This window comes from Hemicordylus capensis, chromosome 2, assembly GCF_027244095.1.
Source record: "Hemicordylus capensis ecotype Gifberg chromosome 2, rHemCap1.1.pri, whole genome shotgun sequence".
NCBI classification, from domain to species: domain Eukaryota; kingdom Metazoa; phylum Chordata; class Lepidosauria; order Squamata; family Cordylidae; genus Hemicordylus; species Hemicordylus capensis.
Window position 1 is genome coordinate 414,448,440 of NC_069658.1, and position 140,337 is coordinate 414,588,776.

General features: G+C 44.3%; 3 protein-coding genes across 19 annotated transcripts; 1 reads left to right on the top strand and 2 right to left on the bottom strand.

Annotated features, from left to right (window-relative positions):
* Nucleotides 1–267: 267 nt before the first annotated feature.
* On the top strand, nucleotides 268–14,827 carry LOC128341932 (zinc finger protein 829-like). Its single transcript, XM_053288607.1, has 4 exons — nucleotides 268–414; nucleotides 3,728–4,740; nucleotides 7,581–7,713; nucleotides 10,361–14,827. Exons 2-4 carry the CDS (start codon nucleotides 4,039–4,041, stop codon nucleotides 11,350–11,352), a joined length of 1,827 nt encoding a protein of 608 aa, XP_053144582.1. The 5' UTR covers nucleotides 268–414; nucleotides 3,728–4,038; the 3' UTR covers nucleotides 11,353–14,827.
* Nucleotides 14,828–16,020: 1,193 nt separating this feature from the next.
* Nucleotides 16,021–119,003, bottom strand: IKZF4 (IKAROS family zinc finger 4). Of its 13 annotated transcripts, XM_053300061.1 has the most exons (10): nucleotides 118,557–119,003; nucleotides 75,863–75,914; nucleotides 68,152–68,217; nucleotides 61,242–61,387; nucleotides 55,988–56,092; nucleotides 48,446–48,706; nucleotides 47,193–47,360; nucleotides 24,442–24,591; nucleotides 23,270–23,401; nucleotides 20,666–22,588 (listed from the first exon to the last, which is right to left on the bottom strand). In XM_053300061.1, the coding sequence occupies exons 6-10, from the start codon at nucleotides 48,684–48,686 to the stop codon at nucleotides 21,840–21,842; spliced, it is 1,440 nt and encodes a 479-aa protein (XP_053156036.1). In that variant the 5' UTR covers nucleotides 48,687–48,706; nucleotides 55,988–56,092; nucleotides 61,242–61,387; nucleotides 68,152–68,217; nucleotides 75,863–75,914; nucleotides 118,557–119,003; the 3' UTR covers nucleotides 20,666–21,839. The 13 variants fall into 13 exon arrangements, with proteins under 13 accessions (XP_053156031.1, XP_053156036.1, XP_053156038.1 ...); XM_053300063.1 differs by lacking the exon at nucleotides 68,152–68,217; XM_053300058.1 differs by lacking the exon at nucleotides 61,242–61,387 and having other exon boundaries at nucleotides 55,988–56,088.
* Nucleotides 119,004–124,510: 5,507 nt separating this feature from the next.
* On the bottom strand, nucleotides 124,511–131,858 carry SUOX (sulfite oxidase). 5 transcript variants are annotated; one of them, XM_053291262.1, is made up of 5 exons: nucleotides 131,093–131,258; nucleotides 130,349–130,379; nucleotides 129,116–129,182; nucleotides 127,401–127,572; nucleotides 124,511–127,096 (listed from the first exon to the last, which is right to left on the bottom strand). In XM_053291262.1, the coding sequence occupies exons 1-5, from the start codon at nucleotides 131,201–131,203 to the stop codon at nucleotides 125,666–125,668; spliced, it is 1,812 nt and encodes a 603-aa protein (XP_053147237.1). In that variant the 5' UTR covers nucleotides 131,204–131,258; the 3' UTR covers nucleotides 124,511–125,665. The 5 variants fall into 5 exon arrangements, with proteins under 5 accessions (XP_053147237.1, XP_053147239.1, XP_053147240.1 ...); XM_053291264.1 differs by lacking the exons at nucleotides 130,349–130,379; nucleotides 131,093–131,258 and adding an exon at nucleotides 131,269–131,858; XM_053291265.1 differs by lacking the exon at nucleotides 130,349–130,379.
* Between the last annotated feature and the right edge of the window lie 8,479 nt (nucleotides 131,859–140,337).

Sequence of the window (140,337 nt, forward strand, 5' to 3'; positions counted from 1 at the left end):
GAAAATCATTTTGTGCAATGGGAATCAAAGGAGTTTTGTTTTGCAAGAGCCCCAGCCTCACGCTTGGGCAGGGCGGCCAGGATACCTCGCTCTGCCCAGAGATAAAGTCATCCTCAACTATTTTCTCTCCCCCTCTAAAGCCGAGTCGCGTCAAGAGTTAAATTGACTGGCAGCCCGATCCTCAAACCAGTTAAACAGGAGCACTTGGATTTAAGCCGGCTTAGTCCTATTGAGTGAGAGCTAAGCCCTGGAGAGGCCCAGGAAGCCGAGAGGGGGGATGCAATAGCCAAGGCTCCATCCTGCTCCGCCCTGGATTAAAAACCTCGGGATTTGAATTTTATCAAGGGGTGGGGGATTGTCTGCTGGGCTCGAGATCCTCAGGGGTCTGCGCGGAGGCAGGAACGGTGGGGAGCGGTGAGTTTAAGGGGCATCTGGGCAAAGAGACGCTGATGCAGCTGCAGGGGAGGGCGACGGAGAAATCAGGCGGAGTCGGAGACCAAAATCCGGGTGGGGGAGAGGGAGGGCCGGCAGAGGAAAGACGTGGTGCACGGAGCGCGCGGAGCGGGGGGGGGGGGAGTTCTCTCCTCTCGTCTACCGATGTCTGTAGAGTTATTATTTGCGCGAGGGGTGGGTGAGGGGACCGCCGCTTCCTTGCGGAGTTGGGACATGACGGGTCTGATCTGTAGGGTGCCGCTTCTCTGGGGCCTGCTCTGTGGAACCGCTTCTTCTTTTCCTTTGTCCAGCGTCGCTACTTCTTCGCACGCCCTCCGCCCCCACCCGTTGCAGCAAAGCCAAGTCCGAGGCGCCAAGAGCCTCACGGATGCATTCAATAAGACAGAGCGCGAGGCAGGGGGAGGGGAGGGAGTTATCGTGGGCTTTACAATAGGAAAGGGAGAAAAAAACCAGAGTTCTCTTTAAAAAGCCAGAGTTCTTGTTTGGCTGAAGGGAGGGGCGCTCCTCTCGACCCGCTTATTATCCCTGAATGATGCCATTCTCTCCTTCCAGCGGGATTCCTGAACTGGGGTTTCTGCCCTGCTATCCCCTTCGCTCGCAGAGAGTTTCCCAATTCCCCTTTCCCTGTGATCCCCACTTCCAGCCACTCGCTGCATACTGGGGGAGGAAAGGGAGAGACCATCAGACCTTGTTCGTTGGGGGGGGGGAGCGGAGGTCGGGGACAATCTCAGGGCTCTAGAGTAGCAGCAGCCACCTCAAACGCCCCCTCCCCCGCCGCCTCTTCCCTAGCCTGGCGCGCTGTTTGCGCCCTATCCGTGGTCCGGAGGTGGGGTGTGTGGCGGGCGCTGCTGAGAGCGCCCCGAAGGGTCTCGGCGCCTGACGTGGCGGAGGCGGGCAAGCAGGCTCTGAGCGACTGCTCTCTGCAGAAACGTCTTTAACTCCTGAGCCGATTAAGGAAGCCTTGTGCTTAGCCTGCTCTTGGGTCCCCCAGACAATAACAGCTCTGTTCTCCTCCTGCTTCAGCGAGTCCCACTCTTTAGGCTACCGTTTCTTTCCATGATAAGGCTTTGAAAAACAACACAAAACCCAGGCGAATCAAAAGTATCAGGCTTGCTACAAAAAATTGCAGAAGCCACCCTCACCTTGCCTACTTGATGTCTGGGAGTGATAACCTGCCCCCAACATAGCAGTCAGGGAATTTGGTATCCAGTGCCACTAGCACAGGCTTAGTAGTAGCAACATGAAGATTCCCGCCCGGCCCGCCCCCCCTTCAACATGTGTGCCGTTGCAATAAACCGTGTAAGGGAAATGCCCATCTGTGCATTCATTTGGCAGACCCTTGCTGCCATGTGTTGCTCCTAGAGAATAAATAAAAAATGTGTATCAAGCATATTGTCCGTATCATAACACTAGTTCACACAATAACGCCTCTCAGGAACTTAGCTGCCGGTGTTGAGGGATCGCATTATAAATGGCCAAGAAATGCAAATGCGGAGTGTGAAGTGGTTTGCCCTTGCTTTACTCTTTAGCTGGTTATTGCAACCTGTGGCAGTCCTTTTATTCATGAGGGGAGATGAGGTGGTTGCTTCTGGCAGCAAGTGACTGGGCAACCTTCCCTCCTCCCTTCCCCCCTGCAAGGCCTGCTCCATTTCCAAAGCTTGCAAAGGTCAGTGTTGAAGGAGGGCTGGCCCCCATCAGGGGAGTGGACTCTAGGCAAGGCCGCATTTGGCACTTTGCCTCAGGCACCGCACAGGATCATCTTGGGTTGCTGCTGGTGGCATATTTGCCAAGGTTTCCCAGTTAGGCTTGACTGAATCACCAGGGCTTAAGCCTTGAAAGGAATGCCTTAGAACCGGTGGAGTTGTCACATGCAGAGTGCATTCTCTCTCACCACTCACTGCAACCAGCTCTCATGGGTCTGGGATGGAGAGTTCAGGAAAGTAGTAGCCAGCCACCCTCCCCTTTCTTTAGTGCCTCTCTTTTTGGAAACACAAATCAGCACCCCTCCCCTGGAGATGGAACAGAAACGGACTGTGCCCATTCACCAAACTAACCCAACAGCAAGGCTGGCCTTATGGATAGGTGAGCTGGGCAATCACTCAGCCCAGGGCAACAAGCTGGTAAACTAATCATGATATCACTAATAAATTAACCATGCTGGGGAGGGGGGTGCTCCAAAGGCCCTCCTCACCCAGGGCACTATTTATCCCCCGGGGTAGTCTTGGCCAAGAGGTTCAGTTTTCACCAATCTGTGCACCGATGTTTCTTAGGCCTGCCCCCCAGCTCCACCCCTCCCTATTTTCTTCATCATCTCCCTCACTCCAGGGCACCACTGGAGAGAGGGGCGAATACAGGCCCCCTTTCCCCTAACGATGCCCCTGGCCCTCCTCCAGGGATTAGGTTTTTCCTTTATGAAACCTATTTATCTGTTTATATGCAAGAGTGCTTGGGAACAATCCACCACATAATGTTGCATAACTCTGAGCAGAGGCCCCGAGAGACCAGGTAATGGGTTGGGAGATGTGTGCCCCATGTTGTTCCATTGCTTAAGCTAAATTGGTCTGGATCTCACCAGAATCCTAGATGGAATTCCACATGCTCTGAGCACCTTGGAGGAAGAGTGGGATAATCACAATAGAAACCATATCAACCACCAATGAAATCCAAAAGTATCACTTTTAACACAAAAGCCAGAGTCCTAAGCAGAGTTGGTCAGTCGAAATGAGTAAAACATGTTTAGACAGATACCATCGTTCTTCATTGCCTAAGGTTTAGGGACTACAGTAAACAGAACAAGTACTGACTCAGAAAAAAAAAGGATTATGAAGTTTGAAGTGCAAAATCCCCATATAAAGATGACAGTGTGTGTCTGTTGCCTTTATAACTCAATGGCTTTACTTATTTTCCTGTTGCTATAGCAAAACTCTCTACACCTTGAACTGCGCTTTGAAATACATTCTGTATTTTAACTCATCTTCAAGCAATAGATTGTGCGTATAAATATACAGTGCTATGCTGCCACCACCACATGTATATCTAGCACAGGATGGCCTAGATTCTGCTATGTTAAGAATATTGTACCTATCTGTCAGTCTGGCCAGAGAAGCCACATAGCTCACTGTGTGATCTTGGGCCAGTCATTATTTTTCAGGCTAACCAATCAGCAATGTGAGGAAAAAACATGATAATGCCCTGAGCTCCTCGGAGGGAGGAGGGAGGGATATGAATATAATAATGAATATAATAAATGACATGTTATCTCTCTTTCTTCTAGGAACAAGCTTCAGGTAACTGAGCAGGAACTCTGGCCCTGTTACTGACTGGCCCCATTCTGGCCCCATTGCTCAGACCCACATGCACTGTGAGCCGTCAGAGGGATAACACATCCTAAGGACAGTAGACTCCAGGTACATAGACCAGAAAAGTAGGAGAGGCTTCCAGTAGACAGGAGCGGGAACCAGATTTGAATGGGTATAAGTCTGCCTCCCCAGAGATAAAATGGCTGAATAGTAGTAGTGGAAGGTGGCAGCCCTGGCTCTCCAAATTCAGGGAAAGCTTGACAGAAGGTCGTGTCCAGTAGTGAAAATGGAGCAGCAGGCACCAGCAGGCCTCAGGCCAGGAGAGGGACTGGGGGGAACGGGCAGAGACAGTTTTGCTATCCAGTCTAGGAACATCCGGGAGTTACCACGCTGGGCAGTGCCAAGACAGGAGGGCATCCCTCACCGCCTGGAATCCCAGTGGCAGGATTTGCTGAAGACCATGCAGTCCTCTCCTGCAGGATGGGGAAACCCACAGATGCCTGAACTGTCCTCCTGGGATGACCTGGTCACTTTTGAGAGAGTGTTTGGCTCTTGCCAGTGGCCTAGAGGTGATGGGGTGGCCCGACTCATGCCGGCTTTTGGTGCAGAAGCTCAGCAAACCTTTAGCAGCCTGAATGCCAGAGACAAAGTGGACTATGGGAAGGTCAAGGCTGTCTTCTTACAAGGGAACTCCACCAGCACAGAGATCCATCGCCAGCGCTTCAGGCAGTTCTGCTACCAGGAGGCTGAGGGGCCTCGTGAGGTTTGCAGCCGACTGCGGGAACTCTGCCATTGTTGGCTAGAGCCAGAGAGCCGGCCAAAGGAGCAGATCATAGAGCTACTGATCCTAGAACAGTTCCTGACCATCCTACCACAGGAAATCCAAAGTCAGGTCAGGGACCGTAGTCCAGAGACCTGTGCCCAAGCCGTAGCCCTGGCTGAAGGCTTCATCTTGAGACAGCAGGAAGGCGAGCAGCAGGAAGAACAGGTGAGAGTGGCTCTTTCCGGTGTGGAGTCAGCAACATGGCACAAAGGTCTGCCTCCCTTTGTCTCCCTCTCTCTCTCTGTGTATGAAATTGCATGCCCCTGTCAGGAATGGATATTATCTTATAACTGCTTCCCTCACAAACACAAAGTAATCTTATACAGATTCAACTAAGCGTTTATTCAGAAACAACTCCATTTTCTCCTTCTCCTTTCCCTCCTTTTTCCTTTCTGACTCCACTCTCCACACTCTCTGCAGGATCCCCACTGAGACAAAACTTCTCAACCACACAACATACTGGATAGAATGCAACAGATATCTATCATGTACCCTTTCCACATCTGAGAAAGGGAAATCAGGACACCTGCTATGCATTACATTAGGGGTAGGCAACCTTGGCTCTCCAGGGATGATGGGAGTTGTAGTTCAACAACAGCGGGAGAACCAAGGTTGCCTACCCATGCATTACATGAAGCAATAATGTGTCATATGGTAGAGGGCAGATATGTTCATGTTTCCAGTTTCTTGCAGGGGATGTAGGGAAAGTATTCCATAAGTCCAGAGTGCTTCTTTCCCCCCTCTTACTCCACCTAGGCTGTTTTTCCTACCCTATCGCCTCAGCTCTCCAAGGCAGTGGTGTGGAGGAGGTGACTCAGGGAAAAGCTACCATGGAGCCTCATGTGAGTGGGGAGAAAAGTGCAACTGTTCTTATTTCCTTTTGCATTATCATGTTTGCCATTCAGAACCTCCAACGGGCTACTTTTGGCAGTCACAAAAAGAGAAGTTTCCCCATTCATTTCTTGGAGACTGGTTAGTGCCACCAGGCACACTGGCTCTCACCCCGCAAAGAGGCTCCCTTGCTTCTGATCTACCTACTGCCTTGTGTATAAAAATCACTTTTCATAAGATTGATGGCAAAGTCCAAAAGAGATGCTTATAAATGCTTGACTTCAAAGTTAAACTTAGAAAAAACATTTCAGTATTTAAATGTGTGGCAACTCTAATACCAAATGCGTATCACTCCCAAAATACTAGAATTGGCACAAGTTCACACTTCCGAAGGTGGGAGATCCAGTTTTCAAGACAGATAGGCAGTGCTGTGGCAGAAAATGGATACAATTCAGCATTAGATATGAACTCAGTATACAGTGTAAAAATAGCCCACCTATGAATGACGATAGTGAAAAATGTGGTAAATGTAGATTTCACATCCCCTGATGTTGTTTTGTTCCTGAAGCCCTATTCACACATTGGTCAACAGAAGTACAATCTGTGTACAATTTATGCATGTACAGATTTGTACATACATGTTATATTCACATATATAACATATTATATTCACATATATAAAATATACACACATGTTATATTCACATATAGAACATATTCACATGCTATGTTCAACGCATATGCAATAGTGCACTTCCTATCTGTTGCTTTTATTTGAGGATGTCTGTACCTGAATTCACTTTTAAAACAAAACACATGCTGTATAGTCATTCACACAAAAACATATACATGTGTACAGATACCTGTACACACATACAACATAATATCTGAATAAGGCTTGTGTGTGGTGGTGGCTGGGGAGAGGAAGTGCAACCCATGACTCACTTGGACCTCTTCCCACATTTGCTTGGAACATCTAAAGCTGAACCTGTGTGCTTCACCCCCACAAAGAGGTGCAGAAAGAATCTGCCTCTGTCCTTGGGGCAGAGCAGGAAGGGGCTGCACAACTGCAATGTGTTGCCTTAGCAAAAGTACTAGTCTGGGTGAATTTCTTCACACATTGACCATGTGCTATGTCCTTATGCTAGCCCAACAGCAAAATTACACTAGCGCAATACGAGTTTGGCCTGGTGTGTTTGCTTTTTCTTCCAATTAAATAACAGTTGGGGGGGCACATACACCCATGATTAGGACTGTAGGGTGGGGCAGCTTAACCCATTCAGGCCATGCTGCTACAGCCCCAATGAAAACTGCATCCTTGAAGCTACAATTAAGGCCTCCAATCTCTATTGGAGGCAATTAAAGCTTCTATTCTGGGACTATGTGCAGCTTTGGGGTAGCAATTTTCACTGGGACCACAGCACAGCATCGAAGAGTTAAACACCTCCTCCCCACACACTGTGGTCTCAATTCTGATCCCTCATAGGAACATATGAAGTTGCCATATACTGAGTCAGTCCATTGGTCCATCTAGTTCAGTATTGTCTACACAGACTGGCAGCGGCTTCTCCAAGGTTGCAGGCAGGAATCTCTCTCAGCCCTATCTTGGAGATGCCAGGGAAGGAACCTGAAACCTTATGCTCTTCCCAGAATGGCTCCATTCCCTAAGGGGAATATCTTATGGTGCTTACACTTTTAGTTTCCCTTTCATATGCAAGCAGGGCAGACCCTGCTTAGCTAAGGGGACAAGTCATTATTGCTACATAACTGAAAACAAAAATACGGGGCCAAACCAGGGGCATAGCTAGGGGAGCGGGGCCCATGTTTGTCCCTCACCTGGGTGGCCCCTCAGAGTGAGGGAGATAATTAATAGGGAGAGGTGTGGAGCTTGGGGGCCTTAAGGAGTTGCGGGCCCTGGGGTGTTTGAACCCATCCACTCAATTATAGCTACATCCCTGGGCCAAACTAAAGGTTTAACATGTAGTCTGGCCCCAACCACAGTCCATTGCACCCAGTACTGCCAGTTTTGACTGAGAGGAGGTCTCCAACCCAGCTCTTCATGATCTCACACAAGTTGTTTATAGCCATCCTACCACAAAGCTGATAAGTTAGAGATGTAACCATTCATCTGTGCAAAGTACACCCCGTATAATCAACTGTTGATGTCATTTCAGGGACCTGAGGCATTCCAGGAGGCACCTGTGGATTTTTCTGAGGCACAGAGGGTCCTGCTGGATGCCAGACAGAGGCAGATTGGTCGAGAAGCCAGGAAGCAGGATAACGGCAGCACCGGTTCATTGGGCAAGGGTAGATAGAGGCTGAGCCACACTCTGTTATTCCTGGGGAAGGTGCAGATTGGTCCCTTCACTGACCATGGCATCCTTCTGAGCTCTCTGCAGGGGTTGGGAACAGGCAGCATTGCTTTGCAGTGACACCATTCTTCTCTCACAGGATGGTTCCAGAAGCTAGTGCAGGGAGACTACTGCTCTTCCTTGTGGGAACTATTCCTTCAAGTTGTGCATAGTTCCTTTTTGTCTATCTTTGCCTTTCAACATTGAAACTGCTGGATGAAGTAGTGTGACTTGACTACTATAATGCTCTGCATGCAAGGCTGCCTTGTGAAAATGGTTCAGAAAGTTTCCACTAATTCCAAGTGTGGCAGCTAGGTTTGTATCTGGAATTAACCACAGGGCTCAATTCCAACAATAATGCTGATTGTTGCTGAGCTCCACTGCTTATGAGTCTGTTTCTGGGCTATACTTGACAGCTGGTACAAACTCAGCTGTTCTGACAAAGCGTTTTGAGACCATAAGAACATAAGAACAGCCCTGCTGGATCAGGCTCAAGGCCCATCTAGTCCAGCATCCTGTTTCACACAGTGGCCCACCAGATGCCGCTGGAAGCCACAGGCAGGAGTTGAGGGCATGCCCTCTCTCCTGCCATTACTCCCCTGCAACTGGTACTCAGAGGCACCCTGCCCTTGAGGCTGGAGGTGGCCCACAGCCCTCTGACTAGTAGCCATTGATAGACCTCTCCTCCATGAAGTCATCCAAACCCCTCTTAAAGCCATCCAGGTTGTTGGCCGTCACCACATCCTGTGGCAGAGAGTTCCACAAGTGGATCACACATTGTGTGAAAAAGTACTTCCGTTTGTTGGTCCTAGACCTCCTGGCAATCAGTTTCATGGAGTGACCCCTTGTTCTAGTGTTGTGTGAGAGGGAAAAGAATCTCTCTCTCTCCACTTTCTCCATGCCATGCATGATTTTATAGACCTCTATCATGTCTCCCCGCAGTCATCTTTTTTCTAAACTAAAAAGCCCCAGGTGTTGTAGTCTTGCCTCATAAGAAAGGTGCTCTAGGCCCCTGATCATCTTGGTTGCCTTCTTCTGTACCTTCTCCAGTTCAACCATGTCCTTTTTAAGATGTGGTGACCAGAATTGTACGCAGTACTCCGTGTGGTCGCACCATAGTTTTGTATAAGGGCATTATAATGTTAGCTGTTTTATTTTCAATCCCCTTCCTAATGATCCCTAGCATGGAATTTGCCTTTTTCACAGCTGCCGCACATTGAATCAACACTTTCAACGAACTGTCAACCACAACCCCAAGATCCCTCTCCTGGTCCGTCACCGACAGCTCAGATCCCATCAGCATATACTTGAAGTTTGGGTTTTTCGTCCCAATGTGCATCACTTTACACTTGCTAACATTGAACCGCATTTGCCATTTTGTTGCCCACTCCCCCAGTTTGGAGAGATCCTTTTGGAGCTGCTCACAATCTGTTTTGGATTTCACTACCCGGAAGAGTTTGGTATCATCTGCAAATTTGGCCACATCGCTGCTTACCCCTGCTTCTAGATCATTTATGAATAAATTAAAAAGCACCGGTCCCAGTACAGATCCCTGGGGGACCCCACTTCTTACTGCCCTCCATTGTGAAAACTCTCCATTTATACCTACCCTCTGTTTTCTGTCTTTCAACCAGTTAGCAATCCACACATGTACTTGTCCCTTTATTCCATGACAGCTAAGTTTGCTCAGGAGTCTTTGATGAGGAACTTTGTCAAAAGCTTTTTGGAAGTCCAAGTAGACTATGTCAACTGGATCACCTTGATCCACACACTCGTTGACACTCTCAAAGAAGTCCACAAGGTTGGTGAGGCAAGATTTACCTTTTCGGAAGCCATGCTGGCTCACTCCCAGCAGGGCCTGTTCTTCTAGGTGCTTTACAATTTTATCCTTGAGGATGCTTTCCATCAATTTGCCTGGAACGGACGTTAGGCTAACTGGCCTGTAATTTCCCGGATCGCCCCTGGATCCCTTTTTGAAAATCGGAAATAAACCAGATTGGATTTTATTCTTCCTATCCCTGTTTTCACATTTTTGTACTGGTATTTAAAATATATATATATATATATATATAAAAATGGATTATATCTTTATATGATACATGGTTTTTAATTGTTGTAAGCCACCATGAGAGCCCGTGGCCAGAAGGCAGACTATAAATCTAATTATAAATAAAATAAAAACAATTTACATAGGAGATACAAAGTAATTTTTGTGAATTTATGTAATTCTTTATACTGCAGAATTTGGTTTGCAGATATTTGGTAGTTTTAGTACAGAATTCTAGATTTTTAAGCATGGGCAGCCCCACAGAGGACAGCACTTCTTAGTGTGGAAACCCAAATGAGTTCTTGTATGTCTCTGGACAATATACAAGGAGTCCAATCTTTGGTCCACCTGATTTAGTCCCTACTGACTGTCAGCAACAGGGGTTTCCTTCACTGGAGATGCTAGGGATTGAACCCTGGGGCCTTCAGGATACAAAGCAGGTGCTCTGTGACTGAGCTACAGTCTCTAGAGAAGTAAAGAGCACCTATTCCCAACCCATCTCCACCTTGGCAAATGGCTGATGGATTGACACTGATTTTATTTCCTTATCCCTCAGGTTCCAAGATAGTGAGCAGAGCAGAAGAGCAGTTTGAACATCAAGAGACCAGGGAGGAAGCAGCACCTGCGCTACCAGAGGGAACCCAAAGAAAAGAGAAGTCCCATCTCTGCATTGAATGTGGCAAAAGCTTTACTCGGCCATCAGATCTGGCTAAACACCTGAACGTCCACACAGGAGAAAAACCCTACCTGTGTGTCGAGTGTGGAAAAAGTTTTAGTCAGCTCTCCCATCTTACAAGACACCAGAAAATCCACTCAGGAGAAAAACCCCACATTTGCTCAGAGTGTGGAGACACATTCAGCCAGCGGGCGTATCTCGTCAGTCATCAAAGAAGCCATTCAGGAGAGCAGCCCTACCGCTGTTCTTACTGCCAGAAATGCTTCAGCCATCAGTCAGCCCTTAAGATACATGAGCGGAACCATATGGGTCAGAAACCCTATGCTTGTACTGACTGTGGAAAACGGTTTGTTTCTTCCTCTTCTCTGACTACCCACAGGAGGATCCACACAGGAGAGAAGCCTCATGCCTGCGGGGTGTGTGGGAAAAGGTTCATCCAGCATTCTAACCTTGTATCACACCAACGGACCCACTCAGGGGAGAAGCCTTTCTCCTGCAAGGTGTGTGGGAGGAGATTTGCCTACCCTTCTGATCTGACTAGACACCAAAAAATCCACACAGGAGAGAAGCCCTACCCCTGCGATGAGTGCGAGAGAAGATTCACCAGGCTCTCTGACCTTATTACACATCAGCGAATTCACACAGGAGAAAAACCATATCGCTGTCTTGAGTGTGGGCGAAGGTTCAGGCAGAGGGGAGTGCTGGTAAAACACCAGAAGTGCCATTCAAAAGAGAATCCAAAGGGAAGCGAGTCTATGCAGCCCACAGAACCACCAGCAAACAGCGAGTTCAAAGTCCGCGAGATAAAGCAGGAGAAAGAAGAACTGGAGAATCTGGCCGAGCCCAGTTCTGTTCCCTTACCCAGCTCCTGAGGATACTTGGGCCTGTGACTTTTATGGAGTGATATTTCCCTTTCCTCTGTTGCCAACTACCTGCTGAGTAACTGGTCACAAAAGCAGTTGTCCATTGGCATCTCCTTCTTGAGCTGTTAAGAACACAACACATGGGAGTACTTTGTGGACTGAGCTGTAGGTTCAGGAGAAAAAGGTAGGGAGGAATAAAAGCTTGTCCTCTCCTCAGCCACCTCCTTGCTGACTGTCCTGCTATCACTGTGTCCCTTGGAGGAAGCCAAGATGATCGCATTTGCTCGACAGGCACTGAAATAAATCTCTCCCAAGTAGTTGGCTTGTCTTTGTGGACTGCATAAGAAGAGAATCCTCTTCAGAAATAGTAGCTCTTTGTTACCTTGAGAGAAAGCACTAAATATAGCCACCTGCTCTGCATGTATCTAAGGCATGACTGGGACAATGGAGTGCACTTCTTTAACTTAACTCCATACAACGTTGCTGGAGAAAGTGAATATAGCTCCTTTCTGTCAGGGAAAACTCAGCCAGGGACTGGGGTTGTAGCCAAACGCACCATAAAACCCAAATGGGCCAGGTGTGCACAAGGGTAGAATGCCATGGTAAAGGCATAGGCTAGTAGCCTTCTTTGCATCACCCCACAAGGGCGGCAGTGGTAGGACCATTCCCTTCACTTCTCTACATAGGCGAGTTGAATGCAGCCATTATGTCAATCAAGACAGGACTATGGACATTCAGACCTTATTTACGCCACATTCTTATCCCACCTCCCCCCCCCCACCGCCACAGCCAGGACAACCTGAACTAAAGCTGCTTATTAACATGCATTTTACTAAGATGGGTGATTGGTAATGTCTATCCTGAATGGCAGTGTCTTTCCAAGATCTCAGGCAAAGGTCAGCCTTGATACCAGAGATGGTAGGGATTGGACCTAGGACTCTACACATGCAAAGTATGTGCTCTGCTAGTGAGTTTATGACCTCCAAGCGTTGCCAGCTAGAATTCAGACCCAGAACTTTTTCTCCCTTTCCAAGTGGACCCTGGCAAGCAGACAATTCCAACTCAAACTAAGCATGGTCTTCTGCCACCCAGCTCACTAATATGCCAGTCTGTCACAGGCCACAGAGAAAAGCAGACCTCCCAATTCCAGTGTTAGTTAAGGAGATGAATGGAACTATGCACTGGATGCAGATGCAGCAACAAGTAAACTTGGGTGGACAATCACCTTAGCTGTTGCTTCTATTCATCAACAAGATTCCCAATAGCCATTTCAGGAAGGGCCCCTATGCCTTTGAACACAGAGATGCAGCAACAGGATAAGTCTGATCTGCTGCTAGAGGCTCTTAGAGCCTCGCCAGAAAAAAAGTTGACAACCCAAGTTTTATTAAGTAGTGGCGTCTCAACACTTTTCTTGTCAGTATCACTATGAACTATTCGGATGCAACGTGTGGAAAATAGGTAACATTCGGTCATGGAGATATGGCTGCTTTTTGAGGGTGGGGTGGGGATTAGGTTAGATAGTAATGTTTGTTGCAAGATATTTTAGAATTAACCCAAACCTTTATATGGAACTGGCAAAAAAAGAGGAATATTTAGACAAGGCTGCATATAATTGCGATTCTGCAGAAGCATAGCCATTAACATCTTGGAAGACCTCTGCTTTCTTTCTTTAAAAAGCAAGTTTTAGCCTTCATAGTTGTAAAGATTACCTCATACTTTCAAGTTTATTACCTGGCTAGTGTCCCAGAAGTAAAGTGTGTGTTTTGGAGGCAGGGGCTCAGCCAAATGACACTTTTGCCTCTTTGGGTGAGCACAAGTAGCATGACTCAGATGTTCGCCACTTTGATTGATCTGAATAATTTATCCACGTCTCTGAATTTACCATTCTTGGCACAGAATGTTGACATTTCAGGGTAGAGTTCTCACACAGCTCTGCTTTTAGGGAGCCTTTGATACAGTGATTGAAATACTATCAACTTCAGATCATTTTAACAAAACAGCCATGCTGCTAAGAATTAATAGCTTGATCTTAAATAAAAATAAAAATCTGAGCTTGAAAGAATATGCAGCAGTTGTACAGCCAACCCGTATTACACATTTAATGGTGTTATATGCTAGGAATCCCTGCTTCTTGATTCAGAGTCCTAGAGTGTAGACATAGGCTATCCTACTGAGGTGGTTTCAAAGGAACTACATGAAAACCGTTTTTAAACTAGCAGTGCCAGTTCTTTTAAATATTGATTTGGTCTCACCCAATATACTTTTACAGCTTCTTTATTGAGTGTTGGCTAGTTTTATGCCAACTTTAAAAGTTTTTCCTTTGTAAATAAGAATTCAGTGTTGGTGGTCTAACTGGAGTTCCTGTTTCCAGGGGATTTCTACCTCAAAACTACGGCATAGTGACTTCTAACTGACGACCACAAGAGCTGTTTGGCAGGGATATAGGGGTTACTGTTCTCGGGAAGAGGGGGATAGAAAGCGTGTGTGGGGCGTCTCAGGTCAAACTAGGGTTGACCAATGCAGAATATCCCAGATAGGGACACCTTGACCACAGGGTGCATGGGTGGGAAACCTGAGTGACGATGCAACCAAGGACTGCAAACAGGGTATATGTACATATTTAGTATATAGGCTAGAACTGAGCATCATGTGGATTTTAACTTTCATTTTCTGTGAAGTTTCTAGCCCTTATGGCTATGGAAAGAAACTTGTAAACAAGTAGCTTGTCTGCCAGTCTCAGAAGCCACAGTATTCTGTCCTATCTTCCATGGCTAAGGAGAAGAAACAGAAAAAATAGTTGTTCTATACACATTTGATTGTTTGCTAATTTTATTTTGGATCTCACGGTATGCACAGCCCTGAATGGTGCCTGACCTTGCAGTACCATAAATATAGCTGAATGTACATGAATGGGATGAGCACTAAGAGAATACAGATGCAAGACAGGGAACAAAATAGAGACACAAGACAGGGTTGGACTCCCATCTTTATAGCTGGAAGGAGCCTGAAGAAGGTGGGAGCTGAACCAAAGGAATGTGGAAATCCCACATGAATGGATCTTTGAAACCTCCAGCATTCTGTGAGTAGGCCACTTGTGTTACAAAAGAGTTTGGAAGCCACTGCCTTAGTTGACTTGAGCCTGGAATATCTTGAATTGCTATCATTCAGCAATGTGTCTTTTAGGCTTAGTGTAGCCAAGGGAAAGCTGAAAATAGAGTGCAGAACACATTTTTTTCAAAATTCAAAGTCGATTTGAAAGCAGCAGCTCTGGGCAGGTTCTTGATCATGTGGGTGAAGGGCAGGGGACAATGTAGTCTTAGGACACAGGGGAGAGTATAACTATTTGGAGCTCCTGTGGAAGCAGCCACATTTTACTGGGTTTTTCTTGTCGGGGTTATTGCTGGAAACGTCATTGTTAGCACTGCAGAGTGAATAGTTTGTTCTGATTGGTTTCCACCATTAAATATAGTTTGCTTGACTCTGATCACTTTGGGTGTGTGTCTTGTTTTGGACATGTCAAGTACAGGTTCACAAGAGGGCTAGCAGCCATAGGAGTGTGATCTAATATGGTGAATGGCACAGGAAGAGGGTTATTTGCACAGTTTAACAAAATACTCAAAACAAAAATGATATTATCCATTTTACATGTGGGATTGGAATGGAGTCTATATCCAACTCCTTTGGGATTTAGAAACAGTGGAAAGTAGACATTAGTTCAGGATAAGAGCATCCCAGAATAAGAGGAACATCCAAAGGTGCTCTAGAAGACTTTAAGCTACCATCTTGGAATTTGCACCTTTAGCCTCCCCTAACCACATGAAAAGATTGGGACAGGAAAAGGATGTGTTAGGGATGAAAATGAACACTACAATCTACTTGCTCCTAGTCAAATCAAGACCTGAAGATATGGGAATTAGAAGGAATGTTCAAGTAGTAATCTTCTGTTAGCTACAAGGAGACACCAATTTTTACCTGGCAAGGCATGACAGGACAGTATACCACATCTTATTACATGTGGGGACCTAGGGGAGCATATGCTGGCACTAAATACCTGTGATTCATTGTAAGAGGTTATCCTCATACAGCAGGATATAAATTTATTAAACAAATGCCATACATACCTTTCTGCCTACACAGAGGAGCATCAGAGATCTAGATAGCCATCTAGCCCTTGCCCACCCCTGAACCATTCCACTTCTTCATAAGTGGAAACATGAACACTTAACTGTGAGATTAATTAAGGCATATAAAAATTAGCAGCTCAGTTACGGTTGCTTGCTTTCATCCCAGCAAGGGAATAGGTAGAAGGATCCTACAGAATGCCTCCAAGATCAAATTTTATTTCACTTGGTACTCTACCCTTACTTCAAAGAAAAACCTTGGCTTAAACATATAGAGATTCAACACTGGCTGCTCTTCTGTGGATCACAGAAGCAGAGAGAGAGAGGCTAGCCTACCAAGGTTTGTGCTGCTGTTTCTTCAGAGGCAGCAGAATGACCAGAATATTCCTCTATGCTTGTGTGCCTATCAGTTCCCTCTGCTGAAATGAATGGAGGGAGCCTATGTGCACCCAAGTGCAGACTCAAGTGCATCAGAGTGGCTCTAGATCAGGATGCTGCTGATCTAAGGGTGGGCAACTAAAAGAGGCAATAAAATTGTTAGGGCAGCAAGAGACCAGACTGTTAAATTACTCATGTTTATTTATAACAGACCTTCAGCCAGTACAGTACAAAACTTAACAGTAGTATAATCTCCATTACACAAATATGTACTTACAATATATTACAGATACAAAAAAGCTTTTGCAGTAAGAGGTTTCTTTTATTTCAAAGCGAGTTTAACCCCACCAAAAAAAGAAAAAAGAAAAAAGGACACCAGCAAATCCAATAACAACCTACAAATGAAAGCTCATTAGAAAGAAGAGAAGAATATTGTAGCGGGTTGGGGATATTGCACATCTTTTTGTTCTTCATACATCTGGTTTAAAAATATATATATTTACACAAGTTAAAGAGACCTGGAGTTTTACAAAATTCCTACATTTGTTTTTTAGGCTCCTCATATAGGTGAAAGCAAAAATAAAAAGGAACACTGGTTTCTTAGAAAGTTCAGAGCTTTGTTTTTCTAAAAACAAATCTGTTTCCATTTTCACAAAAAGGAGAGAGCAGAGGTATGGTGTGAAGTCCAAAACCGGATTCTTGCTCCCCAGTTCAAAATAGAAGCAGGGTTAAGATTCATACTATTCCACAGTGCAGTAAATACGGTTCAATGGTGATGTTCTGGACACCTTCATTTAAATCCAGAACTGCCCAATATTTCCGATTTAAAAAGAACCAGAAAAAAGTTCATACAGAGTGGTTCTTCTCCCACTAAAAAAAAAAAGGAGGCAGCAAAATTCTGAATGTGGGTTTTGTATGGAGGCACAAAGGGGTAGCTTTTTTATTTTATAAACCAACGGTAAAAATGACACTTTAGGTGCATCAGTTTCTAAGTGTGACTGCCAACTGAAGCCAAGCACCCAAGGGCCACCTTTGGCTTTCAAGAAGTCAGCAACCAACTTTAAAAGCTGACTCTCATATTCATTTTTCTGTCAGAAATTCATACTTTTATCAGGAAAAATTGTGTAAAAATGTAACAGGGATAACTGCACAACTGTATTTTCTTATTAAGGTTGCATGTCAGGAAGCTGATACATACTTCACTTGACAAGTGTATTAAGATGACAAGCACATAAACGCAACCATTCTACTTAGGTTTAATACAATTTTTGATACCAATGTTTTGTCTCTGCATTGGAAGAAATTATGTAGCTTCCCAGAATTTTGTCTACTGGAGACAAAAAACTCATCTATGGATGAAAGATCATCCATAGATCTTTCTCTGATCTATGGAAAAGATCAGGGAATTGAGGATCATTTCTCGGGTTCAAAATGATAGATGGAAATTCAACTCCAAAAGTTTAACTTTTCAGACCAAGTTTCTTTCCCACCCCCCACCCCACCCCCACTTTTAATACAAGTCTTCACTTTGCTTTAGTGAAACTTCTATGCTGCTGATTTACTGAGTGGAAAAAAAAACAGATACAAATGTTGTTCTCGGCTTTATTTCCTGTTCTACTTAGAAGATTGGATGTGGCATCACCCAATGATGCAGAGATTTAACACAGAGATTTATTTATTTATTTTTACTTAGGTCTGGGGAAAGGGTTGCACTCCTTCCATGCAAGACTGAGTAATTGGGGGCCTTGGTTGAATGATTTCATAAATATCAATATTTGTTTTGCTTTGGTATTATGGAAAATGTTTCCTTGCCTATTTAAAACACCTAGTTTTACCCAAAGCACACTGGAAAAAAGGGCCTTTAAAAGGCACAAAACAATGCTGCATGTGTGCCATGATCAGGAGTCCAGACAGCCTCATGTACTTGGAGGAAAAAGCCATTTGTCAGGTACTATAGGAAGAAATTCTACCCATATATTGAGAAGTGCCTTCTGCATACTCTATCTAGGCCTAGGTCCACACTGAAAAAGCATGCACACAGTTGATTCTGAGGGCTGCTTTTCTCTATACTTTTATAAACACAGGTCTACCTGGATCTGAAGATGTACAAATATCTTCTCTCAGGAGATTCAATTCCATTATAACATTTGGGGCTCATGTGACAAATGTTTTAAGTCTCTCCGATCACATTTGTGAAATTCATGTATCATTTTTCTAAGGAAAATCTTATAAGCAGGATCCAACAAAAATCTAAAATCCTGCACACTTACATGGGCCAAAAAGGTTGTTGGGATGAGCAGCAAATATTATGCTGGAAATCAGCTTTGAGGTTTTTTATTACGTGTAATGAATGTACATCAGGTTTCCAACATGCTGCTCTTCCGAGGCTCTTCACAAGTTTTTCCCGAGAGCCCACCCATGTCTTAAAAAAGTAACATAAGAAGTAGTTTTAAAATATGCTTTCTCTGACAGAGAGCACAAATGGAATACTGTACCTCCAGTTCATTCATTCAATACAGCTGTCTTCCTACCAAACAACATGTGTTAATCCTACCTAGGTCTTCAACTTTTGCAAGATCTGCAGAGGAGAAATCCTAACCTTTAGACCAGTATGAAGTTAAAACATTCAAAAAAATGACATCTAAGAGCTTGACTGCATGACCTTGGCCAGTCACAGGAGAGCCCTCATGACAATTTAAAGGACAGAACTGCCATCCTTGGAGCCCAGTGGACATTTCATTTGAACATATTTTTATGAAGTATCCAAGTCTTGGAGAAAACTGTGTCATGTGAATGGACTCAGGTGTAACAGTAAGACAGAAAGTGCTGAATTTTTAAATATGTACAGCAATAGGAGATATGAGTGACCAAAAACGAAAACAAAACAAAAACCCAAAATCCTTTATCTTCAGGTCTAAGGAATTTCAGGGAGTTAGAAGTGCAATGCTCATGGAAAGACAAGAATTGGATTCTTAAGCCTCCTTAGCCATTTGGTAAGTCTCCCCAGTGCACTTCATTTCTATTGCACAATGGTAATCAGAATGACAAGAATTTTAATATTTTATTCTTTCATCATCTGCTGAAGCTACAATATAGGTTTTTGGGACCAGTTTCAAATGCCTTCCAAGCCTAACACACCATTCTTAAGCTGGTCCCAAGTGAGAGAACAGAAGGAAAAAGTGACTTTGTACCAGAATGATTAAGAGCTTTGAAAAAGCATGGAAGGGTGGAGTACAACTAGATAAAAGTTCCACCTCTCCCACCAAGCTCCTTGAATAATTCCCAGAATGTCCGGTCTAATAAGGCCTTCCCACCAAAGAGAGCCTCTCTGGCCTTCAACAGCTCAGAAAGTTCAGTATTTCACATCTCAAAAAGCAATACAGAAAGAAGGGGAAAGTAAAACAAGTGTTGCAACTTGAGGTGTTTGTTTTAAGTAGAAAAAGAACAGCCTTTGGTTTATCCCAGAAGGAAGCAGTTTGCTGGGCTGCTGTTGAGCAAGTTATTTTTATGCATTACGGGCATTTATGTAAAACCAAGAGCCTTCTCTTGCTTCTCATGGCCCTTGCCCAACTAAGGTTAAAGACTGTTTTAACCTTCTGTCCACGTTTCTTTCTGTCAGGCAAGGTGTTTCCAGCATCCCAAGGAATCTAGCCTTAGATAAAGGCAAGCTCCCAAGTTATACTGCCTTCTAAGCTGGCGATTACACTCTTTAAGAACAAGTATCTACAAGAATTGCACTCTCTTTTGGAAAAAGCCAGTAAGTTCATCTTTGACTAATAGGAATGACGGTGTAAATCTGACGAGTGTAGCTATCAACCTTGCCTATAGTCTGTTGTCAACTGCAATCTTCAACCAGACTATGGGATGGAGGTTTCAGCCCTTCACGGTGATCAAGGCATTAAGACACTAAGTACATATGGGGAGGTTTTCCTGCAGGACCTGCATCACAGAAAGCCAACTGCTCCCTCTGGTACCACTGTCCATGTACCTGCGAAGAAGCTGGGACTCATCGCTGTGTACAACTTGGGCAAATGGTTTTGCGGGCAGTTACTCTGCATTTCCCTTCCTATGCAACTGCAGCCAGTTGGCCTAGAAGCAATTCACCTCCCTGAATGGGGGAAGAGATTCCTCTTAAGGAACAAGACACTGCAAAATACACCTATCCTCTTAGTTTGGGGTGTTCAGTATGCTTTCCCATAAATGTTTAAGACAGCAGCTGGGATCCAGGGAATCCTGCTCACTGAATGGGGCTTTCCTGCTCACTCCATCCTGCAGCTCCCAGCACCCCTGAAAATCAGGGGACCCCCAGGAATAGTGTGGGGTATGGCACAGGTGTCTGCTGGTGGAGAGGAGAGTTGGTGGAAACCCCCCCCCACGCCACCCCCCCACCAATTGTGCAAGTAGAAGTGCTGTTCTACTTGCACAAATGCTAATCAGGACCCAACACAGACTTTCTGTCACTTTGTGGCTGCTGCTGTCAGTTCCGGCTAATGAGTTCAAAAAGTGTTTGCTTGATGGTCACAGATCAATACGGCTTACGACTGATCTGTGCAAATAAAAAGGCAGTCATGCCCAGTGGAGAAGCTAAGCAGTTAACCCCCAAGCTGCTCAGTGGTGAATCATTTCCAGAAGACTGACTGGAGAGGCACACATCAAGCACAGGAACAACTAGGGGAAGTGAAAGGGCTTGAACTCCCAGCTCTGGAGGAATATCCTGGCTCTAGTGGTGACAAGAAAGGTTACTAGGCTGATTCCACAGATGCTCTTCCTAACATCTTTCTTGTCCCTTGCTGAAAATTCCTTGATATCTCTTCGGGATCACATCCTGGTTAACAGGGTCAATTTTATTTTTTCACCATAAAGGACATTGCCTGCTTTTGGAGAAAGAAGTTGGTGACAAATGCTCGTGTCTAAAACCTCCAGCAGAGAATGGGTCTCTAAGACCTAACGGAAGGAAGCACAAGAGAAAGTTAGCTCATATAACCTTTCTGGAGAGAAGGTGTGGCTGACTGTCAAATATGCCAAGCATACCCCAGATTCCCATCAGCTGGGAGGCAGAATGTAGTGTTAACTGCTAAGGTGCCTTCATAGCATCTTGGGAACAGCATCTGCTTTCCTAGTGCTGATCCTTAGTTGACTATGCAAGGCAAACTTCATACAAAAAGTGCTCACCACCTTCCTTCAAATTAGGTGGCACTGCAGTGCCTTCATTTCCAAATGTTTGCCACCCCCCAGGGCCCTCAATAGAGGAGATAGCACATATCAGTTAAAAGCTGTCGTAAGCAGAAGAATAGAGGTACTGAGTTCTTGGGACCAGAGTTCCTAGTAAGACACCACTCTACATCCATTTCACAGATACTCATAAAAGAGGGTATATGCAGTTCATCCTGACATTCACCAACTCAGTGTAGCTCAAGTTGCGACTCTCCTAGCCCCTAGAACGGGGGAAGTTCTATAATATTTTAGCACCTGATCTGAGGTTCTTAATATCTAAAATGGTGGCTTGACAGAGACACCCAAACTGAAACCAAAACAAGCCCAAAGAAATTCTGGAGGAGGGAAGAAGGGACTTAGACCTTAATGACACGTATACGTTGCCGATGTGCACCAGAGGCTTACATGTCCCTCAGTGGAGAAAGTCCCCAGCAAAATGACATAAGGGAGAGGGTTACCAAGAAAATAAGAGAAAAGGGAGATAAAAGAGTAATAAATAACTACAAATGGGAGAGAATTAAAAGCACAAAAGTATGTTAAAAATCAATGAACACTAATTAAATAAACACAGCATAGAAAAAGGCAAATGTTATGAGCTCCTCCCCGTCTCAAGTTTGTTGGATTTTTTTTAAGTTAGTTTTTTTTAAATATTTCTCTTTTTTAGCCAAAGTCAGTGCAAAGGAGTACAAAAGAAACAAACAGTTCCATGCCAAGTAGGATGGAGCACTAGAGACGAGGAGGGAGATAACTCGGGAAGAAGGGTGAAAGGGAGCGTGTTTGGGGCTAGCCTACTTTATGTTCCCCTCGCACTATGTGGGAGGAGAACTCGTACCGGTCTTGGCTGTGATAGCCACAGATGTTGCACTCAAAAGGGTCTCTAAAGCCATGGCAGCCCATGTGGATGGTAAACATGACGTGGTCCAGGAATAAGATCCGGCAGTGCTCGCATTTGAAGGCTTTTACCTGTTCCCCTTCATCATTCACCACACGCAGGGCTTCTTTGGCTGAGCTGGGAGTTGATCGAGTAGTGGTGGGGATGATGCCCTCTTGCAGTTTTGGGTCCTCTTTGGCGTAGGCCGGACTCTGCCGGCTGCTGGTGCAGTTCCCAATGCCGGGCAGCAGCGGCTGCTGGGAGCTCCTCTCTTCGTGAATGCTCTCAGTGTCTGTGGAATCCTGGCAACCATTGCTAGGTGATACCATGCTTGGTTCCCGTGATGCCCGGTACACAATCTGTGTCCCATCAGGAAGGTCCTCATGGCCTTCAGCAGCTTCTCGGCTTCCTGCTATTTCTAACCGACCTGGCAGGGGCTGGATTTGAGTGTAGACAGAACTGATGACAGGCGTGATCTCAGAAATGCAGTTTGTAGGTGGGAGTCTGAGAGGGCGCAAGTGCTCTGCCCCCACGAAAGACAGTGAACCGCCAAAGCTGGGGTCCATGGGATGGTGGGCACCCACCATTTCCACGTCCTTCTCAAAGCCAGAGTTGACATCAAATGCCAAGTCGGAGAGGCCAAACCGCATCTGCTTCTCTCCTAAGGCAAAAGATCAAAGAGGGTCACAATATATATTCCCACTCAAAGTCAGATTACAAGCTTATTAAGAGTGCAAGACAAATTAAGGCTGGTAGGGATACAGCACTTAAACAAGCCTACAAATAAAGTTCTGGATGTTGTGCGAATGGCTTGGTAACACGCAGTTCTTTTGATTCTACCAGACTGGATGTAAAGAGTTCTTACTGATGTAAGTTTTTAAAAATGGCAACTTTCTATGAAGTCTTTTAAAAATAAAACACATTGTAGTAAAATAAAGTTATGAATACTGGGAATGGTTTCAAAGTCATAACTTTGTGTGAGTTTTTGCTATTCCATGTTGCTCCTAGTAACAATTCCTTTTTGATGTCTATTCTCTCTGCCGTATTCTAGCACTGCTCTGGCCCAAAGGTGAAGGCAAATCCCTCCAACAGCAGCTAATCCATAGAGATAAAGTGCTATTCTAGAGTTAGTTGCCACCCTGCTGCTGGATGAGTGATCACCATCCAATCACTTTTTGGGGTAAGGAGAGATGTGCTAAAAGCTGGTAAGGCTGAGAACACAGAACTGGAGAAACATCCAAGGCTGCCTATAGCATAACTACCAATAGTGGTGGGCAACAACCTCATCATCCTGTTATTGTTTGCTGCCCCCTTTCAGGAACTCAGGGGGGGAATTCCTTACCCACAAACTTCTGAGGTGTGGAGCGTTTTCGTTTGGTGATGCTGTTTGCCAGTCGGTCAATGAAAGTTGGCCGGTCGGCTGAGGAGTGAAGCATGGAGTCCGGCACCATCTCCAAATCTCGTATGTCGTCACCTGGCAAGGAAACAAAATTGGAGCTTTTTTTTTTGGTTGATCAGAATAGTTCTGTCTCATCCCTCGTAGGGGGCCTGGACCACGCTGTGAAAGTGACAAGGGAGGCTGATAGGAAGCAACTTACTGGGAGAGGAAATGGCACACAATAAAATGGGTGAGGACAGAACTGGTTCTGAATGCAGACTTCCATCCAAACCCTTTAGATCCTGTTCCCCTGGCCCATGGTCGTCCCACCCATTTAGACTTCTTGGTTCATTATTTGTCTACTAGTCGTCCCCCCCCCCGCTTTATCTGCTAAACCTCCATTTTAATCTGGCCTAGAAATGGGACTCCAGTTCCTGTTACCTAACCAATGACTGCTCATGAAGCTGACAATGACTAATGCTGCACTTAGAAAGCAAATCTCTACGGTGACTGGCGGGAATGGCACCTCAAAAAAGTAGAACAGGTGACCCTCATTATTCATGGGGTTTCTGTTCTTGCCTCTAGGTGCGAATATGGAAACTGCAAAACACAAAACCTTACACCATGGGAATCTAGGGGTTAGGTTCCTACACACAAACAAGGCTAATAGTGAGGGGGTGGGGAGAGAGAAGAGAAGGTCATAAATAAGAGAAAGAAAGTACTTGCTCTCCAGCAATGCCAATTTTCACAAAAAATTGCAAGATTATTATTATTTTTTAATTAAGAGCCACAAAATGCCTCTGCACTACAAAGTGGCAGTAGGAAATGACATTGGACATCATTTCAGAGTCATTTCCGGCCACTCAGGTCTGCGAATAGAAGAATTTTAGCCCATTTTAATAGAAACCGGGTCTCTAAGACCCATCTATGGATAGGTGAAACCATGGTTGTTGAACCTGCAAATAACGAGGGCCACCTGTACTGGTAGCACCAAAATCTTGCAGTACCTTAGTCAACTTGGACTGTGCCACCCACACAGATCCTGCTAGCCCATTTGAATATTTGCAAAACCTATCTTTAAGCTTCCTAAAACATATTCCTTGGGCCTGCCTGTTCTAGCCTGGCAACAGACTTACCTTGCTGGCCAGCCAGCGACTGTGGTTCAGTGTTAAGACTCTGCAGGTAGTTGTGACAGCGTTCCTTGTGCTCTTCCAACGTGCTTTGCTGCTTGTAGCTGCGGCCACAATAATTACATTTGTACGGCTTGCCAACTGTAGGGGAGGAGACTAAACAACAGAAACAAAAGCAAAACCTAAGTAGGGTCCAGTAATAAAACTCACACATTCTTTGAACCATCACAGCAACCTATGGGTCAGCAAGAATGGGGAAGTGTTGACAGACTGCCTGCAGCCAGAGAGATGAAAAGAGACAGGCACAAACTGGTAGGCTGCTCTTAGGCAACAAATCTTAAAATAAAGTTTGCAAGCCACTTAGGAAGAAGGTGGACATTGTTTTTAATTGTATTTTTAAACATTTCTATAATGTGGTTCTCTAATAAGAACCAATGCAGTTAACAAAAAAACAAACAAAATAAGAACAACTTAGGACAATTTAAAAGAAAAGGAAAAAATCAGTAATAGTCCAGCAGCACAGCAAAACAGCAGAACAGCATTAGAGGATCAGCTAGCATCAAGGGCTCTCTCAAAGAGCCAAATTTTAACCAATGGAAAATCCCTATCCGTCTTAGACGCCCAGCAACATAAGAGCTCAGCTCCCCTTCCCCAGGAAGAGACAGGATGAACAGAGGGAAATCAGGATGGTGGCATTTAACATTTATATTTAACACATTTATAATATTTGTGATTTATTCCATCACATCAAGCTAAACTACAGCAGCTGTCATAAGGACATAAGGAAAGCAGTGCTGGATCAGGCCCAAGGCCCATCTAATCAGTGGTGGATTAATGGAGAGGCAGGGTAGGCATTTGCCTACGGGGGCAAATTTTTGCTGCTCCTCAATTTTTTTTGCGCCTGGGGGGGCTGCAGCGAGGGGGGCAGGCAAAGAGAAAGTCCCCCTTTTGCACTTAAAAAAAACCACACATGCTGCTGCGCAGTGGCAGCAGTAGCTGCAGGGAGGGTGGGTGAGGAGAGGAGAGTTCTTCCCCTTTACCCCAATATTTATGTTTATCCAGGGAGGGAACATAGGAAACTGCCATATACTGAGTCAAACCATTGGTCTATCTAGCTCAGTATTGTCTTCACAGACTGGCAGCAGCTTCTCTAAGGTTACAGGCAGGAATCTCTCTCAGCCCTATCTTTGGGAAGCCAGGGAGGGAACTTGGAACCTTCTGCTCTTCCCAGAGCGGCTTCATCCCCTGAAGGGAATATCTCGCAGTGCGCAAACATCAAGTCTCCCATTCAGATGCAACCAGGGCAGACCCTGTTTATCTATGGGGACAAGTCATGCTTGCTACCACAAGACCAGATGGGGCATGGAGGCAGCAGGGAGTGGGGTGAGGAGGGGAGAGTCCCCTCTTTTACAGAGATGGCCAGGCGGTGAGCTCCTCCCAGCTCCCCTCCCTCCTCCTAAGTGACTGCCCGGGCCTCTCGCCTCTCTGCTGAGCAGCCATGTGGAGGAAGGCCGGAAATGGGCTGCTCAGCCGAGAAGCGAGAGGCCCGGGCAGTCACTTAGGAGGAGGGAGGGGAGCTGGGAGGAGCTTGCCACACTGCCATCCCTGTAAAAAGGGGGAACTCTCCCCTCCTTGCCCCCCTACCTTCCTGCAGCTAGTGCTGCCGCCGTGCAGGGGCATTTTTTTTTTAAAAGCACCCCTGCATCTAACTCCAGCATCCTGCTTCACACAGTGGCCCGTCAAACACCTCTGGGAAGCCCACAGGCAAGAGCTGAGAGAATGCCCTGCTGCTTCCAAAGACAGAATCGGACTGCCTTTTATGCCCCTATTCAACCCCAGCACAGCATCCCTCCAGTGGTTGCTACTGGTATCTACCTTATCTTTCCTTTAGACTGTGAGCCTTTTAAAACCATCTTAATTTGTCTGTATAACTCTTTGAGCACATTTGTTGAAAAGCGCTATATAAATAGTAGTCATTGCTGGGAACTAGGAAGTCAGAAATCTCCAGTTCAACCCTTGCCTCAGCCTTACACTTGCTAGGTAGCAGAGACAAAGCGCTGTATCAATTCCACCATTTATCTAAAACCGATCTACCTTACATGATGGTTGCAAGGATTACCAAGATATTGTATGTCAAATGCTCTAAGCATTCTAAAAGCACTCTGTAAAGAGGCCAGTACTTTTTATTACTCATAATGCTAGACTAGAGGGTTCCTTCAGTGTTACAACTTCACTCAGCCATCTAGGATTAAGCTGGTATGATCCAGTGCTGGAGAGATGGACCTGAATCTTAAGAGTTCTGGGTTCTGATCGCCTCTCACAGAAGCCAAGTAATTTGTGTGGCTTTGAGTGTTCCTTTGCCTCTCATCCTTGATTTCCCATTTGTAACATGGGAGTAATAGTGACCTCTCTTGCACAGTTCTTTTATCATCATCATAATCAACTGTGTACAGGTGAAACTCGGAAAATTAGAATATCGTGCAAAAGTCCATTAATTTCAGTAATGCAAATTAAAAGGTGAAACTGATATATGAGACAGACGCATTACATGCAAAGCGAGATAAGTCAAGCCTTAATTTGTTATAATTGTGATGACCATGGCGTACAGCTCATGAAAACCCCAAATCCACAATCCCAGAACATTAGAATATTACATGGAACCAAGAAGACAAGGATTGAAGAATAGAACAATATCGGACCTCTGAAAAGTATACAGTGTACTGTGCTTGATTGGCCAGCAAACTCGCCTGACCTGACCCCATAGAGAATCTATGGGGCATTGCCGAGAGAAGGATGAGAGACATGAGACCAAACAATGCAGAATTGCTGAAGGCCACTAATGAAGCATCCTGGTCTTCCATAACACCTCATCAGTGCCACAGGCTGATAGCATCCATGCCACGCCGCATTGAGGCAGTAATTGCTGCAAAAGGGCCCCAAACCAAGTACTGAATACATATGCATGCTTATACTTTTCAGAGGTCCGATATTGTTCTATTCTTCAATCCTTGTCTTATTGGTTCCATGAAATATTCTAATTTTCTGAGATTGTGGATTTGGGATTTTCATGAGCTGTACGCCATGATCATCACAATTATAACAAATTAAGGCTTGACTTATCTCGCTTTGCATGTAATGCGCCTGTCTCATATCAGTTTCACCTTTTAATTTGCATTACTGAAATTAATGGACTTTTGCACGATATTCTAATTTTCCGAGTTTCACCTGTATTCATGCTCTTGTTTAGGAAAAGAAAGAAAAAAGGAAACAAGCTTCCTTCTGTGATGTTCAGGCTCCCAGATAGGTCAGAGGTTCCCAACCTGGGGTACTCCAGATATTGCTGAACTACCACTCATTATCCCCAGCTACAATTTACTGGGGCTGGGGATGATGGGAGCTGTAGTTCAGCAACATCTGGAGTACCACAGGTTGGGAATCTTCGAGATAGGTCAACATATAATGTCAAATCAAATGAGAGAAATTACAAAATAGAGCAGGGATGGGGAGGGAGGTAAAAGTTGAATTGGGAGAACAGACAGAATACAACTCAGGGTGAGTGGATAGGTAAGTCACTCTACACTAGAGAGTCATCCAAACTCCAGGTTTTGGTCAAAGTTTTCATGAGAAATTTCATGGTGTGCCGACTGCATTTTTACAGGTTTCCCCAATGCTCTTTGCCGATGGAACATGGCATGTTTTCTCACTGCAAGTTCTATCATATTTTATGCATTTCATCCAGTGTAGCTGAAGACATGGCTTTCCGGGCCCACCTCACAGGATTCTTGTGAGGGTAAACACGAAGAGATGGAGAGCGGGGATTCTCAAGCACAAGCCCTTTCCTAGTTTAAAATCTTGCAGTGGGCCTGAAGGCGCAGCAGGCAAGTCCAGCTAAGCTGACAGCTTTGGATACCTGCTCCAGAGAAATGTGGCTAGCTATTACCATTGCTGAATTAAGTGGGTCTAGGGAAAAATGAGAGGTGGGGGCAAAGAAGAAGAAAAGTGTGAGAAGCGGCTGGGAGATGCTGCCACTACTGGGAAGAAGATACCAAACAAGACGCATCGAAGAGGAGACAGGGTTTGGCAGTTCCTATGAAGATGGACATGTTTAGTTCTTGACATCCTTAGAGAACCATCCATAAAAGGTGGCACAGGTAATTCAACATGGCATGTAGGATGTGGATAGTGCTAACGCTGGGGAAAAATTCATGCAGCTGACTCTGAGACACTTTGGTGCTCAATCAGCCCACATGTCCTGTTTTGGGATTAACAAGCAAGTCTGTTATATATTTAGCATGAGAGCACCATGTTGCTTCCTCCCCAGCTCTCTAAGAAGAACTCTGCCTTTTAGAAGCTGGTGGCAGATGAAAAGACCTCCTGTAAATAGCACGATGTTGATGCTACAACAACTGAAGGGGGGGGGGCTGTTTACTCCAACCCTGGGGGAGGCTAGAATACTGCAGCTTGCAAACCAAGATCTGTGTTAGAAATCAGAATTTATTTTCCCCAAATCAGCAATTCTGACACTAGCAACTTGACTAAAGGATTCTACTATGCCTCATTAGTCTCAACTGGGTATTCGATTCACCTGTAAACTGTTTATTGAACCACTTCTTGGCTGCTTTTTGAAAACTAGTATTTCTTCATCTTCGTAGGAATTTTTTGATGAAAGGAAGAAAAAAGAGACAGACAGGTTAGAGCTCTAATTTTCCATCTCTCTTTGGCTAGAAAATGCCTAATTTGAGTCTTCCCCCCCCCCCACTCGAAAGAAAATGTAATCTTTAAAAAGGGCATAAGATTTCACTGTTTCTGCCTCTCTTGGCCTTTTAGGCTTCAGAGATTTTGGTACAGACAACTCCTCAAAACAGACAGGAGGGGGGGCTCTTTTCATCTTTATTTCACCTAAGTCAAAGGACAGAAAAAGTGCTCAGGCCTCCCCCCCATTTTTATTTTTGGTAAAGGAAAAAAACAAAACACCAAAACAGACTAGCTGATGAGGTACTCTGTACAGGGTAAGCAAATAAAAGGGGTCAGGACCAAACAAGTCAGCAGCATGCTTTAAGGCACTTCCAGCAGACAGCCAGGGAAGGTTAATTAAAACACAAGTTGTTCTGATACGAATTAATCTGCCTACTTCCTTTCATGATAATCTTAATTGATAATTCCCATTCTCACAAGTTAGCCCATTCAGCCTTAAATGTTCACACGTCCACCATCTTGAATTGGGATGGATGACATCACAAACTACACCATCGAGGTGTCCCTATGTGTCACTCAATACAACTGTACCAGATCTAGTTCAAATCTGTCAGGCAGTCCACAAGTTAGTCCAATTGTGCCTCACCCATTCATGCATTTGCCATCTTGAATCTGGGCAGATGAGATCTTTACAAACTATGCCCTTGTGCCATCCATATGTGTCCCTACACCTATAGCAAATTTGGTTCAAATCAGTTAGGTGGTTCACAAGTTAGCTCACTTGCGCCTCAAATGTTTATGCATCCACCATCTTGTATCAGAGTGGATGACATCATTACAAACTACACCACTGAGGTATCTCTACAACTGCACCCAATTTGGTTCATATTGGTCCAGGCACTGTTAAACTGAAAAGGACCACACACACCCACACACACTCCAACCATCTGCACTGTGCCAACCAAAAAGGTAAAAGTCAACACTCTGCCTCTTCACCCAACCAAGGCACAACTGGGCTGGGGAGGGCTTTAAGAGGTTGTGCCTCCTCTAACAGCCAATCCTGTCCCTGCCAGGGAGGTTTACTGAAAACTGAGAACCACTTTGCCCCAGCAGAAAGGAAGTTGCAAACTGTGTACTTATTGAAAAAGTATTTTCTAGGAGAGCCTGTGTTATTTTCAAATCTAATTACTTCAAGGCTGAAGTCTTACAAACACATGAAGTTGCCTTGTATCACCAAGCCAGATGATTGACTAGTCCTGCACTGCACTAGTCCTCTTTCTGGCAGAGGCTCCCCCAGCCCTGCAACCCAAGACACCATACCTGGAAGTTGCAGGAATAGACTCTGTCCACCTACCCCCTACACACAGAACACGTACACCACCATGGAGCCACAGCCCCTCCAACATGATGAGCCTCTTATGCAGTTTGGTTCATGTCGCTTTCCAGCTATTCTGTGCCTTCATTTTGAACATGAGGATTATTTATTAATCATGTTTTTATACTGCCTGATATGTAAATCTCTAGGCAGTGTACAAAATTTAAAATAATATTTAAAAATCAACACATTAAAATACACGGAAAAATAAAAACAGTAGCACAACACAAGTTATTAAAATTAATTCTGATTAAAAGCCTATGAAAACAGGGGAGTCTAGAGCATCTTCCTGAAAACAGAGAAGGAGATGCTCTTATTTCAGCAGGGAGCCTATGCCAAAGCCCTGGGGCAGCTACAGAGAAAGCCTGGTCCTGGGTCACCACCAAATGAGCCGGTGGCAACCGTAACCAGACCTCTCCAGAAGATCTAACAGGCGGCAGGGTTAATGACCAAAGAGATGCTCTCTTAAATACCCTGGACCCAAGCCATTATGTTACACCTCTTTGATCCTGGACTCAACATAGCCCTAGAGAGATTGCCACATGGATATGAATGGGGGAAAAGACAAATCTCCTATGCCACAAACAGGGGCATAGCTAGCCCGCCGGCGGCCCATGTGCGGCTGTGGCGGGTGCCCCGATAGACCTGCCCCCTGTGTCTGACATCAGACAAAGGGGATAGCCACGCCCCCCGTGTCTGACATCAGACGCAGGGGCGTGGTCTGGCTCCCGAATGGAGCCTTGAGGCTCCGTTCGAGAGAAGCAGCTGAACTGCTGAAGGGGCCACGTGGCCCCTTCGGCAGTTAGACAAAGGCTGGTGCTGCATTCGCAGCGCAGCCCAGGAGCGGCTCTTCCCTGCAGGGAAGAGCCACTTCTGGGCTGCATTGCGAACACAGCACCAGTCTTAGTTCCTGAAGGGGCCGTGCGGCCCCCGCTCGGGAGCTAAACTACCGCCCCCGCGTCTGATGTTCTTTGAACCCGTTCGCCCAATTATAGCTATGCCCCAGGCCACGAATCTCAAGATACTATACAGCATGTGTTATAAATTTGCTTCTAATGTTGTGGGGAAGTGGAGCATACAGATTATTTACATTTTCCCGGAATTAGGAATCTGCTCAATCCCTATCAGATCAGGTAGCAGATAATGTGCCAAGCCAAAGGGAGTCTTAAAAAGGGCCCAGCAAAGAGCAGGATAGGACACCTTTCCTCACAGCAGGGGCCCAGTTTGCTAGTGCTCTCCTGGCCAGAATTTTTGACAGAGTTGTACCACATTTCCTCCTTGCCATCTCCTTTCTTGCTACTCTCTGAAGTTTATCTTCACTTTTTTCACTGCTTATTGATTCCCATTTCTTGTTGTGCCTCTTTCAAATCTTTAATCTCTCAATTTGAGCTACACACAGCCTCATAGGAACATAGGAAACTGCCATATACTGAGTCAGACCATTGGCCTATCTAGCTCAGTATTGTCTTCACAGACTGGCAGCGGCTTCTCCAAGGTTGCAGGCAGGAATCTCTCTCAGCCCTATCTTGGAGAAGCTAGGGAGGGAACTTGGAACCTTCTGCTCTTCCCAGAGTGGTTCCATCCCCTGAGGGGAATATCTTCCAGTGCTCACACATCAAGTCTCCCATTCATATGCAACCAGGGCAGACCCTGCTTAGCTATGGGGACAATTCATGCTTGCTACCACAAGACCAGCTCTCCTCTCCTGAGAGGAGCCTCCATTATTATTTCGGTAACAAGCTTTGTTATGCATGATTTAAAAAACAAACACACACCTAATAATGTCATTAAATTGTACTGCTGAGTACACAGTCCCAGCTTACAACTTTACTCACGCTTTGGATAAGAGACCCTTCAAAATGCAATTAAATTTATATTTAAATAGGGACGGTGGTTTGACAGCCTGCTCACAAGAAATCAAGGGGGATGGAACTGGGAGATGAACTTTATTTAGAAGTGGGTCCATGATAAAATCTGCTGAATGCAAATCCCTAATTCACTTATTTACTGGGCTATAGAGAAATAAATGTAATGAAGAGAGGCAGTCCCATGGGAAGAGAGTCATCCGAGCGATCCCACGTGTAAATGCAGCTTCTGATCTATTTCTGACTGATGTGATGCGTTTGATCTGGGTGATAAATCCTCACTTTTTTTGGAAGCAGATCTTCAGAGATGAAAGCAACTGCATCACCCCTGGGGACAGCATGAAACACACATGTCAGGTTAAGGGTGGCAGGGAGGGGGGAGAGAAGAAACATTCCTCACTCACCCTCCCCAGGTGGGATAAACTATTTTTTACAGCTGTAAAATCCAAACATTGATGAAGATACTGTCATTTACACCCCGTCTTCCCACCTATTTTAATAACCTGTTTTTATGCAGATTGACATTTTCTTTGATATTATAAACAAATGTTTTGGACAGCACACTTTATATAGCTGTCATCAGCTGCTTCTCACTCTGTGCTCTGACACACTGTGAGTTGGTGGCACAGAAAAGATACCAATGAAACAGAGAGTAAGTTGGAAGAGGCAAGAATGCTTCTCTAGGCAACTAGGTTCAAGTCCTGACTTCAGTGTCTTCTAAACCAGGGGTTCCCAACCTTAAAAAAAAGGTACCCCTTCTGTCTCAAACCTTCAGTTTAGGTACCCCATAGAGAGGTTTTTTTTGGGGGGGGGGCAGGCTGCAGCATGGGTGTCAGCAGGGCTCTCAGTACTCCTGGGGAGCCCTTCAAGTGCCTCTAAGGGTACTAGTACCCCCTGTTGGGAACCCCTGCTCTAAACTATCCATTTGCACAGGAAGTGTGCTTGACTTTGGCATGTATTACAGGCTAGGTGTTTTATTCTTCCTCTGGAATCTAGAAGAGACCCTTCCTCGGCCCATAGCAGGGCTGTTGAGCAGAGGTGGCAATGCATGCCTAGATGTGTCAGTTTTCTTTTGCCTCCCCACACAAAAGTCTGGTGTGCAGTGCTACAAATGCCCTAAGTGGATGCTCTTCTATTAGACATGGGTTCCAAAAGAGTGGAGCAACTGGTTGAGCACCAAAACATGGTATTCCAGGACCACATATCAAGCTACTTCTCAAACCCAGAAGGTTGCCAGGAGAGTGCTAAGAATAACTATTGCCTATCCAAGCAGGATGTGGAGATGACCATTAGGTTAAATGGTTTTAAAAGGAGATTATACAAAATCCATGGAGGAGGAGGAGGGGTCTATTGACATCAGTCATGATGAATGCTACATGGGACTCATGTTCTCAGTACTAGGCATGTGCACGAAATGGATTTTGCGTTCTGTTCAGAGTTTGAAATGAAATGCTGAACAGCAGGAACATTTTACCGAAACAGCAGTTGAGCTGGCTGTTTCGACAAAACAACTTGAACTATTTTGAGTGCTTTGGCCATAGGGAACCAATCTAGGTTTAATGTAGGTTTCTGAGATTAGCTTGATTGTGTGCATCCACACCAGGGTGGTTTATGGCCCGAGATGAATCTGAGATTCCTGCTATGATGTGGATTCACACAATTATGCTAATCTCAGTTCAAACACAGTCCAAATGGCCAAAAAATAATCATTGACCCACAATCCACTGCCAGCCACAGTGCCCGCGCTGCAGTAACATCACTGGCACGAGTTGCTCCCTTGTGCACAATTATTACTCCTTACATTCCTAGCATTGCAGCAGCTGCCACAGCAGCACCCTTAGCAGCAAGCATAGCCATAAACTCAACTAGAGCAACTTCAGCCACATTTTGACTGAGTACACTTTCAATGAAGATCGCAGAGCAGCCCAGAGCAGTGAGTGAAGCACACATTAGTCTCAAGGCCAGACATGGAGCTCAACACAGCAATCACCAAGAAATATCATACACACAGAGAGCTGCAACTGTCCATTTCTTGCCACAACACTATCTCACAAACAAAACAAACCACAACTCAAAGAAGGAAAGCACCCAAGTTCTGCCTTTGTCAATCTGAGATCCAGCAAAACCAGATAATTATAGCAGCAATAGCACAGCATGTTATACTCACTGCTGAGAAAAGAAAACCACAAAACCAAACCTACTTTCTTCGTCTCCTGATGTATCCTCTTCAAGAGAGGCACACTATAAGGGCTATAATAAGTTCCTTTGAATCCATTTTGAAATTCCCTCCATTTGTGTTCACCCTTCCCTCCCAGCCAACGTTATCAATGACAGCACTTGATCTGTATAATAACAAGCCAACCAAGGCATAAGGGGATCACAAGCCAATGGGCAGCCAGTCCCAGAAAACCAACTAGCAAATGAAAAACAGGCCTCCAAAATGGTGCTCGAAATGTCAAAACATTTCAATTGAAAAGGGGATGATCTGATCCAAGCTTGAAACAAGCCCCCTTTTAAAAAGAGGGTGTTCTGTTTTGAGCTCGAAACGGCCCATTTAGAGTCAAAATGTGTTGCAGTCTAAACATTCTGCACATCCCTACTCAGTACCAGTTGCTGGGGACCGGGGGAGGGCCAGTTGCCTCCAAAGTATACTCATGGACTTCCCAGAGGAAAGCAGGACAGTGGACTAGATAGACATTTGGTCTGATCCAGTAGGGCCCTTCTGTTGTTCACAAACATTCACAGCCATAGAAGCGCAAAACTAATCTTTAAAATAACCCCGCCACCCACTCAAGGGCTTCTCTACTTTTTGCAGTATTAAAGGGAAGTTCTGTCCCTCATCGATGTGTTGCTGGAGTTGTAGCAGAGTCAGATATATCAGATCTTCACACTGCATTCTGAGTCCTAAGGCTCTCAGGACAGAAGTAGTGCTTAAAACTATCTGCGCAAAATCATTTAAAAAAAAAAGTTACAAAGCTCTCTAAAAGCAATGGGTCAATTCTTCCCAATTGAAAATGTACTTAGACCTGAATTATTTTCTGAGAGTAGGTTCTGCTGCATTTTTGTATTTATTTATTGATGTATACCAAGCCCTCTTATAGAAAATTGAATTTAACACTGGAAATCCTAGGGGATAGCTAAAAGCATGGTGGAGAGAATAAGGTCCCTTTCAACTGTGACATTCTAAGATGGGGAGTAGAAGAAGAGGGGCATGGATGACTTCATGGAGGAGAGGTCTATCAATGGCTACTAGTCAGAGGGCTGTGGGCCACCTCCAGCCTCAAGGGCAGGGTGCCTCTGAGTACCAGTTGCAGGGGAGTAATGGCAGGAGAGAGGGCACGCCCTCAACTCCTGTCTGTGGCTTCCAGCGGCATCTGGTGGGCCACTGTGTGAAACAGGATGCTGGACTAGATGGGCCGTGGGCCTGATCCAGCAGGGCTGTTCTTATGTTCTTATGGAGACACCGTGACTATTGGGAAGGGCCGTAAGCTCAATGGAAAAGCATCTGCTCTGCATACCGAAGGTCACAGGTTCAATCCCTGGCATAATCTTCAGGTAGGGCTGAAACCCTGGGGAGCTGCCGCCAGTCAGTATAGATAGTACTGCACTGGATGGACCACTGGTTTGACTCTGTATAGGGCATGCAATGTATGGAATGTATCCAGCCTGGAATATGGAGCCCTTTCTAGGTTCTAGTATAAAAGCTGCACAAGTAATTACAGAGCTGTTACCTTTGTTGGCTTAATGGTTTCAGCACAAAGTACCAAAGAGACAGCATCCTTCCCTATGTCCCAGTACAAGCGTTTAAGACCAACAGAGCATACTTTTAAAGTGCATCAAGTTCATTCTAGAAGGTCACAGCATTCTTGATATAGGCAAGCCCACCCCCCACCCCCACTCCCGACCATAATACTCCTTTCCCCTGGAGACTCACATAAGCTTAAGTACCTTTTGAACACTACAAAATCTTTTTATATGAGCAGGCTTCTAGTGGACACAGTTAAATCAGAAAGTCAGGTTTTTTTATACATTTCATTTTGATTGTAATCTTTTGTGTTTGTTTCTTAGATTTTAATTTTAACTAACTGCCCTAAGCCTTCAGAGTGTGAGGGACTAGAAATTCAAATCAGCCAATATACACACACTGGTGTCTGTAACACGCATCTATACCTCTTCTCTGTTGCATAATGCTAGGTTGTTCTTGCAGAATTCATTGCCTCAGGATAGCAAAATTTTAACAGGAGTCGGAAGCAGTGTTCCCTCTAATTTTTTTCAACAGTGAGTGGAATGAGCTTTGTTCAGGGTGGCAGTATGCGGACGTGTGATTATTATGTGCCACAACAGATGCAACACATACACACACCATAAATACGGAATAAGAAAAAAGTGTATTTTACAATTCTATTCTATTTATCTGTCTTCTGTTTTAATAGCAATTGCATTTGCCATTGGTGGCTAAAAGTGGCCTATAAAACAAACAAAACTTAAATAGGAGTTATTTTCTAATTTGAATTTGAATTCATCCTTGCTTTCTTGCTCTTATCCTATACAATGTCAATTGCCTGGGTGTTGATTGCCTCTATAATTTGATAGTCATGGTAGACTTCCCATTTCCTTCCAAATATTCTGGAGCTAATTATTGGAGCTAACACATGGCTTAGATCAGTGATTCTCAAACTTGGGTCCTCAGGTGTTATTGGACTTCAACTCCCATAATCCCCAACCAAAGGCCACTGAGGCTGGGGATTATGGGAGTTGAAGTCCAATAACACCTGAGGACCCAAGTTTGAGAATCCCTGCCTTAGATTAACCAAACTAGCTGCTTGCCAAAGTCAAATAAGGGCCTTAACTATAGATTAACTGGTACATTTTTGTTCCATCTTTTGGAGTAGATTCTCTTGCTTTTTAAAATTTTCATTGGTTTTTACAATATCTTAACAATCCCGTTACATCTAATGAAGTAAATATAGACTTCCCGCTCATCAATCTGTGCGATTCATTAACTATACAAGTCAACCATTGCTATAGTAATTCAAAACATATATCCTAAACATTGCAAACTCAATTTTACTCTACCCAACCTACTATTATTACTAAATTTCAAACCCTGCTGAAAGGTCCATATTAGAAAAATAGTTCTTTAAGTATAGTAAGAATGGTTTCCAATCTTCTTTAAAAGATTCCAAGTTTTCATCCCTTATCAGTACTATAAGTTTTGCCATCTCAGCATATTCCAAAATTTTTATCAACCAATCTTCTTTTGAGGGCATTTCATTGTCCTTCCATTTCTGCACATATACTATTCTGGCCGCCATGGTTGCATACATAAAAAATGTTAAGTTTCTTCTGGAAAACTCTCCTTGCGTTATTCCCAGCAGGAAGGATTCTGGCCTCTTAGGAAATGTCATTTTAAAATTTTTCTTCAACTCATTATATATCATATCCCAAAAGGCCTTTGCCTTCCCGCAAGACCATCACATATGAAAAAAAGTTCCTTCACAATGTCCACATTTCCAACATTTGTTTGGAACATTTTTATACATTAATGCTAATTTTTTGGGTGTCAAGTACCACCTGTACATCATCTTATAATAATTTTCTTTTAAAGTATAACATGCAGTGAACTTTAAATCCATTTTCCATAATTTTTCCCAAGCTGCCATATCTATATTATGACCCACATCTTGAGCCCATTTTATCATAGTAGTTTTAACCACTTCATCTCATCTCCTCCAAAAGCAACAACTTATACATCTTAGAAACTAATTTTTCATCGTTTTCACACAGCTCCTTCTCAAATCTCGACATTTGATCCTCAAATCCAACTTTAAGATCCTTCTTATAGATTTCATTTAACTGATGGTACTGAAACCAGTTACTAACCACATTTTGTACTTCGATTAGGTTTTTTAATTTACAGCCCTTTTCTTGGAAACATAACAGATCCCATATTTGTCTCTTTACGTGCTAAAGCTTCAATCAGGGATAACCATAATGGAGTTTTAGATTCCAACCATTTTTTATATTTTACCCACACTCTCAGACTCCTTCTTACATAATGATTAAGAAAATCTTTACGCACTTTACTTTTATTGTACCACAGATATGAATGCCAGCCAAAACCTTCTATCGAATCCTTCCAGATCAAGTATTCTGGGATTTATTAATGTTATCCATTCTTTAAACCACGTCAAACAAACAGCATCAAAATACAACCTTAAATCAGGCAGGGTAAGACCAACTTTTGGAGTAGATTCAAACCTTCAAGGCAGGTAATAACATCAGAAATAACATCAGGAACGTGGAACCTTCTGCATGCAAGCAGGCAGGTGCTCTTCCCAGAGCAGCGCCATCCCCTCAGGGCAATATCTTACAGTGCTCACACATGTAGTCTCCAATACAAATGCAAACCAGGGTGGATCCTGCTTAGCAAAGCGGACAATTCATGCTTGCTGCCATAAGACCAATTCTCCTCCCCAACTCAGGACTACAGTAGGAAGAATGTAAGATGGGGTAAACCACAGGGTTATGAAATGGGGGAAATCCTCTTATTAGAATAACAGAAACTAGCTTAAGCCATGCAGAGTATCTGCACACTAGTGCTGGATTGCTCCCCTCACCCCCCCCCGCCACAGCCCCCCTCACCTCAGAGATCTCTCCACCCTCACCTGAGCTGTGCTCCTCCTCCTCCATCCAGTTGCTTCCATCCTGGCAAGGGTGCGCATGTACAGATGGGCGGGTGGTCTGGCAGGGGGCAGCAAGTTTTGCAGCAGCTTGTTTGCAGCCCCCAAGACAAGGAAAGTCTCTGGGGTACCTGTCCCCACAGCTCCTATGCACACAGCAACCTGGCTCTATTTTGAGCCCTCATGGCCTGACAGTCTCGTGAGGGAGGTGTATGTGGGAAAAGGGGTTCTTTTCCATCTGGCATAATTTCAGATTTGTCTGGGCAATTCTCTCCCCTCCCCTCTAATGGTCCTTCTCATCAGCTGTGTGGGGGTGTCCCCATGGCCTTTCCCAGTCATGCCTGGCAAGTGTGTCCCAGGTCGGGTGGCTATATCTTTGAAGAAGCATTTCAGCTTACCCACAGCGATGCTGGTGACCAGCCTCGATCACGAGTAAGCCTGAGGGGAACAAACCCCGAAGGGGAAGGGGCTTCCCCCGCTTCTCCCAACCTTTATGTGAAAAGAACAGAACTCAGCTCCTCACAAATCCCAGCCAGGGGAGTGCCTTTCAACCCCTGCCAATAGCACGCCCCAAATCATTTGCATGAACAGTGTGGACACCAGGCTCCGGAACAGACCCTTAAGCCCATTCAAAATTCCTGTGTCTGGCCAGGTGTGCCGCCATATGCAGATCTCCTGGCGTGCAGATCGGCAGGAGAGGGGGCCCCCAGTTTCCAGCAGCCCTGGGACGGCACTGGCACCCCTGGGGGGTATGGGGAAAGGTGCACATCTCCACATGGGCAGGCTGGCAAGTGGCATGTTTTTGCATCAGCTTGACCGCATTACCCAAGAAGTGGAAAGCTGTCTCCAGGGTACCCCTCCCCACGGCTGCCATCTACAAAGCAACCTTGTTCTATTTAGAGCCCCACTGGCCTGACACTCTCGTGAGGGCACTGTCCACAGAAGAAGGGGGTGTTTTGCTGTCGGGCATCAGTTGTGATTTAGGCCAGCAATTCTTTCTCCTCCCCATGATGGTTCTTCTCATGAGTTGTGTGAGGGTGTCTTCCTGGTATTTCACTCTCATGATTGAGCACTTTGCCGCGGGTCAGGTGGCTCGATCCTCATAGTAGTAGTGCTCTCCCTGGTAATGGAGAACACTACTGACCCTGGCAGTCGGCCTTGATCATGAGTTAGCCCGAGGAACAAGCACCTCCAAAAGGGGAAGGGCCTGGGTCCCTTCCCAAACCTTTCTGTGAAAAATACAGAACTTGGCTGCTCCAGAATCCCTGCTTGTTGCAACCCAGACAGTAGGGTGCCCCCAAACTATTTACTCCCCGGCTGGAGAGGAGATCCCCTGCTTATGCTGGCTATCCCCGACATGAGGAGTCCCTTTGCCAGGGCCTGCCTCTTTGCATGGACAGTGTAGACACAGGGGTCGGACATGGACCTTTAAACCCATGCAAAGTTCCTGGGCTGGGTTTGGTGTGGTGTCGTATGCAGATCTCCCGGTGCAGGGGTTCCCGGAAGAGGAGCGCATTGGTTTCCAAATGGCCTGGGACATTGGCCTCACCCTTTAGGGCTGTGGGCAGGAGCACACGCATCCTCACAGGGGCGTGCGGGCTGGCAGGGTGCAGGGTTTGACAGCTTGGCAGCAGTTGCCAACTCAGCACTTACCCAAGTACCCATCCCTTCGGCTTTCCTGCATAGAGGATCTTCCCTCGCTCCCCTTAGTCTGCCACCCTCATGAGAGAGCGGTCCATGGGAGGATTGGCTGGGTCTCCAGCATGGCGATGGCCATTTCCCATAAAACGGGGATGCCATCCCGTGCATTTGCGCTTAGTCCTCACATACAATTCTTCTCATGAGCAAGACTAGGGTGCAAATATCCCCCTGCCGGGCCCCCCACTTCCCCATTCTGTAAAAATAAAAATAAAAATTAGAACTTTGCTGCTCCAGGTTCCCTGCTTGGGCCTGCCTTTTAGACCCAACCCCAGCTCCATCACAGTGCTGTGATGGGGTGCCCTGCTTATGTGGCCACTTGGAATGCTTGTGCACATACATGACTGTTGCTGTCTTCTTGGGGAGCAAAGCACTGAGTGCCCATCCTGTGACCTTCACCCCTACCATTTGCCAAATGTGGGGGAGCAAGTGGCAGAGTGAGAATCGGGGGTGCTCCCAAGTGATTGTGCAGTTTGACAGGCTAAGTCTGCATTGAGGTGCATCCCTGTAGCCTGGAAACTCCATAGCTGCATGGCTGACAGGAGGGGTGGGGCTGGTTTTCGCCTCTATGGTTGCAGTTTGAAAATCGGTGTGAAACCATGGTTATAGAAGCGCCATGAGTTGGACGTAATGTTTTGGCAGCAAAACCTCAGGTCTTGGCCATGAACTTTAGAGATAACCGAAGGTTCAGACTGGAGTTTGACAAGGCAAACCAGAAGTCATTTTTGGCCCATAACCACGGTTTTGTGTATTCAAGCGTAATGGAGTTACAACTTTGGTTATGTTTAACTCCAGTTCGCCGTTACGTCTGAATGTGGCCTCAAAGTGGCTTACATAAATAAATACATTTAAAGAACTCTAATAAAATCAGCATCCACAAAACTTTTAGAAGTTACCTGGCAGTTACCTAGCCAATTCTCAGGTGGTCGGGGGGGTGTGTGGGACAATGACAGAAACTCCTTGTCATCACACCTTTATCTTTGGCCTCCTGTGGGGTGGGTGGGTTGTTCACCACAAGTGAGAGAACCACAAGCAAGAGAAGTGAAAGAACAACTGATCCCTCCCGCCACCCGTGCAGTCTCGCCCTGTGTTGCAGTTGTTGCTTCAAGCGCTGCCTTTTAACTTTCCTTCCCCAGTGCTGCATGCCTCTCCACTGCCACTGCCGCATTGGCTCTTGCTGCGGCCAGAGCAGGAAAATGGGCTCTCTTCTGCAAGTGAGAGAACCGATTCACCTGCTCTGGCCGAGCCAAGAGCCTATTGGAAATGCTCGCCCGTTGCGATGATCATGGCACACACACGCCTTTCGCCATTTTCGGTAGGGTCTTACCACAGCCAGAGAGGTAGAATCAGTTCTCTCATTTGCATGAGCGCACACAGATTTCCTGCTCTGGCCATGGTAAGAGCCAACACCGTGGTGGTGGAGTGGGGGAGGCAGCACTGGTGAAGGAAAAGGGAAAAGGCAGCACTTGAAGCAGCCATGGGAGCACAGGGCGAGACTGTGTGGCTGCTAGAATAAACTGAGCAGGGGCTAGACATTTGTGCACAGGTTGGAATGATGAACCAGTGATAAGTATCAAAGTATTCTGGAGAAAGCTATGCATTTTTCTGAAAAGCCCTCCCTATACTTTAATTCAGCAATAATTGAGACGAGGGATAGATCTCATGAGTGGTCAAGTATAGGGTACTGTTGTACAACCCTCCATTTATGTAGGGTAAACAAAGTGCTCAATAGTTTCATGATAAGGATCACTGCTGGATTAAGAGCAACAAGTAGAGTCCTAAACTGAAAAATATTCTGGGGCTCATATACCACATGGACACAAAAGGAGTCAGCAGATTCAACTTGTTCTATTCATTTCAATGCATTCTAAGGGCAATTGCTCCCATCAACCAGTCCCTGGGAACAATAGTTTTGTGGGTACAACAGTTCCCCCCTCCCAAGTCTTTAGCTGCTACTGCTGCACCCTTAGGACCAGCCATTAATGAATTTTTGCAAATTTAAAGTTTGTTCCTTGACCAGCGTGAAGTCTGAGCTAAAAATAGTTTGAGACTGTGAGCCTTTGGGGCAGGAATACAATTCTTGCCTTAGCCTGCAATATAGTTTTCCATCCTGAGTTTTTGGAATAGATGCAAATCTAAATATACGAACAGAAGAAACATGCCTAGTATGCCAGAAGTAAAACGCCTATCCTATCTGCTTCTATGCTCTGGAGGCAATTCATTCTGGTGCCCCCCAAATGCTGCAGTTTGGGCAGGAAAGCAGCAAGTAGCAGCAACTTCCCCTAATAAGTGGTGTGACAGGTCCAGCTTCCACTTCAGAGATAAAGCTGTGTTTGGTCTTTACCACTTCAGACTGCAGGTGGCGGGGGGGGGAGGAGGGAGGTGGATGCTCCTTCTGCAGAGAAAATAAGCATGCCAGGGAGAAGGCTAGTCTTTTGTATGAAGGAACATTTGATCATGTAAGCCCTCACCTGTGGTCTGAAAAGGTACAGCCCAGACTGTTTTAGCAGCCCAGAAGTGAACCAGACAGAAGGATGAGGCAGGCAGGTGAGATGGGCCATAACTTCTACTTAACAGGGTTATTTTATGACAGTTCCTCAGCATTTGGTCTATTTGTCATCACATCTCCATTTTAGCAAGAATGAACAGGGATATGTTCCCAAGCGCATTGGAATGTAAGATGATAAAACGTTTTTACAATAAGTAACTTTTCAGCAGGATTGAGACAGCAAAAGATTAGAACCTGGGTCTCTCCAGCCCCGGCTAATACTTCAATCAGCAAGTCAGTCTTCTTTTAAGACAGAGCAGTGACTTAACTGAAGCTACATGTCAGTTCCCATACAGCAACAGATTGGGCCTTGAAGTCCATTTCCAGTGCTCCAGGGTATATTTACCCCGAGAGTGCTCTTTGCAGAGGCAGTATCTCACTTGGTGGCAAATGCCAACACTTTTTGTTTTGCTACAGAACAAATCCTGAAACTGCAAGTTCTTTTTCAGTCTCAAAGTGTTACATGCAAAATAGCACTGAGCCCATCCTAAGCACTGCAGGTACCGATTGGCTTGTTCCCTGAAGGGTCAGAATCTGATGAGCTGTCGCCACGAACAACCCAAGTGGAAGCTGGTGGGGGGAACTGACAACTGATTTTGATTGCTCTAGACTGAAGGACTCTTCAGGAAGACCGAAGGCCTCCAGGCACATGGCAGCAGCATCCTGGCAATGCACAGTGATCTGTGAAGAGAGCTGTCATGCTTCCATGGCTTTCCTCAGCCTCCACTCAAGCTTGTGAAAAGAAAACACGCTGATCCCTTTTCTTCACACGGTAGTAAATTAGGCTTCCTGTCTCAGACAATGGGGCTCTCTTTTTGGTGGATGTGCAGCTGGGCAAATGAATGTGAGAGATCTCCCCTGCCCCACCCAACCCGAACATACCTACCTGTCTCACAAATCACATTTTTACCTGCAAATGATAATATTTAGGGGCAGCACTAAAATGCTAATAAAAACAGGAAGGGCAAAGAAAAGCATTCCCGACTAGAGCCCATCACAGCCGTGGTTCCCACGAGACAGGCAGGTCTTCCTGAAGAGGAACAGGCAACTGCAAGGGAGGTGCGTGTTTTCCCTTCACTTCCCATCCACCTTTTCACCTCTCTTGATAGAGTGCTGAAGAGTACCAACCTCACGCTTTCCCTGTCAATGCAACTTAAGCAAGTCACGACTAACTGTCTTATTGATGCTTCAGTGGCATTTAATCATGACTGACTAATCCAGATGTTGCCAGTGGTTCTGTGTATAGCCCAAAATTTAGGAGGGTAAGTTTTGCAATGAAGACATTGAAGTGGTGGATAGCTTCTGCCTTTTAGAATCGACCATCAACAGTAAAGGATCCCCGAGTCAAGAAATACGCTGCAGACTAGCACTCGGTTGGGTTGCAATGAAGGCCTTGGAAAGGATATTTAGATGCTGTGACGTGTCTACACCTACAAAGATGAGAATCGTTCAGACAATGGTTTTTCCTGGGACACTCTATAGATGTGAAAGCTGGACTTTGAAGAAGCAAGATAGAAAAAGCATTGACACTTTTGAATTCTGGTACTGGAGAAGACTTTTGAGGATACCATGGACAGCCAGGAAAACAAAAACAAATCAATCCAGAATTTTCAATCGAGGCGTAATGACCAGGCTCAAAGTATCATATTTCAACACATTATGTGAAGATCTAGCTCCCTTGAGAAGTCTACAATGCTGGGAAAAGTTAAAAGGAAAGTAAAGAAGAGGACAACCAGCAACAAGGTGGATGGACTTGATTATGACAGCAGTGAATGCACTACTGAGAGACCTTAAAGTCCAAGTTGAAGACAGATCATCCTGGAGAGAATTTATCTATGTGGTCTCTAAGAGTCGACACTGACTTGATGACACTTAATCAAGTGTGTTTAATTTGGATACATATTTTTGAAGTTAAGAAATAGTAGATCTTGATAGTGTGCTATATTAAGCAAACAGGTTAGCAACTACCAGAAGATCCTTTAAGGATTGTATTGAATAATTTAAAAGATGCTGTCAACAAAGTTGATACTGAACCAATTATTAAACTGCTGCAAAAATCTCAATAGCATCATATTGGAAAAAGGATATTAATCCTTCATTATTAGCTTAGTTCCCTAGGATATGGTAGTAATAATGAAGCTTACTTACCATAGGAGAGCTAGAGATAATCAGATATACAATTCTCATTTTACAAGGAAATGGTCACTGTGTGTATCTTTCCAGAATGATACATTTAGAGAAGATGTACAACCATATTCACCGTTCTCTTTTATTTGAATTTTGAAAGCTTTAATAGGACTTTATGTGAATTATTTGTCTATGTTGCTATTGATGACATTTAATCTATTGTAATTTTCTATTTTAATAATTAACTTTCTTTTATAATGTGTTTGGCAAGCATAGCCCAGTGTTATCTATAAATGCTTCACATTCTTTCAAGTCTCACTAAATTCAAGAGTCCATTTCACAAGTGAGGGTGACATATAGGGAGCCTTCAGGTTCCAGAGATTGGGCAAAGGGCAAGTAATTAGTTTTGCTAAAAATGAAGGCAGGGGACAGCTGCATGGTACCTCTTCCATTATAAGCAGTAAAATCAGACACAAAAGCAGGACTGATCAAGTCTCCTCTTCAGGTCAGGAAGGCAGAAAACCTACCAGTATCCAACTCTAATTAGACAGAAAAATGCCTGCAAATGTAGAAAGGAGGACAGAATTCAAAATAGCTCAGATCTCCATTTCTGATGCAACTGGATTGGTAGCATTGCACAGAGTTCTCTTTCAGACAAGAGAAATTCATTGTTATTGCATGAGGAACTGTTCTGTATAACTCAAAAGCTTACTATTCTATCAACATTAATTTCTCTAATGAAGAAAGCATTGGACCGTATGGGACCACATATCTTTGTCAGAAGGGGGCATCATAGAAAACTGTTGTCACAATGAAAGTAATCATTGTTAGAACAATCTCCACCTATTTAGTGCTCAAGACATTAAGAGGAAGAAGAGACACAGATGGTCATGAACATCTGTGTCAACTCAAAAAGCCTCAAAGCAATGCAGAGACAGAAGCCAAGGGTAAATAATAGTAGCTCGACAGGTGAGCAGATTTCACTCTCCCCACCCAAGGCACGCCAGCTGTTACAGTACAGAACACAAGACTAAATCAAAAATCACAACTCAAATGTCATTGATAAGAAACGGTTGTCAAACACACCCCAAGCTAGTTCCATGTCTACAACCAAAACAAATGCCTGTCTGCACAGGATAAGACACCCAAATCACACCTTAGTTGCTCACAAAAATCCTGCAGGGAAAGGGGAATTCATTCTTACTTTTTGCATAGGTTATACTTTTAAAGATGTGCAAGTCTCCAAATAAGCTTTTACTGGTACAAATAGAGTTTCTTTGGAAGCAGCAAGAGTATATAAAGTTAATTCATAGGGACACAAAAAAGCAAGGCAGGTCTGCCTTAAGAGATTACATGGACCACCGGGTCTCATTTGATAAACTGCCCTTTAGCCAATGTGGTATCACTGCCATTGAGCTTTCCAGGATCAAAGTCAGAGAGGTGCCTCAATCATAGGAATGGGCTTGAAAGGGCAAATAATATGTGAAGCACCTGACATGGTTGATCTTAACTAAGCAGGTCTGCATGCTGCCAATGCCTGGGAAACCTTCCAGAGTGCTCCACTACACTAGGTTACCATGAGCTCTTTCAGTGAAGGGTGGGATACACATGTAACAAGCAGCTACCAGAAAAGGAGAAGGAGTCATGTGTGAATGAAACTCAAATAGAAGGGAAGGGCTGAAGGTGACAGAACCAATATTGGTTTCACCAAGTCCCATCCTCTCTATTATCCGGGCCTTGAGAGAGGAGAAAGCCCTGCTACCCACCTGAGTGTGTGCGGAGATGGCCAGTGAGTGCATCTCTCCTCCGACAGGCATAGTTGCAGAAGGGACATTTGAAGGGCTTCTCACCCGAGTGCAGCTTGATGTGGCGCAGGAGGTTACCCTTTTGAGTGAAGGAGGCACCACACTGATTGCAATGGAAAGGCCTCTCACCTAGAAAACAGCAGCAGCATTACTGAGGGGCTAACTCAGAGGGGTTAACTTTGATACTTAATTTTAAATGAGCAGTGCCACAGCCTCTATCGCCCTTTGGGCTATACTGCTTAATGGATAAGCAATTTAATTTGGTTCATTTTCTATCTGCAGCAGAGGGTCATTTTACCAAATCCAGCATTCCTTACAAATGCCTTACAGCATTCCTACAAATATTTACACAGGTTCGTAGATACAATCAACTTTCATACACACACAAAAGAGAGAAAAGAAAAAACACCACCACTTAACAGCCTAATTCCATTTAAATGTGTTCCATCCACCATGGGGAAGAACAGCATCATCATCTCACTGCTCTGCAGACAGGGAACTAGAGACAGAAGTCAGTGGCAGATCTAGCACTCCCAAGATACAGGACATGCTGTCATACACAACAGTCTGGTCCTTGATCTTCCTTGAACCACAGCCTCTGCCACTTACTGCCTCTGAGCTCTAACTTGAGCTGTGTTTTGGATGTTAGGACCCTTCCCCAATCAGGGAAGGACCAACACTGAAGAAGTGGGTAACAGAAGGGTATGTGTCACACAGTTCTTCAGGGTGGATCCTTCCCTGACTGCTGGCCAGGAGACAGAGTTGGGACACTTTAGGCCACTTATACTGAGAGTTAGTAGACAATGCAGATGGCTATGAGGATGAGCCAGGAAGTTCCCCAATTCAGAGCCCATCTTGGATATTAACTCACTATGTGGCCCTGGACAAATCACTCACTCTCAGTCACCAAAACCCACCTGCAATCTGCAACAGACTTACAGGGTTATTGTAAGAGTTAACAAGCACTTTGTAAAGTACTTTGAAAGCTCGGCAGAAAGTAAGTATTATGAAAACATTCACTGATCTTGAGTCTGGTCCTGTGAACACGACTGTCTAAAAAACAGTTCAGAGCCATACTCCACCAAGACAGATTAGAGGGCCGGAGTTTGATGAGGGGACTCTTGGACCATGGATAAACTTAAAGCACTATCCATATTCTGAGCATACCCATTTGTCTTGACTGCTATTGTTTACCAGCAGCCAGGCCTGCTCACCAGTGTGGCTGCGTTTGTGTACCATCAGTACGTTTGGGCCGATGCACACCATCCCACAGATGTCACATTTCAGCTTGCCATTGGGGAGCCGGATGCCGCCAGGGGAGTGTGGTTCCTGCCCCGACCCGTCACAGTAGCCGAGGGGCTCAGAGAGAGAATCCTCCACAATCACACTGTCTTCTTTTTCAAGGAGCCGGTCGTCATGCGACAGCAGTCTGCTCGATTCTTCATCACTGTACATTTCCACCTTGATAGAATTTGCTACAGAAGAAAAAGGTGAACACAGAATATTTTAAAAATTTATATTAAGGATTTTTTGCTTAACTCTTTGCATAACTCTTCAGGTCATGTCCAAACCCTTTGACCTTGAGAACTGGCAGAAAGGAGTCAAGATTATAGATGGACAGTATCAGCCAGAGTTATGGTCCAATAAGGACCTTTCCTCATTAGTATCTAAGCAGGAACATGATAGGGGTTTATAAAATTACCCATAGTATGGAAGGGGAGGAAAGAGAGGTTTTCTCTCTCCCTCTTTCTAGAAGTTAGGGTCACCAAATAAATTGGTTGGCAGGAAATTCAGAACAGATGTATTCACACAACACATAATTAATTTATGGAATTCACTGCCACAAGATGTGGTGCTGGTCAGTGGCTTAAATGGCTCTAAAAAGGGAATTAGGTAAGTTAAAGGAAAGCAGTCATGATAGCCAAGGAGGACCTCCATGTGAAGGGGTAGCGTACCTTAGAATACTGATTGCTGGTGGCAAAAGTTGGGAAGGACCTATTGCTCTCATCCCTTCTTGCATTTAGAAGCATTTAGCTGGCCATTGTTGGGAACAGGATGCAGGATCAGATGGACCTTTGGTCTGGTCCCAGCAAGGCTTGCATGTTCTTAGTATCAAGGATGTAAAAAGCCAGTGCTACCCCTGGATCCTCAGTTGTTTTAAGGTCTAGCAGATGGGAGGAGCAGGTGTATTTCCTCTACTGCAGTCCAAGTTAGAACTCGAAACGGGCTGTTTTGAATGTTCTGAGTTCAGAACAGAACGCCCTTCAAAGGAAGGGCCTGTTCCGAGCTTGGAACAGAATGACCCCATTCCAAGTTGGAATGTTTTGAGTGTTCTAGGCACCATTTTGGACTCCAAAATGGTGCTTGTCTAGCCTCTGAGCACGTGTGGCAGCCATTCGTGTGGTCAGTACAGCACATGTAAAATGGCTGCCGTGCGTGCCGAGGCCAGAAGAGCACCATTTTGGAGTCCAAAATGGTGCTTGGAACATTCCGAGCTCATTCTGTTGGAATAACCAGCTTGTCCAGTTGTTCTGACAGAACATTCTGTTTTGAGTGTTCTAGGCACCATTTTGGACTCCAAAATGGTGCTTGTCTAGCCTCTGAGCACGTGTGGCAGCCATTCATGTGGTCAGTACAGCACATGTAAAATGGCTGCCGTGCGTGCCGAGGCCAGAAGAGCACCATTTTGGAGTCCAAAATGGTGCTTGGAACATTCCGAGCTCATTCTGTTGGAATAACCAGCTTGTCCAGTTGTTCTGACAGAACATTCTGGGTATTTGCACTCCATTCCAAGCTTGGAACGGAACACAAATATAGTTCCATGCACATTGCTATAGAACTGGCAGCAGTTTCACTCTGAAAACAAACAGATGCCATCTCAGGAGAAGTCAAAGATGGCATAGGAGTGAAGGGTGCAGGAGCAGGGCAGTGTCCCCCCAACAACAAATGGCTTGCCATTCCCCATTGATGGACTCCTGTGGATACTTGAATCCCTCACCCCTGTTTGTTGTTGTTGTTTTAACATACTATGCGGGGTTTTTAAAATCATCATCATTACATATACGATGCATCAATATAGATAAGGATCAGTTCCCCATGAGCTTGCTTAAGTTTATGTTTAGGATGATTATTGTATGCATACTGTATTAACATGAAAAACAGACATTAAGATTTCAGAAAGAAAAGCATGGGCAACAAAATTTGCCCCCTCAAAATTTGCTTTGCTCCTGTGGTGCCAAAATACCACCAACCCCCAAAATCTGTTTTTTTCTGATGGCATCACTGAGAACTCCTAATATAACTCATTAATTTTTCCACCATTCCTTTGTAGGACTGTTTTAGAGAAGATGTGAGACACTTTTCACAAAGTTGTTTTATACATACGGGCATAAGATCTCCCATAGCAGTTCAAAAGCCCTAAGCCCAGGATCAGGTCTCCAAAAGAAGCCCATAACAACTGATTTGGAAAGAGTTTGGGGCTATTATAGTATAATGAGAGTTCCTGCTGGGAGAACATATAGCAGACTAGTAAATCCAATCTCATCAGATACCAGGGAGGAGATGGGAGGGACGGTGTGTGCCACTAAAATGTACAATGCATGATCAAATATTTAAAGGCAGGGGAACTGACTAAAGTAGCAGTGCATCTCTGGAAAAGAGGTCCAGTTTCACACCTGACTGCCAAGCAGCTGCATGCAAGTGGGGCACTTCACCGGCTATCTGCAACGCGTTCCTCCCCAACTCATCACCACAGAAAATGCACAATCAAATAGCTACTATGACGGATGTAAACAATGCCCTTGGACCTCCGTGTTTAGGCACACAATTGCTGCTAGGTAAAGGTAAAGTAGTGCCGTTGAGTCGGTGTCGATTCCTGCTGACCACAGAGCCCTGTGGTTGTCTTTGGTAGAATACTGGAGGGGACTGCCATTGCCATCTCCCGCACAGTATTAGACGATGCCTTTCAGCACCTTCCTATATTGCTGCTGTGTAGCTGAGAACAAACAACTACACATTTTGGAATGGCAAAGCCTCTTCACATGTCTGGCAGAGCTAAACATTTCCCAAGCCAGACAGAGGAAGCTGGCAGCTTGGAAAACACAGAAAATCTAGCTCAGGGCTGTCCCCTGAAGCAACTAATGGAATGCATGGAATGCACATTTGAAAAATGAGGGCTTTCTGCCTCCATCTTCTGATACATGGAGTAGTCCTCACCACAGAAGGAATGCAGTTAAAAGGTCATACAGAACAAACACTCCTGAACCTTTGGTTCATGACCAGGTTTAGCCATTCTCCCTTAGGTTAGGAGGCTGTTTGAATATCAGAGACCTACGTTCTCAACACATTCCTACTGTCTGCCCTGCTGCATTCTCGTCTAACTAGGATTGTGCTCCAATGGGAGAACAGCAGGAGAAAGGGCCAACCTCTATGAGATGAAGAGCAATGCTATTTGTTCTTCATGTGTCTGGCCCACTTATGTATATAACAGGGGGTAAAGAGTCTGAAAGTGAAAAGGGACATGTGGGTGAGATCTGGATCTTTCCCCTCCTTGCCTCCTGGTGCTCTGTCACCTCAGTCATTTTTCCTTCCAGCCCAGCTGGAATATAATTTTAAACACAGACAGACACAGACACAGACACAAAGCTTTATACGTGAATGAGGCAGACACATGAAGAACAAACACGGCTGCTCCCATCATGTTTAGTTTGGGCCCAAACTTTTAGTTTTGTCCGTAAGTGATAGGAGAGGGACAACATAACCCATAGATTCAAGGAGAGGCTACAGCACCTAGAATTAAGGGTGTACCTACCACCTAATTGACGTGTACATTTCTAAGGACCGTCTGATTTATGGCATTCCACAGAGCATTAGAATAGTTAAGAATATAGGTCATTGCTGGCATGTCTTTCCCCCCTTCCTAGTTGCAGCCTATCATGCCACAGAACTGAAGAAAAAGGTAGCAGTGGGGAGGTGTCTGATGGGAAAACACCCTCACTGACTGCAGCCATGGGAGAAGGCTTGAGATAAGGCAGGCTAGGTAGTGCAAGAATTTACTTTCACTCCCAGAATATTTTGGCATTAAGTAATACATTAATGAAAAGAAGATCCAGGCTGCTTTGGCTAGAGACATGCTCTGCACAGCATAGGTCTTCATCATTTTTAATTCTGAAATTTGAAAGTAATTCTGAAATTTGAAACTACACATCCAAAAACCAAACAAGCACACAAAAACCTGGACATCCCAATGCAAATTCCTTCTGTGGCAGGATGGATGGAAGAAAACAATAACTAAGGCCACAGCCAGTTACCTGGAGTAAGCACATGCAGGCAGAGCGGACTGAGCACCCACAAGGTGCTGTTGAGGCTTACTCCTCGAGTCAGCTGTAGACTTGGAGTTTAACATCCCCCCCCCCGACTTCCCATCTGGCCCCTAATCCCAAAACAACCCTTTGTCTCACAGAGCAAGCTCACGTGAGGGGAAGAATGCTGAATCATCCTTGCTGAACTGCTTGGCTAGGCTTCTCCTAAAACTATCCTGTATTATCGGTAGGTTCAAAATGCTGCCACCAAGCACCCTAAAACTTGCAGAGAACTGGACCAGTAGATTGGGTGCTGTAATCCAAGGTCCCTCTATAACTGGCAAATACAAAAAAAACCCTTCCATGTGTAACCTTACACGGGATGAGGAAACGGATAGCTGCGGAACATCTGAAGATGTGTTTTCACCAGAGAAAGTCCCCCTTTACTCCCCTCTTTCTGAGTTAAAAACCAACTCAGAGAGACTTGTAAAAAGAAAAGACTAAAAAAAACCAGTTTTATTCAATTACTGCAGAATGCTTCTGTCTGAGGCTTTCTTAGATACAGTTAAGAACACTTAGTAGATTACAAAAATCGCTTGTTTTAGGCACATTTAAATGTTTACGGAGTCTTACAGTTGCAACACCCTAGGTAGGATGGGTGTAGGCTAGCATTTCTTATTTCAATTATGTTGCAGGTAAACTATAATAAAATACAAAATTTGAATATGCAAAACACACACACCAAAGAAATATAAGCTTCTAACGCAAAATCCGACTCAACAAATTTTTCCCTAAATTAATCTTCCTGAAACCCAGGCTTCCTTTCCTTGAACTTGCCAACCTCCAGATGGGAATTTAAGGTTCCTGTCCTCCTATCTTTCAAGGATCTGCAGTCATTCTCCTGCAGCCAGCCTCCATAGCCACATGTCTTCCTGTGCACCTACAGCCAAGCTTCTTCCTCTAACAAAGATCTCCCCTCTTCCTGGCAACAACTCTCTAGGTCCCACACACTTGGTGTGCTGATTGGCTGAACCTTGGAGTTCACCAGCCTGTCAGTCAAGACAGGGTTAACTTCCGGTTAACTCTTTAGAGAGGGAGGGGAGCCTGGTCACAACAATCATAAAGGTAAATTTGTGCCGCTGAGTCGGTGTCAACTCCTGGCAACCACAGAGCCATGTGGTTTTCTTTGGTAGAATACAGGAGAGGTTTACCATTGCCACCTCCTGCGCAATATGAGATGATACCTTTCAGCACCTTCCTATATAGCTGCTGCCCAATATAGGTGTTTCCCGTAGTCTGGGAAACATACCAGTGGGGATTACTACATCTCAGTTTTTTCTCCCAAGCTGCCCAGAGAGAATCAAAGGGCTCTTCAACCACCTCAGCCCTTCGGTCAATAGCAATGGAAGCTTTGGCAGGCTTGGTCCACCCCACCTGTATATTCTCTTGTACACTGGAGGCAGCACAAGATGCACATTTTTTAAAAAAACCCTCCAAATTCAGAGTACTTCCACTAGTCCAGAGTACCAGCCAACACGCACAAATGCTGATGCCACACTGAGTGGCAGTAGGGTAGGTCAGGTCAGCAGTATATCCTCTTGGGCTACAAAGACACAGATAAAAACCAGGAGGGTTAGGGAAGCATTCACTCCTTCTCAAGCAACTACTCAACTCAGACAGTTTGTTAGAACAGCTGCCACTAAATTAAAGAAAGGGCACCAAATGATACTTGGAAGTGTATGAAGGCTCAAAGCCAACTCTCCATAAGCCAGGATTTTGCCTCTATTTTGAGCTCTGGATGGAAGAGGGCACAACAGCATCCAGGAGCCCTAGAGCTCAGCACAATGTCCCAATCCATGGCACTATTCTGGTGGGAGGCCTTTGGAAAACCATGTAAGCAAGTCTGCCATGCCACAAGCCAAAGCATAGCCTGGGAACAGGACTTGTGGCCAGGACACTTTTGGTGGAGAGACTGGGAGTTCAGAGGATTTAAAAAGAACTATTCCCTAAGAGCATCTTGGAGATGCAGCACAAGCTGACACCTCTGTGCACAAATACGAAGTGAAAGCCTGCTCATTGGGGCAGGAACTGCCCAGATACATTGATGCTGGCTGAACTTTGATGTTTTCCTATCCCCTGGGGATGTGTGTTCCTCCCCCACCCAAAAACGCTGGGCAGAGAAGGGAAGGCTGGCTATTGTTCTGAGTTTTCCTTACAGAACCAAAGTAGTGTCTGGTCAGGCTGGCAAAACAGGTTATATAATTTTCCTGCTCCACTGGGGCATGAGCTTGATGGCTGGACCAGCTGCGAAATCAAGTTCGATCAGAAGCAGCAGCATCAACCAGTGTTTCCTTGTTAAAGGAGAAGATACTCATTTCTTGCTTGTTCTGTTCATATCCTGAATTCCTTTCCTATGTTAAGCTGAACAAGCAAGATGATGTCTTCTATTGGACCAACCACACTTTAAAATGCTGGATGCATTACAGGGGCTTCTGAACGTTCCTTTCTAAATGACATCAGAAACTCGTTTATGGTATTTCTAACCCAGTTCTGGACTGGCATCTGGATGCCTTTATCAGATCATAGCTGCCTAACATAAGTATGCAACACCTTTTTTGGAATCATCAAATGGCAGATGTTATCAAAAACAAGTTTGAAAAACCCTTATTTCTATGTATTCATTCTGTAACTTGGTGACTTCATACATTTTTGCAGAATTGGGTGGCTTTCATAGAAACAGGCTATTGACATTTGCAGCCACAGACATTTCTGCTGAAATGAACCAACTAAATTCATTCCTGCAAGCAAACCCTTTTCCAACACTCTAAGTCTAGAGGTCTCCCCTCACTGCCCACATCCCGATATATATGTCCTAGCAAAACTTATTCTTTACCAAAGGATCCCTGCCTTTTGTTATGAAATTAATTGCTCTAGAGCTGCTTTCTCCTATACCAATAGAACAAAACTTGCACAGTGATTCAGTTACTGAGGCGAAACATCTCACCTGTAGATATCTGGAGCAGGAGGCTACCTTGGTTCTTGGTTCATAGTTCAGAAAACTATGGAGCAGGAGAAGATACAGAGCAGAGAAACCTAAATCAACTGACTATACGGATAGTCTAGATAATTCAAATCTATTGGCATACCAAAGATTGCCTCCTTCTTAGGTCTCATCCAGAATGAATTCTGGTCAGATTCTCAGACTTTATTTGCATTACCCCAGACCAGGAGTAGGCAGCCTTGGCACACCATCATCCCCGGATGATGGGAGTTGTAGTTTAACAACAGCTGGAGTGCCAAGGTTGTCTACCCCTGCCCTAGACGTACTCAGATACAAAGAGTTAAACAAAAGAGACAACGATTGTTTTAGATGTGAGAGAAGTGGCCTCTGCCCTTATCACAACATGGTGCAACACATTTTGATGCAAACAACTGGATTGGAGATCATGTACTCACCGCTAAGGGAGCGGCTCGGGGAGGAGTGCTGGCTGTTTGGTGTGCTCACTGTGGGCCCCACGATCGTGGAGGTGAACTCCTTTTCCAAAGAGGAATCCCCACTACCTTTGGGGGGAGGGGAGAAAAAGAAAAAGCAAGGAGCACAGGTAAATTTGGGCTGCCGTTGTATATCTCAAGAAATGACTTTAGTTCCTCTATGATCAGAGTGGAAGGCTGGAAAAGCAGAGTGGAGGCTTTCTTGAAGTACCCAGGTAGAATCCAGACCTTGTAGCCTGCCATTTTTGAAGGGAAAGTTACTACTAGTGCTCCAGACGAATGACAATACAGGAAGTAGAATCCAAACACCTGGATAGTGCATAATAAGTGTCCTTCAGCAATGTTCCTACACCACATAATTTGTGGAAAACAGTTTAGCAGGCAGATGCATCTGCCTTTCCCTGTACAAAGCACAAGTATGATACGGTAGCTCTGAGTATAGTTGGCACAGCAATTACTCAACTGGATCAGAAGATCATCATCATCTAAAATATTTATATACTGCCCCTCCAGTACAATACTGCTCAGAGCGGCTCACAGCAGTAAAACCACAGAAGTAATTAAAAAACAAAACAAGTAAAAATACAGTGTAGAATAATAAAAACTATTAAAACAAACCCAATTAAAATTTTAAAACCCATCAGGCTGTGGTAAAACACATTCAAAAGCCTCTTTAAACAAGTACTTTTTAGGATCTTTTTTATCATTTGGGTCCAGAACCAGCATTCAGAAAAGAAAAAGAAGATAGATGACAGATACATTTTCAGGAGGGTACTAGTACAAACCAGACCTGCTATAGAAAGTAGCCTTCTCACATTTATGAGGTTGAGCTCAGAATCATGGGATGGCACAGATTCAGCATGATTTGCCTACATATCCTCTAGACCTGGAGTGGGCAACCTTTGGCTCTGCAGCTATTGATGCCTACCACTCCCATCAACCCAAATCACAATTTATTTTGGCTGGGAATGATGGGAGTTGTAGTTCAACAACTGGAGAGCCAAGGTTACTTACCCCTCCTATAGAACCTCTAGACCAGAGGCTCCCCACTTGTGGTCCTCCAGATATTGCTGAACTACAACTCCCATAATCCCAGTCATAATGCATTGTAGCTGGGGATGATGGGAGCTGTAGTTCAGCAACATCTGAAGGACCACACGTAGGGAACTCCTGCTCTAGACTACCTGCACGATTGCACACAATGTATGCAACAGCATTTGGGGTTCATCAAAGCAGAAGCATTACATGGCAGTGACAGGATCAAGGGATTTCCATATTTAAATTTAAGCCACCATAAATAAAGCCAAGCATAAACACAGCTCTGCCATTGGTTGCTATGTATGGGCAATATGAATGAAGCACCGTGCAGAAACTTGCCATACGGAAGAGCGTTTGTCAGCATGAGCTCTAATAGAAAAGCCGACACAATCACTTTTCACAAGAATGATGCGTGCCAAATCGAGGCTCCAGATGACAACATTATTTGCAGCATGTTCATTCCGAATACATTCTTTGTAGGGTTCCTTCAGTTGCACTGCAGTTGCTTCTAAGGGGGGAAAAAACCATGCACACCAAGAGTACTTGCTTAGCGGCTCCCCTGTGACTATTTCCCCATCTAGGCACTCCACAGCCATACTCATGCCTTTCTTAGCATGTTTATCACGAAAATGTGTTTGTATACATAGAGTGAGACAGACAGATCGGTGCGCATCCCTTGTAAAATACTCACATTGGTATGCCAGCCTGCAACTCCATCAATGCTCATACAATGCCAACGTTCCACATCTTGCGATGCTGTGTTGAGGCAAATGTGTCTGTTTGTAAGTCTTATTTAATGTAGCAGACCTTGCCTGGGTTGCTAGCTCTCGAATAAAAACAGAGATCAATTTCCGCTTCCTAAGGTTCATAGGCACTAGCCGCAGGTGCCCAGAGCCCCTTGGCTTCCAGTTGCCTTCCACATCCAGGGCATGTGCACTTCGTTCAGGGCTGCACAACTTGGGTCCTGCTGCTGTTGGACCACAGCTCCCCCCGTCCCTAACTATTGGCCACTGTGACGGGGGATGATGGGAGTGGACGACAAATCCCATCACCTGCGATTATGGACCCGTGTGGACGGGGATGGTGGGAGTTGTCGCCCACTCCCATCATCCCCAGCCACCATGGCCAATAGTGAGGGATGGGGGGAGCTGTGGTCCAACAACAGCTGGAGGGCTGACGCTGTGCAGATCTAATCTAGTTCTTCTAAAACTTCTAAACTCCGTGTGGTTTATCAGGCTCAGTTATATCCTGATGAATGCTTACGCAATCTCTGTCCTTTGTCCACGATTCTCCCACATGTGCACCTCCACCATTCCACAGGACTCCCCTAACCGGCCAGATACCTTTGTTGTAGCTGTCAGGCTAGGCAGTGGAACTGCTCTTTAGAAATACCCACACCTGTACATTCCTGATGTCATTACAGGGATGCTTTTCAGGCATACCATCAATCCTTCAAGAGCAATAGACAAGCAAAGACATCAGTGGTCTCAGGCCAAAGGGGATCAATGCACAATGCTCTCGGTCTCCACCCTACTCCATACCCACCCATCCCAAAGCCATGCCAAGCTATGCTTTCAGTATTAGAGCTCCACTATCTTTAAGAGTTATGCAGAACATGAAGTGTTTCCAATCTTTGTAGTACTGTCCCATGAAAAGCGGCACCTGCCAAAATTCCCTAATCTAAAAAGTTAACTATCATCGCACTATCCAATTTCCTGCATGAGGGCTTTTTGGACAAACAGTCTAATACCTTGCTAAGCATTTAGCACCAAAACGGCAAGGTGGACTTAGTTTGCTTTCAAGCAGGCAATCTGAAGCTTCCCATGCACTTTGTAGGGGAAAGGTGCTCCACTGGTCTTAAGCAAATTTTTATTTAAACTAATGCTGTCTGCTCACAAGATTGCAGCTCGGCCTCTCTCCATTACTAGGTTGGCAGATAAGAGGGGAAGCAAGCCACCGAGCTGTACAAGCATGGAAAACTAGGATTCAATAGCAGATTTAAAGTAACCTATATGGAGCAAAGTTAGAGGAAGTCAATGTGAGTAGCCTACAAGCCATTTTTCGAACATGTGTCTTTAAAGGCTGTTGTAAAGATGCTCAAGACCACAGGGTGATCAAGACCACAGCTCTCTACCATTAAAGAAAACAGGATAAGGGACAAAGTGTGTAAGCTGCAGGAAAGCAGTGTAGTTACTTTGAATGAATAACTGGAGGCAGTTTAGAAAATTCCCTAAATATGTTCCATTTGCCAATCTTCTTCACTGAAGGTTTTCAGAGGAGTGGAAGGAATGTCTAAGGCTTAGTTTTTCTCACTGAAGAACTGGTGTTGCAGATGGATTAGGATGAGGGGAGACCTGAGTACAAATCCCCACTCAGCCATGAAACACACTGGGCGATGCTGGGTTAATCACTTATCTCTCCGCCTAAATGACAAAGGGTTGTTGTGAGAATAAACATAGCCATGTACACCACTCTGGGCTCCTTGGAAGAAGAGTGGGATATAAACAAACTTGTGTCCAGGCTGTACCACTCCACTTCAACCAGCAGGTGGAGGCTCATGTGGCTGAATGCTCCTCCCTACAAAGGTTGTGCCTACACTTTGGAAATGGGTATGCCAGGACAAAGTCTAGGATAGATCTCTTCACTCTGACATCTAGTTTTCTATGCACGGGGTGGGTGGGTGGAGGAATGCTTTTGTATGGAAGAGCATTCAGTCATGTGAGCTCCTACTGCAGTCGGATACTGTTTGAGCCCAATCACAAATTTACACCTCAGTGAGAGCTAGGCCATTTTTAAAAAAACAAATCTAGCCTCAAGCACAGGGACAAGATGGACTTTAGTATTCAAACAGTAAGGAGAGTGTATGGTGTATCAGCCAAGCACGGTACTCGTCTGGACTGGAGACACAGAGGACCCTACTTCTAAAACATAGAATTAAATATTCATAGTAGTAGCAGTAGTAATAATTCTATTTCTGTCTCTGTTATCTGTAAGTGACTTCTTTTCTCTAAGGTTCCACTGCCTAACCCCCGACTTGGGATACTTCCAGACAGATGCTTCTGTAAGGAGTTTTGGAACACTTATCCACATGGGTACTGGGGTAAAACCCCCTTGCTGATCACTGGTGATGCATCTGGATATGCAGGATCAGCAAAGAAAGCATAGCCAATGCGCTGCAAATACCGCAGCAATAGTGCCGCCACAAGAACGAACACACACCCACACTTTTAGGTATATACTCTCTCCTCATCTTCCAGTTCCTGTATAGTGCTACCATCATCTGGAAGCACTCTTATCAACAGTAGAATGTGAACTCTAAAAGGCAGAAAGCATATATGCAGAAAGTTTCATCAGCAGTGGGAGAGAGACAGGTAGTTTCCTTCTGAATTGGGGTGAGCTGTCAGTCTCCTGCTCACTTAGCTTAACACATTCTAGCATCTACCAAGATAAAGGAAGCACTCTGTTCCAACCAGGTGACCTCAAGCTTAACATAAGCATGGCATGTAATGTTGTGCCTTTCCATCTCCTTCCCCCCCACCTCCAAAAGAAACAGGCTCTCTCCCTCCCCCACTCCTTCCCTGGGTGCCAGAGGTTAAGACGTTTGGGGATGTTAAGATTTTCTCTCACCTCCCTCCATTGCTCAGAAGGCTCAACTGGGAAGCCTGAGGCATGTTGCTAAGCCTACCAGAACCCAATCACACACCCCTTAATGTGGATGTTACATTTGAAGTTAGCGAGAACATGGTTAAGCAAAACAGGTCAGTGGCAAGCAGTTCTCACCAGAGTAAATTAAGCTTCACTGACATGGACCAAGGATTGTGTCCTGCTCCTTGCCAGCATGCACCATGAAATATGGCCCCTGCTTCTCCCCAGGCTTTGACTGAATAGTCAGTTGGGAGTGAGGGAGAAGAAAAGAGGAGCCTTTAACTGAGACCTGGCAGCTTCTTTTAAGAACGCCTGCTGCTCTGATCTCTTTTTGCTGTTCATCCAACTCCAATAGCCTGCAGCAACATTTCAAACGGCCACTCTCCCCCTTGCACAGAGAAGGGAGTCTGGAGACCAATTCATCTGCATCTGAAGTGAGCGACTTCCTCCACCCTCCCAAATGGCGCCAAGTGTAAATAAAAGCAGAAACAGCATGGAGTTATTTCAGACCGCCACCCCTTCCCCTTTAACTTACATTATTCTACCTTGCTGAAGATACCCTGGAGTGTTATCACAGCCAGCTCCTTGGAAACAGCACTGGAATACAGACTGTGAGTGTGTGTGGCTGCATCTCGGCAGTAGGGTGAACTCAGCCACTCACCTTCCAGGAAGAAGAGATTCCTGGAAGTGAGAGAAACGGCCATCATTTTACAGTCAAGCAGCACTGTTAGAGCAGGAATCCATATGGCTGCCGTGTCCCCTTTCGCTGAGATTCAGGCTTGCTCCCCTATGGCTTTGTGCCTTGTATCCTACAAGAGAGCCATCAGCTACCCGGTGACATCTCTTTAGGGAGGTTCAAAAATCAGTGACCTGGTTAGACAAGGCAAGAAGGTCCATGTAAAAAACACCACAGCTGTTGTCTAACCTGCATCACTTTGGCAACTGAAATGGATGCTGCTCAGTGACGGAAAGGTTGCTCGGGAAAGATAAAGAGCCCCATCAAAGAGCTTTTAACACTTCAGAAACTGACAGCAGAAACTACACAAGTACAATGAAAGACTCCATAGGCATTTAATAGGAAAAATTGCTTCACACTTGACGTAACTGATTCATCCCATAATAAAGTATTGATGCATCTTTGTCCAACTGATTTTTTCCCCTGGCCAAGCATTAGCCAGGTCACAGTATGTGTGTGTGATCAGCACAAAAAAAGCTTTAATTTCAACACCCTCTACTTTCTGTGTAAACTTAGGAATATCTATATCTGCCTATTCTTGAATATGTGGTGTGTGGAATGAAGTAAAAGGCATAATTCTTTAAGTCCTCCAGAGATACAATTAACTAGAGCTTTAAAAAAAATATTGCAAGTTGCCCTGATTTTATCATCATTACTACATTGAAATCTTCACCTAAAATAACTTTCTGTTCTGCCTCTGTTTCTAAGAGTTTAAGAACTTCCTTGAAGAATTATTATTATTTTTTGGCTGAGAGCATACATGTAAGCTACTGTTATCTGTTGATTGAAAGCAGGATATTTACCATCTTACCATGCTCATTTCAGGGGGAAAGAATCATTGGGGAAGTGCACGTTGGATGAGTTTCAGTCAATTTGTGTAAGAAAAATAATCATTCTGATGAAAAAAGCATATTTGCTTCGTTTTCAGATGCTGCACATATGAGTCACAGCAAGCACCACCTTAGGAGACAGAAGAGGGCTCCTCTTTTAAGAAGAATGCCTCTTTTAAGATGGCACCTATCACCTGTGGTTTCTCTCAGTACTTCTGTTAAGGTGCTTACACACATACAGCGATGCCAACATAAGAGTTAGTGCAAGCAGTTCTTGGTGCCACTGCAGCCCCTTGAGTCTGCCAAAAAAAAAAAAAAAGCGTTGAGACCTTTGGCAGCGATGTGGACTGCATAGCAAGAGGAGGAAGGAGAGCCAGAAACCAGGTGGAGGACACCTTCTGCTAGTGAAACTCGCCTAGGTTCCAGGCTCTTCCCCTCCCCCCTGCAGGCCCATGTGATGCAGCACATTGTTAGAGAGGGGATTTTTCAACAGGCTCAGGCATGGGTAGTGGTGGTGGGCACCAGAGGTGCTGAGAGTTGCTCATACCACATCTGATCTTCCACTGGCATCGCTGTACGTGCAAGCCAGAATTTTGTAAATGTTAAAAGACCTGCTGCCCTGTTAACTAGTGGTAGCCTCAAAAAACCAAGCAAAAGCTTTTAACTAAATTAACTGATCAACTTCAGTGTTTCTCAACCACCGGTCCCTGGACCACTGCCGGTCCCCGAAGGGTTGAGTGCCGGTCCCTGACTGGGAGTCAAAACCCCCCCAACTGAAATCAAGGCACTCACTTCCTCAATTTTGCACATGGCACGGAAGAGGAAGAGTATCACGGAGGCATGGGACCCTTCTTGTGCCTTGCCTCCACGTGCTGCTGAGATCTTCCTACAGCTATCTTATTCCCTATCTTTACAGCTTCAAACTGTATGCGGTGCGGGGGCATGGAGGAAAAAGTATGGCAGTGGGCACCACTTGAAGGGCTGCTGGTTCTTGCATGCTCATTGTTTGCAGCCAAAGGTTGGTTGATTGAAACCCAGCTGCCTGTTGTGGTCGAGACGCCTTGAGAGGGAACGCTGTTTCCCTCTTGCATCAGTGGGGCTTGCTTGTATGTTGTTTTCATTGGCCCCATGTAGCTTTTGAATTTTTCTAATGGCCCAACATCCCCTCTCCATTGAGTAATCACAAGCACCTCCACTCCAGACATACTGGAGACAAATTTGTTCACCCAGGCTTTTAGATTCAGGGGTTCTCAACCTTGGGTACCCAGACGTTGGTGGACTTCTACTCCCATAATCCCCAGCCATAATGGCCAAATGCCATTGTTGTTGGGGGTTATGGGAGTTTAACTGAGGGACCCAAGGTTAAGAACCCCTAATATTCCATGTTTGCAAAAGATTCCAAATTTAATTATTTTAATGCTTATATTATTTTCATTCTAAACTGCCCAGAGATGCAAGTTCTGGGCAGTATAGAAGTCTGATAGATAGACAGATAGATAGATAGACAGACTTGAAACCCCTTTACTAACTGCTGGTCCGGGAAACTGCGCATGAAGAATGTAGCGGTCCTTGAAACTCTGCACGAAGAATTTAGCGGTCCTTGACTCCAAAAAGTTTGAGAAACACTGAACTAGATGAAAGCTTCAGCTCTAGTTATTTCACAGCAAGACCAGGCACTTTAAAAAGCGTCGATTATCTTATATTTAGCAAAGGGAGAGCAACAGGCCTTGTTCAACCCCAGCACAGCACCCCTTCAGTGGCCGATATGGGCGTCTACCTTATGTTTTTAAGATTATGAGCCCTCTGGGGACAGGGAACCATCTTATTTTATTTATTTTGCTATGTAAACCACTTTAATATATAACTCCAGGTGATGCTAGTGTTCGGTTTTTCAAACCTGGATGACCAGGCCCCTGGGATTGTTTCAGCACTCTCTGTACTATTTACCATGCCAGTGCCAGTTTCATATTTTGATTATATTCTTCTGACCTGCCAAGTCTATACTGCAACAGGCATTCTCTCTACTTCTAGTTGGCATTAAAAAGTTGGTTAGTCCAAGCACTGCCATACAGTGTCACCATAGTGTGAGGACATCTTTACCATCAATTTCATCATAGACTCTATTGCTCTGTTTTGATATATAGCAATAGCAATAGCACTTACATTTATATACCGCTTTATAGCCGGAGCTCTCTAAGCGGTTTACAATGATTTAGCATATTGCCCCCCACATTCTGGGTACTCATTTTACCGACCTCGGAAGGATGGAAGGCTGAGTAAACATTGAGCCCCTGGTCAGGATCGAACTTGTAACCTTCTGGTTACAGGGCGGCAGTTTTACCACTGCGCCACCATAGTCTGTGGACTCTATCGTTCATATGGTCATTTCTACTGTGGATTCTGTTTGTTGTTGCATATATCATTGTTCTATTTACATCCAATTGATACATATTGAATATACTTTCCAATATAGTAATTTTCCATCATATTGTGGTTACTTTTTTCTTTTTATTGACTAGTTTCATGGGGGATCCTTTTGGTTCTTTCTGTGGTACCTGCTATACATTACCCCAGGCCAAAGAGAAACAGATTGTTTTCCTTCCACATCCCCTGATGTAAAAGTACACTAGAATGGAAATCCTATGCTACTGCCCTTGCTCAATTTCTACTAATTAAAGAAGAACCTATGCCAGAATTCAGGTGTAACTGTGACTACTCTGACAGTTATTTAAATATAAGACATGGAGCAGGCATAATGGCAATTCTTGCCATGACATTCTTATTTATTTTCCTTGATTGCCTGACAACTGCACTATGCACAATATGTTCCATGATGAGAGTAATCCAAGAACAGGAGGAATGCACAACTGTGCAATTTTTGCAAAAGTCACACACACACACACACACACACACACACACACACACACACACACACACAAACCCTGAATGTTTGGAAATGAAGACAACAGAAACAAGAAGAAATGTCCAGGATCAACTCAGCTGTCCCAGAAAAACATAGATTTGAAATTGTATCCTAAGAAATTATTAGATGATTCCATGACTGAATTATCCCAAGAACACTCTGGCTTTATTATCCAGTTCGAAAACACGTAGGAACAGGAATAAGCAACTTTTAGCTGGCCTTGGAAGCCAGAAAAATTTGTGGTTGCTATAAAAGCGTCTCATCTCCTATGCTATGCTGAACTTTGGAGGCCCTGCTTTGGATAGGCATCTGCCCATCTCGCACCAGATTAAAGGATTGCTTAAAAACCAGGCAAACAGATATCTGAACCCCTGGTGGAGAGAGTATTTCTCATGCTCATGCAAAAATCAGCCTTGAGGGATTTTGTGAAGTAGAAGCCATAAAACTGCCCAAACAAGTTTAGTGCTCCTAAGTTAGGATCCTATTTGCACCTCTTCTGGTTCTAAAAAAAAATGGCGAAGCGTTGCAAGGAAATAGAACACTTAAGACCTCTAATATTTTCCTAACAGGCAAACCAGGTAACATCTCTACCATCTCTCTCGCATAGCTCTGAGTCAGCTCATCGGAGGGCTCTTCCGTGAGTCACAACACATAAAATGTCAAAAACGTAGCGGGTGGAGCCATTGGAAAAGGGAGGTACAGGCAGAGCTGCAGAATATATAATTGCTGGACTGCACATTACAGAAAACATAAATCTTACTAGGGGGGCCATGTTCCACACACAGAACTGCATTTGCCCACTATTAGGCATCAGACAGGCAACTGGTGCTTCTTTAGTGACCCTTTGTCATTGGGCATTTCCAGACGGAAGGCTTTTTCATGTGAACTTCCATGGGCTTGTGCAATGAACTGGTAGTCATAGCTGAGTGTCTAACCTAGCAGTTCTTGCATTTACTCATCCCACACTTTTTTGTCTACATCAAGAGCAGAATGCTGCTTAGCAAAGTGCTTAAGCCCTCCCAAATATCACCACTTATGCAGGTAACCACTCCTCTACAGGTTGTGTTATGGCCTGTCTACACCAGGACTGCATAACTTCGGTCCTCTGGCTGTTTGACTACAGCTCCCATCATCCCCAGGCACAGTGACCAATAGTCATGGATAATGGAGGCTGTAGTCCAACAAGAACTGGAGGACTGAAGTTGTGCAGTCCTGGTCTACGCCGTTTCCTCTTACACAAGGTTTTCCCCTTCTGTGATCGAGTAGTAAAGAAAAGATACTGTTTCACACATCAATAGGCATACTACAATGGAACATGCAAAATATCAGCTGGACCACCCACAAAATTGCCCATAGGAATCAGTAGTCATGTTAGGATGAACCACTGTCTGGAAAGAGCCAATATCTGTAGGACTACAGCATTTCAGCCATGACTGGAAGGGCAATTTTTAGGTACCAATATCTTAGTGTCCCTCATTATAAAGTCTAGAACAAACAAGTACCTCTTCCTACATTTAAGCCAATAGAGTTCCCCATACTTTTCAGTTTTATTAACATAACATGATGTTCCCACAGCCCCCTAGGTTCAAAGCAATCAATGGCTAAACCTTGATTTGTCCAAAACAATTAGTACTTAACATCTTGTTCCCAGAATCTGATCCCCAGCAGGCCTCTTTATCAAAATCTGTCCTCCTGAGGAGTATTATAAGTTTGACCTTCACTGGTCTGGAGAATTTTGCAGCATTAAAGAATGAAAGGCTAATCAGCATTTTGCAAGACAGCCACATACAATTATGCATTTGATGCAGCAAGTTGCTAGCCATATCCTACTGATTACTGTTACCTGTGGCCTACAGAGAGCAGATTGCCTACACCTCCAGCTTGGCAACCTTTAGATACTTGAACAAAAGTATGTTGTTAAACCATAGTCTCATTACATGTACTTTCTCTTGAGAAAGTGTGCCGTCGAGTCAGTTTCGACTCCTGGTGACCACAGAGCCGTGTGGCTGTCTTTGGCAGAATACAGGAGGAGTTTACCACTGCCATCTCCCACACAATATGAGACGATGCCTTTCAGCATCTTCCTATATCACCACTGCCCAATATAGCTGTTTCCCCACAGTCTGGGAAACATACCAGTGGGGATTCGAACTGGCAACCTCTGGCTTGCTAATCAAGTTATTTCTTCACTGCGCCACTAAGTGGCAACTTCTCTTGATAGTGACTAGTTTTAAAGATGTATTATTAATTATTGTTATTATTATTAATTTGATTTCTATACCGCCCTTCCAAAAATGGCTCAGGGCGGTTTACACAGAGAAATAACAAACAAATAAGATAGCTCCCTGTCCCCAAAGGGCTCACATTCTAAAAATAAAAAACAAGATAGACACCAGCAACAGTCACTGGAGGTACTGTGCTGGGTGTGGATAGGGCCAGTTACGCTCCCCCTGCTAAACAAAGAGAATCACCACGGTAAAAGGTGGCTCTCTGCCCAGTTAGCAGGGGTATGCTAAATATATATTCCCCAAACTCCAAGACATTATTGCATGGTCTCCAGCTCTGCTGTATATTTTGAATAGCTGCAAAATAAGATTGTGTTTACTGTTCCTTCATAGGCTGTCTATTCTGGTCAAAAAAGTGTTCAATCCTGATCCCATCAGACCCAGCCTCCATTTTTCACATCTGTTGGGCTTCCCTGCAACTTTACCAGTCCACTTTATCTGGGACAACATATGTCCTGAAGTCTTTTTTTCTTCATTAGAGTCCACAGACCTGACTATAAGCTAGAAGGCCACTTTTATTAGGTAGGTGCACATTCTTACTAATAAAAAAATTTTCTACCAACTTAGTGGAACTCTGAATACAGCTTATTAATTTCAGCAGCCCCTTTCAAGTTCAACTCAATCAATATATTTACATCAATGCATTTTTATGTGCAAGTAGGTTTTATTACCTCATTTTCTTTGATTCATAATTACTCCACTGTTGTGCTTTTTCTCTGTCCAGCAAGGTCTCTATGCTGTTCTACCAAAGAGAAACAGCCAACAAAATAAGATTATACACTAACTTCTACTTATGCAGGTTCTCATTCTCTCTTTTTTCCTCGGAATCAGAGAGTTTTTGCACCAGTGCCTAACGCAATCCATTCTTTTTGGAAGGGTTTGTTGGAAGACCTGTTCAATCATTGGTCCAACACATCTCTGTTCTACTTTCTTTACATTCATGTCCTGGGCTGCACTCTTGGTTGGACACACATCCCATTGAAATTGGTGGGATTGACTTTAAAGCAGATCTACATGGATCAAGCTGCAGGAGAAGTGATCTAATCCACTCATACGATAATGCTTCATATTTGAACAACGTCTTTAAGTTTCTACAGTTTGTAGTTAATATGGCTAATAAAATCTGCAGCACATCATCAATTAATGCACTCCAGATACTGCACTGTTGGGTAGTAGTAGCTCTCATCATTTCAAACTTAACCATAGTCCCACATTGCATCTTGAAGACTGATCAACAACAAGATAAAATCCAGCCAGGTACATGTTCTAAATAAGGCAGAAGCACCCAACTGCCTTATGTATTTCTCAACTGAAGAAGCCATTCCAGTTACACCTGTTATTTACAGAGTATCCATCACATTGAAGAAGCCAAATATTTTGACTGTAGAAACAGCCAAATTCTTCCTTGGCTTCTGTTTAACAGATTAGCCCATAACAGAAAAAAACAGTCAGTCAATGAGCAGGAGATCGTATCCGCTCACGCTATACTAGAGGGATGTGGACAACAATGCTCAGCAAAAACTACTCGTATCACTCAGGTAGTAGAAGGGTAGTCTGTTTCACAAAGATTTGTTCTAAATACTTGGAGAATTGTATATCCTCAAACTTCTAAGAATACATTCATACTTTATCGGACAATATTGCTGTCTAGAAAGGAGCACTGGTTACTCACCATGAAGGCTTCTTCTTGCTGCTGGATTTCAGGACATCTCCATGAGTTAACCTTCCCATGTGCTCCAGAAGGCATGACTTAATTTAATTAGCTAGCGGCTTTATAAGCCCAGGGAAGGGTAACCCCTCCCAGTTCTGAACAGCCAAGACATTGGGAGGAGAGCTGGTCTTGTGGTAGCAAGCATGACTTGCCCCCTTAGCTAAGCAGGATCCGCCCTGGTAGCATATGAAAGGAAGACTAGAAGTGTGAGCACTGTAAGATATTCCCCTTAGGGGATGTAGCCACTCTGGGAAGAGCATCGAGGTTCCAGGTTCCCTCCTTGGCAGCATCTCCAAGATAGCACTGAGAGAGATTCCTGCTTATAACCTTGGAGAAGATGCTGCCAGTCTGTGTAGACAATACTGAGCTAGATGGACCAGTCGTCTGAGACTCAGTATATGGCAGCTTCCTATATTTCTAGAAGGAATGAGGAAAAAAATGCAGACCAGCAGAAGCAGATGCCCAGACAGGCGGGTTGAGATGCCCTCAAATTCAGCAGCCAGAAGAAGCCTCCATGGTGAATAACCAATGCTCTTTTCTCTGCTGCTGGATGAGGACATCTCTGTGGGACATGCCACAGCTTAGATGCCTCAGGTGGGAGCGTCAGCATTTACTGGGGTGGAAGAACATGTTGCAGGACCGTTTACCAAATGCTGCTTGAGAGAAGCGATGCAGATTGAGCTTATAGTGCCTAGTGAAGATAGATGGAGAGGACCATGTTGTTGCTCTGCATATTTCCTCCAGCAGTGCATTAGTAGAAAAAGCAGCAGAGGTAGTTGCCAATCTAGTAGAATGCACCAAGATCTTGAGAGGAGGGAGAAGACTCTGCACCTCATATGCTAATGCAATGCATGCCTCTATCCAGTGAACAATAGTAGGCACCGACACTCTCTTTCCCATGAAGGCTGGAAGGAAAGAGATTAAGAGGGCATCTGTGGTTCTGAATGACGCAGTGCAATCGAGAGATATCTTCAGGCAGTGCTGTACATCCAGTTTATTCAATTGTTTTTCCAAGCCATGCACAGGTTTGAGACAGAAAGACGGTAGAAGGATATCTTGCGAGCAGTGAAAATATCGATGGAACTTTGGGTAGGAATGATCGGTCGGGAATAAGCCAGACCAACTCTAGAGAAAAAAAATGCAAAGGTTTGAGTTTGCTGATCCAGCTCTTAACTCAGACACTTTTCTGGCCAAGGTGATGGCCACTAAGAAGGCTAGTTTCAACTAAAGGAGGTGGAAGGATATGGAAAGCATGGGTCCGAAAGGCAGAGCATGAAGTACACGTAACACTTTATGCAAGTCCCAGGAGGGGAACTTATGGACAACTGGTGGTGATTTTAGTGCAGCCCCTTTAAGGAATTGCTTGAGGTGCAGGTGAGATGAAAGGCTCTTCTTAGAGGTAGACAGAGGTGCCAACACCGCCGCTTGCCATTTCAAGGTGTTGGGTCTCAGGCCCCTATCCAACCCATCCTGTAGGAATAGCAATAACTCCGGCAGCCCGTAGCACTCAGCTGACAGTCTACAATGTCTACACCAGCACTGAGTCATGCTGTAAAATTGGACACTTCTGAAGTAGGTCCGGGGTTATCAGAAAGAACCATGGTCTTTGACTGCCAGGTATAGAATGTCTGCAAACCATGGGTGACGTGGCCTATAGGGGGCCACTAGAATCACCTGGGCCCTGAGGAGCCATATCTGGGATGCCAGGTGTCACTTTGCCCATTGTAGAAGCAGGACCGCCTCTAGGTTTAGATAGCCTGACCTCATGCCCCCTTGACAGTTCACATGAGCTATGGCTGGGACATTGTGCAAACCAAGACATGGCCGATTTGGATAAATGGTTGGAAGGTGATTAGAGCCAGTTGGATAGCTCTGAGCTCCAGCCAATTGATGCTGTGACTCTTCTCATCGGGCCATCGTCCTTGGGCAGAGCGGTATAGGCAGTGTGCCCCCAATCCTGACAAACTGGAATAGGTAGGGATTATGATCTTTGGCGAGGCCAGGCAGGTCTTGTCTAGTGAAAGAGTCACGATTGTTGATTCTACCACCAGAATGAATGTAAGACTTGTGGGCTGAGTCTGACCTTGATTGTCTGGTGCTGCGCTATTTGGTTCTGGTAGGGTAGAAGAAACCATTCAAGAGGACAGAAGTGGAAACATGCCCAATGTACTGCTTCCATGGATGCCACACCATGAGGCCCCAAAGTTTTGCCAATATCAAAAGAGGCACCGTTTGGGAGAGTGAGATGTGTTGTAGGAGTGCTGTGAGTGTCTTGATGCATTCTGGAGATAGGATCAGGCAGTCTCTTGAGTTGTCTATTATAACCCCTAGGTGATGTTGGCTTGTGGATGGCATGAGGTGACTATTCTTTTTGTGTGAGGACCTTGTAAATATCCTCGGAGCCAAAAAGAACCCGAACAGCAGTGCCCTTTACTGAAAATGTTGACCTGTGTATCTGAAGCGCAGAAGTGGGCAACTCACTGGATGTATGGATATACGCAGGTTCACCTCCTTGAGATCCACCAATGCCATGAAGTCTGAGTGTTGCAGAACTTCTGCTATGGAGCAAAGGGTCCCTATCCAGAACTTCTGGAACCTGACAAACCTGTTCAGCAATTGTAGGTCTAATACTGCTCATCGTGAACTGTCTTTTTTGGGCACAGTAAATAAAATAAACTAGCAGACCCAGTGCATAGCATCTGCGCCGCTAGTTTGTCGCCACGCTTTCCTTCCCCTGACGCCACCTGCCTTCTCTCACCTTTCCCTCCCCATCCACCGGGAGCACTTTCCTTCCCCACCTGGCATGGTGCAGCTCCGCCACCCGCCCAGCCAGGCTCCTCTCAGCGGCGTGGCTTTGTGGCTTGCCAGCCCAACAGCACTTTCCTTCCCCGCTGGGCACAGGCCCGCCGCCCCCACACCGCCCGCCCAGCAACCTTCTCGGCCAGTTTGCTCTCCCTTGGGTCTCCCTCCTGCCTCCGTCTCACTCGCCGCCCCCTCGCCACCCACGCGGCAACCTCTGGGCCAACTTGCTCTCCCTCAAGGTCTCCCTCCACCTCTCGCTTGCTTCTCCCTCTGTCGCACTCATCGCCGCCCCCTTGCCACCCGCCCCACAACCTTCTGGGCCAGTTTGCTGCTCCCCCTGCCTCTCCGTGAGAGTTCCTTGCAAGAGTTCAAAGGTTCTCACAAGTTTTCCCCTGATGCATTCCCCTTCATCCATGCATGGACCATCTTAGTTAAACAAACAAACAAACAAACAAACAAACAGAGAGAATATAGATAGATAGATAGATAGATAGATAGATGCCCTTTCCCCTTTGGTGAGTGGTTCGATGGCTTCTATTGAAATCAGATGATGAATTGCACATAATCTGTGTGTTTGGTAGATGAATTTGACTGTGGCGTTGGGAGAAAGTCATGGTGGGGGGCAGATAACTATTTTGTAGCCATATTGTATGGTGTTTAAGATCCAGTTGTCTGAAGAGTTGGACTCCCAGGCGTGGAAAGTGAGCTAAGCGGCCTCCCACACCCAGTTGTGTCGAGTCAAGAAGATGATCTTGGCTTGTGACCTGAAGGCTTGTCTGGGTTGGTTGTGTGTTCTAGTGGCAGTTCGCTGTTTGTTCCAAAAGGAACTTTGTGGCCTGTTATCCTTGCCTCTTGGTCTGAAGGAGGAACAAGAAGGATGAAAGAACTGAAAAAGCTTGCACGGGGGCCTCCAGTCATCCCTGCGAGGAGCAAAAGGAAGGCCTTCTTTTTGTGCTTAGCTTCTATAAGAGCCTCCTGAAGAGCCTTGTTACTGAAAAGCTTAGTAGTGGTGTGTGTAACTGCTGCCAGATTAGTGTGTGAGGCAGGGTCTACTTGCCAGTATTGAGCCACAGCGAGCATCTGGCAACCACCATGGAGACAGTAGAACGTGCTGCAAAGCAAATGGAATCCAGCATGGCATCAGCTATAAAGGTCTGTGCCTTCTGAATTTTTAGTAAAGTCTGTCTCTGGCGAGTAATGTCTACAGGGGGAGACTGGAATAACTCATCCAACTCAGAGCAGTGATGCCCTAGCCATGATAGAAGCTGCTGAGAATGAACCAATAGCCAGTGAAGCTGCCTCATGCCCTTTCTTAATATTAGCCTCAATTTTCTTTTCATTGAAGGTCCCTGAGTGCACTGTCTCCATCTTGAGGGAATATTGCACCTGAAAGTAAAGCTGCTACTGGCGCATCAGTGGGGGGCACCTGGAGCATTTCAGATGCCGGCTGCGTGAGACCACTTGTTCACCAGCTGTACCGGCTTCCTATGCGCTGCTGGTGTTTGCCTCTCTTGTTTCACCATCTCCATAAAAGAATCTGGGAACGGAAAAAGTAGTTCTTGTGGCTTTGGGGTAGGAAAAAGCAAGCTTTCCCTGGAAGGAACCGGTTGTTCTGTCTGGGAAGAATGTTTTAGGCTCAGTGTAGTTATAGCCTTGTGAAAAAGGTGTGAAAAACCCTCAGGGATAAACAAACATCTAGGATTAGAGAATAATTCAGTATTGTGGTCATCTGACTATTCACCGTCTTTGGAATTCTGGGTCCAAGTCAGGGTTATCTGGTACCTCTACGGGACTTTCAGTATTGTCAATAGGTCCCAGGTTAGAAGGGTTAATTTCATGGCCAGGCAAATCATATACTGAAATGGCTGAAGAATGGGATGGCAAGGCCTTAACCTTGTCATGCTTCTTTGACTTTTTGGATCTGTAAGGCCTCTGGGCCTTTTAATAACTATTTTTTTCCTTGGACTTAGATTTTTTGGGAGTCTCTTCTGATGAGGAAGACAAAGATGAAGGAGAGGAAACAGTCACTATAGTCCTTCTCAGATATATGATGGTGGCGCTGTTGCATTGACTTAGCAATTGCATTCTGAAACCAATTTTGCTAACTTTCTGGGTTTTCAGGAGGTAGCACAGGGGCAGAGGCTGGAGGAGTGTGATCTGGCTTTGTGGGTGTGGGGAGCACAATGGTCCTGGTCTCACCAGTTCCTGTGGTTGCTCTGGTGCGTTCGGAGGCAAGGTTGGCCCAGTCCAGGCAGGCTGTGCAGGGAGAGATGGACCTACGATCATTCTCCTCATCCATGGGGTGCTTTTGGACTTGCTGGTGGCTTGTTCTCTCTTGGGGATGGGATGGGCCCACTCGGAGCACTCCCTCCTGCCCCTCCAAAAACTGCGATGGTTGTATGGGGGGATTCTCAATCAGCCCCACAGGCTTGGTAAGAGGACTGCTAGGCCCAGCTGTTGCAAACATCTGATCGTGGTGTGGCCGCTTGGAAGGCTACACAGGAGGCCCTAGCAGTTCGGTCAGGCCTTGAGGGTGTGCAGGGCCTGCAAGCTCCTCCGGCTGAGTGGCAGCGGGATCCTTTGGTAGACCGCCCCCGCCTTATGCCAGCAGATAGCTATGTTTATGCTTTCTGAACCCTGGTGACCCTTCTAGAAGGTCACGGCCTTCTTTGCCACCTCCTCCCAGCAATGGCACTGGTAAGGACTTGAAGATCATTGGCGTGTCTCCCTCATGTGAGTGGTTGAGCCCATCTTACCTAAATGGGGGAACAGAGGATTCTACTTTTTGCCTTTTGGCACAAGAATGTGCCTCAGTTTCCCCCTCATGAAAGGACAGTAGGGAAAAGGGAAGAAAAGTAATGGGGATTTTAAAAAGAAAGAAAGGTCAGAGAAATGGTGGCTAGGAAACCAAAATGAACAGTAAGTAACTAACTGGAAAGAGTGAGGAGGAAAAACGCTGAAGAGAAAAGATTTGGCTGCTAGCTGGAGACTGTCTCTGGAGTGAAGGCAGAACTGGAAGGGGTTACCCTTCCCTGGGCTTATAAAAGTTAATTAAATTAAGTCCTGCCCTCTGAAGCATGTGGGAAGGTTAACCCATGGAGATGTCCTCATCCAGCAGCAGAGAAACAAGAACTTCATTGCTACGAATTTCAGTTCTAACCATTATGCAAGATTCAATTATACTAGTGAAACATTCACTAAATCTGGCAAATAGGCAGGCAAAGCTCCAGCCTTTTCCCTACCATCTTCTCTTGACACAGCATCCCACCAGGTCACTGAACAGCAGCAGAGCAGACATGGTCCTCCCTCTCCAGCTGCGCTGACCTTGGAGAGCTGTTTCAGTTCAACTGCAGTCAGGGAGAGAAGACTGTGCCCCACAAGATCAATAGTGCAGTAACCTGGCAGGGCATGGCCTCTTCCCCCGCTTCCCACATTCAGCTCAAAACCTTAGGCGAATGTGGGTACAGTTGTGAATCATCAGGTCACTGCACAGCTGACCAGAACAAAACTTGGCTGCTGAACTCCCTAGGGTGATGGCACTCCAGCCAGCCCCTGGAGCAGTTACTGCTTGCTAAGGATGGGCAAAGAGAGAACGATTTATTTTCTCCACTCTTTAGATCTTGAAGCAGGCAGCAGGTGCAGAAGCCAGTTCCCTGAGGGTACCTCTCTCTCAGAAGACAGGGCAACGTCAGGGAGCTGTTGGAGGAAGCCGAGTGGTGCCTCAGTCCCTTAACCATGTTGAATGATGTTCCAGCCTACAAGAAGTTCAGTGTGCCCCATGCTGCCTATATAGATCATGGTGGGAACGCAGACAAAACAACATATTAAAATATAAATCAAGACTCGAAAAAGGCAAAATAAGAACATACCTGATATGTAAGAGCGTCCATTGCAGTCCTCTATGTCCATCTTTAAGAAACTCTGAAAGAGAGACAGAGGTCTGTCAGAACAGCAGACAAAAGACAAAGCAGAAGCCTTTCCCAGTGCTTTCTCAACTCCTTCTGTTGCACAATGAACATGCTCATCCTAAAATATCAGAATTAACCAAACCTTTTCAGCTATACTAACTCAAAACAAGCAGGACTGAAACCACAATAGCAATGCAATTGTTAACATTACAACAAAACTAATCTTTTTATTGTTATTAGCAACCCCCCACACACACACCCAATAATCGCCCTCATGTTTTACAAGAAAAGTAGAAGAAAAAATTCTAGCTTGACTATAGAAGCATGTAGTGCAGGTAATCTGGAAGTATAAATCTTCCAGACTACAGTTTGCTACTTTTGATGCATGCACACATATACATCCCGGCTGGAAAGAAAAGCTTGGACAGAAATATTGACTAATAATGCTCATATAGCAGGGTCAATACAGTAAAGTTCCAGCAGGTTTTTCTGCCATTGTCTCTGCATTTGTGTTCAGCTGCCCTTTATACAAGGAGGAAGGCTGTCAAACGGTGTTAGTTCACAAGACAGAAGCTCACACAGCTTCAAAGTGTCGCAAGGAAGGAGCAGCTGTCGGTCTTGCATCGGACGAGGCAAGACCCGATTCAGACTTCATTGGTCTAGAACACAAGTGGCCACAGGCCACTGCTAATTTTGAATCCTTCAGTGGCAAGGTAGAGTAGCAACTGTCCATGCAATTCATTTTCAACCAAACTGATTCTCTGCTGTCATCTGCTCCTTGAGTCGAGTTAGAGCTGAAAGCCGATGCTGGTGTACAGAAGGCACAGCAAGCAGGTATGGTATACAGAGTTCCAAATGCAGAAGTGCAGCTTCATTTTATCAATGAAAGGGAATAATTCTTTGGGCAATGAGACCAAAAACATCACAGAGCAGCCTTGAAAACAGGCATTTCCAAACATCCTCTCTACAACAACAGCAGAACCTATTGTATATATCTTGCTACTCAGCACCCCATTGAGTTAATGAACATTTTATACCTTTCGACTCCTTCTCCCTCCCAATTATATGATGTTTAAAAAACACAAATAAGCACAAATCGCTATAAGTTTTACAATCTTGAATTCTCCTTCTAAGTGCCTGCTGGTAAGTTAAAAAACAAAAACTCACTGAGAAAAAATAATTAAGAGCAATAATTTGCCGAGATGAATGAGATCTGCAAGCGAAACTATGGGTGCAGCTTGCTTGTAGAACACAAAGGGGGGGACCATTTAACCCTATGCTTAAGTGTTCAAAATATGGCACACAGAGATTAATAAAAACAGTTTGCATAGTAATTATGAAGGGGAGGGGAGAATGCAAGATCTCTGGAGAAAAGTCAAGGGATGCACTTATTTCTAAATGCAGCGGGGGACACGGATGGTGGAATAGCTTCCAAACCTGGAAGAAAAATCCATTTTCTACTGCAATTGTGAATAGGACAAAAGAAAAGTGGCCTTGAACAGTAGATAGGGGTTTTTTGTTAGATAAAGAGATGCAATTTTTAACTATAGGAGTAGAAGGGTAAGTAAAACAGGTAACTAAAGGAGATCATAGCTTCCGCCTATGCACACATATATAGAAACCTTCCATCTCTAACTGTAAGGAAAGCCAGTTGTCCTCTGGTCAAAAGGTGAGCCAAGCACTACCATTCCCCACACTGCAGGATTATATTATTATTATTATTATTTATATAGTGTTATCCATGTTCAAAGCACATTACAAGAAATGAGGGCATCCCTCCCTCTCGAGAGGTTTTCATTTAATTTTTAATTTTTACAATTATTATCCCGCTCTTCCTCCAAGGATCCCAGAGTATATGGTTATGTTTGTCCTCACAGTAACCCTGTAAGGTAGGTTAGGCTGACAGATATGTGACTGGCCCAGAGTCACCCAGTGAGTTTCATGGCTGAATGGGGATTTGAACTCAGGTCTCCTTGGTCCTAGTCCAACACTAACCACTACACCACACTGGCTCTGTTAAGTTTACAGTTCAGATATGCTCACAAGGGATACATTAGAGGGAAGTCGTGGGAAACTAGTTTGGTTAAGCTGGGAAAGAATATGCAATTGTTCTAGTTACACATACTTAAGCTTAGTTACAGTGGGGAATGGGTACCAAGGCATTATCTAACAAAGAACATAAATTAAAACCTTTTTAGGGTTCAAAAGACAGTAAGTGGAGCACATACCCCACAATAATTGACACTGTTGGGCAGCAGACTGAACATGTGGAATAAGAGAGAGTCAAAAATAAAACCAAGGCCGCAGAAATGGAAAGATAATAAAATGCCCTCAAAAGAAGATTGGTTGATAAAAATTTTGGAATACGCTGAGATGGCAAAACTTACAGCACTCATAAGGGATGAAAACTTGGAATGTTTTAAAGAAGATTGGGAGCCATTCTTACTTTATTTAAAGAACTATTTTTCAAATATGGACCTTTCAGCAGGGTTTGAAATTTAGTAATAACAGCTGGTTGGGTAGGGTAAAATCGAGTTTGCAATGTGGACTATATGTGTTTTGAATCATTATAGCAATGGTAGATTTGTAGAGCTAATATGAACCATGCAGATTGCTGAGCAGGAAGTCAATATTTACTTAATTAAATGTAATTTGATTGTTAAGATATTGTAAAAACAAAAATTAAAATTAAAATGCAAAAAAATAAAAATAAAACCAAGGCTTTGCACTTGTTCAACAGGGCAGATGGTCACATTGTCAATGGAGAAGGAGACGCAAAGTGTAAAAGGAGGGAGAGAGAGAGGGAGGGAGGGGGAGAGAGAGGGAGAGGGAGAGAGAGAGAGAGAGAGAGAGAGAAAGGACTCTTCCTCAGGAAGTCAAGAGCAGAACTGGAGGGAAAGGTGAGACAATAGGAATACAGGGTAGATAAAGATTGACATTTTGCTTTAAAAATTAAAGATTGTTTTTTATTTAAATCAGGGAGATTTAAATTTAAATCTTGTTGGAAATTTAGTGTATTATTTATACTTTTTAAAATTAGCAGATAAAGACCAAACATGGTTAAAATTAAATCTCAACAAAAACATGCTACACCAACACAATTTCAAAGGGGAATTAATGACTATAACATACATTGAGTTACCTGCCAATCAAACATGGGCATTCATTTCAGTTTCATCTCATAAAAATTGCTTCAGTTTTCCCAGCAGTGCCCAGCAATATCAGCTCTTGCTTTGGAAATTTCTGGGCTTTTCATTTCTGTTTCTAAGCCTGTTTTTCATGAGCAAAGATACAGGCAGGATAGTAAGGTGGGTTTTGTATTGGGGTTGGGCCAAGGCAGAGGAGTTAAGACGGACACAAAATATAGGAAAGGGGATGAAGTAGAAACACAGTGGGGAAGAAAAGGAAGCCATTATTCAGCACACAGCTTCCTCATTACCCCACATTTTGCCACTGAAAAACTGTCATAGCTTCTGGGCATACAAGAATATTTTGAAGATCTGCCTTCCCTGGGTAAAAAAAGAAAGCATGTCTATAAACAGTGCAACAAAGAGCTGCAGGGCAACTTGACACAGGTAACGAGTAAGAGTATCCATTACATTAAAAAAACACCAAGTATTGTATACTATTTTCTAAATCAGTAAAAAATCAAATTATCTTAAAAAATTACAGAAAGTGCAGCCTCCTAGATGTTCTAATGCTCTACTCAGTTGTAAATTAAAGTATTTTAGTGATCAGATTTGTACTGTTTAAGAAATATGTGAAGTATTAGCGGGAAACTTTATTTAAATCAGTGATGTAAAGTGACTTTTTTTCTTTGTGATTTAGTGATTTAAATCAATCCACCCTGTGGGAGTAAGAGACATAGTCCAGGAGTTTGGAGGCAGAGGGCAGAAGTGAGACTGGGCAGTAATTGGAGAGGGAGGCTGAGGGATGCATTTTGAGAAAGAGAGACAGTGGCATGTTTGAAAGTGATAAGGAAGGAGGCAGAGGAGAGAGACAGATGTGGTGGAGAGAAGAGATAGTGACAGAGAAAATGACAACCATGAGTCAGAAAAGAATGAAGATTCAATGAAGACAACAGGGTAGACAATTCATCAAGAAGGTTGAGGTTGCTGAAGGAGCAGAGAAACCTGAAAGAGAAGGTTGAGAGACTGGAGTGTATGGTTTCAGTCAGGGCTGGCCTTAGGGGTGGATAAGTTGGTTGGTCGCCTATGGTGCTTATCTGAACGGAGTGCCAAGCTGAGCTTGGTGGCTCACTGTTTTTTGACCATACTGTTGAGCGGGGGTGGGGGGGGGGACACACAACACTGATAAACAAACCATGAGGGGCACCAAAGGCACTCCTCACTCAAGCTGCTATTAATCCTAGGGCTGGTGTGAGTACAATTGGCTCTCCACATGGCAAAGCTGCTGTGAGGGAGGCTTTACAGTAGCCTCCATATGCAATAATAACTCCATAAAGCAGCTGAGGAGAGGGGCCAAGGAAGAACACACTCCATGCACTACTTAGTACACCTTCTATTTTCTGAACCACAGGTTTAAATGGAACTGGCCCTGCTACAATAGAAGGAAAGAAGAAACCCTCTTTCAGCTTATGCAACCCCTCTGCTTAGTTACTGGGAAGCACGTTTGGGCTGTTGCAGGCAGCCAGGTAAATGGCTGTTTAGAAGCCTAGAATAGCAAAGTCAAGCAGTCTTTGAGACCTGTCCACCGTGTAGACAGAATTCCTGCAAATGGATCAGAACTATAAAATTAAGCTATCATTGTTTGAACAAGACTAGCCCCGAACCTGAAGATCACTATTTACATGGCAATTCCAACCTCGTGCTGCACATCATATCACTATTTTTTTCAGAAAACCAACTACAGGATGCTGCATTTGTTTTTTAAACTTACAAGTACTTTCTAAATAGAAGGAATCTAGTCTCTCTCTCTCTCTCTCTCTCTCTCTCTCTCTCTCTCTCTCTCTCTCTCTCTCTCTCACACACACACACACACACACACACACACTTACTTCAGTGAAATTAGGTGGCAATTAATTCCTTGGCTTAATTATGCATTATGTGAAGTATGTACTTTAGGAAGCTCCTTATAGCAGACAACATTGTAAAAAGCTTCCATGGAATGCAAGTTGCCCTGAATAAAGCACACCGGCTTGGAGTCAAAATGCTGTGTAAATATTCCAGATCAGAGTGGATGAAAGCAGTGCCAGGTTCATGAGGGCTTCAGTGTGGTTGCCATTTTTTAAAAAAACCTGTAATGAAATGTTCATGCCTTTGCATCCCTGGACTATAGGTAAAGAAAAATGCAGGTCTCCAATGCAGATGGCCAAAGAGTGTTCCAGGCCACTTATACCAAGGTAAACCTCCTTCCCCCAAATCCTTGCGGGGCCTTACCTTAGTGGCAGAAGTGGCTTGAGGTGCTCTTAAATAACTTGCTGGCAACCACCATCTTTCTTGCTGTTGTTATCACTAGATAAAACTAGGGCTGCACAAGGGCATTGCATCATAGCGGGGGAAAGGGATGACAGCGACCAGTGTAGCTACCAAAGAGTTCTCCACACCCTTGTGACGATATGGATGACTGGAATACAGGAGGGCAACAGAGATGGGGAGGAGCCGGGCAACCAAGTCCTATGAGGAACGATGGAAAGAGCTGGCTATGTTTAGCCTGGAGAAGAGAAGACTAAGGGGAGACTATCTTTCAATCATGGAAGGGCTGCCACATAGAAGGAGGAGCAGACATTCTCTGTTGCTCCTGAGGGCAGGACTAGAACTAATGGGTTGAAGACACAAGGAAGCAGATCCAGGCTAGACATCAGAAAGAATTTCCTAACTGTGAAAGCTGTCAACAGTAGAACAGTTTGCCTTGTGACATGGTGGGCTCTCTCTTGCTGGAGGGTTTCAAGCAGTGGCTGGAGAACCATCTGTCTGAGATGCTATAGCAGTTTCCTGTATTGGGCAGGGAGCTAGACTATAAGATCTCTGAGCTCCCTCCAACTCCAAAATTCGATCATTTTATGTCAGCAGTATCAACAGCTGCACTATTGCTTTCAAAGCTACCGTATTTCATGGAGCCTCTTCTCTATGCTCTCTTCACAGGTCCCCTCCCTCCAGGGTCTAGGTTTAATCAAGATCCCAATTGATAAAGAAAGAGATTATTTTGCCTGTCACAGCTGGAGAAATCCTCTGAGCTTCCAGAGGGATAACTGTGTGTTGCAATGTTTTTTTCTCATATGCATGTGTATATATTCTCTCTCTCCCTCACCCGCGCCCCCAACACACCCCAATTGAGGATAACATTTCATACATCTGATGAAAGCTTATGCTGCAATAAGTGTTAGCCTTTACAGTACCACAGAAACTGTTCCCTGTAACAGGGATTCCCAGAAATTGTGGACTACAACTCCCAGGATCCTACGCTGCAGTGGCCTTTGGCTGGGGATTGTAGAAGTTGTAGTCCACAACATCTGGGAATCCCTGTTACAGGGAGCACTGCACAGACTCAGTCATCAATCCTATTAGGAAAGTCAGCACATTTTTTGTTGATCATATACTTTTTGGTCTTCAGTAATAACAAGAGATATACAATAAACAAACACCACTTCAGTTTGCTCTGCAAATCTAATCCAATACTAATCTATAATAGTATACAAATCTAAATCAATATTTAGTGCAACGACAGCCAAAAACAACAAAAAAGTGTACATATAAACTATACCTGGAGCAGCACAATTGGGGAAGAAACTTTGTTGCTTGCAACTTTCACAAAGCAGCAAATTTTTTTAGGTTAATAAAAGTATACAGTGTTATGCTACTTTGGTCAAGAGATGAGAGGAATCCTTGTCCACAGGGAAGGCAAATGGAAGGCAGGTCACATTTCTTTTTTTGAGTTGTGTGTGTTCACATGGTTTCTGACAGAACTTTGTAGTAAAATATTACAGCAACATTATGAGAAACTCATGTTCCTATGGGATTTAAGCACAGAATCTAGGGAAGTTTCTAGATTTCACATACTGCAAGAGAGAAACAGGGCCAGTGTCTAGAATCCCCTCAAGGCTCTGAGAATTAGGAACATTAGCACACTAAAAGTAGAGCACAGTGGCTTCAGAAGCCCTTGAAGTTCAGTTCACTTTTGAAATAAGGGCTTTTTTTCCCCAAGTGACAAAATTTAGGGAGTAAGAAAAATCTTCAGAAGTAGTCCAATTATTTTAAACACACACACACCACCTCTGCATTATGCTATTAGAGAGACTCCTTAGCGAAAGAAAGAAATAGCAGTAATTTTTGAGGGGGGAAATGTCTGACAAGTTTTAATGAAGAGGAATTTAGCTGGGCCATTGCATAGCTCCATTTGGGATTGTGTGTTGTGTCCAAATCCCTGAAGTGGGAGATCCACTTAAGTGCAGGACTCTTCTGTAGTCAGAAAGGAACATTGGACTTACCGTGAAGGCATCTTTCCCCCTGTAACTGGAGCTCATCAGAATGGGTTGTGGACTGAGCATGCTCGAGACAGGGCCAGATTATGTGATATTAGTTTCCTGTTGCCAGGAGGCGCCATAGCCCCAGTTCTGGGTCTGTAGCATATTGCATGGCATATGTAGAAAGCGAGAGAAAGTCTAAGAAGGCAACATGTTAACAACCAGAACAATACGAACAAGAGAACATAGAGGTATATACTAACACTATAGTACCCTCTTTCCACCCAAAAACTGGTAGACTTCCCAAACCAGAAAAACCATATATACATCCATGGATGGGCCTGATGAGCTCCAGTCACAGGGGAAAAAACCCCTTCATGGTAAGTCCAATGTTCCTTTCCCCCCTGTGCTGGAGCTCATCAGAATGGGACATGGCCAAGCAGTCTGAGGAAAGGGGTGGGAAGGATGTATAGTCTAGACTACCTGTTGTAAGACCCGACGGCCATAGGCCACTTGGGGTGAGACAAAGAGACTATTTGTAATTCAAAATGAAGGGAGTAACAGGGAGTAACAAAATGAAGGGAGTAACAGTAATGTAGCTGCTTTACAGATATCCACTATAAAGGTGTGTGCCAGAAAGGCCGCCGAGGTAGCTGCACTGTGAGTGGAATGTGCCGTAATTCCAGTAGAGGCTGGTAAATTAAGGGTTTCATAAGTCAGGAGGATGCAAGGCCTGATTCATCTGGAGTACCCTTGGAGCCTAGTGAAGAGGATTGGAATGAAATGAAGAGAGAGTCAGATTTGTGGAATTCTCTGGTGCGACAGATAGATGTGCAAAGCCCTGTGGAGGTCAAGGATGTGCTACACCATTTCCCTAGAATGGGATGGTGACGGACAGAACGAGGGTAGTACTACATCCTGAGAGCAGTGAAAGGAAGAGTTAATCTTAGGAATGAAGGTGGGGTCAAGCTTCAGGACTACAGAGTCTGGTTGGAAGATACAGGACTCTTTCCTAACCAAGAGGGCACCCCAGTTTGGACACTCTACAAGCTGCCGTGATGGCTATTGATGAAGGAAAAACAGGTTTGGCTGGTTCTGCTATCCCAGAGAGCAGCTACAGATGATGAACATCACTGATGGCTTGCTTTGGGCTGTATTCAGCACTCTGAGGGCATGTGGCATTCAACAGACGGTAGGCCTGCTGCACCCCGAACATTATTGTGAGTACTTTGGACAGATTCTGGCTGCTACAGAGGCCAAGAAGGTCTGCCAATCATGTGCAACTTGCCAGCAACACAGTGCAGTTCGTCCTGAAAAGACCAAGCAATCATCTCGCCCATGTGCAAATGGGGGCCTTTCCTGAATTTGCAAATTGGTTATGTTGACCTGCCTCCCGCAAAAGGGTTCAAACATCTGCTGGTTTGGGACTGTGTTTACTTTGGATAGACTGAAGCCTATGCCTGCTAGAAGCAGGGTGGATTTGATTTAAATCAAACTGATTTAAAATCACGATTTAAATCACAATTTAAATCACTAGCAGGGTGGATAAAAACCAAAAAAATCCAATTTAAATCAAAAAAATTGGATTTTTTTAAATTTAAATCGGATTTTTTTGATTTAAATCGGATTTTTTTTATTTTTATCCACTCTGCTAGTGATTTAAATCAGTTTGATTTAAATCAAATCCACCCTGGCTAGAAATTATCCCAAGATATAAACTGCCCATGCCACTGGATTGCGACAGAGGGTCTCACTTTACTAGCCAGGTCACGCGGGCCTGCAAGGCTCTATACATCAAGATCTCCTTCCACGCCCCTTATCATCCACCATCTTTATCATACATTCAGTGAAGGACCTTTGATCTGAAAACCAAGCTGGCTAAGGTGGTCCACCAGGGTGGATTTGATTTAAATCAAACTGATTTAAATCACGATTTAAATCACTAGCAGGGTGGATAAAAATAAAAAAAAAACCGATTTAAATAAAAAAAATCCATTTTTTTTATTTAAATCAGATTTTTGATTTAAATCTGATTTTTTTGATTTAAATCTGATTTTTTTTGATTTTTATCCACCCTGCTAGTGATTTAAATCTTGATTTAAATCGTAATTTAAATCAGTTTGATTTAAATCAAATCCACCCTGTGGTCCACAATACAGGATTGTCATGGCCAGATGATCTGACATACATCCTCACTTCCATACGGAATACTCCAAACCGTAAACATGGTCTCTCCCTTCAGGAGACTGTCCTGGGTTGGCCTATGCAGGTGGGGGCCGAGCCCAGAGTTAAACCCTTACTGAACAGTCTGACGCAACTGGATCACGAGATTGTTACTTAGTGTATTGCTTTAACTAATGTTTTAAAGTCTATTCACTCCCAGGTCAAGGAAGCATATACTCCACCACTCCAGGAGGCGTGCCATTTCCTGAAGCTGGGAGATTGGGCACTGATCCAAGAATACAAGAAGAAAAACTGCTTGGCCCCAAAGAGGAGTGGACCCCGGCAAGTGCTCTTGGTGACCCACATGGCTATCAAGTGTGAGGGAAAGATGGTGTGGATACACGCTTTCTTTCACTCAAAGGACTGATGCTCTGGCAAAGATTGATTTCATGGTTGCTGCCTTGATGACCATGGCAGATGTCTCATGAGCTATTCTAAGGAGTAGATCGCATATCCTCAGGTATTTTGAGTTGTTCCTGCCCCTAAGGCTTCAGAACAGAGCCAGTTATGAGTTGTGCCACAAGGGCGTCAACGTAAGGAACTACTGGAAGCAATGTAACATCTTGTGGAAGAGAGTAATGTTCCTTGGGGCAGACACCCACTGGTTTAGAAGAGACAGGTCTTTCCCTCTCTGCTAGCATAACCTAATGAAACATGGGGGAGGGGCATGGCAGAAGGAGTAGGAGGAGGAAAGGAAGACACTTTGGTCCAATTCTGTTGAGGGCTGCGATTCCTCAATAGGAGCAACATCATGAATAGTCCTCTTACTCTTAGCAAGAAGGACTTCAAAATCCATGGACGAGAATAGACAGGAGGAGATGGGTACTTGTGTGACCTCTTCCTCAGATAACTCTCTTTCCTCCCTATCAGACACCAGCAGGTTAAGAGGGTGAGAGTGAGAAAGTATTCAGAATCTGACCTTGACAAGATTGGGTTCCTAGATGGATGTGGTAGTATCAGCAGTGGTGGAGACAATACAGGTACAAGTGGGGGCAACACCAGGGGTATCGCAGGAGGGATAGGGACTATTGGTTGTGTCTGTAGGCGCTTAAGTGGAAGTGGTTGATCTTCAGAGCAGGATGTGTGGTACACCCTCCTTTTGCGTCTAGTGTCCCTTCTCCAGAATGGTATAAAAAGGCCCCATTCTTAAAGTGGAATGGCCTCTCTCCTGGGGCTGGAGTCAGGAGAGGAGGAAGACATTTGCCCAGCGGTACATCTGGGTCTGATAGGAGGCCCTGTTGGAAGAGCAGGGGCAACCAACTGTGGTACCACAGGGGCAGGGGTTGCATAATACCTTGCACTCCCTCACATGAAATCCCTCAACCAGTCAACAACGTCTGTGGTAAAGGAAATAGTCGGTGCCCAAGGAGGGACATTGTTACTTACAACAGCTGCCACTGTGGAGGCAGATCTTGGGGCATTTCTGGTTTCTCCACTGCTTCCTCATGAGATGGGGCCCCACCAGCAGAATCCATGGGAAGAGTGGTGGAAATTGTCCTAGTTGGGATAGGGCGCCATTGGCACAGGGGAAATGCACAGGCCAGCCGGTTACCCTCTGCCACAATAATCACTGGTCTATCCGGGTCTGAGCCTCGAAATGCCCCCAGTGGGTGGTAGTTGTGATCCTGCATTGTTTTGTAGCTGGCAGGAACAGCAGGGAGGCAGTGTGGTATTTTTCGGCTGACAAACAGCCTGAATTAAAATGCGCTCACTGAACTGAATGTCTGAGTCTGGCTTCTTGTGTTTTTTCTTTTTTGGAGGCTTTGCCTGGCTCAGAATAATATTTTGTTTTCTTCTCCGCCTTTTGGGAGCTGCGGAGGAGACTTCTGCCACTGTGGAAGGGGTCAAGGGGGGGGCGACCTAGCCCATGGGGGGGGGGTCCCACACCAGGCTTCTGTCCCTAGAGTTTGTCTGCATTCCCTCTGAGAAGGAGCCAAACAGAAAATTGCCAGCCTGAGATTGCTCCATGCGGAGCAAAGTGAAGTGAATCAAAAGTGAAATGAAACACCAGTTAGCCAAATTAGAAATAAAAAAGGCTATTTGGGAATGTAAGAGATAAGTATAAACAGTTCCCTCCCCACCCTTGTACAATCGAGGTGGGGGGGGGGGAAGACAGAAGGAAAATGCCAAGTCAAGAAACAGAAACTAATCTGCAAAAATCTCTAATGCTGAAGAGCTCTTTCTGAGACCTGTGAACTAGAGCAAGACAGGACCGGAACTGGGGCTATGGCACCGCCTGGCAACAGGAAACTAGTATCACACGATCCGGCCCTGTCTCACGCAAGCTCAGTACATTCTGATGAACTCCAGAACAAGGGAAAACAGAGTTGTCTCCACAAAATATTCCCGACCTGTTCCTGAGAGTTCAGGTTTATGACCTTCTGAATATAGAAGGAACACAATGTCACAGATCAAGGTACTGCACCTGTCCAAAGCATCTAGAATCTTGAATTATACTTTCAAAAACTGTGAGAAGTGTAAGTTATTGAAAATGTGGTGTAGCCAGTGTGGTGTAGTGGTTAGAGTGCTGGACTAGGACTGGGGAGACCCAAGTTCAAATCCCCATTCAGCCATGATACTTGCTGGGTGACTCTGGGCCAGTCACTTCTCTCTCAGCCTAACCTACTTCACAGGGTTGTTGTGAGGAGAAACTTATTTAGTACACTGCTCTGGGCTCCTTGGAGGAAGAGTGGGATATAAAATGCTGATGATAATAATAATAATAAATACAAATGAATGATACAAGACAACATGCTATATGGGTAGAAGGTTGTGGGACAACACTAAAGACTACCATATGCATGTCAACAGAGCCAAGCATCCTACTACTACGATGATGAATATTTATATACTGCTTTTCAGCAAAAGTTCCCAAAGTAGTTTACGTAGCATCTCACAGCATTGCAACCAAAATCTATTTACATAGAACCCACAGCGCAACAAAAAGCTCAGTATATAGCTCAAAAACTGCCAAGACCTGCAGCTCACACATCACAGGATACTGAGCAAGAAGATGATACTGTCCACCTTGCATTGCTGCAAGTGCTGGCACAGTGGCAGCTTCTGCAAGCATTCGTAGGGTTGGCTGCCAGGGTCAACCCATGAGACCAACATCTGACAACTTAAGTGGAATTCTATAAGCCTGTCAAGCCTTCCTATCACAATTTGGCCAACCTAAGCTCTTCGCTTTTATTAACCGGCACTACAAGATGGTGTTCTGCAGCTAAAATAAGACAAGGTCAGTGGAGAAACTTTCAGGCTTCTTGATACCATCATCACTGAAGCACACAACCATCTGACATTAAATTACTCAGCATTGCCTGGAAGACCAATAGGATGGCAGCACACATTACTAACTTCTAATGAGTCTGTTGAGCAACTGATGTTGGACAGCAGATGACGGTATGCTTCTGGTATAACTATTTTCATTTGTGGGACTGAGGCCAAGAGCCTATATGATGAAAATTGTAACTCTAGTTGGTCTTATTCCCTCCCATAACAAACTCAAGTGGCTGGGTGTTTATCAGTTTGGAAGCAAAAGGGGGCCACCCAAAACTAAGGCAGTGGATTCTACACATTCAGGAGAGATTGTGTCCCCAGGTAATTATATACATCTGTAAATTAAAATAAAAATAAAATTTAAAATATTAACCAACCTCAAGGAGGCCCATGAGCATATAGGACTTGATTGTTGAGGGCAGAGATAAACTTACACATATCAGGTGGTATCTATCTATATATTTAATTCTTTTGGGACCATGCTTGCCCAGAATTTGGTGGCGGAACTCTTGCGACAAGCTGCGAGAGTTCAAGACTGAGGGAAACGTTGTATGGGGGTTGGAGGAGCCTGGAGGAGGTGGCCAAGGGGGTGCCGCTCCGGCAGCTGGGGGCGGGGAGAGGATTATTATTATTATTATTATTAATTCGATTTCTATACTGCCCTTCCAAAAATGGCTCAGGGTGGTTTAAACAGAGAAATAATAAATAAATAAGATGGCTCCCTTTCTCCTAAGGGCTCACATTCTAAAAAGAAACACAAGATAGACACCAGCAACAGTCACTGGAGGTCCTGTGCTGGGGGTTGATAGGGCCAGTTACTCTCCCCCTACTAAATAAAGAGAATCACCATGGTCAAGGGTAAAGGTAAAGGATAGGAGGCGGTGGGAGCTGCGCCGCCAAGAGGAGCCCCACTGGGTGGGTGGCAGCGGCAGGCTCCCAAAAACGGCTAGGCAGAGGTTTGTGCAGCAACTGGGGCTGTTGTGGCGGGCATGGGGGCTGGGAGGGGGGAGAGCAGTTGAGGAGGAGGCGGGCCCTGGCAAAGGAGGCGGCCAGCGGGCGAAAATGATGGGGAATAGATTGGGGTGGAAGGGGGGGGGAGCGGCGAGGAGAGAGACTAGCGGCACAGATGCTGTGCGCCAGTTCAGCTAGTATACATATCATAGTCACCTTAAGTGGCGCAGCGGGGAAATGCTTGACTAACAAGCAAAGGGTTGCCAGTTCAAATCTCCGCTAATGCTATATTGGGCAGCAGGGATACAGGAAGATGCAGAAAGGCGTCATCTCATACTGCGTGTGAGGAGGCAATGGTACACCTCTCCTGTATGCTACCAAAGAAAACCACAGGGCTCTGGTGGGTTCCAGGAGTCGAAATCAACTTAACGGCACACTTTACCTTTTATACATCTAATCTAATAAATAAATAAAGTACTAGACTAACTTCATCTTTGTCTGAAGAGGAACTTCTGTCTTTGCTGCTACTTTTTATTGTGACAAGGACACACACCCTACTGTCAACACACAGCTATGTTAAAATCTTTGCGCAGCTCCAAGATGGGAGAAAAAAGGTCTATAGAAAACAGAAGCTGAGCAGTCTGTAAGGGTCTATGCCATAGAGCCATTGAGACACACACTATGTTAAATGTGTCAGAAAGAAAGACAAACACACATAGTAAGTGTCCTGGAGTGGGGTGTGTGATATATGAGCTCCCCTCTCTATATGACACAGTAATGTTTCAGAAGAAGGAAGGGTGGGGGGGATGACCCCTTTTCTCACTCTCCAGAAGCACCACCCCTCCTGTTACAGAGTAACAGAACATTCAGGTTCAGGGATGGCAGCAAGCCTCAAACCTGACTCTCTATATGGTACAGCAGAGAACAGCCTCAAAGGTGTATACATGAAAGGCGAGAATGTCCTGAAACACCCCTGCACTGAGCCACTGTAATTCCCTTGGAGGCTTCGGATGCACTGCCACGATATAAAGCTCGTTAGAAGTGATCCCCTTTACAGCATACCTCACCTATTTCTCAGCTGAAGGACTCCAAGTCCAGTTCTGCAAAGCAAACCAAAAACCAGGAAAATGGCTTTTTGAAATGAGGTTTACGTACAAGCATGTACACAATCTCTCTTCCTCATACTCCTCCCAAGGGTTAACTGGTCTATGACATGATGGCTTGGGAAGATGTGGGAAGGTATGTAAGTAAATGTCCTCAGAGAGGCCACGCTAACACACACAAATCAGTACAGTCCTCAGTATCCCAAAATATTAAATTAAGAATTGTTCTCACAGCCAGGAGTATTTCCTCCATCCATTAGGCAATTTAACTTAGGAAGTACATTACCCCTTAGTCAGAGTTCCTGTTACAGGAAACCCAAATACTGTATAGATACAAAGAATCTACCTCAATACCTACCTAATCAAGCTTCTGGAAATCCGAATAAGGATTCATGTCACCTACTTTGTGACTAGACCAGTCAGAGGTCCCCTGAACCTTTCCCAGGAGAACAGGAATCAAACTAGTTGACTTGTTTTCTCAGAAAATAAGATGCCACCTCCCCACACTCATAGCTGAATTCCAAAACAAAACAAGCCTCATTGGTAAAAGGATTGATCATAAGAACATAGTTAGCCAAATAATTGGTGGGGGGAGAGACTTTATCTTGGACCTCCCTCAGCCAGCCCCTATGAAAGGATCTGTCTTTGCAGAACAATAATTCCTTTCGAATTCCAATAATTTCAGGTATAACTAGTGGGTCCTCAGACCTGCACTTTGAGACAGACAGTTCCTACAATCTCAGACATCTCAGAGAAAATGAGCCACTGTCTCCCAGAGCCTATTTATTTATGTAATACTAGCTGACCTGGCGCAGAGCATCTGCATCCCTAGTTTTCCCTGTCTTTCTCCCCATCCCTTCAATCATTCCCTCCCCTCCCCACCTTCAGCCCCAGTTTGTTTTCCTCAACCCCTTCAGCCCCGGCCACTACTTCCTCTCGGCAGCCAGCCCACCTGGCTGCCACTTCCTCTCGCCGGGTGGTGCTTTCTCTTGCTGCCTGGCGCCCAACCTGGCTGCCGCTTCGCTTCCTCTCAGCGGGCGGTGCTTTCTCTCGCCCGCTTCCTTTCGCTGACCATTTGCCTTCCTCTCCCCCTCCCCTCTCTCGCAAGAGCTGCCACACATGGGATTCGCCACAGGTATGTCTTAGTGAATTCTATATAGAGAGATATTTATATACCGCCCAAAACGCAAGTCTCTGGGCAGTTCATAACAAAACAGTGCAAACAATTAAAAAGGTTAACACATTAATTTAAGATTTAAAGTGTTAAAAGCTATTAAAACCATCAAACAATTAAAACAGTATCTAATTAAAAGCCTGGGTGAACAAATGTGTCTTGACTCCCTTTTAAAAAGTTGTAAGAGATGGGGAGGCTCTTATTTAAGCAGGGAGCATGTTCCAAAGCCTCGGGGCAGCAATGGAGAAGGCCTGTCCCCAAGAAGCCACTGGAAGAGCCAATGGCAACTGCAGACAAACCTGTCCTGATGATCATTATTAGTGGTGGGGCTCACAGAGAAGACGACGTTCTCTTAAATACCCAGGGTCCAAGCTGATTAGGGCTTTAACCAAGATCTTGTATTTTGCCAAGAAGCTCATTGGCAGCCAGTATAGATCTTTTAAGATGGAGTGATATAGTCTCACCAAGATGACCCACAGACCAACCTGGCTGCCATATTCTGGACCAACTGCAGTTTCCAGACTATGTACAAAGGCAGCCCCACATAAAGCACATTGCAGTAGTCAAGTCTGGAGATGACCAGCAGATATTCTACTGTTTTGAGGTCATTTATCTCAAGAAATGGATGCAGCTGGCGTATCAACCGAAGCTGATATAAGGTGCCTCTAGCCACTGCCTCAACCTGGGACACCAGGGAAAGATGTTTCCAGAAGTACCCCCAGACTGCATACCTGTTCCTTTTTGGCAAGTGTGGCACCATCCAGAACAGGCAGATCAAAATAATCTCCCAAGTTCCAACCCCACACAATAAGAACCTCCATCTTATCTGGATTCAGTCGCAGTTTGTTATCCCTCATCCAGCTCATCACCACCTCTAGGCAGGCATTTCGGGAGGTTATGCCTTCTTCTGATGATGTTGACATAAAGAAAAACATTTGGGTGTCATCAGCATACTGATAACACCCTGCACCAAATCTCCTGATGATCTCTCCCAGATGTTAAACAACACTGGAAACAATATGGAGCCCTTGCAGATGTGTCCATCACTTTGCTTCCACTTCAAGCCCAAGATTGCTTTGCACATCAGAAAAAGTATTAATCTTATTGGGGCCACTCAGTATGGACTCAGCCTTAACCCTCACTCTCAAGTTTACTCTCCAAGCCATTAAACTGTTTTTTTAAAAGTTTTAAAAATTGTAAACCAATATTAAAACAATATATTTCTCAAAACACATACAACAAAATGTTTCATAATAAGAAACACCAAACAACAATAGCATGAACTTCAGACAGAAGGATTCATATATTCAGGATTATTTGTAAATCTACAAATACCCCCCAACCACCCCAATGATGATGACCAATCTTGGTGTCCCAGTTCAAAAACAATTCCTGTCAAATAGACAAACCAGTATTTTCCCCAAACATAGATATATTGATTTGATGGCAAATGTTTAAAACAATTTCTATTAACATAATCACAAATAAAAAAGCCAAAAAAAAAAAAAAAAAGCATTAGGTTTAGTATGACCACGTCTGAGCTTTACCCATTAAACTGCTTTCTCTGCTGTTTCCTTCTCACCTTCCCACAAGAATTGAAACCCAGGCGCAGTTTGTTGTCAAGGCTCAATAAAGACGTTATAAGTTGCCTTGGAGAAACTCCTTCACTTATCTCCACTCCAGAAATCCCTCTTTGCTTCTCTGTTCGCTCTATCCTTTACTAACAAATGTTGGAGTCTTAGGGTGTGTGTGTGGCAGGGGTGCTGGTTTTGCTCAGTAGCTTTATCTGTCTCTACTGCCTTCCACTTGCTTGGCATGCTCACAGCCTATAAGGGCAGGACTTCCACAGGGACTTTCGAGTCTCTGCCAGATAGGAGGAAAGATCACCAATCAATCCCAGGTGTAACAGTAATCTGGAACTGGCCCACACGGATGCAAGAAACAGTGAAGAAGCCATACTCATGAACAGGTGCCCTCCACTTGTGCTAGGCTACCATTACATCGAAGCTCTAAAAACCTGCTCTCCAGTTTTCCTACTAACTCCATCTCCTCAAGCACCCTACCACAATCCTTTTTACCTCTGCCACCAGCAGCCCTCCATGTCAAAAGGAAGTTTCCCCAAATTGTTATAATAATACTAATATTATTAATAGTAATAGTATTAATAAACATTGTTAGCTGCCCCATACAAGTTGTTTTCCGGGCAGCTTTCAACACAACATTGAAACATGAGATAAAAACAAACAACACATTGAAATAACAGACCAAAGAGAGGGAGAAAGAAAATACAAAATAAAATGCAAAACAATTTAAGACATTTAAAAAAATCAGTTTAAATTAGATCAAAATTTAAAATTTAAAAGGCCTGAGTGAACAAAAAGGTCTTCACCTGGTGTCTAAAGGAACAAAGTGAAGAAGCCAGGCAAACCTCACTGGAGAGGCTATTCCATAAGTGGGATGCAACCACCAAAAAGACCCTCTCCCTTGTTGCCACCTGCCTCACCTCCTTTGGCAGGGGCACGCTGAGAGGGCCTCCAAAGATCTTAAGGTCCAGGTTGAGACATATGGGACAAGGCACTCTCTCAAGTAACCTGGTTCCAAGTCATTTAGGGCTTTAGAGGTTAAAATCAGCACTCTGAACTGGACCCGAAAACAGACTGGGAGCCAGTGCAGCTGATGAAGCACTGGCATAATATACTCAAAACATCAAGTCCTAGTTAATAATCTTGCAACCCTATTTTGTATCAGCTGCAGTTTCGGGACTGTTTTCAAAGGCAGTCCCATGTACAATATATTGCAGTAATCTAAGCGAGGGATTACCAGAGCATGAGTAACTGTGGCCAAGCTATCTCTGCCCAGGTAAGGTCACAATTGGTGTATCCCAGTGTTACACGTTTTCCCCTGAACAATTCTCTTTCCCAGCTGGAAATTCTGTGAATATTCTGAAGTGGTGTTTGGAGGCAGTGAGAACTTGGGTGGCTAACAAAACTGAAATTAAATCTGGACAGGATGGAGGCTCTCCTAGTCAGGAGAACTGTTGATTCAGTGATGGCATGTCAGCTTGTTCTAGATGGGGTTGCACTTGCTTTTTTACAGCTTAGGACTCCTTTTGGAATCAGTCTTGAGCCTGGATGGTCAGGTGATGGCCCGGGTGAGCCTTTGCCCAACTTTGGCTGGTGTGCCAGCTGTACCCATTTCTATCTCAGTTGGGCCTGCCCACTGTTATCCATGTCTTGGGGGCTGCCCTTCAAGACTCTTTAAAAGCTACAACTGGTACAATATTTGACTGCAAGAGTCCTGATGGGGGGGGGCTATACTCTCAAACCATATAACACCTGTTCTGGCACAGCTGCACTGGTTGCCAGTTTGCTTCTGGGTGTGATTCAAGGTGCTGGTCATGGTCTTTAAGCGGTAAGCGATTTGGTCCTAACGTACTTCAAGGCCACCCTAATGCACATGAATCTGTCCACCCTGTATGTCCCAACACCATCTGAGTGGTCACATGGAAAAGGACCTTCTTCAAAGGGGCTCTTACACTTAGGAACTCACTCCCATGTCCATTCAGCTCCCCCTCAGCTCCCAGTGGATCTTTCAGTGTTGGCTGAAGATGTTCTTTCTTCAGCCTTGAATGATATGAGAGAGGTGGGGTAGAGATTCTTTAAACAAAATCATTTTATTGCAGGTCCCATTTCTACACATCAATACACAAATCAGGAATGGGTATGTCAAAAATCCCAGCAGCTGCCTGCCACATCACTGGCTGACTCTCAAGCACATGCCACTAAATCTTTCAAAAATTACAACTTTTGTCACCAGCATGACTTGCAGGTGCTTTCACAAATAAAAACTGTAACATCAGAAGTAGACCTGGATTGCCTTCAGACATTTCATATCATCTGGTCAAAATTGCCTCCCATATCATTATGGATTTGCATATTTTTCTCTATTGGTAAAGCAGTGCTTTGATGTTTGTGATAGATACACTTTTCTTGTACATCACATCATGAACCGTGGTTACAATAGAGTTCCCAAGCAATTGCAAAAATGAAACATTCTTTAAAGTTACAACATTAATGTAATTAATATGAAGCATATCCCAACATAATGCAAAACTGAGAGATTTCCAAACCAGGGTGGATTTGATTTAAATAATCATTTATATCTTAATTTAAACCCTTCATTAGTCCTAACCAGGGTGGATTTGATTTAAATCAAACTGATTTAAATCACGATTTAAATCACTAGCAGGGTGGATAAAAATAAAAAAAATCTGATTTAAATCAAAAATCCGATTTAAATCAAAAATTGGATTTTTTTATTTAAATCAGATTTTTTTGATTTAAATCGGATTTTTTTATTTTTATCCACCCTGCTAGTGATTTAAATCGTGATTTAAATCAGTTTGATTTAAATCAAATCCACCCTGGTCCTAACAAAGACTAATTATTTAAATCACTATCAGAAAGATTCTATTTAATCATCATTTTCTAGTAAAATGTATTTATTGTCCAATACAACCTTAATACATATTCATCACTACTCAGACAGATATAGGTCCAGTCTCTTTATTTCGGTCAGTGACCAGCATGAGGTTAAAACAAATGTAAAAGAGAAGACAATCAAACTTCTATTGCAAACAATAACAGCAAATAAATTTTAAAAGTCCTCCTCAGCATAGATCAAGGTACTGAAAATACTGCTAAAATAATTAGAGATAAAGGAGGCAGCAGTATTTCATAGTTATGAGGCTATTACACACAAATCAAAACTCAACCAGTTGCCTTCTCGACTCCTAAATCTGATAGGGGTTAAACAATTCAGGAGCTTGGGGACAGATATAGGTTTCATTTTTAGAAGGGAGGTACACAGTATACATTATAAAGCCATTATTTCTCAATTTTTTGACATTCATATTCATCAGTTTCCTCCTTCACTTTTGTCTTCCTGTTTGTTCATAATCTGGGAAAGACATATAGGCATTCTGCTTTTTAACTTTCCAAACTATTTCTCAATTTAGAATGAATTAGTCCAAAGTAAAAATTCTCTCTACACCTACAGAAGAGGCTACTGCTGTTAAAAGTGGGATTACCACTTCAGTGATCTCCAAAACCAAATGTCTAAGTGACTTCCACTGGCTCATTGGGGAAGAGCAGAAGGTTTCAAGTTCCCTCCCTGGCTTCTCCAAGATAGGACAAGATTATTATTTTTTTTTAACAGGACTAGATTTTTTAATTGAACCAACAAACTACCAAAGCATACAGTACGTTGCCAAAGCACAATTATATACAAAGTGGTTGTTTGTACATGATATATCTACAAAGATTTACACACAATGATTTGGAAACCCACAAGGTTATAAAGCATATGCAGGCAGTACTGTAACTCGGGGGTGGGGGATTTCAAGGCACATCAGGTAATCGGGGGGGGGGGTTACGTCCGACGTCCATTTCCACAATTTGTCCCATTGCTGTTTAGAAGACATACACTTGTCTCTTTGCACATAACCATACAAACTTTTCCAGAAGAGATTTACTGTCTCATCTGTGTGAACCTCTTGGTTGCGTCTTCCCTCCCTATTCCTATGCAGGAGCATTGCATAAATGACATACAGGTGAAACTCAAAAAATTAGAATATTGTGCAAAAGTTCATTAATTTCAGTAATGCAAATTAAAAGGTGAAACTGATATATGAGATAGATGCATTACATGCAAAGCGAGATAAGTCAAGCCTTAACTTGTTATAATTGTGATGATCATGGCGTACAGCTCATGAGAACCCCAAATCCACAATCCCACAAAATTAGAATATTACATGAAACCAATAAAACAAGGATTGTAAATAGAACAATATCGGACCTCTGAAAAGTATAAGCATGCATATGTATTCAGTACTTGGTTTGGACCCCTTTTGCAGCAATTACTGCCTCAATGCGGCGTGGCATGGATGCTATCAGCCTGTGGCACTGCTGAGGTGTTATGGAAGACCAGGATGCTTCAATAGCGGCCTTCAGCTCTTCTGCATTGTTTGGTCTCATGTCTCTCATCATTCTCTTGGCAATGCCCCATAGATTCTCTATGGGGTTCAGGTCAGGCGAGTTTGCTGGCCAATCAAGCACAGTAATCCCATGGTCATTGAACCAGGTTTTGGTACTTTTGGCAGTGTGGGCAGGTGCCAAGTCCTGCTGGAAAATGAAGTCAGCATCCCCATACAGCTCGTCTGCGGAAGGAAGCATGAAGTGCTCCAAAATCTCCTGATAGACGGCTGCGTTGACCCTGGACTTAATGAAGCACAGTGGACCAACACCAGCAGATGACATGGCTCCCCAAATCAACATAGACTGTGGAAACTTCACACTGGACTTCAAGCATCTTGCATTGTGTGCCTCTCCATTCTTCCTCAAGACTCTGGGTCCTTGGTTTCCAAATGAGATGCAAAAGTTGCTCTCATCAGAAAAGAGGACTTTGGACCACTGAGCAACAGACCAGTTCTTTTTTTCTTGAGCCCAGGTAAGACGCTTCTGACGTTGTTTGTTGTTCAGGAGCGGCTTGACAAGAGGAATACGACATTTGAAGCCCATGTCCAGGATCCGTCTGTGTGTGGTGGCTCTCGATGCACTAACTCCAGCCTCAGTCCACTCCTTGTAAAAGTCCCCAACACTTTTGAATGGCCTTTTCCTGACAGTCCTCTCCAGGCTGCGGTCATCCCTGCTGCTTGTGCACCTTTTTCTTCCACACTTTTCCCTTCCACATAACTTTCTATTAATGTGCTTTGATACAGCACTTTGGGAACATCCAACTTCTTTCGTAATTACCTTTTGAGGCTTTCCCTCCTTATGGAGGTGTCAATGATGGTTTTCTGCACAACTGTCAAGTCAGCAGTCTTTCCCATGATTGTGATTCCTAATGAACCAGACTAAGAGACCATTTAAAGGCTCAGGAACACTTTGCAGGTGTTATGGATTGATTAGCTGATTGGAGTGGGACACCTGGAGCCTAGACTGTTGAACCTTTTCACAATATTCTAATTTTCTGGGATTGTGGATTTGGGGTTCTCATGAGCTGTACGCCATGATCATCACAATTATAACAAATTAAGGCTTGACTTATCTCGCTTTGCATGTAATGCGTCTATCTCATATATCAGTTTCACCTTTTAATTTGCATTACTGAAATTAATGAACTTTTGCACGATATTCTAATTTTTCGAGTTTCACCTGTACAGGTTTACTAACCTGATTACGAGAAGGGGAACGTTCCAATTCCCTAGTATGAGGGCACCCGTTCCACCCCGTTTCCTGGAAGGTTTCTTTCTGGGACCTCGAAAGGAGGTTCTGTTGCTCAAACCCGAGGTTAGTTCTTCCCAAGTCTGTTTTTCCAAATCAGGCCCCACTCAAACAGCTTGCTTACTCCCTGCCACACTCTTTTGGCTACCACACACTCTTTTAAGAAATGTGAGTGGGTTTCCCTGAATGTTTTGCCTAGCTCACTAGCTTTCTGTTTGCAGGTGATTTTAGGGCACTCTTGCTGGTCCTCTGGGATCCATGGCTTAGCCACATTAAGTGGTAGTACTTGATGGTATAAGCGCCACCTTGTTTCCCATAAATGGAAAGGGACTTTTTTCTCCTTAAAGAGAGCGATAGGGTGATCGGGTTGCAACAAGTACTGTGAAGTGCGGTGTTTGTAGCGTTTACGTTCTAAATCAGGTTTTTTAAGAAACCCACTTCTAGAATCTCTCCATAAATTGTTTTCCTTAGCTGCTTAACTGAGGAGGACCCTTTAAATAGATCCGGTTCAACCTTCCATTTTTTAAGTGTGAATAACAAATCTCTCAAGTAGTCCAGGTGTTCTCTTTTTAATACTTGTGTGATATTACCATTGAAAGATCCTTTCCCGCACCATGCTATGCCCCATGCTGACTTGCGCCAATACAGAGCAAAAAGCGAGACCCAGGGGTTTTTTTGTTTTTCCAAGATAGGGCTGAGAGAGATTCCTGCCTGCAACCTTGGAGAAGCCTCTGCCAGTCTCTGAAGACAATACTGAGCTAGATAGACCAACGGTCTGACTCAGTAGATAGCAGCTTCCTATGTTGTTGTAACTTTCTTTTTAAAAAAGCCTTCCTCAGCAAACATTTCTTGAACTGGGCCCCTTTAGCCCTGAAATTTACACGCAGAATACGTTTCCTCAGAACTGCATAAATATGTTCTGCTCCCTTTTTCTTTCACTTCCTATTCCTTTCCCTTTGCATTTATAATCCTCTATTCCTTGACCTTCTTTGTCTTGCACTTTTAGGAAGAGAGGTAAGGGCTTGACTGTGTGTGCACATGTACACCACCTGCAGAATAGGACCGATGAAATCCACTGTCTCTCATCTCCATATACTGCTGTTAACAAGTATGTTTACAGAATACCTAATTGTAAGTTATGATTGCTATTCATGATGATATATCTTTGATCCAGGTTCTTTTTTTAACAAATAGCTTTAAGAAAATTTTAAAATCTAATTTAGATTTAAAAATTCATTTTTTTGTAAATATTGATTTTTATCCACTCAGTTCCAGACAAATCTAAGGTTCATAATATGTTGGAAACTGCTTTGCTCCAAGAGTCAAGAATCAAAAGTTAGCATTATGAGCCCGGTCCACTGGATTGGATGGAAAGAGGACAACATAGCCTCCTAGCCCTGATGCCTCCAGCCAAACAAGTAAAACTAAACAACCCCAAGTATTCCGGCAATGAGTTACCAGAATACCATAAGAATTTTTACTATTTTAACATCAGCTTCCTGTCACTAGAAACTGTGATGCTTTTAAAATCTAAATTAAGATGTCATCAGAAATATCTACTCTGTGGCTGCAGTCTTCCACCCAGTACAATGAATATGACTTCCTTGAAGTCAATGGGACCAGTGCGTTCACATCATAGGCTTACTGCCATTTAGGCATTTTGTGACTATGATGGATATGCTAGATGTCATAACAATGCACATCTTCATCTCTCTCCTTATGAATCTACCCAAGAACTTCATCTCAGTTTGGAGGCCCTCTTTCGAGCACCCCACATCTGAGATTTGGCAGATGGATACCTGGGAGAGGGCCCTTACAACTGTTATGACTGGAATCTGGAATAGCTTTCCAAGCGAAGTACACTTGGCCCCATCACTGCCTGCTTTAGGTGGGCAATGAAATGGATTTTTTGAGGTGGGCCTTCCCAGAACTCCAGTCTTAATGACTGTGTTGCTATTGTTTATAATCTGTTTTTGTTTTAAGTCTGGTTCGTATATTTTGTTGTTTTAACTTTTCTGTAAAGCTGTCTTGATTACCCTGGTATAGAGGGGATGGGATAGAGATAAATAATGACATTAGTAGAGAAACAAAATAACTCACACTGCCCTTTTGAAAATTCTTTTCACCTTTCCCCAATACATCTCACCAAGAAACATTTAACAGTGAGTAGTTTTGTTTGTCTTTCACAAGGACGGAGGGAAATGTCAGGTACCCCCAGAACCACTGATATTAAAATGAACCCTCTTCATCTCTGTTCCAAGGTATCAATCTGGATTTAAACTGAAAAGGCTCTTGTTGGTCTTTAGGTTAGCATGTGTCATCTTACTTTGCAGTTCCCAGTATACCAGCAGTGCCATTCTACACTGCAGTCAGACCGCACACAAAATAATTGCACCAGAAAAATATGGAATTTGAATCTGGACTCCAAAGTTATCCAGATAGTTTTTGAAATTCTACATAAAATTAGTCCTACTCACATGTTCTGTTCAACACACATACCATCTCTGTACACATGTATGTATAGTTAATCACGTGTTATGTTCAAAGCATGTACAATAGTGGACATTCTATCTGTACTCTGCACTTGAGGGGGTGTTACTGTTTGGGGGCTCCCCCAAACACACCCCTCTATACTTGGAACTACAAGCTTCTAATTACCACTGTTTTGCATTCTGGATCTTATGGGATTGTGACATCTCTATTTCAGGGCTTCTTAACCTTGGGCCCCCATATGTTGTTGGACTACAACTCCCATCATCCTCAGCCACAAAGGCCATGTCTGCGGATGGTGGGAGTTGTAGTCCAACAACATCTGGAGGCCCAAAGGTTAAGAAACCCTGCTCTATTTTGTTTCACCTGTAACTAAGTCAAAGAGCATGTCACTTTGGCACGTAGCTTGGGAGAAGGAACTCTTAGGTCAAGTTCAAAGCACAGGACTGCAAGACGACCTCCCCAACATACCCCGCGCAATTACTCACAAGTGGGAAGCCGGAACATGATTTAATCAATAGCTATTCTTTAAAGACTAAGCCGAGTATTCTCCCTATGTTGGCACAGCAAATCAAGTCAAGATAGCACCTCCTCAGGAAGCTGCAAGGAAGCTGACTGCGCTGCAAGGGTTCACAGCATGCCTCTGGGAAGGAGTAAGATAGTATATAGCCCCTACTCTCAACATTCTACTTTCCCTTCTCTTCATTTCTCCTGAAGTCCAAAACGGTCCTCTTTTCTTGTCAGTCTCGAGTGAACTTAATCTGGAAACTCAAGCCAAATTGCATCCCTGTGAGCTGTAACACAGCCTGTTGTAACTTGTTGGTTTTGTAGTCTTGCTAGTATATTGTTGTCCTTAACCATTATTTTCTCTTCCTGTACCTCAAAACCAGGGTGGATTTTATTTAAATCAAACTGATTTAAATCACGATTTAAATCACTAGCAGGGTGGATAATAATCAATGATTTTTTTAAAAAAATCAAAAAAATCCGATTTAAATTTTAAAAATCCAATTTTTTAAAAAAATCATTGATTTTTATCCACCCTGCTAGTGATTTAAATCGTGATTTAAATCGTGATTTAAATCAGTTTGATTTAAATCAAATCCACCCTGCTCAAAACCCTTCAATAAATCTCATTTTATTTTGAACTCTAACCTTTCCATTCAGTTCTTTCTGTGACTGAAGCTTTGAACAAATTTATTCTGAAGGTGGGACTGCTCCATTCCAAGCTAGCTAATTTCCCACCACAAGCCTAAAGTGTAGCTGAGGGTTCCCGTCAATTCCCCAGGAGCAGGTCTGTTAACAGGGGCCTCTAACCAAGTTCACTTTAAAAATGAATGCATGTACAGTTATTTAAATAAAGACATGCACATATATACAGATTACTGCACACATGTACAATGTAATGTGAATAATCTCTAGAGTTCATGGAATGCCTTATTAATACTGAACACAAAACATATTACAGGGATAGCACTGAGTAAAACATTATTTACAAAGGCTGACATTCAGATTAATGTGCATGGGGAATGCTTCCACTTGTGCATGGAGGGGCAATTTTCAGTGATTCCTCCTTGCGTTTGTGATCACCTACGCCTTCTGAAAGTATGTTCAACTCTCAGGGGCATCTTTTTGGGAGGCACAAATGAAAGTGTTTACTCTGAGACTCCATCTTGGAGCATAATATCAAATAAAAACCTGCAATACATAATAAATCCCCCTCCTAAATCAGAAGACTTGCTGCCTGTGCAATATGTGGCATGTAAATACTTAAGCAGCTCTAATGAGTTTTAACTGAGAAGACGGACTAGCAAACACATCCAAACAAGAATCACAGCCCAAAAATGGCATTTCTTTTCACTCTGTGGAACAGAGAAAACTTAAAAGAAAGGAGTAATGTTAGCAGTTAAGCCACATTATACTTTAACAGCTTTCTTTTACATACTTTGTAGAAAAATGAGATGCGATTGCTCTTAGAATTTGGTTTCATAAGCACAGTGAAAATGTAGCAGCATGCCTGGTAATGTCTTTCAATAATATCAGAACTCAGACAGAGGAGGCAGTTTAACACAGCAAATGTTTGCTAAACTGCTTATGCCCCAAGTGAGGTCCTCAGGCAGAAGCAAGCTGCACATGCTGAGCCACAAGTGGAAATCAGACATACATGCTGTCTAGTGTCTACCTGCACTGCATGGCTTCCTATGGGAAGAGCATTCAGATGTTTTTTTGAATGCACATCCACATCCCAAGTCTGCATTTCAATGCACATCTAGTGAAAGAAATATAGTGCAAAAAGCATGTACATTGGAATTCACATGCAATTTCTGTCTACAGTTCCTGATCCAGCAAGTAAGGCATATTACTAACTTTTAGAAAAAGGCTGAGCTAGTGGACGGAGTGGAATATACATCAAATAAATGCAGAAGCTGGCTTTTGGCCACAGATCTCCTTTGCTGGATCAGTGTGCTAAACCAGATCTCCTCCTCTTTGCATTTGGTACATAAGACCCCCTGCCTGCCCCCATAAGAGGTTCTAGATATACATAGGACTATGACCTATGGGAACTAGTGGCCTTTTCAGAATTCTAGGAACCTCCATTTTGTTCTCTTATTTATTTAATTAGATTTATACACCACCCCAAACTTCCATCTCTGGGTGGTTTACAGAAACATCAACAAATTTTTAAGACAGAAAACAAAACCTTAAAACATTTTAAGACCACAGGGCTAGTGAAAAAGCTTGGGTGAATAAATGTATCTTTAGTGACTTTTTAAAAACTTGTCAGGCTCTTATTTCAGCAGGGAGTGCATTCCAGGGTCTCAGGGCAGCAGCAGAGAAGGCTCATCCATTCCTGTGTAGCCACCTGACTAGCTGGTGGCAACTGCAGATGAACTTCTCCAGGTGATCTCAATGGGTGATGGTGGGGCTCATAGTGAAGGAAACGTTCTCTTTTTAACAAACAAGTTCTCAGCCTTTATAGGTGTGAGGAAACCGGAGAGTTTACACTAGAAGCTTAGAACACAGAAGTTATCTGGAGGGTGTCTCTAGTGGCCTGGCAAAGAACTTCTTTCAGAGATCTGGGTTTTCTGGAAAAATTTGAATTGAAGAGTTTTCTGAAAAAATCCCATACAAGTTTCCCCTTCATTATTACAAACACAGAGAAGACACACATAGAAACAAAGTATATGCAAGTTACTTCCCATGCCAGGAAAGTGTGTCAGTCCAAGTCTTTTATGGCCATACAAGCCTCAGATAGGCAGTCTGCCCCCACCCATCCTCCGCTTTTAAATTAAGGTAGCATACAATTATTAATATGCATCATAACTTCAGCAAGAAAATAGTTCCTCTTTACACAGGGCACATTTAACAAGTGGATACCCCCCACCCCGAAGTAGATACTTCCAGTTTCCATAAGCAACTCCTCCAACATTATATTGTTCACATGAGCAGTTATTTATTGTCCAGGCTAGCTCAGAAGAATAAAGTCTGATTGACCTCTCAAGCACACATAGTAAAAACACACACAACACACTAAAGGTAGGATTGATACAAGTTTGTTAATTTCAAATGCACGGTTCTGCCTTCAAACATCCCAGGTTCTGGCCATAAGTAGTTCTGAAAGTACAAACACTCCATAAAGATAATAAATGGATCCCATTCCTAACCCTATTGGCACCCTGGGGGACCTCCTCAACACCAACAAGAACTCTTATTTAAACCATGGCATTCCTGCACCTTCTCAAAACAAGAAGGGTGAGTTTTGAGCCCAGCAAGAAGGGACATAAAGGAATGGAAGGATCTGTTGCAAGAGATGAGCAGAAAGGGCTTAGAATTCTATGTGCGGTGCATAAAGAGAGAGAGAGAGCGCAAACAAGCAGCTCTTTTGCAACTTCTACCATATGCTGCCAACCAGTGAGATACAAAAACGAGGCACCACACAAGAGAGGCAGAAGGTGGCACTTAAGTGCCCAATTCCCATTAAAAGCCAGTAGGCATTCAGATGCTTCCAACAAGGAATTTTGCTGAGGGGGATATGGAATGGATTTTTGGCCAGCCTGTTGCTCGCACCTGAGAGTTGCTGGCAGCCAACAATTAACATCTTAAAGCTTACCAAGTGAAGGGAACACTAAGCTCTATAAAGGCGCTGCTATTTCCCTCCAACCCATTGTTTCCGTGAGCAAGCAGTTCATTTTCCTCTGTGAGGACTTTTCCACTCCTGCTGTAAAGAGAAGTTAGATGAACCAACCATTAAGAGCAAGCAGGGTGGGGGTGGGAGAAGCCTGGATTGTTAGAAACATTTCAAAAACAAGCCTTGAAGAAAGGGCAAACAAAAAGCTAATGTAGCCATCAAGCTGGCAGTACATTAAACACCAAAGTGTTCTCCCAATGCCCATGTGTACTGACACTAAATAGCTTCTGGCTGCAGCACAGAGAAACTTCACGAAAAATCAGGAAGCCAGAGCAAGTGAGCAAATCAGAAAGAAAGTGATCAGAAGGGGAAAGCCTGAGCCCATCCTATCACCCCTCCGGTTGCTGGTCAATTTGTATTACTGTTAATGTTCTGCAACACATTAGCAGAAATTACACAGCATCTGCTATCGCATCAGTGCTGAAAGATCTGGTGATTTTGTGAAGATCTTAGATTAACAAATGCTAACAAACTGCAAGTTTCCATGTATCAACATCCCCAGATTTTTCCAGGACAGGCTGCATCAGAGGATAACATTAGTGCAGGAGTAAGCATCATATGCTGTTCCCCCCAGACTTTTTCCCTTGGCACTGGTAATGGTCAGAATTCTGAGAATCTCAAATTCCATTCTTCATTACCAAAGTATTTCTGGGCCTCATGCTCAAGAACACAGGGGGTTGGATCCAAAGGGGCATTGGGCAAGAGGAAAGGTACTTCCACTTGTGAAAGGTGCATTCCCCAAATTGCTCCAGTACCCCCCATCCTACTGCAGCCCCCAGTGCTGCTCCAGAGCAAATTCGGTGGGGGGGGGGGCACACAGAGGAAGGAAGCCCTATTGCATGGATGCTCTGCTCAGGCCGCTCTTAATTCCATTCCAGGAGCAGGGGTTTGAAAAAGTCTTCTTAGCCAGGGCTTGACAAACCTTAGGTGCCAGCAAGCAATGATTCCTACGCTAGGATATTCAGAGGTAGAGCTACTAAAATCTTTATTTCTCCCAGGCAACCCTCTTTCTGTTCGAAGTATGTCATTTGCAGAGGGGATAAAGAGAAGCCCATTTACCCTCTCTCCACCAGTGTCTGTCATCACATCCGATAATTTTACCAAGTGTCTGGTTTGTAAGTTTTGGGGCTGGCCCCTAGATCCAAAGCAAAATTGGATCTAGGGCCAGGCTGCTTCAATAGCTGTCCCGAGGCTCTGGAACAAACTCCCTGTTCTAAGAGCTTCCCCATCTCCAGCAGGTTTTAAAAGAGTGCTCAAGACATTTGTTTCATCAAGCCTTGGATCACCTGTGAGTTGTTCCTGTGGACAATACCATGCACGTTTGTTGAACAAAAGGTATTTAATGGAACTGCATGCAAATAGTCTGGTTAAAGCAACATTAATGCAAAATGATGAACTCATCCTTCCTAACCAAAGTTAAGCAATGTTAAATCCCACTGATGTTAAGAACACACTTAACTCTCATGTTAATTCTTGCAAACACAATGCGCACATTAGCTGAAGCCCTCCAGTTTACTACGTGTTTCTTCTATAGTCCATTCTACTGAACAGATATCTGCCCCTTTCATCAGCACAACAGTCTGTTTTACAACTGCAAGTCTTCCCTACTCAAGTATTTAATATTTAAAAGTATTTAACATTTCCATTTAGCACTTCTTATATTCCATGCTCATTCCAACAGAATTCTGGATGTCTCCCTCAGGCCTATCTTTGCAGGCTAATGCACTTTAATTTTGTTCTTTGGAAGACATTTACATACAAATTCTCTCAAACAGCTTTCACTGGGGATCTTCTTTTTCAAAGAACTAAGCACATATGACAACAGATTCCGGTCCTTTGGAAAGAAGTTAAAAGACTAGGGATGAGGATAATGCCAATAATTATTGTTTTAAATTGCCTTGTGGACCTCTGTTAAAGGTGCAAGTGCCAGCATCGCTTGTGCCTTCATGCAGGGTGGTACTCTGTACCCAGACACATCCTCTCTCACTTCTTTCTTTTTACTCCAACTCTCACAGCTTGGTTGGGAACTGAAGGGCAAATTATCGATCCCCAGAAAGATGCTACTGGGAATAGAAAGGGGGAAGGGATAGCCCACCTTCCCTGTTTCCCATGCTATTTTCACCTCTCCCAAGAAATCTTCAGTCAGCAGCCAAAGCCTGTGTCTCAGAGAACAAACCAAAAGCAAATTTACCAGGGGCCATGAGAGAGTTGTAAGCGGGCAGAAGGGAAGTACGAGAGGCCCCACATGGCCCACGATTATACATAATTGTAGGAATTTGGCAGGAAAGCCATAAACATCTTCAGACACTGGAAGCAAGAGGCCTATATGATAAGACACTGTACCCACGAATGGATTGTTCCGATGAAGATTCTCATGCAAGTGGGTTGAGGAAATGCACATGGGGATTCCCATTTTCCTTCCCAGAAGGCCCAAGAAGGAAACTCTAGTTTCAGAGAAGTTCCATTCCCAGGAATGTTGGCATGCAGTTCCATTAAATACCATTTGTTCAACAAACGTGCATGGTATTGTCCACAGGAACAACCCTTCAGCAGGCAGAGTATTTTACAAACGAGCAATATCTTAGATGTACAACCTAATTAACTTGCCCCTGCTAACTTGGCAAAGAGGCACCTTTTAATGTGATGGTTCTCTTTATTTAGCAGTGGGAAAGTAACTGGCCCTATCCACCCTCAGCACAGTACCTCCAGTGACTGTTGCTGGTGTCTATCTTACGTTTCTTTTTAGATTGTGAGCCCTTTGGGGACAGGGTTCCATCTTATTTGTTTGTTATTTCTCTGTGTAAACTGCCCTGAGCCATTTTTGGAAGGGCGGTATAGAAATCGAATAAATAAATAGTCAAATAGGCAATTAATGGGTTTTAATCAAGACAGACACCAGCCATTGAGAAACACTGAATGAGGAGATAGTATAACAGGAACAACTGTATAGGTTGGGTTCTATTATCAGAATCACATTCCATGGTTAAGACCAACATTCCATACCTTTAGGGCCTGCTTTATTTTGATAGTAAATAAAATAGAAGAATGGAGATGACTTTTCTGAGGCCACACAACAGTTTGGTGGCAGAGATAGAAGCCCAGGTACTCTAATCTCTCATTCTAGTGATCTAAGCACTAGACATCACATTCTTACACCTTTTAAGTTCCATGTATGCTTTTTACAGCCTACAGAAAGAGAGAAAACCTCTATAAGCAAATAAAAACTGAACAGTATCCTGTATCCAGTGACTCAATTTCTATGACAAAAATTCCAAATTCTATAACAGCACTAGATTATGCTAACTAGGCATATCAGCTTCAATTTGACTTCAATTCAACTGGCATTATTATAAGTCTGCCTTAGAGCCCTGTGCTGGTTTTGCTCTCTTGCTCTCTTTGTTGCACCCAGATTTGATCACAATTATAAGTTGTGATCAAACTCGTGTGTGACAGAGGAGCTAAGAGAGCATGAAAGCAAGGAAAGAGCTCTTTAAGGCAGACTTGTTAATAGCCACTCACCTGTAGTGAGTGAAGAATCATCTCTGCATGGCCACACAAGAAAGTTTTTGTACACTGGAGGTGAGTAGAACCTGTCTTTCTTCTAAGCGGTCAGTATACCATATATGACTAATAATGGCGAATGTGGGCTTGCAACTTTTGTGGGCTTCTTTGTGAGGCTGGCTTAATGGCAAGGAAACAGGACTGGTGTTAAATTAAAAAGTCTACATATAGCTGACCAGTGGGATTCAGACTTCTCTTAGGTTCTAAGCAAGAATTGACATCATGTTTTCAGGTTTCTCTCTAGAAATAGGAGTATATGAAGCTTGTTTTAGGAGGAGTGAAACATCAACTGGAATCCCCAAGATTCTGCAAGAGTTCCTAGATCCAGCATTAGATTATCTGTATGAGCTTTTCTGCTATCTGACCCTCTCGTTCTGAGCTTCTTGCATGCCTTCCTTCCCCCCACCCCACCCCATCCCGTTCCATCCTTCAGCAACTACCAAAGAGTGGACAAAACCCCATCGATCTATCTCATAATAGGAAGCTAGGATGAACTTCAGTATTAAGTTTTGAATAGTGTGGTTCCTGAAGTTTGTCTCCCCTTGCCTTCAGAACTGCAAACTATTTGGAGGGATGTGTGTTATCCTCAAGGCTGGTACAGCAATTAATACATAGGACTTCTCAGGCCAGCACCACTGCAGTCAGCAGGTTTAATATCCAAAGCCCCTTCCAAGTAGCTCAGTGAAAGTTTTAATTTGGAGGGGAAAGGCTGCTTCTGAGTGTATTACTACAGCTTCAAGATGCATGCAGGACTATAAAGGTTCTCCTTCCAAATCGTCAAACAGCTAGCAGCTTTGCCGAGATAAGATTAGGACCCCATACTAGCCATTGTTCTTCCATGCATGATAATGAAAATCACAAGTTTACCTTCTCAACATATACCTAAACAGATTCACAAGAGACAGTCCCGATTCCACCCAACTCGCTAATGTTAGAACTAGCCTAGGAAGCCAGCGAGAAGGAGAATGAATTTCATCCTTTTGAGAGTTTGCCAAGACTCTCCAGTGCTCCAAATTAGGCTGACCATATGGCTATTTCCTAGCAATTTTGAGACATTCTCAGCTTCTGTCTCCGTATGTCCAGACTTCGTTTACCATACTCGGCACATACCAGCATATATACTAAATGGCCCGATTCCTTTCAGATCCACATAAAAGCCACAGGGGTCCCCAAATCTCCAGAAATCCCCCCCCCAGGGGATTCCTGGCTTGTCCATCAAATCCTCATCTTTCATGTGGCTCCTGTCAAGCACCAATCTGTTTTTCCAACAGTAGAGTTGGAGAAGGGAACCATCCCTTCTCCTGGGGAGGGCAGTCAACTCCTCTCTAGAATAAAGAGAGGATACCTGTAGGGACCCTCAACCTGTACATCTGCCCAAAATACTGTGCTCATGAAAATCTGGACCATTTTCTAGAGTGTAACCCAGTTATGATGGGAACCCCATGATGATAGATGCCAAAGAAGTATTGGGCATCTACTGATGGTCCATGCTCTCATGAGAGTGTAGTCAGTCAGGTAAGATTTGGGTTGTGCAGGGCACAAGACCGTGAGCATCAGCCAATTTTCACCAATTTCCCCCTTGCCTGGGGTAGCTGGATGATATTATTTCAAATCCCAGCAACTCTCAGTTGCCTGCCTTTAAATCACTTCCACCAACTGTTAAGTTTCAGGATTCTTGAATGGTCCCCAATCCACTGGCAGCACCCACCTGGCAAGCCAGGAAGCATCTTTTGTCCAAGTTGTTAGCCCCAGAACCCATCACTTCCCTTCATTTACATAGCTCTGTCCTGAAGATCTCTCCTTAGCGAGGAAGCTGGCAGGCAGCCTTCTCGTTTTAGAAGAAAACCGTTTCTCCCTGACCTTTCCCAGTGCTCAAACTGGTTTGGGCTTCTCTCTTAACTTGACTCTGCCACCTCTGGAAGTCCTGATGGGCTCAATGCACTCTGCTTGCCCCAAATCATCTGGGCTTGCTTTCATCCATTCCCCATTCCTTTCTTGAGTCCCTTGCATCAACATTTGCTTCTTCCTCTCCCCTAATCTCACACAGATTCCTCAGTCCCTGTCCTCTTCTGTGGGGGTGTTGACTTGCCTCACCTTCCACAGATTGTTTCACTGATACTGCTTTCTCACTGTGCCTTGGTTATCTCTCTTTCCTCTTAACCCTTTTCTCCCCGCTCCCCCTCCCATTCCTAATAGGACTAGTATCTAGTCAATCACACAGACAGTCAGTAACACATACACACGGGTTAAAATAGTCATTGAACACAGCCACAAAGATTTAAATAGCCCATATGTTAGTATAGCAGAGGTTAAGTATTAGCACCTAGACACATTTAACTACTGCATTCTGTATAATGTGGGAATACTTGCGTATTGAATTAATTGCCATGCCTCTTATTGTAATCAATAAAATATATTTTTATTTAGATTTTAAATCTATGGTTGTCTTTTCTTGTGGGAACCTCCTGCTTTACCACCATAGCCTTGGATCCTTTTTAAAAGGGGCACAATAGCACCCCTGCATTATATAAACTTCGTCTTACAGGGTAGGTGGTCAAATATTTGTGGTCCTATATTTCCAGTAAGGGCTTTTCTCAGCTAAACCAATCTCAAATACATTTGCAGCTGTACTGGAGAAGAGAGTTAACTGCTAGGCACTGCTGCCTCCAGCGATAAATGGTGACAGATACCACTAGGGTTGAAGGCACAGATTCTCTAATGGTAGCTGCAGATATCATAATAGGAAACTTTAGAGCAGGGTCACAAAACTTTAACCCTCCACCTGTTGGACGACAACTCCTTTCATCCCTAGCCAGTGGCCAGACTAAGGGATGATGGGAGTTGTGGTCAACTTGGGGAGCCTAAGTTGTTCAGCCCTGCTTTAGAGTGAATTACTGGACAATTCCCAGGCACCAGCTTGCCATGGCACCTCAAAATTTAAGGGTGGTGCCTATGCCAGGCAGTGAGAGATGTGACCAGGAGGAGGAGAGGGCAAGCAAAGTGAGGGCTGTTGCTGTCTCCTCCTTCTGGCCACATCAATCCATCGCATGCCCAAGACCAACATGACTAGGAGGAAGAGAGAGAAAGTTAGGTAGGGAGTCTACCCCGCCCCATGAAATGAAGGCATTACTGGTGGCAAGTGGTGAGCCCCTCCCCATGGAACAGAGGGCAATCCGACTCCTAAACTTTTGGGCTGGCTCCTAGAATCAAAGAAAATTTGTTGAGGTCTAAATCAATATCTTCCTTGTTTCTTGTTTGATTAACAAAATAACAGATGCTACCTTCTTCCGATCACCCAAGAATGACCAAAAACATCCTGCCATCAATACGTTCTATGGAAAGGCTTGAATATCAAGGATATGCAGAGAGAGACACACTCTCAGCTGTTGCTCTGCATTTACAAAACTCCCTACCCATGGAGGTTGCTGGAGTCCTATCTTGAACAAGCAGTGAAAGACCTTTCAATTTGTCATTAATCTGGCAATAAAGAATTGCTAGGTGTGGATGTTCAGAAGTTTACAGGGATTTGTTTTTTGCTGTTTTTAGATGTTACACCCTTGAATCCCCAGGAGAGGAGTGTTACCAAGAGCGTCTGTTTGGGGTCTCCCCCGAGGAGCACCCCTCTATATTTGGAACTACAAGCCTGTAGCCACTACTGTTTGCACTCTGGATCTCATGGGACCTTAGGATCTCCACTTTTTTTCACCTGTAGCTAACTCAAAGGGCATGTCATTTCAGTGCGTAGCCTTGGAGAAGGAACTCTTAGGTGAAGTTCAGCGCACAGGAGGATCTCCCTGCACTGTCCACCCACTGATTACTCACAGGTGGGAAGCTGGAATAGATGTGATTTAATCAAGGGCTATTCTTTAAAGAATAAGGCCAGTATTCTTCCTAGGTTGGCACAGCAAATCAAGTCAAGATAGCACCTCCCCAGGAAGGAGCGATAAGAAAGCAACAGATCATCTCCTTTGCTAACAAGCATGTTAATGGCTGACTCAGGGCTGCAGGAAGCTAGCTTGTTTACATTTAACTACCCCCAGATATTCTGAAAAGCCAGGAGAAACTCTAATGTGTTCATCTTGCCTCTCCCTTCATAGGTCCTTTCAGACATTCCCTAGTTTTCCCTAGCTTTTGTCCAAGAACAAGGCCACTCCTCCATTTTGAATAGCACAATGTGCTATTGTCCTGTGCTTTGTCCCTTTTGCTCACCTTTGCAAGGTGCATTTAGCATAATGCCCTCAGGCAAGAATTCCCTATAATTGGTCAGGACACCATCGATCCATGTGTTTTCTGTGTCTCCTGGGATCTGTGTGTCACTTGTGTCCCTACCACAGATTCACCAGCTGGTTCTTCATCAGATCCACCGTCTTTTTCCTCCATCTTGGCACAGGCACCTCTATTTTGCCCTGCCTTGACTCTCACTCCTGCTTGACTCTTGACCCTTGAACCTCCAGACTGGCCTCTTTCCTAGCACGGTCTGCACAGTACTCCTGGCTGTGAGATTCTGGTTCATTTTTGGATTTTGCCTGGCCCCCAGGTTCAGATAAGCCTCTTGGCCACAACCAAGCTGCAAAGGTTCACAGCATCCCTCTGGAAAGGAGGGATAGTATATCAACCCTACTCTCAAAACTCTATCTTCCCTTCACTTCTCCTAAAATCCAAAACTGTTTTTTTCTCTCTCTCTCTCGTCAGCCTTGAGTAAATTCAGTTCAAAAACTCAAGCCAAATTGCCTCATGAACTAAGCACTAGCATTAGTCTGCTGTAACTTGTTAGTTTTACTAGTCATGCTAATTTAATATTATTGCTCTTTAACCATTATTTTATCTTCCTGTACCCCAAAACCCTTCAATAAATCTCATGTTATTTTGAACTCTAACCTCTCCATTCAGTTCTTTCCACAACTGAAGCTTTGCACAAATTTATTCTGAAAGTGGGACTGCTCCATTCCAAGCTAGCTAATTCCTCCCCCACAAGCCTAAAACATAGCTTGGGGTTCCCACTAATTCCCCAGGAGTAGGTCCATTAACAGGAGTGGCATGTTTATGGATCCAAACAGGGGAGCTAATGGGAATGACTTCCAGGACAGGAGATGTCAGCCAAGGAGTTTGAAATAAACATGGGTGGTGATCACTTTGCTATTCCTCCTCTTTGTAAAAACTACAAGGGGCGATAGCCAACTTTAGACTCAAGTCCAAGTTCTTCTTTCGATCCTTGATAGGTGGTTATTTCAAATTTTTAAACCCATGCTATCCCCAGATCTAAAATTATGCTGTGATTCTGTTATTTTCACAGTGTGAAAATAATATCTTACTCAAGGATTTAATATCATGGACTAAGACTGCCCAACACAGACTTAACCCAGGCAACTGAAAGCCAAATAAAATCAGAAGACTGCTGGCCAATGCTCATGGCTTTGTCGAGTCTTAAGGAGACACCAACTTTTTTAACCGTAGCACAGCCACCAGGAATAGCTCTCTACAGGTTCTTGTCATATGGATTTGGTATACAGCCTGAACTATGTTCTCAGAAATGTTTCTTGGCTGACCTTGAGACACCACAAATGGACATAAGGGAGGTGATGGTGGCTGAAACATGTAGAGCCTGAGCCATCTCAAACAGCAAAGCTGGAACACATGAGAGCCAGCCTGTTCCTCCTGAGGCTGCCACCACACCTTTAAGTCAGACTGTTAAATGAGTGCCTTTGCCACTTATCTTAATCACAGACTTTTAACCTGTCAAAGCATAATCAGTACCATTCATAAGAAACAAAGCTTTCATCTTAGATAAGCCTGGAATACAATAGCAGGTGTTATGTTATGGTTTCATGTGGCCGAGGGCAACAAAATACTCCTTGGAGAGCTGGTGTAACATGGTGGCTGGAAGACTGAGCTGTGAATCATGATGTCCCTGATTCAAATCTCTCCTCTGCCATAGGAAGGTAGCTTTAAGCAAATCACTCAACCGCACAATTTGCAACAACTATAATAGTACTATTCTTACTTACAGGACTGTCGTAAGGGAAACAGCAGAATGTATTAATTTTATCCTTTGCTAAACAGGGTCTACCCTGGTTTGCATTTGAATGGGAGGCTACATATGAGCACTGTAAGATATTCCCGTTAGGGGATGGGTCCGCTCTGGGAAGAGCATCTGCATGCTCCCATGCAGAAGATTCCAAGTTCCCTCCCTGGCATCTCCAAGACAGGGCTGAGAGAGACTCCTGCTTGCAACCTTGGAGAAGCTACTACCAGTCTGTGTAGACAATACTGAGCTAGATGGATCTATGTTCTGAATCAGTATAAGGCAGCTTCCTATGTGAATCACTTAGAACAAGGGTTCCCAGCTTGTGGCACTCCAGATGCTGCTGAACTACATCTCCCATCATCCCCAGCTACAATTTATTGTAGCTGGGGATGATGGGAGTTGTAGTTCAGGAACCACTGGCTGGGAACCCCTGACCTAGAACATTCTAAAATGCTATAGCAGTGCTACACATTATCAGCCTCAGACTACAATCACCGGTATGCTTACCTTGAGAGAAAGCCCCATTGAACATAGAGGGAAGTTACTGCCAAGTAAAAATACATAAAGTCAAACAGTACCTCAGGACAATCCCAAAGCACTTAAAAGTTACGACACAGTCTAGCAGCTTTTGTGCAAGAAACACATTTCACAGTCAAAGAAACTCAGCAAGGTAAGTTTATCCAGTACACTGTGGTGATGATTAAGCACTAGCATTTTTGAAGCTGGCCACAGGAACATGATTCACCTTTAGAAAAAACAACTAACAAGGATTAGAAAGCAGCATGGCTTCTACTGCACAGATCCCCGACTATCCCTTCCCTGAACTTTATACCATTGGATAAGGCAGCAGAGAAGTTCATCTTGAAACTTAACAACTAGTTTTGGGATAAAAAGCCTATCTACAAAGCCAGTGCCAGCTGATGTGACTTACCTGCACCAAGCTAAGAAACTTGAAACCTTTCTAAGATTCACTCATCTGATACATGTTTAGAAGCATTAAGCATATGCTAGAGAATGAATGAAGTCATGCCTTTGTCTGATGAGCTTCAACTGACTTGGAGAGAGTATTTTGCCCCCATGAATGCTACTTTTTGTGGGCAGATATTGTTGCATTCATGGCAGTGAGAGACACCTTGGGTTCAAGACTACACCAACCAGGATCTAACAGCTAAACATCTATGAGGCTTTCAACCAATACCAGTCACTTGGTGGGAAGCTGTCATATACATAACAACTATAAGCTGCCTTATACAACTAGTCGTGCAAAGTTAAAAGCTGCCAAGAAAATCATGCCAGCCATCTTTCCAACATAATTTTGCTGAGATCTCACAGGAAATGCTATCATAAAACCCGCACAACTGTCAACTTAAGTACAATGCATCTATATTTTTAGGAAGAAAGGGAGCTTCAGTTAATAAAGAAAAGCTGATGTGGAACAAATGCCCAGTCCTAGCAGACACAGGTTTTGAGGATATCTTTCTAGTGTTTCATACCAAAAGCATCATCAGAGATGTCCAAGCAACCTAACTTGGTGGATGAGCAAGCTGCAGTTTGGTCCTGAATACAGCATTATGAACTTGATTTCTACTCAGATATTTGGGCTCTAAAGCTAGGTGCCCACTGTAGCTTATTAATTTAAGCATGACACTAAGGGGGCTTGGATAAGAAACAAAATCCTTCAAAATGCAAATCCAAATGGTTTAGCATCCAATACATACACAGGAGAACAAAATGATGAAAGTGAACAGTTTCTCCTACAGTCTCCTCATTTCTCAACTTACCAAACTTCTTTTTTTAGACTTCAGGCTGCATTTTTAGAGATACTGATACCCATTTTACTTTTCTCCCTCGTTCACATCCACCCAGGAAGGAACATACTAACTAGTCTCACTATACAAGTATTTTATTTTTCAATAAGTACAATAAAGATCCAACTGGAAATGGATGGAGTTTAGAGTAATTAAGCTGCTAGCAAAGTTTCCTATGAAATGGGGCGCTTCTCTCCTTTCAAAAATAGCCACAGATAATGACTGCATGAGTAAGCCTTAGCTGGAATCCTTTAGTTCCATCCCTCCACACTATGTAAAGAGGAGGAGCCCAACCCCAGCATGTTCCAAAATCTATCAATCCCTCCTTCATCCTTGATTACTAAAGCCTAAGAGGCTCTTTGGGGAAGAAGGCTGCACTTAGCACAATGCAACAGAGAAACCTTTCCCAAATCCCTTCCTTTGGAAGGAAAGATGTTCTTGAAGATTAACGGGATGCCATGACAGCTTATCAAAACACAAGAAAAATTTATAGCTGGAAAAATAAATCTCCAAAGGCAATGTATTGCCATACTGTAGAGCAATCTTCCACCAAATCTCCAAAACCTGAACAATAGGATTCAAAGCCCAAACAAAAGCCAGACTCTGCCTGGCTGAGAAGTACCTGCCACAACAAGGACTTCAAGGATGGTTTGTGTTTGGTTTTTAACATCTTTAGGCAACACTACACCGAACTGACAGCTACCTTCCTCCTTGTTCCCCGGCACTTTACCAACCCCATCGCTAAATAGCTTCCTAACTTCTCCAACCACTCAGCCCACAATCAGCTACACTTCTAAGCACCCCTAGGCAGCTCCTAGAGTCATAACCCCTGGCTGCTGTCACCCCAACAGCTCTTTGAGAAATGCTCATCGGCTTCTCCAAGAAACAACCCAAGTTTTCCTCGCGCCTTTCTCCCTGCAGCCGGCTGTTCCTTAGTTACCACCTCTCACAATAGCTTCTCCTGATAGAACACGACAGCTTTCCTCAAGCCACATCATTCCTTCCCAACCTCTCTCAAGTCGCCTCCCCAGAGCTACTCTCCACCTCCAGGACCCGAACCTCAACTATTCGACTCCCCACTTCCAACTACCCCTTTGCTCGTTGTCCCCTCCCGGCCCCCGTACACCCGTTCCTCTGCCTCCTCACCTGATTCGGGAAGCTCCAAGCCCAGCTGCCTCACTGTGGGGAGGACCCCCCCGGCCCAGCCGCTGGGAGGGGGGTGGGGGGTGCTGGAGGGGGGCTCAATGGCTCCGCAACGGCGGCTCCATCAGCAGCGCCTTCACCTGAGGAGGGACCGAGCCCCCCTCCCCTCCCCTCGCCACTTCCGGTCCCTCTGCTAGGAGACAGGCACGGGGAGAAGAGCGTCGAGAGGCTCGAGTGGTCGGAGAAAGCGCCCAGGGCATCTTTCTGTCAGGGGTGGGAGAGGGAGAGCACCGAGCGCATCGAACATACTCCAAAGGACTCGTTCCACTAAAAGGAGGAGAAACGATTGAGAACCGAAAGGGTCGATTAAGGAGGAGGGAGAAGCAGCGCTGAAGACTCCCGAGTTGCAGGAATCATCCGAATGCCTAGTGTATCGATTGCTATCTTAAGAAGCGCCGGAGTCTTGAGATATGAGGAGATTAAGCAGGCAATACAGGTGAAAGCCGAAAGCATCGACACACAGCCCGCCAGAAAAGCGAAGGACGGGGAGTGTCGGGGAATAAAAATTCGATTAATAGCCGGACGGTGGTATTGATGGCGAGGCCCCCCCCCGCAATTCCTAAGTAAACTATATTGATTTAATGGGCAATCCATAATTGGCAAACGATAATGCAATTTGAACGATTCAGAGCGGACTGATGCCAACAACAATGCAGCTTATTTTCTCTATTCTCATTTTTTTAAATTGCAAATTCAGCATTGATTCTTCAGGTGACAGTTGCTGTGCAGGAAACCGTAGTAGTTTTCTCTCTCGCCTTAAAAGCCGAGATAGACTCGGTATGGGATTTTGCATATATTCATCGACATTAATAACCGTTTCATCCCGAGCGAACATGAGAATTGTCATGTTGATTTTAATCATGTGTGTAACACAGCGCAGCTCTCCGTCGTTTGATCCTGGCAATACAGGCATGTCTGATTTTATAAGGCTGTTTGATTATTTGCCATCTCCTGCGACTTACTTGGAAATATGCTTAGGGTTTTAGGCTTTCAGACCGATCCTGTGCAGGCTTGCTCAGTTTTTACTCGGACATAAGATCCACTGAACCCAACCATTAGGGCTCATTCTCAAGTAAGCCCGCATAGCGGAGCTGTGGTGTCTCAGTAATTAGAGCTGGGGCGGGAGGCGGACCAGACCCCAAGCAGCCCGAGAGAGGAACAAGCTAGCTCCCTCAGAGAGCCACTGATAGTGGCAGTAGCCTGGATGAATAGCTACAGGTCCGACATCTTATACCAACCACGCTCTTGGCTGTCTCACGTTGTGATATAATCAGTGAGTGGATCACCCCGCCGTTTAAACGTAGTCCCCAGCTAACTAGGCAAAGAGGTAGCTTTCAAGGTGGTGATTTTGTTATGCAACGGGAAAGCAAATAGCACTATTCAACCACAGCACAGCATCCCTCCAGTGGCTGTTGCTGGTGTCTACTTGGTGTTTCTTTTTAGATTGAGCCCTTTATCATCTTATTTGATTCTTTTCTATGTAAACTGCTTTGAGAACTTTTTAAATTGAAAGTGGTATATAAATAATAGCAGTAAGTAAGAAAGAAAGAAACTAGTTTGTTTTTTTAATTGCCACCTCAGATAGCCTTAACATTGTCTGTAATGCTAGCTTGCAGAATGTCCTACCAATCTGAGTACTTGACTGGGCTCTGAAAATTCTAGGTTCAGATTCCTCAACCACACACAATCTGGGGTTTCCTCATCTTTAAAATGGCAATACTGTAACAGGGACCCAATTCATAAAGTTGTTGTGAGGATAGATGGCATAACTGGCACAAAACACTTCACACATAGTGCTCTGGTTAATGATCAATTTAATCTCCATCCCCTGACCAATTTTAATTTAGAATTCTCTTTGAAGCTAGCAGCATTGTCTGAGGAACTATTAAATTTGGTTGTTTTCACCCCACGTGTGCTAATGTGGCCTCTTGGAGCTTACAGCTGATGAATTAGCTCATTAAAACCCTTTATCCCCCATGTAAATAGGACAGAGTCAGCACTGACATGATCCAAATTACCTTTGGCTCTGAGAATCTCTTTGATCTAAATGCAAGATGCACATCAAACACAACACACTATCTAATAATGCTGGTCAGGGAACAAAAGCACCATTTGCCCTCTAGTTGTGTCATACCACTCTCCCAATTACTTATGCAATTATTATTGCTTTCATGGTGATTAATACATTGGGGTTAACCAGCATCATTTATCTTTCCCCAAAATGTTAACAGTGGAAGCAACTCCTGAGACCAGCGGTTTCAGTCTTCTTCAGTAGTTCACTAGGAAATTTTATTCCACTAAAACTAGTTTTGTTCTGCTGGCCTAGGTGTCTAGGCTCAGGCCTTTTACGTTAAAAATCAGGTTAGCTGGCCAAAGATTCTAACCTGTGCTACGCTCGGGGCCTGGCTTCAAGCATTTAAAGGTAAAGGTAAAGTGTGCCGTCAACTCGATTTCGACTCCTGGTGCCCACAGAGCCCTGTGGTTTTCTTTGGTAGAATACAGGAGGGGTTTACCATTGCCTCCTCCTGTGCAATATAAGATGATGCCTTTCAGTATCTTCCTATATCGCTGCATTTAGGTACACTAAATAAAACATGTACAATAGTGGATCCTAGGCTAGCCACAACCACACTCTGTTTCTGGTTCAATAAACAATGTATAGTAACCATGCTGAGTAACCAGCTGATTTTTAGGATTCTGATCACAGCCAGTCAAAAATAGGATAGGCAAGTAAGTTACAAATATTTTGAGTGCCTGATAAAGGGACCCCAAGTGAATTAACGGACAGATTAATTGTTCAAAGAAATGTGCAAGTGAACACACATAATATGTAAACAGTTTCTAAGTGTACTCATTCTTAATTATGTAATAGATGGATGTGGTCAAATATACTTTGCAGACTGAAGCCAGCTCCCCTGTAATTAATGGGGTGTACATCAAATCAAGTGTTTCAGATCACAGTATGGAATGAAAAAGCAGGACTAAAGAAAAAATTTCAGACACTTTTTCTACTACAGGAAAACTTTTCCCCCTACACATTCACATATGCCATTAAACTAAAAGTGCTCTGATGGATAATTTGGCAAGCAATTCTCAGCCCAGTTAACTCATTCATGGCTTTCAAGTTTGACTGAGAACTTGGAAATAGAAGTATTGGGGAAGGTGGTGGATTGGCAGATAAACATGCAGAAGAGAGAGTGGAAGAAGATGGAAATAAAAACAAGAGACATCAACTCTGATAATATCTAGAGTTTTTATATCAATCACAAACCACCAGGGAAAAATAGAATTGTCTTTTCCCCTCTAACAGGGATTCCCAGATGTTGTTGACTACAAGTCCCATAATCCCCAAGCAAAAGTCATTGCTGCTGGTTTGTAGTCAGCATCTGGGAATTGGGAACACTGTTCCCAGCCCAAGGTAAAATAACACATGTAGCATTTGCATGAGAACCCCCAGCTTCTTATCGTTCTTACCCCAAAATAGAACTGGAGAAGCCAGCAAATATTTCAAATATACAAATATTCCTATGCAATGCAGAGATATTAAAGCTCACCTGATCTCGGGAACCACCAATTTCTTTCTATGCTAGCTTCTCCAAGTGACCTCAGCCTGCTCAGAACACATATTATTGTATAAGGAAAGTGGTGTTTGAAGTGATCAGCCTAGTCCCGGTTTTCTTAACCTTGGGCCCCCAGATGTTGTTGGACTAGAACTCCCAGAATCCTCAGACATGGCCTTTGTGGCTGGGGATTCTGGAAGTTGTACTCCAACAACATCTGGGGGCCCAAGGTTAAGAAAACCTGGCCTAGTCCAAATACAAACTTTTCCAAGAGACTACTTTGGAGAATTGGAACCCCTGCTGAGTGAGGAAATCCAGAGCTAGAACATTCAGTACCAACAGATGGTTGTCCAGCCTGTTCTTGGAAACCACCATCCAGGGAGAGCCGAGCTCCGCCTCCAGTTAATTGATCTTCTCTGACCCTTAAGAAGTTTCTCCTAATATTCAGCCAAAATCTACCATCTCAAGACTTAGTCCATTAGATCTACTTCTGCCCTCTGGGGTAGCAGAGAACAAGGCAATGCCCTTTTCTATGCAACAGGCCTTCAGGTATTTGGACAGTGCCATCATGTCCCCCCTCAGTCTTCTTTCTCCCTTCCTCCTTTCCTTATAGGATCCATTTTTCTAGAAAATGGCATTCAGACCGTTCAAATCAATTTATGCGTGGTTCTCCTTGACCCTGAATTGGGCTCTCTATTTTGAGGGTGATTTGATTTGGGGTTGAATTTGCAAATCACCCCGAATCAATTTGATGATGTATCAAATTGAACACCCCTATTCTGGAGGCTTTCCTAAAAGGAAGGTGTCTCCCTTGTGAACCACCTCCTCCTTCAGCTCATCTGGCCTTTTCCCATCACCTTTGTGTAATTCCTGTTTTTCTGGCTGCAGTCCAGCATCAGGTAACTCATGGCACAGTTCCAAGCCAGCGTAGGCATCAAACTCTCTGCTGCCAAAAGACCTGCTCCGTTTATTATTGTTATCATTAATGGAATTCAGAGTTTAGTTGTGGAAGAGAAGCTGTTGGAGCAACTCACTGAAAAACAGCCATGGAGCAAGAGTTTGATTTTCTCTCCCTTCCCCATTATGCCTATGGCATTGATGGTGATGTATGGCAGGGTGGAGAGAAAAGAAGAGTGATCCCATCTAACCCCAGCATTTCTCTACAATATAAAAACAAGCCATTGTGAAGCTTTGGAGCAGGCATAGAAAGAAAAAGTGGGAGGATGACTATTTCCGACTGTGGCCAGCAGAGGGAAACATCAAACAAAGGAAAGCTGAAGTAGTGATATAAAGTATTATATGAAAGTTTGCCCTTCTTTCCTCCCCACCCCATTCTCAACAGGATTCTCAAAGTTTAGCCAGTATTGTAAGGAAACTGCAATTCCATCATGGATATTACTTTTAATGTTGCAAAATTCTATTGCAGGGCCTGCTCCATTAGGAGTCAAATAGTTAAATCTGCAACTTGATTCCCTGGACAAATGTTGGTTTTTAAGTACTGATTTAGTGTATCTGTAAAATCATAAATGGATGTAATGTGAGTAGCTATTGGTTTTCCTGTAACTTTGTTGTTTCCCTCTTTGTTTCTGTTATTTGTTTTCTGGTCTTGGACTTAATCTGAATCGGTAAGGAAACTGCTTCAGGAAGAAGTGTGGGCAGCATTTCAGATTCTGATCATTCACCAACCTATGCAAATTTAACTCCACCTAGTTTGATGTGGGGTGGAGACACACTCAACCACTCTGTAGTGATGATTACTTCCCCACAGCCTTCATCCTCAAGTGTAGTAATTGCACAAAATGTTGTGGTGTCAACAGTCCAGAAGATTGCAGCAGGCTCCTAGTCAACCCTGTGCAATCGCTCCAGCCACCTGCTTCTCATGTCTGCTCAGAGCAGCAAAGCAGTCTTCAAGGGGAGCTGAGCTGCCATGAACAGATGCAGGCTGCAAAGAGGAAGAAGTGCAGCTACAGTAGCCTGATTTGACATACAGCGTATGGTGGGAGGGACCACCCCATTATTGGCTGAGAAGGGACACCTTAATGCCATGGCTTGGATCAGGAGGAAGTTGCAGTGGCACAAAGTGTTCAAGGTAACACAGGGAACGGCAGCTAATGAAAACCAATTCCAGCATGGCCTGGAAGGAAAGTTATGTAAGTTCCAGATATGACCATAGCAGAAGCCTGAGCAACATGGCTAGGTGAGGAAACCCAAGCAAAACAAAACCCTTTCCAAATCCCAAGCTCAAATAGTCAGTCTTCCACTATGCCCATGTTCATGCAAATGTACAAGCTCAGTAGCCATTCTCTCTCAGTAGTGTTTTCAGTCCTTCCAGGAGACTTTCTCCAACCAATAAGCTTTATTCAGAAGTGTTTCTCAAACATCAATGCCAATATCCTGCTGTACAGAAACAAAGCAGGATGAGGAGAGCCAGATGTAAAGGGCTTCTGTATCTGTAACATTCACTGAAATCCCTTCTTATCCCTAACATGCGGAAGGTATAGGAACGCTGTCCTTTTTTCATCTGTTCACTCCAAGCATGGCTTCCTAGCAGAGATGAAGAGCAGCTCTTGTACAAGCGTGTGTGTGTGTAAAATCAGATGCAACCAACATTTAGTTGAATATTTTGGCTTATGCCTTCATTTCAAAACCCATCTCTTGCTGATGAACATTTTGGCTTACATCTTCATCAGCAAGAGATGGGTTTTGAAATGAAGGCATAAGCCAAAATATTCAACTAAACTTTGGTTGCCTCCAATTGTGTGCATGCACACACACACTGAACCAAGGAGGAGTAATGCAGGAGACCATGAAGGAAATTGAGCACAGGTTGCAAGACATTTTCATATTTCAAAACAAGAAAGGGGAGCTGCCTACCACAAAAGGTATAGCTTAGAGGAAAGACTGTAAAAAATGGTGGCGATACTTGGTCTTAGTGCAAGTTCCAATGTCTGTAACAATGGAGAGTTTGGGCTACTACTGGAACACTCACCAAAAAAATTGTACTTTGAGCCCTTAAAAGGCACATAAGCATTTGGCAAGACTGAAGTAATTCAGTACTCCAAAAAAAAAGGGGGGGGAGGGTTCAGCCAATAGCAGTGTAAGCACAGTTGTCTACTGCAAAGATTTTAGAAGCCAATCATTTAATTGGTCTCTCTTCTAAAGCAGTTAAAAGGCACCAGGCCTAAATTCCTGAGAAAGTTGGGTTTCCCTTATGGAGATGGCTAGCTAGCTATTTCATATCTTTTCCTCTGGGCCCATCATACCCTGTGGAAGGAGATCAAAGTTAGTGAATTGCTACAGTCAAGTGCTGAGAGTAAGAGTGAGAAAGGACACACGGCGGTCATGAAACCCCACTGAAATCTCAGCTTTTCTTCTTGGCCTTTCCAAGGGGACCTGGAACAGACATGTGCAGAGAAGAAAAGGTGTAGAGCAGCCAAGGACATCCATGACCACTTTGTCTCTTTTGGGTGACAAGGCACATGTTCCAGCCTCTTACTCCTCACTCACATGGACATGCACCCGATGCCAAGCATTGTTGAGCACTCCCAAGATGTTCCAGATGGGTCTCACTGTGTCAGGCTGCTCATTGTAGCTCACGTCCACAGCCTTGCAGACAATGTTCAGTTCTTTGGTGCCAGCAGGCACAGAAGTCGTCAGCTGCCACAGCTTCCACCCCCAGGCGCGCCCAGGCAACTGCTCCTCCCCAGTTAGCTTGGCCACATGCCAGGTCTTCCCACCATCCAGCGAAACATCCACCCGGATGACATGTTGCCCACCTCCACTCCAGGCATAGCCTTTCACCGTGAGCTCCCCAGCCGTAACAGAAGTGTCAGGGCCGGGCTCCGTGATGGCCGACTGGATTGGCATCTCTTGGATGGCAGGGGCCTTGGAAAAGTCCACTGTCTCCCACGTCACAGAGGAAGAGAACCCTTTATAATCCTTCTGCTGCCAGTGGCTTTGGCTTTCCTCTGGACCCACCGTGATCTTGGCCAGCCATTTGACATTACGGGCACCTACCACCCCTGGCACAATAACTCTGAGGGGGAAGCCATGGTCCTGTGGCAGTTCCTCACCATTCATTTCATAAGCCAAGAGAACATCCCCCTCAGGACTCATGGCTTTCTTAAAAGGGATGGAGGCACCATAAACTGTGCCACTTGGATCCTTGTCCAGCCCCTCAAAGCAGACATGACCTTCGTCACTTGGTCTGTACCCAGCTCGCACCAGAACATCCCGAAGCCGGGCGCCACCCCAGCATGCAGTGCTGATGGCCCCAATGCCCCAGCCTAGCCTGTTGGTGTTCTGGAGGGCATTCATCTCTGCACGGCGGTTGCCAGCACACTGCAGTGTGGCGACCACTTCATGCTTCGGAAAATCCCTCTTCAAGTCCTGCAAGGATAAAGAGAGGGTCCGCCCATTGCGACTCTGGACACGTAGCCGGTAGGCAGTGGGGTCCACAATCGGGACTGGAAGATGGTTGCGCTTGAAAAAGAGCTGGTTGGGAGTCAGGTAGTTTTCGGCAATCAGCTCGGAAGGGGGCTCTGCATTGAAGGGCTTCAAGGTATTGACCTTCAGGGCAGGGTGTCGCGGAGGATCCTCAGCATAAGGATCTCCTGGGCTTGGCTGGGGAGGCTCATCCGGGCTCAGCTCCCCCACTTTGTACCCGTGAAGGATCTCCAGCACGTGTTCCTGGTTGTGCATGGCATAGAGGGCCCAGAAGGGTTCTAAAGCACCCCCTGCGGCCAGAAGAATCTTGCTTTTGCCCCCAGGATGCAACTCCAAGAAATCAGTGACATCAAACACGTCGCTGCCGTAGGTCACCCACACTCGATTGGCCTCACTGTGGTGGCGCGACACTTCCTGCCGCGTGAAGACAGGGAAAGGGGGGCCAGGTGTGGCTGCAGGGGGCTCTTCCTCGGCTGCCTGCAAGGAACGAGAAAAAAGCGATCCAGAAAGCAGCAACAGTCGGACACCTTGGGCTTTCAGTCCCATTCTGTCTTAATGGGTTGATTAATTGCATAAGCAGTCTATAAAGCTAAATTCCCCTCCCCCATGCAGAATTCTACCTTACCCATTCTGAAAGCTTGGGAAGGGCAGCCACACTACCAGCCACTCTTCTCCTGCCTTCTTCCTCCAGTCACTCCAAATCTCTATTTTCAACCCTTCCATTAGTCACTCACCCCATTTCCTGTCTCTCTGACCTCCTGGCACTGGATGTCCCACTCACCCGCCGACAGTGATCTCCATAAGCCAAGATGGTGCCTATGCCAAGCCCAGCACCTGCTGCTACCATGAGCCTGTGTCTTCTGCTGCTAGTGCTCTTCCAAGTGCCACGGGAATGGAAGGAGGACCAGGCTAAGCAGGCTGGAGGGTGGGTCTTCCGGGTCATGGCTCTCAACCTGTAAAGAAAGCAGGCTGAATGCTTCACAATGCAAACGTGGCTCTACTAATGACTCATAGCTGGACAGCGATTCTTGTGTGGCAAAACATCAAAGGACATCTGGTCCTCTAATGTCCTCAGCATCCTTACAAGAACAGCAACGTGCATTAATTTCCCATCTTCCTCTACTTTACTCCCAAAACTCCAAAGTCTGAAACACAGGCAGTCCAACTAAATCATACAAAACAGGAAGGTTATGAGATATAGAACTACCCACATTTACTTTTTGATCGCAAACTTTTTTGCTGGCAGACTGCAGAGTCTGGATTAGCGGCACACAATTCTAGACACCAGCAGCACATATGTCCAACTTCTGCTCAGCTGCTTACAAATAATTAACTCTTGCCTCCGCTCCAGGCAGAGTTCTATAAAAAGGATCTCCCTATCTACACTGTACCCTTAGCCTGGAATCCTAGAGGCAGAAGCCACCCTGAAAAAAGGGAAGTGATGCACTTGGAGATAAGATTAGAGGCTTTGTGCTCCTGGGCAAGGAGCCAAAACAAACACTCTGAAAAGCCTCTTTAGGAAAGTTCAGTTGAGGTTTCTCTTAGCTTTCCTTTTACTAGGGCAGAGGAACAATACCACCAGCTGGAATTCAGGTGCTTTGGTAGAATTGGGCTGGGTGTGGAAATGAAAAGGAGAGAGCTAGAGGGTAGAAACAGCAAGAAGGCTACAGGTGGAGATGAACTCATTCAGTGCAGCGCTTTCATTTATAAGTTTCCTGTTCCTGTTAATTATTCTGCTTAATTCGTAGCCTGAGAATTTGAGTTAAGCAGAGTTCCATAACACTTCCAGCACAGCTGGTGGAATAAAAATGTTTTGCATTTAGCTGCCTTTCTTTGGAACCAACAAAGTAATCAGACCTGCCCTACTATGCTAGAGAAATGGTTTCACTATCTAAAATGGAAACAACTTAAATGTAGTAGTAGTGAAGCCCAACGATCTATTATATTAATTCTCCTGGGTGTACCTTGGAATGTGCGTCCCAGCGCTCAGCTGATTGGCTGGGCGACGGAGGCGCCCGATTGTTGGAGCGCACCCAGGAGAATTGGCCAGTGGGGCAGCTGCGGCGGCCGGGCCCGGCCAAAGACTGGGGCAGGTGGGGGGGAGGGGGGAGTGGTAGCGAGCCCCAAAGAGCACACAGATGCTCTGTGTGGGGGTCGGCTAGTGATACCATATTTCCCTAACAAGATACAGGTCTTCTTACTTCACCAACAGCTTAGCTTACCCCTTCTTATTCTTGTGAGAAGTCCAGTGTGACTCAAAAGCTTGCTACCCCAACCAGCTGTTTCAATTTTTTAAAGTGATCAGAGATATTTTTATTTCTTTTTACCATTTTTGGCCCCTACCCACTTGTCAAAGCAGCAAATTTGGGTGTGGCTTTGCCAGCAAGATTTTGGGAAGCGGGGTTGAAAATCCTGGGGGCTTGGAAAGCAGGTTGAAAATTAAGAATTCCCTTCACTTAAACACACAGTTGATGCAGACAGCCATGTTTCCCATACCAGTATGTTCTCTGAAGGGTGCAGAGGCCATTTGTGCTGGGTCTGAACAGCAGCATCTTTTTCAAACCTACATGAAACAGAGAGAATAAGAGAGGGTTTGCACCAAATAAAGCAAATCATCACATGCAGGGCTGGAACATTTGTGTCCTCTTAGTCACATTAAAGGCTCATGGCTGGCATTACTATCAGGCACACAAAGGCACCTGCTTAAGACCGCACTGTGCCTAGGACTTACCAAGTTTTTAAGCAACAGTTGACAGGAGCACAGAAATTCCATTGTAGTTGTGAGTGGCTACTTAAAATGCAATTTATGAGGGTGGCATTTTAATTTTTCACCCAGAGTGCCAAGGTGTCTAGGGTGGCCCCTTTACACCCACTTAATTGCTATGTTTGTCAGTCTATGTTTGTCATTGCCCCTTAGTCCGCAATCCTATGTACATTTTCTTTAGTGTAAGTCCCACTGAATCCAGTGGAAGTAACTTCTGAACAAACATACATAGGCTTGCACTGCAGCAGCTGCAAAGGTCACACAGGCCATCAACACAAATACAAAGGAGGCAATACCTTTATCGAACCAACTCTGGCTCGCAAATATTCACTTCCCTATTAAGGGTATATAAATCACAAGCATAAAGAGAGTCTGTTCTTTTTCTCCGATTGTGCTACAAAAGACTAACTAAGCTTTGTGGGACTTGAAAGCTTACTTCAAGCCTTTGGAACACTATTGGGCTGCTTAAACTTCTTGCATCACTTGCACTGTGGCACATTTCCCATCTTTGAGTAGATCTGTTTTTATTACATGGACTCACAACCTGGTCCTCTCTCTGTTTAACACACAAAAGTAAGTCCCACTGAGTTTCAATGGGACCGACGTCAATGAAACTCCCATTTCATCTTATGCAGCTTCCATTAATTTTTCAGCACTTGTCAACCATTTCCTGAGCTGTACTTCATGTAATCATCAACCAGCTATCTGCTAGTAATTTCTGAGACCAGTTTAGCTACATATATTTGTGGATTTAAGTGCTGTGGCTGCATTTTAACCCTTACGTTACATATATCACCGAATAGACAGAAAAACATCTCCAACATATCAAGATGCCTCCCCAAATGCCAACCAAACATGTCGATCTTTGCACGTCGGTGAACTGTGCAATTCTTTCTTCATTCAGTTGTATGAAGAACACTTCAATATTAGCAAAGCAGTGAGAGGTTGGTGGCACTTGCTCTTACTCAGGACTGGTTTTCTTATCTTGGAAATACTCTGTTAATATAGAAGAGGAGAGCAATTATTAAAGTTTCCTATGATGAATTGCCAGCTTTTTGTTTGTTTTTGTTTACTGGCTTGGAGCCCGTATCTTTAAGAAATAGCTGCAAACAAGCAGGTGGAATTAAGCAGGCCAGCAAAAGTATTCCCATCACTCTTTCACCATACTGAAGAGTTTCCCCAGCTCAAATGGTTCCATGGCAAGCTGCTGTTAAAGGCACAGGCCCACTGGAAGAAGTTGGCCACTCGCCTTCTATCTTTGGCCACAACTTCTTGATGGGACAAACACTGTCCCCTGCAATGAGTCTCAGGCCTGCTCAAAAGTGGCCATATATGGGTGTTCTTCATGCACCTACCAAAGCCAACAGTTGCGGTATAAAGGCCAACTAGAACAGCTACAGGATCTTTGGGTTTTAATCAACCACCACACAGAAGCATCTTCTAAGAAGTCCCATCATGATAAGCTACACAGAGCCGTCTACGGGCCTTATCCCCAGTTTGGGCAAAAGTCAAGCCTTTGTACAAAAACTCTATACGAGACAAAAAGACTCAGTACACAACACGTCACATGGGGCGGGGGTGGCTGCACACCCCCCCCCCAGTCAAGAGATCGCGCCCCCTTTTCCGAATATTCCAACAAAAGCCATCCAAAAACAAGCGTGCCATTTAGTTCTTTCCGCCAGTATATGCGAATGGATCCCAAACTTAACCTGCAGGCAGCGACCATAATACGGCATCCGTCCAAAAGAGTGATGCAACACAAAGGCAGACTGTTTCAGGGAAGGGATTATTAGCCCGCTCCCTTTACTACAGTCCTTCATTCTTCACCCACCGCAGCACTCACTGTCTTCCTCTTCATCATTCCACCCCCCGCCCCTTCCCCCACCTTTGAGCCAAGCTGGTCCTCCGAGGAAGGATCCGTCTTCGTCAAGCGGTCGCAGGAGCTCAGTTTCGCCTTTAAGAGAGCGGCGGCGGCGGCGGCACGCAGCAACTATCGCACAGAACGTCCAGCCCACCAGAGGCTGCTGCAAAAAAGGAAATTTAAAGGGCCGGTAGCCCAAAATAGCTACGGGAGATGGAGAAGGAAATGCGAATGCGAAAACCTTAGCGGTTGCCTGTGTTAAAACGTACGGAGAGTACCTCCCATGGAATTAGACGCTCTTGTGACCGCGTGGCGTTCCTGGTAGGCAGCTGCTAGAATCCTGGATCCGCCCTCGCCTGTTCAAATGGTATGAGCCCTTACTCCAGATGTCCTGATCACTATTCTGATGGCCTATAGTAGAGCTGATGCTCAGAACGAGTCAGAGGCCCGTGGTAGGGTTAGCAAAGACCTTGGACAACTGAGATGGTCTGACTCAGTATAAGACAGTTTCATTAGTTCATATGTTCCTTTAAAAGCCAGAATGGAACAGGCCCTTTATAAATACAGCTGAGGCAATAAACAGTGGCATGCCTTAAAGACAAATTAAAACGTTTTTGACCCACCTTTCCAATATTGTACCCCTATAAACTTTCCAAACCAGAACCCATCCAGAACAACACAGCTGTAATAAATATTTTATAAACAGCAATTGTGTTTTAACAACCGTGGGATATATTGGAGACACATAAGAACACTATTTTGAACATGAGATCCTGGCATTATTCATTAATTCATTCAATTTATATACCGCTCTCAGGGCGATTTACATGAAGATAAAAAACACAGAATCAAACAAATTCAAGGACCATTTACACCAGATTCAATCTAATTAAAATTAAGAGGAAAACTAGATTTAATTAAAAGTCAGGCTGAAGAGATGGGTCTTTAAGGCTCTCCTGAAGGCCTCCAAGGAAGAAAGTCCTCTTTTATCATCTTATTAAGCTGTTGTTAATCTCTGCCCAAATCAATTTTAAACAAACAACAACACTGGAACAAGTAGTTCTAAGGCATGAAACACAGGTAGATTCACTCACTGCACAGGACTAGAGGTGAATGATGGAGTAATCCACAAAATTTTCATAAAGTCAAAACCCCAGTACCTGTTCTGAGCAGTAAACAAGATAGAATTTCACATTACTTTACCCAGGGCTGGCGCCAGAGAGCGACCAGCCAGGGCCGTAGTTGAGGGCCCCAAGGCCATCTGGGGACCCATAACCATAAGTGACCCTTGAGCCCTCATTAAAAAAATATGGCTGCCGCTGAGTAGTGCTCTGAGCTGTTGTCACTACCGTGGCCACCAAGGTAAGCCTCTGCACAAACCCCAGGGGAACAGACAGCTGTTGCCTGGAGTCCTTTTCAGCAGTCAGGCTGCTGGCAGCAACCATCCTTGTTTAACTATAATGCAATGCATTCATCTCCTCCATTCTGTCACTGGATGCAGGAACTGGGGTGAATGCATTACATTATTAGTAAACAAAGATGGTGGCTGCCCGCGTAACTCCACCACTGCTAACCTACTAAGGTGGAAAGAGGCTACAACAGCACTTGGCTAAAGGCCCACATGAACTTGGTGGCAGCACGGCTTCTACCTGTTCTGGGTAATAAACTGTGTGGTGGTGTTTTAAAAAAAAATCTCAGCTTTAAGTTGCCTCTAATAAATGTCTGAGGCAAACAACAGCAAGCACCAGTTGTCCTCCATGAGAAAGTCCCAGGTGTAGTAAAACAATCTGGCTTCAAAGAAAAGAGGGCAGGAATGTCTACAGGCCCAAACTGACTGGAATGCAATTTAGTCCAATGTCTTGTGTTATTTTCACTGGTCTGCACAGCTCAGCATTCTGGGTTATTTTTCTACAATATTACTACTTCCTCAGAGTGGGTAGCCTAATGAAGAATCTTTGGACGTGTTAGATGAGAGATCACTGCCATCTAGACCAATGGAACATATGGTTTTGGTTGGTCTACACAGACTGGAAGTTAGTGTTCTGGTTCTCTTTTGCAGAATTGTGTTTATTACAGAATTGCTACTGCAGTGTGGATTTTGTTGATGTTTTGTGGCTTTTGTTCCCTCACTCATCTCAGTTAATGAAACATATTTTAGTCAGTTTTGAGAAGCTTCCCTTCTAGGCTGTTCCCTGGGAATACCATTAGCTGCCCTTTCATGAAGTGAGGTGAGGCAGTTGCCTAACTGGGACACCAACAGGAATCAAGTTGACCCTTGCAGGCTTTGCAAGGAGCACCTCTCCTCACATCCCTTGTAAAGCCTCCAAGAAGTATGAGGAAAGAAGGCAACCAGCAACTTCCCTTCCTCCCCACTACACCTTCACTTTCAAAGCTTGCAAGGGTCTGTTTTGAAAGCGAGGGCTGGCCCATACCAGGGGCATGGGGCAAAGATGTATTTGATGCCTTACTTCAGGCACTGTAATACCTTGGGCCACTCCAGAACTGATTTGTGATTTGAATGGTTTGGAATGCACTCCCTGTTGAAATAAGAGCCTCCCACTCTCTGGCTACTTTTAAAAAGGCACTGAAGACACATTTATTCACCCAAGCCTTTAATTAGATTTATGGTTTTAAAATTTTAATGTTGGTTTTAAATGATTTTAATGTTAATGATTTTAATGTTAATGATTTTAATGTTTAAATGATTTTAATTGTTTAATTGATTTAGTTTTTATTTTGTTAATTGATTTTAATTGTTTTTATTTTGATGTAAACCACCCTGAGCCATTTTTTGAAGGGCAGTATATAAATCAAATAAATTAATTTAAGACATTGTTTATGAAATGGCCATGCCTGGCTATGATGGGATTGATACAAGTATAATACTGGCCAGTTTTGGGTTCTCAAGCATCTATAACATATATAGTTTCCTGCATTCAGTTTGATTTTTAAGGGGTGGTTGTGGCCCATTCAATTCTTGGCTCAGAATGGGTTAATGATATTTTACTAGTCCAGGGATGCAATTCCTATGGTATTGTTCACATCCCACTGTTTCTGATTTTATCTGATACATGGTCTAAGCTCTGCGTGCTCCTTATCTTAAGGAGCAAATATGCATTGTGGATTGTTATGCAAAAGTCAAGAATGCAACTACACCTTGTTACCTTGCAATTCTCTATTCACATACATCCCATTGAACTTCTGAGTAAACATGAATGGTATCAAGATGTTAGACTGCAGTGTATTTTCCTCCACAGACCAAGAACCCCTTACCTCATGCCATGGGCCCATAGTGCAAAGGCATAATACACTGGCATAGGGAGCCAGTAAATATAGCTTGATTGATACTTGAGTAAATTATTCCCAACATGACTCCGTAGATTCCTTTTGAACCACTAGGTTTTATGACACCAGCCAGGTCTAACAGCCAAAACTACTGCTTCCATCCAACATAAGAGATTGGATGGAACCAGTATAAGAAGGGAATTCTCACCCCATCAGAACATTGCAGGGTAAATGTTAACACACAGCCCTTTCCCACGCCCTACTCTGAGCAATAAATTCCTTCTTTCAGCTTTGGTAGTATACCCGAGTCTTGAAGAACATTTCTGTGACTCTGCTGGCCACATTAAACTGTTTGCAGAACCATTAAACTGCCATCTTGACTTCATAACAAAACCTGTTTGAATGAAGACTGGGTTGAGAACTAAGAAACTGAGTGCTGTTTGTTTTATCATAAAGAGATGGAGCCACCTTCCCCATTTGTGGCAATACTGATGTGTCCTTGTTGAGAGGCAGGCTGCATCACTGGGCTTTGCCCTGGATAGAAGAGTAAAGATAATGGTAAAGTTGTGCCCTCAAGTCTGTGTCAACTCCTGGCACCCACAAAGCCCTGTGGTTTTCTTTGGCAGAATACAGGAGGCGTTTACCATTGCCTTCTCCCACACAGTGTGAGATGATGCCTTTCAGCACCTTCCTATATCACTGCTGCCTGATATAGTTGTTTCCCATATTACCAGCAACCTCTTGCTCGCTAGGCGAGTCATTTATCCGCTGTGCCATTAGATGGCTGCTAGAAGAGTAGGCAAGACAAAGAGGAAAGTATTTCCCCCCTCTCCCACCCCAGTTAAGAGGCATAATTGCATTTCTCCATGTACCCATATACATGATGATCACCTCCAGATGCTCAATGGTGTGTCAGTTGTTGCTCTTAATTTAAGTAATCAAATTAGATCACTTCCTCCAAGGTACCATATACACGACTAGTTATACTAGTGACATATACTATACTAATGCTTCGTGGAACTGAATGACTGACTAAATGCAAAACAAGTGCAATAGGAGATTGACATGTTAAAAGGAATAGCTCTCCTATGACCACTAGCATTCACTTTAAGTATTCCAGCTGTTTATCATTATCAGTGGACATCTCCCTATCTCTCTGTAGGCCTAATCAGACATTAAGTTATACCTGTGTTAAGATGTCACATGTGTTTGTGTGAATACTGTCACTGCGTTCATTTGTTTTAAATGTGAACCTGGCTACTGGTCCCTCAAATGCATGTCCTGCTGTACCTGCATAATGTGTGAATAGCACCAGTGTCCAGATCTGTACATGTGTACGCTCACTGTATGCTCATTGTACAAGGGCTGAACATAATGTGTGAATAGAGCTTGTGTGTGGTTCAACTCAAGTTTTTTCCAGCTAAGATGGTGTTTAGTGAATGAACAACCCTCAACAAGTTTTATGAATGTCCAAACAAAAATCCTTGATGCATACCAATGACTGACATTGACAATACTTGTTTATATACATGTGTGAGAAATTCGGGAGAAAAAACAAGACAGCCCCATTTTGTGAATATCAGCTTGCTGCTGCTTTAATGGATTTCACTACTGGCTGTATTTTTATTTGTTGTAAGCCACCTCAAGCTTTTGCAGAAGGGGAGTACTTTAATCCATACTTTAATTTAAAAAGAGCTCATTTTGTTATCTGCTGCCTTATATTTGTGGAGACTGAGTTTTGTGTCCCTATAGGTCAAAATGCACATGTGAGCTAGTGAAGATTTGCAGTGTGCTAGTTGAAATCTTGTGTATCTCACAATAATGAAGGGTGAAACTTGGTCAACAGACCATGCAAGGTTTCACCTAGTTTTGAAAACCATTATACATGCTCTGAAGAGTTTAATCGGCACAAGTTAATGGCTGCATTGTATAAAACTCATTAAAAAGGATCATTAGATTCCTACCAGGCCCAACTTTCTCCAAGAAAAACATAACAATTAGGGAGTACAAAGATATGGAGACCAATACTGGTCCTCAACTGGGATGAGATACTAATGGTAGTTTTATACTACTACTGTCCCCAAAGGCAAGCCAATTATGCAATCAGAAAAGGAGAGTATATAGATAATGTCTGTTTTTTTAATGTACAACTCCACACAAGGAAGCCTCCAGGGAAGAGGTTTCCATTCCAAAACATGGGCCTTGGGAACAGGGGCGCAACGATAGGGGGGGCAGGCAGGGCATGTGCCCTGGGCGCCACCCCAGCGGGTCACATGGGGCGGCGCCAAGAAGTGGCATCCCCCCGGATCGCCCGCCGAGTGTGGCGGCGTGCGTGCAGTGGCGATTTGGCGGTGGCGGCGGGTCGCCCGCCGAGTGCGGCGGTGGCTGGCGGCGATTGGCTGTAGCGGCCCGAGCGGCGGCAGATCACCCGCTGAGGAGTGCAGGCAGAGTGACGCCGAGGCCTGCCTTCTGGCCCGGTCGGCGGGCGATCCGATGCTGCTCGGGCCGCTACAGCCAATCGCCATCAGCCACCAGCACACTCGGCGGGTGACCCTCCGCTGCCCGCCACCGCACTCGGCGGGCGACCCGCCGCCACCACCACTGGCGATCTGCTACCTGGGGCGCCGCCGCGCCGGCACAGGTATGTGGGGGCCAGGGGGGGGCACCATTTCAGGGCCAGAGCTTGCCCTGGGCGCCGTTCCCCCCCGATACGCCACTGCTTGGGAATAAGTCCCATTGAACCAAGTAAGAGTTCAAAAATAATTATGCACAAGATCATACTACAATTGTCATTGGGCTACACCTAAGTACAGAATATTTGTGCCGCTTTTTTGGTAGTTAAGAGCATCCTTTTTTGAATGATTTATATTTGTAAATCTCCCAGAGTGGCATATGCCAGAATGACTACCTAAGAACTTAACAATAAGGACAATACTATAATAGAAGTCTTCATTCCAAGCAGATTACTCTGGGATGCTTTCTTACCAGAAAAAAGCAGTTTGGCCTTGTATTGTCAGTTATATGTGCACCTTGTAACTAGGAAACCACTCCATACTGCATAAAGGCACCTCTCTAGCTTTATTCAACATAGACTCTGAATTAGCTTTGCCTCTACTGGTTTTCCTATAAACACTATGACTGAGGATGCCACTTTGTCAGGTGCATAAATATTAGAGTTAATTCTTGTGGTAGGTAGCAACACTATAGTCCAAGTCTAAACCTTAAAAAAAAAAAAGATTGGGGGGACTGAAACCCCAACTCCTTGTGTCTTCAGTAACATCCAGTGGAACTAATCAATTTGGATCAAAGACTGGAGAAAGCCATACTTGTTTCAAGTTACTATACCTTTTCTGAAGGAGGCTGGGATCAGCCCTTGCCTATGGTAGTTTTATTTAGGTAATGATTGGAACCAATATAATATGGAACCAAACTCCCATTGTTGCAGCAAGTGGTGATATAAGGTCTAACATTTTGAAGCCAAAATATTAAATTCTAGCTTAGAAGACATGTTCAGGCCCCTACTGAACCATAGATATGACACTGGACAAGTAATAAATTACAGACTCCAAGGAACAATGCATAATATCCCCTCCCACTTTTTGAGAGGGGAGGGAAGAAAAAAGGAAAATATTCCCTTTTGGAGAACAATATAAGTTTGTTCATTCCCTCCCTCCTCCCAAATAGGCAGTTTTATTCCATTTCTAGTTTGTCTGGTTTCTGACAGATATCTCCTTTAACACCAAAAATAGCAATTGTGCAGTAAGATATTCTTGAAGCTGCTTTGTCAGTGTTTTTTCTTTAAAAGTAGTGTAAAATTGAATTAAAATTTTAATAAAATCCTGTTTGAAGGGTTAGCATTCCAGACAGACAACTTATCCAACAGTACCATCTACTGGCCATTTTGTTGAAACACAACCAAGGTTGTCAGTTTTAAGACAAATGATACAAGGTTTTCAAGGACCATTTGGCTACTTGTTCTATCTCTCTTTCAGGACCTTTTTGCCCACCTGCTCGCTCTCTCTTACCAATATTTAAACAGCTGTACTAAGAATCCTATAGCAGGAAGAATCATCTAGGTGTAAAATGAATGCAGCTTGGCAAACAATAAACTGAGGAGCCACTTTTTAGCTCCAAGTATACAGCCTGCAGCCACCTAATGGCGCAGTAGGGAAGCAACTTGTCTAGGGAGCAAGAGGTTGCTGGTTTGAATCCCCGCTGGGGTGTTTCCCAGACTATGAGAAACATCTATATTGGGCAGCAGCGATATAGGAAGGTGCTGAAAGTCATCATCATCTCATACTGCGCAGGAGATGGCAATGGTAAACCCCTCCTGTAAACCACATGGCTCTGTGATCACCAGGAGTCAACGACGACTCTACGCCACAACTTTATACACCATGCAGAACACAGCTCATGACAAGCAAGAAGTCATTTTAACTAGAAATGGGTAAGATGCTCTGCTAACTCAAAGAAACACCTTTTAAAGTGCTGGTTCTTATATTTAGCATGGGGAGAGCAATTGGCCCCCTTCAGCCTACTGGCACAGCATCCCTCCAGTGGCTGTTGCTAGTGTCACTGTCTACCTTTGTGCTTTTATAAGGCAGTGGTTCCCAACCTGTGATCCAGAGACCACTGGTGGTCAGGAGTGTACTGCAGATGGTCTGTGGGGATGGGAAAAATGTTTAAAATGGCTTGCTTACATGGTGGTCCATCACTGCAATAATGTGGTCCACATAAAAGGAAAGGGTTGGGAACTGCTGCTACAAGAGTTTCTGCTTCTTTAAGTACAAAGGATGTCTCAGAATTGTGTATTGAGTGCTTTCAGCAAGAATGCTAGTGCTACTTACCCTGAAGCTGGAAGGCAGCTATTGAACATGGTCCAAGTTATTCAGGCTTGGAAGTATATGCCAAGGGTTCATGAAGTCCCCTGCCCCGCTTATGGCACCTCTGCTCCACCTTAGAAGGCGAGGCGGCCTTCCACCCCAAGCAGAGAATATATGGGAGGCAACATTAGCTGGAAGTCTAGTGCCCAGCATTTAGGAGCTGGTTGCTTTATTCGGTCTCCCTACAAGAGGCTTAAATAAAACTTCTTTCCATGAACAAGTGAGCAATGATAATGATCATTTGGCTCTTGAGCTCATACATTTGCTGCCCAGTATCTCTAGGAGTAATTTACAAACTGATGCACTATGTTTCATTGGGAACTTAGATTAAGCTCCCAAAGAGCACATTCCTATTAACTCTTTCAAATGTTGCCACCTTTTTTCAAGAAAGTTTGTCAGGGTGGAAATTTCCATAGTACTAGTGCATGGAAATTTTTAATGCCCATCCTGCAGTGAACCATGTTTCAGAAGACAGCCATAGATAAGACTATGGCTGTAATCCTATGAACACTTACTTAGGAAAAAGTCCTATTGAAAAGTAGGACTGCCAAGTAAACAAGGGTAGGATCTTGCTATAACTGCACTCCCCCTTTCAACATATTAAAAGGAATTTATATCAGATAGCTGTGTGTCCTAACCTACTCAGTTCTTCATTTGTTACTGGATCAAGCCTGTACTGCTTTCTAACCTTTACTTTTTTGTGGGGAGAAGATTCTAGATGACATTTATCTAGCTGTATCTTTCATGCTGGTTCTTTTACCTCCTCTTACAATACAAAGACATTTGCTACAGGGCTTGGCTCAAGGGTTGTTTGGTTGTGAGGTATTTTAATGTTACTCTGGGCAACTTTAAATTGTCACCAATACCCTTACAGTATGTTTAAGGGGAAATTAATTCATGTTCACTGATTTAGACTATGGAGCCC

Bases quoted from the DNA above. Each gene is read 5' to 3' on its own strand.
- LOC128341932 (XM_053288607.1), top strand. From the start codon at position 4,039: ATGGAGCAGCAGGCACCAGCAGGCCTCAGGCCAGGAGAGGGACTGGGG. The intron at 4,741-7,580 runs GTGAGAGTGGCT...ATGTCATTTCAG, and splicing joins GCGAGCAGCAGGAAGAACAG to GGACCTGAGGCATTCCAGGA. The intron at 7,714-10,360 runs GTAGATAGAGGC...CTTATCCCTCAG, and splicing joins CACCGGTTCATTGGGCAAGG to GTTCCAAGATAGTGAGCAGA.
- IKZF4 (XM_053300053.1), bottom strand. From the start codon at position 75,883: ATGGACGCTCTTACATATCAG. The intron at 48,707-55,987 runs GTGAGTACATGA...TTTCTTCTGTAG, and splicing joins CCCGAGCCGCTCCCTTAGCG to CAAATTCTATCAAGGTGGAA. The intron at 23,402-24,441 runs GTAAGTCTGTTG...TTTCCTTGCCAG, and splicing joins GTCGCTGGCTGGCCAGCAAG to GTGACGACATACGAGATTTG.
- SUOX (XM_053291262.1), bottom strand. From the start codon at position 131,203: ATGAAGGACTGTAGTAAAGGGAGCGGGCTAATAATCCCTTCCCTGAAA. The intron at 130,380-131,092 runs GTTAAGTTTGGG...CTATATTAACAG, and splicing joins ATTATGGTCGCTGCCTGCAG to AGTATTTCCAAGATAAGAAA. The intron at 129,183-130,348 runs GTAAGAGCAAGT...TGTTTCATGTAG, and splicing joins GATAAGAAAACCAGTCCTGA to GTTTGAAAAAGATGCTGCTG.